A 102,635-nucleotide genomic window follows, 5' to 3' on the forward strand; every position below is an offset into this window, starting at 1 on the left:
ATCCATATTTTCTGAAGGTCTGTTTGTCTTTTCTTTATTCCCTTACTGAACTGGGGCCATGCTGGGTATGTCGGAGATTTTGTCTAAACTGTTTAATGTGGCAGCCTTTTATGATAGTAGATTACAACTGGGGCATAAGATAAGCTAAGTCACATGCGCACAAGGAACAGTTAGGGAGTGTGGTATCTGTATAGGGCTTTGGAGAGTCTTAAGGTGGTCCCTGGGAATCTAGATCGTACACATACTTTAGGTCTGTGCATACTCAGAGCTGAGTGTAGTTAGGAAAGACCAGAGGACTCCTTACTATTGATTAAACTCCAGGCTCTATCCCTACAGGAAGTGAAGGAGTATTATAAATTCCCGGCTGGAGGTTGAAGGCATGCCTCGGCAAGTACCGAGTCCCTTGGCAAAGACTTAGAGACTTATTGGTTCTAGGCGTTTAGGAAAATCTCTATAATATAAGTAGTTGACCATCAAGCTTGCTGAGCAGAGATTTCAGTGGGCATAAACATGAAATAGTATAGAATATTTAGAAACATTCTCTCAAAGGCTAGTGTAATAATAAAGGCTCAGTCTACAGAGTAGGGCTATTTGGAAGGGGTAAAAATTGAGAGGAAGATTCTAATGGGGTGTTCTAGTCATTAGGGGTATGTCTCTAAGGCAGAGAGTGGCATCTATAAAGAGATCCTCTTGTGTACTGTATGGATGCCTCACCTATCAATTAAAAAGCCTATGGCCTATGGCTTAAGCAGGAAATAGAGGTGGGACCTGAGGAGGAAAAAAGATTCTGGGAGAGAAGGAGGCAGGGGAGGAGCCCCGAAAAGAGGTGAAGAGACTGATGGACACATGATGCCTGAGTTTAGGTACACAGCCACGTGGCAAAATATAGGTTAAAATAACTATCTTTGGGCTGGAGAGATGGCTCAGCGGTTAAGAGCACTGACTTGGCTTCCAGAGGTCCTGAGTTCAATTCCCAGCAACCACATGGTGGCTCACAGCCATCTGTAATGAGATCTGATGCCCTCTTCTGGTCTGTCTGAAGACAGTGACAGTGTACTCATATACATAAAAATAAATGTTGATTAAAAAAAAGAAAAAAAAATTAAAAAAAAAAAACTATCTTTAGTTATGATCTACTCAGAGTAGAGCACATCTCTATGACCAAGTTATTTGTAAATAAATTTCGAGTTTGAGTCTTATTTCTGGTAACATGGGGCTGGGAGACAGAACTGGGACTTAACTACAACCCCTTCCTGTTCTGCTCTTATATATCTCAGTCATGAGTTTACTATGTCACAAAGTTATGTTGTGATGTGCTATTTGCCTTCCAGAAACCTACAAGCAAGGGGTATATATATATATATATATATATAAAACATACGTAGGTATGATGCTCACAGGGGTCTTGAAGTGGTACAGCTTCTGATGGTACTTGTTTCCAGACAGCTTACTGTTCAAAATTCAGTACTCAGGAGAGGGAGTCGGCAGGAAGGAGGTTATATTGATTCAAGAGTTGACCATCAGAAAAGATGGGTAAACTGCTCCATTCTTGGGCATTGGGGCACTACTTATTATCCATTTTTGTTTTATCTATGTGTATTGGTGTTTTGCCTGCATGTGTCTCTGTGCACCACTTGAGTGCCTGTTGCTCACAGAAGAGGACATCGGATTTCCTGGGACTGGCGTTACAGATGATTGTAAGCTACCATGTATGGGCCAGGAATCAAGTCCAGGTCCCCTAAGAAGAACAGGCAGTGCTCTTGTATTGCTGAAGCATTTCTCCAGCCCTGAGGGAACTATTTATAAAAGGTTGAAATATGAAATCAATTTAGATGCACATAAGACATGAATGGATAAGGAAAACGTGGTGAACATAAACCATGGAGTTTTAATCTGCCATAAAAAAGAATAAAACTATGATTTTTTTTCCAGGAAAACAGAGAGAACTGGAGATCATCGTGTTAAACAAAATACACCAAACTCAGAAAGGAAAAGATCACATTCCTTTCATTTGCAGACTTTCATTCATGTGTGACTCGTTGCAGGATGCAAGGAACTGAAGGGAAGAGGAGGTGGGAACAAGAGAGGGTGATAGGGGAAGAAAGACAGACAAATACCAAATGTTTTCTTTCCGTCACAGGTGGGACACAGAATTGGCTATAGACACACAGACAGGCGGTTGACATGTAAGCAGAAGGGGACCACTAGGAAGAACTGGGAGACAGGAAATGGTGATGATACACAGGTACAAAAATGACACCCACCATGAAAACTGTTGTTTCATATGCTAGTTAGAAAAAAAAAAATCTCCACATTGGCCATTTGCTGTATCCCTTAGATCTCCACATGCATGTACACATGAACACACACACCCATGCACATGCTATACCACACACATTAAATTAAAAAGAAACAAAAGAGAAGGGAAGAACCAACATACCCTTCAAGGACGTGTTCCCAGCAACCTCGTTACTCCAAATGGGCTCACTTTCTGAAGTCTCTTCCCCTCCAACAGTGATGAATGCCATCAGGAGAATGGTGTGTTGATAAGGTGGGAGCTCTCCTGGTCTAGTCTTGTCCTACCTCCTAGTACTGCTGCACTGGAGACCACACTTCAACACACATGCCTTATGGAGACTGTCCACATTGAAAGCATATGTCTATACGATTCAGATGAAATGCTGAATTGTAGGCTTATATTTTTCATAAATTAATATTGGTTCTTAAACACTTCAACCTTCCTTACAGCCCATGGACCAAAGGTAAGGAAGGAAGATGGTTTATAGGACAAGGGGGACATGGGGCTGTTAGAAGTAGTTCCTTGGAGGTAATTCCAATCTCTGTTGTCTGCAGTCCAGTCCACTACCAAAACAGCAAACAAGAATCGTCAGCAGTGGTTCAATCCAGAAGAGACAGCAAGGCTCCAGATGTCAGACTGAAACTCTGGAAGTGGCTAGAAGCAGCTGGAACACCACCAGAAGTTCTTTGGTGCACTTCTCTCTATGAAGTCACGACAAGTGGAGATCAGCAAAGTAAGCAAGGTGAACCAATGCAATGGTGTTGCCAACGAAGAAGAGCAAGGCGAATCAATTCCAGAGCATTGTCCACTATCTGTTGGGTTATACTTACACACTTTCCAGACATTACATGTCCTCTCAAGCATCCGCTCCAGAAAAACATCACATACACTCTCACCAGACAGCTTCCAGAAAAACACCAAGTGTCTGTTCTCTGCAAAACCTCCTCTCTCTCTTACTTGTCTGCTTCAGCAAAACATCCTCTCATTAGACAGCTTCCAGAAAAAAAAATTGAGTCTCCAACAAAACCAAAAATTCCCACTTCACTGAACTTCGAGCTTTCAAATAGATCCATAAATGGGTCATAATTTGAAATGAGTAGTTTGGTGAGAAGAATATTAATTTTGAAGGTTAGGAGATGATGCTGTAGTTTAGACATTAAGGTAGTTTAGAAACATAGGATATCAAGGTAAGAGGACATAAGTTAGTTTGAAGGCCTACATGGTACACCACTGTTCTTGGTTGTCTAGGTTAGTTTGGGAGGCCCCAAGCTTATTTCAGGATTCCTGGGTCTGTCCTTTACTGAAGCGGGGTCTAGTGACTAAATTACCTCTGTTGTCACATGTATGCAGTGGTATGCACTACACATACCGCAAGTGTACACATGTGTGATGTGCACTCATGCATGTATGTTGCATACACTAATAATAATAAAACTTAAAGAGAAAGAACAGTGATTGATTTGTATACTAACATTGGCAAAAAGGCATGTGTGGGAGAGAAAAGAGGGATTCTGTTTTAGACACAGTAAGTGTGAAATACCTAGTGGACATCTTCATGAATTTATGGGGCAATTGGAGATGTCAGTCTGCAGCTCAAAGGAGAGTTATAGATTGATGATATAAAATTGGGGAGAGGATGAACACACATAAAACATTTAGAATAGGACATGGAACATATGATTCATAAGTATTGCTATTATATGTCCAAGTGTTTCAGTGTAACTTGTAAAAATCCCTTCTCCTTTGATTTGTGACATCTCTGTTATACACAATTTTCTTTACAAAGTGAAGGTCAGTTTCTACCATACCATTCTCTTTTCGAAAGATTAGAAGAGAACAGCTTGTAAGCTAACAATGTCTCATTTCTTACTCACGAGAATAATAGTATTTTTTTAAAATACTAGGAGCTGGAGAGATGGCTCAGCAATTAAGAAGAGCACTGGCTGCTCTCCCAGCAGACCTGGGCTCAATTCCCAGCACCCACATGGGAGTTCACAACTCTGTAACTCCAATTCCAGAGAATCTGATACATGGATGTAGGCCATATCAATGTACATAAAAGAAGAAAAAACAAACAAAAACAAACAACCCTCATGTGCTCCATTCAGCAGCACATATACTAAAATTGGAACAATACCTAGAAGATTAGCATGGCCCCTGGGTGAGGATGACCGGAAAATTTGTGAAGCATTCCATATTTAAAAACATAAACAAAACAAACGCCTCTTCATTTCACTTTTGTTATACAGGGAGAAATCACTTGGATTCTTCTACCACTGAAAGGATGCTAAGAGGCTAGATGAGATCACAGACAGGAAGTTCATAAAGCAGAGTAACAAAAAAACTGCAAGGTGGGCCAGGTCTGGTGAAGCATGCCTGTAATCCTAGCACTCTGGACAGAGGACAATTGTGAAGAACATACATTCTAGGTCACCCAGATAGCCAGAACCTGTTTTAAAAACAAAACAAAAAGAAAAGAAAAAGACCGTGTTGGGTACTGGGATTTAGCTCAGTGGTGGAGTATAAGGCCCTGGGCTCAGTGCCTAGCACAGAGAAAGAAACAGATTCAAAAGGGGAACAGACTCCATTACCACCTCCTTGATTCTCCTGCTCCCTACCGCATAGAGCCAGACACTTGACAGACTATGGCTACAATGTTGCTACTGTTAATTATAAAGAAGAAAACTAGTTACCAGTGGAGAACCCTTGTAAACCCTGTTTAAATCTGCACAATTCTTAAGCTTTTATTCACATGCACAAAAAAGTACTGTCTTAACCACACAATTTGTGAGTGTTTATGCTTATCCCAGGCTGGTCTCAAACTCAGAGATCCACCTGTATCTTCTTCATGATACTTTTTTTTTCAAATGTAGCTTTTATATTTGATGTTCTCCTGAAAATCTCAAGGCTTTCTCTTAATAATTCTACTCCTTAGGTTAGAGAGATGGCTAAGCAGTTAAGAGGACTAGCTGTTCTTCCAGAAGACCTTGCTTCTAGTTCCAGCACCCACATTGCAGGTTTTAACCATTTGTAACTTCAGTTTCAGGGGACCTGGTGCCCTCTTCTTGCCTCCACAGGTAGGCATATGATATGTAGATGGTATACAGACATACATTCAGGCAAAACAAGTAGTTTATACTTAATTCAAGTATTTAGGAGGAGGCTGACACAAGAAAATGAGTTGACACAAGAACAGCTTGGCTACAAAGTAAACCTGCCTCATCAACAATCTTTCTCAATACTATCAATAGTTTTCCCACCTCTTGGAAATGCTTTTGGTCTCATTACCCTGAGGAGCTTTTCACTTTCTGAAGTAAGTATAATTTCTGACTTATCTCCCCTCTCAAGCATACATAAAATAAAAACCACATGACCAGGACAGTGTTGCATGTGTTTTTTGTTTTTTTTTTTTTTTTTTTTTTAAGATTTATTTTATGTATATGAGTACATTGTAGCTGTCTTTCAGACACACCAGATCCCATTACAGATGGTTGTGAGCATCCACATGGTTGCTGGGAATTAAACTCAGAACCTCTGGAAAACCAGTCAGTGCTCTTAACCGCTGAGCCATCTCTACAGCTCATGTGTTTTTGTTTTGGATGTACTATGTGCTGTTGGTGTTTCCGTAAAATGCTTGCTGGGTAATGAATATAGATTTAAAAAAAAAATTAAAGAAAAAAGAAAAATCACCCTGCTGGGCAGACTCCAACCTAAGGCTTCCCACTGAGCTACACTAACAGTCCTACAGTGTTTTCTTTGTGTGTGTGGTTCACAGGTGTGGAGGGTTGTTCAAGAGACCATATGACAACTTTAGGTTTGGTTCTTCAGAGCTGTCCCCCTTATTTTTATTTTTCATTTGTTTAACACGGGATTTCCCCTGGCTCAGAATTTACCAAGTAAGATAGACTGGTGAGCACCCGTGATCTTTTTTTTTTCCTTTGGTGGGGGGTTTGTCGAGACAGGGATTCTCTGTGTAGCCCTAGTTGTCCTGGAACTCACTTTGCAGACCAGGCTGGCCTCGAACTCACTGAGATCCTCCTACCTCCATGTGCTGATGAGAGGAGAGCGCCGCCGCAGTGCAGCTAGAGTTGAACTCATACACCACACACCGGGTGTATGTCAAGTGTAAAGAAGAAAAGTAGAAGCAGTCACCTGTCCTGAATAACCCCGTTTAACTTGCTTCATACAACCAGTCACCAGCTTGGCGACTGAAGTCCCTCCCTTGGCTCTGCTCCCTTCACTCCCCATTAAGCGAGGGCTGCCTGAGACACTCAGTTCCCTCCATTCGCTTTGCTTTCGGACCTCCACAATTACAGGCAGATCGACAGCGTAGACGCCATGGCCGCTCGCCTTCTCCCCGGCGGCCCGCACTTTGCAGCCGTACACGTGTGAGTCGTGTGTACAGCTCTCGCTCAACCTTCCACTCACGCCACGCTCACAACAAGCCCCGCCCCTAGGCCCGGGTCCAACTCAGCCCCACGAGTCGCGCCCTCGCCCCCACATCTCGCGAGAAGTGAACACGCCTGGCCGGACGGGAGGAAAGTATCTACTCCGCTGAGGGGGGAAAGGAGGAGCAGGAGACAGATTGTGGGACCGAGCGCGGGCGGGCGGGAGGCGCCGGAGCTACCAGCGGGTGAGTCCTGTTAACATTAGCTAGTCCGTGGCCTGACAGGAGTCTCCCCTTCTACTCTGGCCAGTCCCAGCGTCCCGGGCCGGGGTCTCCCCTCCCAGTCTGTTGGACGGGGGCGCTGAGGCGGTGGCCAGGCCTGTCTGAGGAAGAGGGTGGGGCATAGGCTAAAGACAGCCAATAGGAGAGGAGGAAGCCACAATTGGCGGCCATGAGCGCTAATGGGAGATCGCCTTTACCTTGCGGAGTGCCGCCCTCTTCTCTTCTCCCGCCTCCTTCCTTTTGGAGGAAGGCGGGGCCAGAGGACTGAAGTGTGGGGAGAACTTGGGGTAAGTAGCCCCGGGGGGCACAGGGCGTGGCGAGGAAAGGGGGGTTGAATCCTGAGGGAAGCGAAGTCTAGTGGAAGTCTAATGGAGGGATCATGGGATAGAAGACAGAGGAGGACTGCTAAACTAGGTTGAAGACTCAAAAGATTTCCCAAAAAGTGGTTTTAGGGCTTGGCACTGCAGAAGGCAGAGGTAAATAGGTAGGAGTTAGGCTCGGGTTAGTCTGGCTCAGGTGAAAGCACGCGTTGTTTGGTCGAAGTGGAGCATTGGCAACTAGGGTCCTGGCGTTTCGATTGAATTCATAAGAATCAGCAGAGACATGGTGTCAAAAAGTATGGATTTGGACAGATTAAGTGGATGAGTTAAGGAAGACATGTGAGTGGGTTAGGTTGCTGGAAGGCATCGCTTCGGTAATAGTCTGGAAATCCAGAGGCTAAGGGGGACATTTGGAAAAGAGACAGCGACTGACATACATACAGGTCTTTAGTCCGGGTCTTTCTTCAGTCGGAAGATGGCCAGGATATTGCTTAGTGTTTTTCGGTGGATATGGCACCCAGACTGGTGACCAGTCAGCCAAAATGCTGGCCTAGCAGTTGAGAAGGAAAAATAGGACGCTGCTCTGATTGTCATTTTTCCAGTATTCCCCTTTCCAAGTTTCATTTCTTTCAAAACACAGGGATTTGGGCCTGGGACTTCGGCTGTCCAAGTTGGAGACCCATTGGGACTTCTGTGTTGCTCTGAAATGCTTGTTATGTGCTCTCACTGGGGTGTTTACTACCCAGGGCACCTCCTACCCAGATTCCCGTGTTACTACTTTCCTAACTTTGTTTTCTGCTTAGCAGAGTGTGTTTTCATATCGCTCAGGGTTCGTGGAGATGTGCAGGTTTTTCAGCAAACTCATTTGTTTCCTATGTTTAAAATGTTTCAGCAATATAATTTCTGAAGAAACTATAGGTATCCTAAACACTAACAAATAAAATGTGCTTCCTTAAGTATGGCTTTTCCCTTTCATTCTTTAAGAGCTATTTAATGGATGATTGAACTTAATCTTAATTATCTTGTGTATTTTCTTATTTATTAATTGGGGCAGGGTCTCATATAGCCCTAGTACACCTCAGAGTGAGATAACTGAGGATGACCTTGATCCCCCACCCACCTCCCAAGTGCTGGGATTATAGGTGTGTACCACTACCTCTAGTTTATGTGGAACTAGGGACTGAATACTTAGAGTCTTATGCACGGTAGGTAAGCACTCTACAATATGAGCTACAGTCTTTAGCCCGTGTGTGTCATGTAGCTCATAGTGTGTGTATGTGTTTATTCAGTGTGTCATGTAGCCCATACTAGCTTTGAACTCATAATTTTTAAATTTCTGATTCTTCTATCTCCACCTCCCAAGTGTTGGTACACGAATTCACTTCCATGCCCAGTTCATCAGTTTATGTGGTGCTGGGGATTAAACCTAGGGTTTTGTGCATGAACTGTAAAACAGCTATATCCCCAGTCCCATTTCTGTATTTTAAGTAGTGTGAATAAAACAGGCTCATAGTTCAGAAAATTAAACATTATCCATGTTTTCTTTGCATCCAGACTTAGAAACTGAAGAGCTATCATAGTATTTTAGGACAAGGGTTGAGGAACTTAAACACAATTTGTTTTCAAGCAGGGGGGATGTAAAGTAAGTGGAAGAAGCTATTGCGAAACTTAACATGGCTGTAAGAAAAGAAGCTAAAGAAAAGTTTGGCAGCCATATGAAGTAGTCTTACCAGTTTGTCCTTAATTCTGTACAGAAAAGGGACAGTACATTACCCTTTGTTTAGTAATTGTATATCATTTAATAATGAGTTAGACCCAAACAGCCAATTAATAACTTTCTCTGCATAGATTATATTCCTTCTATTCCCCCCACACATACACCTTTTGACATTCGTGCATGCATGAGTGTATGAGTGTGTGTGTTGTGGGGATTTATAGTGGTACAAGTTAGAGCTTTCAACTGGGCTTGTGCATGCCAGGCAAGTACTCCTCCACTAAGGTATAACCCTACCTCTTTTATTTTTGAGAATTGAAGTACTACTAATGAAGAAAACGCAGATCATGTGGTTTAGTATTAACCTTTCTTCTTCAGCAACCTGTTGAGGTGTTTTCCCCTAGCTAGAAATTGTCCCTAAATAAACATTAAGACCAGTCAATTACCAAACCTTTACTATTAGCTACTGAATTGGGTTTCAACTGGGAACATTTACTACTGAACATTCAGAAGAAGTTTTAGTTTCCTAGGCAGTATTCTTTCCCTCCCCCATCAAAAAAGAAAATCCAGTGAGAGAACAAAGTCCCTTGTTTTGATCTTCCAATCTAGAATTTGTGATGCCTTTAACTTGAACACTCTTATGTACAATGCTTTTTTTCCCTCCCCTGAGCAGTATTTCCACTTGACAAAAAGATGGACGTTGGGTCTAGATATGTAGCTGACTAGGAAGAATACGTGCCCAGCATTCATGAACCCTGTTAATGCATAAAACCAGGCATAAGGGTGCACATACAGGCAGAAGCCAAGGCCATTTTTGTCTATGTGGAGAGTATAAGTCCAGCTTAGGCAACATGAGACTTTGTCTCAAAGAAAAACAGTTAATTGGAAAGTTTGTTAGTTGATAGTAAATTGTTAAAAATTTTGGCTTAAATATCATGTCACACTGGTCAACAACATTGAGGGTTTTTTCTTAATATTGAATGGGGCGGGTATTGGTGTAAAGAAGATGAATTGTTGGTGTTTTTTTTTTTTTTTTGGCAGAGGAAGTCAGCAGTGGCTTGAATTTTATAGTAGATCAAAGTTTATAATCTATACAATTTTAAAAAATACTTTTACTTATTCCAGGGGCTGGAATGTTAATGTTATTGTATCTTGTCCCTTTTTCCTTTCCTAACTTCTAACCAAAGCAGAAGTTATTTTTTTCAATCAACTCTTACACTGATCTACCTGGCTGGTCTGTCTGAGTGCAGCTGCTCCGAAGCTCTCAGAAGATTGTTTTGTTCATGTTAAGACCAAGTTTTCCTGGGTTATAGTGGGGAGAGGCAGTGTTGCCACCTTCTCCTATCCAGACCTGATAAGGAGGTGGTTTTTTCCTTATGAGGAAATTTTAGGTGGGGCAAGTAGCACTGTCTTTCAAGTGTTTAACCAAGACAATTCTTCTTGGGACAGTTTGGAGTATAATTGCCCTGTTCCTTGATGGTGGACATGAAAGTGAATATTTTGTTTCTTTGAGAAAAACAACGGAGTCACCTATTAAAAAGAAAAATGTTTAATTATTTTTTAAATGTTTACTTTTTTGATTTTTTTTTCCTTAATGTTTTAGAGTTCATGAAAAAGTCTTCTCTTACTTTAAAAACATGCCCAAGATTGGCTGGTGAGATGGCTCAGAGGGTAAAGTGCTTGCTGCCTAACTATGCAAGCCTAATGGCCTGAGTTCAATTCTCAAGCCTCACCTTAAGATAAGGCAGAAGGAGAAAACTGGCCTCTGACCTCTGTGTGTGTGCTGTGTCACTTGTGTTACAGCACACACATACGCATCATACATACACATGTAATACATACAGATATACAATAATAACAAATACATATAAAATATCAGAACAACTTTCTTATGTATGTCTGTGTGAGGCTGTCGGACTCTCTGGAACTGGAGTTACAGACAGTTGTGAACTGCCATGTGGGTGCTGGGAACTGAACTTAGGTCCTTTGGAAGAACAGTCAGTACTCTTAACTGCTGAGCCATCTCTCCAGTCCCAAAGCTTCTCTGATATGTCCTTATTTTCAAATGTTGCCTTTTCCTTAATAGACTTGCTTGATAATAATTGTATTCATATGTGAAAGCATATCATATTAGAAATCCTTAACAGATGATCTTTTTTATTTTTAATTGTTTTGTGTATATGTGTAATGTATGTGTGTATGTGGTAGGGATGTCTGCACAAAGGCCAGAGGAGGACACTGGGTATCTGTTCTATTAGACTTTCTTCTTTCTTCTGTAGACTGGGTCTCTCACTGAGCCTGGAGATCAGGAGTTAATTGGCTAGGCTGAGTGGCCAGCAAGCTCCAGTGCTGCCATTATAGAGGCATGCCACAGCCATCCCCCCCCCCTTTTTGGAGGGAGGATATTCTCTGTATTTACATTTCAACTCTTATCCCCTTACCCCTACTCCCACCCCACCTTCCCCTCCCTCCCCTTGCTTCCATGAAGGTGCTCCCTCTCCAAACCACCCTGTCCACCTCAGCACCTTGGCATTCCCCTAAACTGGGAAAATGAGCCTTCACTGGACCAAAGGCCTCTCCTCCCATTGATGTCAGACAATGCCATCCTCTGCTACATATGCAACTGGAGCCATGGGTCTCTCCATCTGTACTCATTGGTTGGTGTTTTAGTCCCTGGAAGCTCTGGAGGGTTTACTTGGTTGATAATGTTGTTCTTCCCATGGGGTTGCAAACCCTTTCAGCTCCTTCAGACTTTTCTCTAGCTCCTTCATTGGGGTCCCCGTGTTCAGTCCAATGGTTAACTGCAAGCATCCTCAACTGTATCAGTATGATTCTGGCAGAACCTCTACAGGGACATCCATATGGGGCTCCTTCTGGTAAGCACTTCTTGGCATCAGCAATAGTGCTTGAGTTTGGTGGCTGCATATGGGGTGGATCTCCAGGTGAAGCAGTCTCTGAGTGATCTTTTCTTCAACCCCTGTTTCTCTATTTGTCCTTGTATTACCTCCCTTGAGTGTTTTGTTCTCCCTTCTAAGAAGGACTGAGGCATCTGAATTCTAGCTAGGCCTTTTAAATAGGTGCTGATGATCTGAACTCAGATTTAATGCTTGCCTAGAAGGGACTTCATCATCTGAGCCATCTCCTCAGCTCTGTACCTTTTGTTTGTTTGTTTCTTTTGAATGATTTGGCCTTAATATATGTTATTGGGGTTGGAGATGGGAGGGGCTTGTGCAAATTCATACTATGGCATGTATGTAGAAAGCAGAGGACAACTTTGAGGAATGTGTTCTCTTTCTACTTTTACCATGGGTTCTGGGGATTGGACCCAGGTCGTCAGGCCTAAGCAGCAAGTGTTTGCATCAGCTGACCCATTCTTTGGTTTTTTTGGCCTTTCATTTGTTCGTGTGTTGATTTTCTTAAGAAAAGGTCTTGTGAAGCCTAGAATACCCAAACACACTGTTTAGTTGAAGATGACCTCAAGATTACTGTATGTTTGTTGGGGCAGGATCTCTCAATATAGCCCTGGCTGTCCTGGAATTTAGTATACTGACCAAGCTGGTCTCGGATGCTCAGATCTGACTGCTTTCTGAATGCTGAAATTAAAGGTCTGAACCATTACACCAGACTCAAAGATGAATTCAACTTCTCCATGCCCAATTTATATAGTGTTGGGGCTTTACTCATGTAACTAAGCACTCCATCAACTGAACTACATCTCCATTCTTAGTCTTTAGTTCACTTCCTTTCTTCCCCAGTACTGGGAATTGAACCTAGGGCCTCATGTATTAGGCAAATGCAAGCATTTTACCACTGGGTGCATATGTGTGTGTGTGTGTGTGTGTGTTTGTGTGTGTGTGTGTGTGTTTGTGTGTGTGTGTGTCTTCATTTTTAATATCCATTCTTAGAGCTCTTGTAGTTGATTTTTTAAAATTATTTATTCACTTTACATCCCAATTGTCCCTTCCAACCCTCACAAATCCCTCCCCCTTTAGTCTCTCTCCTCCTCAGAGAAGGGGAAGCCCTCCTTGGTGCCACTCCACCCTGGGACATCCAGTCATAGTAGGTCTAAGTGCATCCTCTCCCTCTGAAGCCCAGCTAGGTAGTCCAGTTAGGGGAAGGGGATCCAGTGGCAGGCAGCGGACTCAGAGACAGCCTCTGCTCCAGTTGTTTGGGAACCCACATGAAGATTAAGCTGCACATCTGCTACAAAAAAAAAAAAAAATTGTAAATGAAAATTTTACATTTTTTGCTGGTTATGACTTTTTATAGCTTACAGTTATGACTTTTTTAGCTTCTTGATAATTAGTTATACATTTAAATTATTGAAAAATTTGATAAACATGATTTTCATTTTAGGTCACTGGTAAATGTATAAAGATAGGGCTGTGTTAGGTCATCTAACCTACCCTTTTTCTCCTTTTCCTTCTTTCCTTTTTCCCCTTCTTCTTTCTCACTCTCTCAATCCCTTTCTGACTTTCTGAGTCTAGAGCTTCCTACATGGTAGCAAGTGAGTTATTTTCCCAGCCCATATCCTTTAAAATATTAGGAAGTATCTTATTGATATTCAAATACAAAGTCCTAGACTAGTGAACACTGGGTAGAAGAGGACAATGAGAATATAAGTATAGATATCATAATTACAGTTTATTTTTGTTTGTTTATTGCTTGTTTGTTTTTTACTTTTGGGTCAGGGTTTGGCTCTGCTGCCCAGTCTGGCCTCTGGCCTCCCAACTCACAATCTTTTTTTTCAAGACAGAGCTTCTCTGTGTAGCCGTGCCTGTTCTGGAACTCACTGTGAGATCAGACTGACCTTAAACTGAGATATGCTTGCCTCTATCTCTAGTGTGGGGACTAAATGTGTGCCACCACTGCCTGGCTGCCGACTCACAGTCTTACAGGCAGATGCCATCACTTCTGGTTTTAACTGTCTTATAGTAATGTCTTCCTTTTTTCATCTTTTCTTTTCTTTTTTTTTGAGAAAAAGTTTTGCAACATGGTCCTTGGCTGGCTTGGAACTCAGAGATCCACCTACCTCAATGTACCAAGTGCTGGGATTAAAGCTGTCACCATATACTTACATATACTATATACATACATGCATACATACATATACATACATATATATGTGCCACCATATATACTACAAACATACATGTACACCATATACTTACATATGCTATATATATACATGCATACTTACATACATATGCATATGTTATATACATGTTTATGTACATACACATATATATTTATAGTCACCATCTTATACTCATGGCTGTAACTTACCAGTAGACATAAGCAATCTATTTAATTTATTTTAGACTCTTCCTGGGAAATAGTATCTGTTTCATCAGTCTACAGTTTCTTTATTCTACCTCCATTTTCTTAGTTGCTTTTTGATCATTTAACGACTGAAAGTATTAATTATAGTGGCTTTTACACCCCAACCAGCCTTGTCATTAAATGTAACTTTTGAGGCAAACATTTCTTCCTCAGACACTTTTAAGTTAGAAATCAGAAGATTAAAACTCTTGCCTATGGACCAGTTAGTTATCTTGTAGCTTCCCTATAATTTAACATTTCCAGTTTTGACTTTTTATCATATTTTGCTTGGAATATAAATTAACACCATCATGTATACAAACATATAATTTCCATTTACAGTTAAAGTCTTAAGGTGTTGTAGTCTATATTCTAGAGGAGAAATGGTGCTATATATCAGATAGGGCATCAGAGGATATCTAGAGAATAAAGTCTTTATATTGGCAGCCAACAAATTTTCTGCACGTTAATTTTAGACTTGACAGTTGAATTTATGTTTGAGCAACTTTAGTTGGTGAGTACATCTTTAAAGTACCTTCCTCTTTTGAGGTTTTAATTTTCACTTTCATTATTTGAAGTTACAAGTTTTACTGGGGATGTAGCTCAGTTGTAGAGTGTTTACCTAATATGCAGGAATCCCTGAATTAAATTTCTCACACCTCAAAAACTGAGTTTGGTGGTACATGGCAGAAAGATAAGTTCCAGGTGCATAATATCTTGTCTTTAAGAAACAGCAACAACAAAAGCAAATTGTGAATGGAAATGTTTGTACTAATTAGAGTAGCATGCCACAGGGATGGGGTACATATTCCAAAGTATGCTTACCTGGTCAGCATTGTGATGAGGTTAGTTCTGGATTTTCCTGGAAAGTGTGCAGTATTGATCATCCCTCAGGTCTTTTCTGGTCCAAAGAGACATAAATAGAAGCTCAGATCAAAGAACAGTTAAAGAATCAGGAAGAAAAATAGACTGTAAAGAAAACAAATTGGCACATTTTGACTGACCCAATGTTTGATCTAAAGACAAAACAGCTAAGATTTTTCATTGGATCATTACATCTTAAAAATACTTCATCATGACATTTTCTCTTCAGTATTTCCTTGGTGGTTTTTATTTTTCTATTAAATCATAGTATTTTGTTTCCTTTTCGTACTTGTCTTTTTATTTGCAAACTTGTTTTTCTTCTGTGTATGTATATTGACTGCCTGTATATGATGCAGCAAAATTCAGTTTAATTTTGAAAGTAAACATTTGCTATCTAGCTTCCTTGGACAGGGATTTGATGGGTGTTACAAACTCGAGAAGGTTGTATGGGGTGGGGTGTGTACCTCAGTTGGTGAAGTGGTTGCATACATGCATGAAACCCTGAACTCCATCTTCAGCACTGCATAAACTGGGGATGGTCAACACATACCTGTAATCACTGAATGTAGGGGGTGTGGGAGGAGATCAAGGTCATCCTTAGAGAGTCCATCCTGGACTAAATAAGACCCTGTATCCAAACAAAACAGAATTGCTAAATGAGAAGATAAACATTTTATTCTTGTAACTTTGTAGACTGATGTTTAAGAAAGCTCCCTAACTAAACCCAAGGTTAGTATACTAGCCTTTGAAATGTTGTGTTCAGAACAAAACTCATTACAAATTTACAAATATGTTGCTTTTTCTCATCTTTTTGACAACTTCAATCCTAAATGTTCTCATATATTTGAAAAAAGGCTTTGCAGTTTTTTCTCTTCAGTATCACCTTTCTTCCTAAGAAGTGCTATTCTATGGAAGTCTAACATGAACCAAGATTTAACTTAAAAGTTTTTTGTTGGGCTTGTGGTTTGGGCCTCTGTGGCAACACTCTCTTCCATAGTCTCCTTGAAAAACCTAACTTGCCTTTGAGTTGAATTGCTCAATATGATTGTCCTATAGGTGCAGTGCTTCTTTCTGAGGCAAACAAGTAAGCTTTATACACTAGGCTGGTCAGATTTTGTTTGTAACTTATGATATAGTTTTTAAAAATGCAGTTTTTCAGATTAAACAAAACAGGAAAAGGTTAGGAATGTATCTCAGTAGTAGAACCCATTGTTTGACTTATTGAAGGCTTTGAATTCAGCCTCTAGCATTAAAAACCTACTACTACCACCACAAGCCACCTTTTAAAGAAATTGTGTATGCATGATATATGGGTGTGTAAACGTCAGATGTCCTCCTGTCTTAGGGTTTTAACACCATGACCAAGGCAAGTCTTATAAATAACAACATTTAATTGGGGCTCGCTTCCAGGTTCAGAGATTCAGTCCATTATCATCAAGGCAAGAGCATGGCAGCATCCAGGCAGGCATGGTGCAGGAGAAACTGAGAGTTCTATATCTTCATCCAAAGGAATCTAGGAACAGACTAAGTAAGCATCCTCAGGCAGCTAGGAGAAGTGTCTCCAAGCCCAGCCCCAGAGTGACACACTTCCTCCAACAAGGCCACACCTTCTCATAGTGCCACTCCCTGGGCCTAGCATATGCAAACCATCATAACTCCTCTATGGCTGTCTGGCTTATTCCCTTTAGTCAGAGTCTCTGTACTAGGCTCTTACCAGCAGGCCCTAGCTTTCTCTGACTCTTCCTTCTCCCAGCCTAAGCATGTCTCCCCACCACTCCCCACTCCCTTTGAACAGGGGTTGTAGGCTCATGGCCATACCCAGCTTTTTACCTGGATGCTGGAAATCAGACTCAGGTCCTCATGCCTATGCAGTTAACCATTCTTTTTTTTTTTTTTTTTTTTTTTTTTTTTTTGCAGTTAACCATTCTTATCTGTGGAAGCATCTCCTTAGCTCAAGAACCATTCTTTTTAGACTAAGAATATACTTGACTATAAAAATCTAGCTTTGTTGAATAGAACATAGGATTGCTAAAAATGGTTTGTGTTGAAACCAAATTTCCTGCCAGTATTAATTTATTAAACCATTACATTGATTTTATTTTGATATATTTACTTACATAGATCTGATCAAACCATTTTTAATGAAAATACTTTTAAAAGTTTTGCTCAAGTAGTAGTTTGTGTGTATTTGTGTGCAACTGGAACATGCCAATCAGTGAGTATTGGAATATCCCCAGATGGATCCTGTGTTACAAATGAGTAGACTTAGAGAATATTAATAGATTATTTTCTCCAGAACTTCTGATCTTCCCCATAATTATCATTGTGCAGTATTATTGGTAATTTTCTACTCATAACAAAACTTTTGCTAAGGTCTTAAAGTCTAGTCCAGCATAATGTCTTAGGCCTATGATTTTAGTACCCAGGAAACAGACAGAAAGATGCCTGTGTACTGAGAGCAAAACCAGCCTGTGCTACAGAATATCTTGTCTAAAAGTCAAACAAAACAAAACAGTCACCCACCACAAAACAACAACAACAACAACAACCAATAAACAGGGAGGGCAGAGAGATGGTCAGCAATCCAGAGCATTGACTACACTTCTAGAAAGTCCAGGTTAAATTCCTGGCACCCATATGGCTACTCAAAATAGTCTATAACTCTACTAGTTCTAGGGGATCTGATACCCTCTTTTAGCCTCTGTTGACACTGGGCACACATGTGGCATACAGACATATATGTAAGAAAAACACCCACATGGGGCTAGAGAGATGGTTCATCAGTTAAGAGCAATTGTTCTTGCAGAGGACCTGTATTTGACTTTCAGCACCCGTATGGTAGCTCACAACCAAATGCAACTCCAGTTTAAGGGGATCCAGTGGCTCCCTCTGGACACCAGGAATGCATACAGTATACATACATACATACATGCAGAACACTCATACCATAAATAATTCAAACTTTAAAAACCTGTATGCATAACAATAAATCTTAAAAACCCCTATAAAACAAACAACCCCCCACAAGACAAGGACATCCTTGTTTGTTTTTTTCTAAATCCATAATAATTTTAAATTGGTCCTTAAAGATCAGTGTTTGAACCTGACACAGTAGTCCGTGCCTATAATTCCAGTTACATGGGAAGCTGATGCTTCAAAAGGAATGCATGTTCTTTTTTTTTTTTTTTAAAGATTTATTTATTTATTATATGGAAGTACACTGTAGCTGTTTTCAGACACACCAGAAGAGGGCATCAGATCTCATTACAGATGGTTGTGAGCCACCATGTGGTTGCTGGGAATTGAACTCAGGACCTCTGGAAGAGCACTCAGTGCTCTTAACCACTGAGACATCTCTCCAGCTCCTAGGAATGCATGTTCAAGACTAGTCTAGAAAAGACTAGTCTAGAAAAGATAACAAGCCCTGTCTAAACAGGGAGTGGGGGAGGCATTAGGAATGTAGTTCTCTTGGTAGAGTGATGGCTGACCATGCATACAGCCCTGGGTTTGGTCTCCAACACCAAGTGGTAATAATGCCTGTTATCCCAGTACTTGGGTGGTAAAGGTAGGAAGATTAGAAGTTTGAGGCCAATGCAGGCTTTTGTAATGAATTTGAGGGTAGCATGGGATACTTGAAACTATTGCAAATAGATACACTAATAAACAAATATCTAAAAAAGGAAAAAAAATCTGTGTTGATCACTATTGTTTTAGGGGTCATACTTTGTCTGAAAATAACCAGAAAAACAAAACAACTTTTATTTGTTTATTATTTATTGAAACAGGAATGCTTCCATACTTATACAGAACAAAACTTTTGTATGTTTGGGGTGTGTGTCTCTATATGTAGTATATGTTTGTATTCTTGTGTTTTTATATGAAGGCCAAAGGTTAATGTCCTTTATTACCTCCCATTTTATTTTCTGAGGAGGAATATGTCTCACTGAAACTGGAATTCATCAGCTGTCTAGACTGGCTGGCCAATGAGCTCCAGGGATCTGTTGGTCTTAACCCCTTCCCCATGCTCCCAGAACTCTGGTTACAGACATATATTGCCTCATTCTGTTTTGTGTGGGTGCTAAGGATCTGCACTCAAGTCCACATGCTTCTGCAGTATGCCTTTATCAAGCCAACCGTCTCCTCTGTGTGTTTGCTTTGTTTTGAGGAAGGGTTTCTCTGTGTGTCCCAGTCTTGCATTAAACTCATAATTCTCTTGGCTCCACCTCCATATAGGATTATAGGCTTGTGCCATCACACCTGACTCTGCATTTTCTTTATTAATATCCCACTGGTTTCCAGGAATTCTTCTACCTCAAAAGCACATTGAGAGAACTAAAAGTATAGTTCAACAGTGTTTGCTGAGCATAATTAAAACCCTGGGTTTGCTCTTTAGCACAGGAAAAAAAATTAAAACTAGGGACTGGAAAGATGGATTGGTGGTTAAGAGCATTGGTTATTCTTCTGGCAGACCTGGGTTCAATTCCCAGTACGGAGATGGCTCACTACATCAATAACTCCAGTTCCAGGGGATCTGATGCCTTCTTCTGGTTTCCTTGGGCACCATGCATGTAGATAGTGTACAAGTATTCATGTAAGCAAAATACTATACACATTTCTCTTAAAAATCATACCACATTAAAAAAAAAAACACCAAAATATACATTGAGATATAAAGTATGTTAGTGTTCTTTACACCATTCCTCTTTTTTAGACAGTTTTAACTTGTAACTCTGAATAGCCTGACTTGCTATGTAGACAAGGCTGGCCTTGAATTTAAAGAGATCTGCCTTTTTCTGCCTTCAAAGTGCTGGAATTAAAGGTGTATGCTATCACATCCAGCCTATTTTTTACTTCTGCTTTTTGCTGTCATTTTATTTTATTTTATTATTACTATGTTTGAGACAGTCTCACTATGTAGTCCTCACTGATCCAGAACTTGCTATGTAGACCAAGAATGTATAACCAGGACCTCCTGTCATTTTAACAAGTTATAGCTCTTCATCCCCCTTATTCACATTTTCTAGTTAGGGCTGGAGAAATGGCTTGGTGGTTAAAGGATTAGGGTTCAATTCCCAGTTCCTACATGGTGGCAGGGAGTTCAGTGACCCCTTCTGATCTTTGCTGGTACTCTAGACTCATGGAGCACAGACATACAAAAACAAACAGAAGTGTACACATAAAATAAACGTTTTTAAAGACTTAAGTCTGAAAATTAAATAAAAACACAAACTTTTGAGTCAGGTAGTTGGCCTCTATAAACCTGCTTCCAGATGGGTTGTAAGCATTGCCCATTTATTACATAACTTATGATTTAGCCTAATTTCTACTGGCATCTGTTTTCTGTCATTTGCTAAAAACTATTTGATCTACTTAGCTGGCTGTCTTTGAAACCTGTTCCTTTATGTCTGAGATACAAATACAGAAATTAACTTAAATATTCTGTTGATTATTCTGCTTAGTTACTACACTATTCTGTTTTTTTAAACTACATTTTAATTTATTTAGTATGTATATGCCATAACAACTGAGGTAGGGGGGTTATTTCTCTTCTTCCATCATTCGGGTCCTGGAGATTGAACTCAGATTGTCTGGCTTGGTGGCAAGTTCCCTGCTGAACTGTCTTGGAGGACTTCTGTAACTTTTTTCTCCATTTATGTATGTATGTATGTATGTATGTATGTATTTAACATCCCAATCACTGTCCCCCAGCCCCCCTCAAAGAGTCTCTCCCCCCATATCTCATCCCCTTCTCCTCTGACCCTCTGGGTAGCCATCCACCCTGTTGTATCAAGTCTCTGCATCCTCTCCTACTGAGGCCAGACAAGGCAACCCAGTTGGGGAACAGATCCCACAGACAGGCAACAACTTTAAGGCCAGCCCCCACCCCCTTCAGTTATCAAGGGGGACCCTCATGGAGACTGAGTTATACATCTGCTACATATGTATGTGCCAGGGGCCTCAGTCCAGCCTGTGAATGCTCTTTGGTTAGCAGTACCTATTTATACTCTCAGAAGTTACTAATGTTGCATGCCTGTAATGCTGGGAGACTAAACAAGAGCAGAAGACTAGCATGGGATATGTAGTAAGTTCCAGGCCATCATGGGCTACAAAATGAGATCTTGTCTCAGTTTCTTCCTTCCAAAAAAAAGAGTTTTGATGATTTAAAAAAAAACAAAACTTTTTTTCCAGTTTTAATTTAGATCTATTGATATTTTTACTTACTAGAGATTAAAATGTAATTTTTAAAAAAGATTTATTTTATATATGTTAGTACACTGTTGCTGTCCTCAGACACACCAGAAGAAGGCATCAGATCTCATTACAGGTGGTTCTGAGCCACTATGTGGTTGCTGGGAATTGAACTCAAGACCTCTGGAAGAACAGTCAGTGCTCCTAACTGCTGAGCCATCTCTCTAGCCCTAAAATATAATTTTAAAGATAATGGTAAACCCATTATACTATAACAAGGTAATTACATTTGTATTACCAGGAAAAGAATGAGGCTGAAGATGAAACTCAGTAAAGTGCTTGTTTAGTGTGCCATTAGGCCTTAGGTTACTTCCATACCACCGCATAAACCAAATTGGTGGTATGTACTTGTAATCCCTGCTCTTGGGAGGTAAAGGCAGGAGGATCAGAAGTTCAAGGTCATGTTCAACTACATAGAAATTTTGAGGACAACCTGGGCTAGAGACTGTCTCCAAAAAAAAAAAAAAAGAAAGAAAGAAAAAGAAAAGAAAAAGCTGGGCACAGTGGCATACATTTTTAATTCCAGCACTTAGAAAGTAAAGGGTAGATCTCTGTGAATTTCAGGTTAGCTGGATTTACATAGCGAATAACAGGTCAGCTGGGGCTACAAACAGAGAAAACCTATTTCCAAAAAGGAGAGAGGAGAGGAGATAGTTCAACTGATAAAGGTGCCGACCGTACAAGCTTGATAGCCAGTGTTAGGTGCCCAGGACCCACACAGTGGAAGGAGAGAACTGGCTACTAAAAATTGTCCTCCAGCCTCCATGTGCATGCTGTGGCATATGCACACACTATATAACACACACAAAAAAAGATACAAAAAGCTAAGGGAGAAGCTTCAAATTTAATATCTGGTTTAACAGAAAACATCTAGTTTCTCATAACTGCTTCTGCATTCAGTCTGTTAAGATATATTGTTTTACTTTAAGTATCTGACACATATGGTCATACATATAGAAATAGGAAGATTACTTTTAGGTAGTGGTAGCTTCCTTTGATATGGAACCAAAATCTAGAAAACGGTTTGTTTAATGTCTTAAAAGTTATAGTGTGTGACCTGAGACCACTTCTGTGAAGTTTTAATGCTGCTACATTGAAATGTGTTGGTCTGTCTTGCTGTTTAAATAGATCTTTTACTTGTAAGTGATTTCTTTTTAAACTGCCATGAGCCCTCTGAAAGGGTTTTGGGGATCCAGAAGTGATCCTGGGGCCACTTGGAGCTGCTGATTTACAGACTTGAGAATACAGCTGCTTTCCAAATGGAAGAATTAGAAGCTTGCTTAATGATTCTCAAATGGTGGTCAACAGAATTTTCCAAGGTATACTAAGGTTTTTAATTAATTAAATTTTTAGATAGTCCTAGAGATCCCTGGCCATCCTCAAGTCCATGTATGTAGCTGGGGACGGACTTTCTGTTCCTCCTGGCTCTATCCTCTCAGGGTTGTGCCACCAGCTTGAGCCACTGCATCTGGTTTGTGGTTTTATGGGGATTGAACCCAGAGCTTTTTGTATGCTAGGCAAGCACTTTGCTAGTTGACCTACATCCATCCCTGTTTTATTTTTTAATGTGCTGGTGTCCATCCTAGTTAAGCCTCATTAGCCACATTGAAATCATATACAACTTTATTTTAGTTTGTATGTTGCTGGTGATTGAATCTAGCACTTTTTAAATGGTAGGCAAATAATCTACAACTGAGCAACGTTTCCAAGCAATAACACCCCCACTTGGTTGTGTGTATGTGTGTGTATGTAAGAAAGAGACATACTCACTTCAGTTTTGGCTTTGGGTTTTAAAATATATTTATATGAAGTTGTGTAGGTACATGCATGTATTGCAATGCATTTGTGAAGGTTAGTGGACAACTTTGGGGAATAGGTTCTTTCCACTATGAGTTCTAGGAATTGAACTCAGGTTGTCAAACTTACACAGTGTTTTAGTTTCATTTCTGATGCTATGATAGTTAGTCTATAAGACAGGAACCTGAAGGCAGCCCTGTTTGCTTTTTCACACAGCATTATCTCCAACCAAGCAACTTGCTTTTACAGCCAAAGAAGTCCAGCAGGAACAATCTAAGAGGCCTAGGAATCTGAATCTTTTACAAGGTGCCCAAGTGATTATGCAGTGCTTAAAAACTATTGTGCTATCTTACCTTAGTTAGTTTTAGACTTATTTTATGTATTTGAATATTTTTCCTGCATATATGTATGTGCATCATATGCAGGTCTGGTACCCATGGAGTTTAGAAGATTTTGTCAGATCCTTTGGCACTGGAGACATAGCTGGTTGTGAGCTATCATGTTGGGGCTGGGTACTGAACCTAGGACCTCTGCAAGAGCAACAAATGCTCTTAACTGCTGAGCCATATTCCAGTCCCTTAACTTAAAAAAAACAAAAACAAAAACAAAAACAAAAACAAAAAAACCCCAAAAACCTAATATATAAAATGTGGAAATTCAAACAAAAAAGAAATTAATATTTATCTATCTGTATAATTCTGATATTCTCTTTAGTTAGGATATGTAACCACGTGTTTTGGAATTAGGGGACAAAAGCCAGAAAATAAATATGGTATACTTTTTCATTGAAAAAATTATTTTTGACTTACAGGCCATACAAAGTTGGGGGCGGACTAACAGATTTGTCTCATGAGCTGAAGTTTCCTAATATTTAATATATACTATAGCTAGATTATGAATTTAAAACATGCTTAATTTTGAAATGGAACAGTACAGTATCTGTTTCCTTCTTAATAGTTTTGATTTCTAATGTTTCAGATACCTCTAGCAACTGAGATTTGAAAATATTAAGAAAACTCCAGAAGTAAATGATTCCCTATCTTTAAATCACATGCTGTTATTAATAGTGTGAGGAAGTCTATGCCTGCCCTATTCCATCGTTCTTAGGACACTGGGACATGAATTATCCCTTTGGGAACCCACTCTTCAAACCCATATTGCATGCTACCTTAAGTATTGTGTTGTCTGCCATGGTATTACAATGTAAATATAAATTAAGTAAGCCTTATTTCACTTAATAGTCTTCTCAAAGTGTGAGAGGTTTGAAAAGATGCACAGGACATTATCTGCTGAAGAATTAGCTGAGGATTTAGCTCAATTAGTAGAATACTTGCCTAGCATGTCCTGGTTTCTATACCTAACACCACATGAAAGTACTCAGGAGGATGAGAAGTTCAAGATTACCCTTGGCTCCATAGCAAATTTGAGGCCAACCTGGGATACTTGAGACCTTGTTGCAAAACAAAATCAAAGGCTGGCTATGGTATGCACACCTTTACCCTTTACCCAGAACCTTAAAGGAGAGTCAAGAAGATAAGAGTTTGAGACCAGCCTGATGTACATCGTGAGTTCCAGGCTGGCCAAGATTGCCTCTTGCCCTCTGGCCATGCTGCAGAACATACAGGAAAAGCAGTGTTTGTAGCAGTTGGTGCTGTTATAGTTAGGACTCCTGTGCTGTGAGTCTTGGAATGTTTTCCTGTAAGGAAAAACTGTTGTATTTAATTTCCTTGATTTGTCAAGCCTTGAGATAATAGGGTATGTTTGTCATCCTAGCACTTGTTGAGGCTGAGGCAGAAGGAGCAAGAGCTTGAGCTGAGTGTGTGCTTCAGATAAGTTCATACCAGCTTGTCCTACACAGTGAAATCCTGAAAAGGAAAAATGAAAAGAAAGGAGGGAGAGGAAAAAAAATCAAGAATGTGTCCTCAGATTCATGTTTCTGGAGACCTTCTTTGTTTACTAAGCATATAAGAAACCCTGTTGGGTGCTGCAGTGTTGAACTACACACTGCTGCTGTAAGTAGTTATATAACATGGCAAGTTTCACACAACTTTCAGAAGTTACAAAACATTTTGTTACTCATTTTGTTTGGAGTACCTGAGAACAGATAACTAGAATTTATACTAGCTTCAACATCTTTGTTCCTTATTTGCCAATTTTTTAAATAACTCCATGTTTTTTTCCAGAAGCCTCTTAGCAAAGAATTTTACAAAATCCTGGTATAGGAAGGATGTAGTGGTGCAAGTCTGTAATCCCAGGCAGAGACAGGGCAGATTACAAATTTGAGGCCAGTTGGGACAAAATAGGGAGACCCTGTCTCAAGCAAGCAAATGGGAAACACGTGGAAAGCCTAGGAATATGGCTCATGTGGTATCGGACCTGCTGTGTAAGCATGAGGTCCTGAGTGTGAATCTCCAGGTGAGGAAGCACATATTGGTTACTTAGGTGGGAGTGTGGGGGACAACATGGACAGAGGGAACTGGCAGATCCCCAGAGCTCTCTATCACATAAGTCTGGCTTCCACACACATGCATGAATGCCACATGAAGACATACATATACTGCTTCCATACACATACATTCATACATACATACATATGTGTGTGTGTGTGTGTGTGTGTGTGTGTGTGTGTGTGTGTGTGTGTGTATAAAACCGACTTCGGTATAAAACAATAAGGCTGATTTGTTTAACATTATAGTAGTTCTGTGGTTTTACATTATCCTTTTGGGTCAGTTGATTTACCTACTGGTGAGACAATGTATGCTGAACTATGGTAATGCTAAATAATACAATGGAAAATTAACCCAGAATTAATAAACTGAGTTTCCAATTCAATTCTGAATAATCTACTGTCTAGTAAAACTTGAGTCTACTTTATTTTCTAAGGTTCATAGAACCTGCATTTTAATTTTCACCGTTTATATGTTTACAGGAATCTTTTCCTTAGGTGGTTTTCTAGATACCATGTAAACCAGAGCATCTATGAGTGTCCTTTTGGAGAATAAACTGTTGAAATTGAATCTGGAAAGATGGCCCCATGGGTAAAGGATACTTGCTATCAAACCTAGCAATCTGAGTTCTATCCTCAAATGGTAGAGAACTGACTCCCAAAAACGTGTCCTCTGACTACCACACATACATTGTGGCATATGTGAGTGTGTGTGTGTGTGTGCACATATATGTATGGATGTATATATGTATGATATACATATGTATAGAATGTAATTTTTAAAAAGACCGTTGACTGGTCAAGAATGTCTGTGTTTGTACACTTTGTTTTCTAACAGCTAAATTCCCTAGAGTTTCAAAGTTAGTATACTATTATGTTTTTTTAGAGAACCTTTTGCATGTATACGTTTTTGTAATATTGTCATAAAAGAATGGAGGTGTAGACTTGAAGCCTGTCTTAAAATTTCCAGTTTGTTTAAAGCTAAACTAAATTATACTCAGTACCATGTGGCTTAGTTTTAGCTCCTTTCATTTCCTTAGAGATGTATGTTAGAAACAGTCTCTAATTATTTCTTTTTTCTGTTTGTCTGCCTGCCTTCTTTCTTTCTTTTTTTCCAAACAGGATTTCTAAGTGTAGCCCTGGCTATCCTGGAACTTGTTCTGTAGATCAGACTGGCCTCAAACTCAGAGATCTACCTACTTCAGCCTTCTGAGTGCTGAGATTAAAGGCCTGTGTCACCACCAGGCAGCTTCAGTTTCTAATCATCTCTGATTGGTTATTACTACAAATAATATTTCTTGCCAGGGTTTCTGAAAATGAACTCTGGACAGGAATAAGGAAGAAGCTGGAACTGCTTGGCTATCCCACTAAGCCTGCTTTCTGTATGAAACTGGTAGTATATAATTTTAGATTTTTTTCATGGTCCTTGTTGAGTTTATTTTTTCAGTTACTATTAATGCTTTATAGAACTTCATATGATCAGCACTTTAGAGATCAGTACTCTTTTCTTAGGTTACTTTATATGCATGTAAATTTATTTCACTTATTAATATTGTGTGTACATATGCTATATGTTTAGGGGGCACATATGCCAAGGTATACATGTGGAAGTCTGAAAACAGTTTTATGAAATTGATTCTCTCCTTCCACCTTTATGTGCGTTCTGGGCTTCAAACTCAAAAAAAGTCATTTGGCTTGGATGGTAAGCACTTGTAAGTCCATACATTTTATTTTTGATATTTTTAAAAGAATTTTCTGAAAATTATAGACTTGAGAACACTAAAGTACAAAGAAAGTGAGGAAATCTAGAATACAGTTATCTTAGACATAATGATAATTCATTTTGTACTCGTTTTAGTATTGATTTTTTTCATCTTTTTTAAAGAATTGTTTATTTTATATGAATGAGTGTGTATGTTTGTATACCATGTGCATGTGTGCCTATTGCCTGAGGAATTCTGAAGAAGGTGTCAGACTTTAGAACTAGGGTTATGGAGGTTGTGAGGTGACCTATGGGTGCTGGGAACTGAACCCAGGACCTCTGCAAACTAGTGTGCTTATTGACTGAGCCATCCTTCCAGTCCACATCATTTAGCTTTTTAAGATCTTTATGAAATTTGCTTGCTTCTTTTTACAGATTTGGAATTACAGTGCAAATGAAATTTTATCAATTTATCTAAATTTTTATTCATTTTGTGTGTAAATGTGAGTGCCAGGACTTGTATGCCCCAGCATTTCTACTTACAGGAAGTCAGAGTATCCTTCCCAGAGTCAGGGTTTACCTTCCACCTTGTTGAGGCTGAGTCTCTTATTGAATCTGTTTCCTCCAGGCTAGTTGGCCTTTGAACCAATCTGGTAGATCCTTGGTGTTGCCTCCCACCTTATAGTAGAATAGGATTATAGATGTACTCTGCCCTTCATTTCTATGGATCCAGGGATTGAACTCAAGTTGTCAGGTTTGTGTGACAAACACTTTTACCTGCCAAATCATCTCCCTGGCCCCATAATTTTATATTTTTTTCATTTAATGAATACTGCTTTCTCATGTCATGTAGTTTTCTAAAATTGATTTATGTTATTTATATGAGTACACTGTAGCTATCTTCAGACACACCAGAAGAGGGCATTGGATCCATTACAGATGGTTGTGAGCCACTGTGTGGTTGCTGGGAATTGAATTCAGGACCTCTGGAAGAGCAGGCAGTGCTCTTAACCACTGAGCCATCTCTCCAGTCTAAGTAGTTTTCAAAATGTTATTCTAAACACCTTAAATAAAGTCTGTTGTCATGTAGCATCTTAATTTATATTTTTCTTCTGCACTTAATTTCTATTCTTTTTTTTAATCATAAATATTATTATGACAAACATTTTACTATGTAAAGATCTCAGTACCCATGTTGGGTGGCTCACACCGATTGTCCCTCCACCTACCAGGGAATTTAATTCCTCTGGTCTCTTAGAGCATGTGTATTAATATGCAAACACACACACACACACACACACATGAACAAACATACAAATAAAATATTATAAAAATGTAATTCTCTAAGCCATGGCTTTTTAGTATTTTTATTAGTATGTGTGGATGTCAATGCTCTGCATAGGTCTCAGAAGTTGGTTCTTCTACCTTGGGATTTAGGGATTGAGTTCAGACCAAATGGTTCTATTTGCTGAACCATTTCACTGGCCCTGAACCTTGAGTTTTCTTGTCTCCCAGCATTCATATCAGTCTCACTTTCAGACAGACCCTCACCGTATCATTTATACCTCCTGGTTGCTTTGAACACACGAGCCTTTTTCCCTGTAGACATGGGCCTCTAAGGACAACCTTCTAATGCATCTTTGTTTTCTTGTCCTAAGATTCTTTCAGAAAGCATCTCACTTATTCCTGGTAGTATCTCTTAATTTGTTTATTTTTCTCATCATTTATTGTTTAGCCCTATAGAGTTCTTATATTTTATCATGAAAAATAGATCAGGAAAGGAGACAGCAAACTGTGCCGATCCTAGACATATGGTCTATTTGTCAAGCAGTAGAGTTACAGATGAGCGGTGACGTAAATTCACATTGAGTGGCATCAGCATCATTCAGGATTTCATTTTTTGTCTTCCTCTGCTTATGTGATAGAAGTGTGGTTTTTTTTTTTTTTTTTGTTTGTTTTTCACATAGAAATAACCAGAAGCATTCTTTGTGTGCCACGGATGTAGCAGACGGAGAATGAAGGAATAATTAAGAAAGTGTGAGTGGATTTTTTTAAATAGGGAGAAAGATTATTCTAATTGCTAAATAATTATATTTTCTTGAATGCAGAAATGATGGCAATGACAAGGGACATTAGAATAACGGGATGACTTAAGTATAACCAGGCACTTAAGAAAGACATCTTCCTCCCATTGTGATCTTGTTTGGTAAAAATGGTAGAAACAAAGGCTTACAAATTGGGACGGAAGCAGGAAATCCTATTAGTGGCTGCCAGTTTAACAATCAAGACTGTTGAAAGCTTACGTCTGTTAGATGCCAATGCTTTTTCTCCCAAAGTCCTCTTTTTCTTTTTTAATAAGACACATTTTGTTTTCATATCATATTCTTATTAGAGATTCCAAATTATAGTTATCCTCATTTTTGAAGGTTTGAAACTTGTGGCTTAAGGAAAATTGTTCCCAAATTTATGTAATCACTCTCTACTCCCCTATCTTACCAGAAAGAACTCTGTCTTCTGATAATCACTAATGGAGGAAATTTTGCCCTAAGTGCGAGGTAGAATCAGTTTAAGAGAGAGGACTTCTCCCTTATCCTTGGGCCCACTTCTGCCTTGATAGACATAGAGACCCTGAAAGCCAAGCTTTAGTCTTGTGATATGTTAGGAAAACAGGCTCTGGAGCTAGAAGTGAAATTGTCTGTCACACAGCAGTTAGGAATTCTCATAGGCAAATGATTTGCTCTTCAGAGATATCTGAGTTTTCAGCCACAATGACCATAGTTTTTATATTTATTTGCTTTTACTTACCTATTTTTGATATTGTGTTGTGGTTCTAGAAAGTACTAAAAAATAATTTATTTGTTTTTTTTTTTTAAATTTTACTTAAACAAACAATCCAGAAAACCATGTTGTCCTGGGGCTATGTGAGGAAGAGTGAAGCTCTCATTTCCCAGTACCCAATCAGCAGCTTGAGCTGGCCTCTCCTAGGAACAGAATTTATTGAAGCAATTTATCCTTGCTAACTGTGATATAAATCTGTGTATACGTATGTACATACACAGTCTATTCCATTACAATAGGACTGAAGCATCAGCTTCCTTCATAGTTAGACCATGTTCCTATCACATTGAAAAATGACCAAGCAGCCCCTTCTATTTTATGGGGCACCTCACACTTTTAAACACCGATTAGCTGTGGAATTACTGATTAGACAACCAGAAATACTGGTTTCTTACCTAAAAATAAATCCTAAGAGAATAGGAGGAATATTACGTCGTTGCCCTCCATTTTAAGCATGATTTTCTGGTTACTAGATTAATTCTAGCATGTTAACATTTTATTTTAATGCAGGTCTCACTGAGATTGACCTGACATTTTGGTTTATCTCCAATATAAAATTTGAGATTTGGTTACAGTTCTGAGGTTGTTTCCGGACATATTCCAACAGTCATTCCTCACTTACCTCTCCTTGTTCACATAGTGGCGTGGATGGTTGTATGACAATGTCCCTAGCACCTTGTTCTACAAGACTACTTTTATCCTTCCTCCCAGCTTTCTCTTTGACCTTTCCAAAATACTGTTTATTTCTTAGGGATATTTTTACTGTGATTTGCATTTCTGATCATTATTCATCTCTGCCTGGTTTTTATTCTTAGTTGGAATATGAGAAATTTTCTCAATACATTCAGATTGTACTTGTTTTTTACAAATAATTTGGGAGACATTTTAAGGGTTAATATAAAAAGCAATATAAATTTTGTTAAATTCTTCAGAGAAATAGAGGGAATAGTGGTGCCATTAAGTGCATTTTTTTATCCCCTGCAGCAGCGCACATCTGTTGGCTGTAGCAGAGCAGCCCAAGAACTCTGGCTAAGAGCTGCACAAACAGCCGGAACATATTCACCCAGTAAACCTCCAAAGAGTCGACATTTGTTTTATTGCTGCTTTTAAAAACCTAGCCATAAATAGAATCAGAGGGGGGAGGGGCACTGATATTTCTTCATTTGCAACAGACAATTGCTGGGGGGAGGAGAAGGAGGCTCCCAGTGGGGAGGGGAAGTTTTTATTTTTATTTTTTATTAATGAAAATCATTTCCCATGTAGTCCAATAGGATGGGTGCTTTGTTTTCTTTGGCAATAATCTGGGATAAACGACCCTTGCCAACAGTCTCATAGTTTATACACCAGGGAGCCAGATTATAGCCCTGTAAAATGGAGCACCCCTCCTATAATCCCTTAATTAATTAAATGACAAATTTTGGTCTTCTCTAGTTCAAAAATATGGCTTCCGCATTGAGCGCTCAGTGAATTTATTGACATAGAGAGCTGCACTGGTTGTAATTCAGTAGACTGGAGAAATATGTTATATACTGTAGCAGAGAGAGGGAAACCCAGCAAAGGCTTAAAATTCCTTGACTATTTAAGTCTGAATTTTCCTAATTAAAAGTTTCAATTGAGGCACAGTAGATCATATGCCACCTGTCTAATGGGTCTCAAAGTAGCCTGTGTTTACAGCGAGGATAGATGGCAGGCTCGGAACACCTGTTTCTAGGCTTGATATTTTTGAAGCGTATTTTTTTTCTCCAGCGTATTTAACATAACTTTTCCCCTACTCCCCTCCCCAGCTCTGCTCAGCTTTATGAAATATGGGAGACGACAGACCGTTTGTGTGCAGTGCCCCAGGCTGTGGACAGGTACGTTTACAATATACTTTATTGTGAATGTCTTGTTGTGAATCAAAGTGGCTGTTTTATCACTAAGGCAAAGAGTTTAAAGCCGGTATTTTACGTGATCACTGGAGGTAATCAGATCACAGGATTTGCAGCGTGTAAATCCAAGTTATGAGGAAGTGTAGGCACTAACTCCACTGTAATGAAATCTGCCTTGCTTTCTTCCATCTTGTTATTCTACTGATGTTTGCTTTCCAACACACAGTGTTAAACAATACATGTTACTCTCTCTTCCTTTCTAGAGCTGTCCATCTAAGCACAAAGCAAGTTTAGAAATACCTTCTTGACCTTCATGTATCTAAAAGAGAGTCAGCTAAGAATGTTCCCATTTATTATAGGCCTCCAGTTTCAGAGACTCTGTAGATTTCTCACATAAAAAGAATTGTTTCTTTTGATTGTTGAGCCAGAAAAATCCTAACAGCTAAGTCATTGACAGACAAATCCAACATAGAACTTGAGATCCAATAGTATTCTACAAACATTTCCCATGTCCTGATACTGTGATGTGGTCTGTTCTATATGTAAGCTCCTATGTAATTGTTTGCATGTGTGTGCATTACATGTCAGATGTGTTTCATATACTTCTTTTCTATAAAATAATCTTGTTGCAATTGCCTTGCTTTTCATTTTATATTTAACCTTTTTCCCTAGGTTTTTTCTAATGCTTCCACAAATGATGAGGAAAAAATGAATTAAAGTTTTATTTGCTTTCATTTTATAGAACCTGAACTATAATCAGTTAGGAATATGTCATGTAACTGTCCAGTGACACTTACTGGTGGTATGTGAGATTGCAGATTGGTTCTGTTATGTATTGTCAATACTTAAACAAGAGGAGCTAAGTCCCAGATGTGTCTAGGAACTGGAATTTGAGAGGTAGATGAGATGGTGGTAGTACAAGAAATAGGGAGAGGACCCCAGATTTCAAATAATGATGAAAATTTCTGATAAGACACTTAAAAATCATTGTTTCCTGCAGGGTTCAGGATCCTAGGGTATTTTCTCTTCCATGTTAAAAATTTTAAGATACATATAGGTGTCTTTGCATTTTCAAAAGCATTATTAAAATAGCATGTAAAATGACCTCTTCAAATGTGTGTGTATGAACTTGCTAGCTGTGTATCACTCTGCAGCTGATACTTAGTAATACACTGTGCTGTTTGGAAAATCTGAACTTGGGTGAGTTTATTTGACTTTTTTTTTTTTTTTTTAAAGACAAGATCTCACTCTGTAGCCCTGGATGGCCTGGAACTCTCTGTGTAGACCAGGCTGGCCTCAAATTCATAAAGATTCACCTTAAAGGTGTGTGCCACCATTCCTGGCCAGCCCAGGCTACATGGAACCTTATCTTACAAACAAACAAAAAAGTTTGTGAGCCAGACATGGGAGTGCACACTTAATAACAGCACCCAGAAGCAGAGGAAAAATAATCTTTGTGGGGTGGGGCCAAAGCAGTTTGAAAGGGCAAAAGTGCTTGCTCCACAAGCCTGATAACCTGATTTGATATCAGATCCCATGGTGGAAGGTTGAAAAGAGAGAGTGGACTCTTAAAAACTATCCTCTGACCTCCACATGCGTACTCTGGCATGTGTGTGCCCACACTTGCACACATATCATAAACACAGACATAATAATAATAAATAAATAGATTTTAAAAAATTTAAAATGCCCAGAAGTGGTGGTGCATTCCTTTAGTCCCAGCACTTAGGAGGCTGAGGCAGATGGATCTGTGTGAGTTTGAGGCCAACCTGATCTACTGAGCAAGTTCCAGGACAGCCAGGATTATACAGAGAAATCCTATCTCAAAAAAAAAAATTAATTAATTAATTAAAACTCCTTTTTTACTTTGACTTTTCTCTGTGAGTCGTTCCCATATTTCTGAATTGTGTGTTGGTTCACTGTAATGTCTGGCTCAGATTTGGAAAGCTTTCCCCATGAGTGGGGAGCTGAACTTGGAACTTGAAGCTTGAGGACACCATTATGTCTTTAACAGGATAGAAAGCTCCAACTTAAAGGTTTGGTGGCAATGTGACTTTACCTTTTTTGTATATCAGAAATTGTTTTACTAAAGATTATAGTTCTCCAGCTATATTTAGTCCTTTTTTAGATTTCTTCTGAGATCTGGTAACAAATAGCTCTGGAGTAGGCTTTCAACAGATACATGTGATTAGCTTATGCTATGTGAAATAGAGAAAATGTGGCAGAAGATACAAATTTGGTAAAGCCAACCAGTCTACTTCCTTAGACCTTGGGAGTTTTCATTCTAGAACCACCCAGAGACCTTTGAGTTGCTTGTACTCTGCTTGGTATTAACTCAAATTATTTGTTCAAAAGTGGTGGAAACAAAAAAGTAAATCCCAGGAAGGAATCATGTTAGTCTAACCTCTGGAAGGCATGATTTAGGACCCATTATTAGAGAAGACTCAAAAATCAGTGGTAAGAAAGAGTTGACTCAGAGGTTAAGAGCACTGTTGATCTTGCAGAGGACCAAAAGGTTTGATTCTGAGTACCCACATTTGGCAGCTCACAAAGGTCTATAACTCAATTCCAGGGGATCCAACACACACTTCTGACCTCATAGGAACTGCATGCATACAGAGCACAGACATGTGTACGGACAAAACATTCATGCATGTAAGATTCCTTGTTAAATCTTTTTAAAAATTGTTTGGTTGGAGATTTAGCTCAGTAAATGTGCAAGCATTTATGTAAGACTCTGGGTTCAGGCTTCAGCTGGGGGGGGGGGGAAGCAATCACAGAGAACTATGGGAATTCGGCTTTGTTTCTGTATCTAGATCTGTGTAGACTCTAACATATGTATCTTTAAACTCAGAAATCTTCCTGTAGTTCAATATTAAGGGACTGTAAAAGGGAAATTTACTTAAAATAGACTAGTAGATTATACCCTCCACTATATAATCAAAACCACCAGGCATTCAATGGATACGCAAACATGTTTTGGTTGCTAGGTTTTTAATGGTTGTTATTTTTGGACTATGTTCATGATTTACTTCCCAACAGTCTGATGTGACACAGCTGAGTTCTAAATAAACTACATGTACTTTAAAAAAATGGCTACCAAAGGTTGTGCTGTCTGCATTCTTGTGTTAAAACACAGATGATACGCTTTTTAGTCCTTTTATTTTTCTTGTTCTATTGAGACTGTTTCTCTTGAGGCCTCATCACCTTCATGAAGGAGAACTTGGGAAGAACAATACTCCTGGTAAAACCTCTCTGTGGAATGTGGTACACGCAGTCATTGAGCTGAGCTGCCTCCTGAGAATGGGTTCCCTTGATACCCATTTAACTGAGGCGTAGGTGAACCAAGTTGTGTGGGCTTTTGAAGCAATTATGAGGTAGCACCTATTTAAGAGCCCAATGCACTTAAACACACCTGAAATCCCAGCCATCTGGTAAACTACAAAAAGAGGATCACAAGTTCAAGGACAGCCTAAGCAACTTTCTGAGACCCTGTCTCAAAACATAAAAGGCCTGGGCTGTAGCTCTGTGTCAGAGAGCTTGCCTAACATTCATGAAACCCTGCTTTAGGGGCTGGAGAGATGGTTCAGCAGTTAAGAGGAGGTGTTGCTTTTGCAGAGGACCTGAGTTTGATTCCCAGCTCCCAAATGGTGACTCACAATCACCTGTAACTTCAGCTCTGGAGAATCTGACACATTCATATGCATATACACATGAAAATTAAAGCTAAGTCTTAAAAGGTTTGAGGGAAAAAAATGAGACCCAAGTCCAATCTCCAATTGAAAAGAAAAAAACAACCAAAAACAAACAAATAAACAAAAACCCCTTCTGTTAAAAACATTAGGGTTTAAAAGAACCCTAATGTTTTTAACAAAACCCTAAAAGTGGGGCACACCTTTAATACCAGCACTCGAGTTAGAGGCAGGTGGATCTTTGAGTTCAAGGCCAGCCTTGTCTATAGAGTGAGTTTCAGGCCAGCCAGTGTTACACTAAGAAACCCTATCTCAAAAAAAAAAAAAAAAAAGTAATTTAAAAATGGCTTTGCCTTTGTGTTTTTGTTAAAATAGTAGAGATATGATTGGTGAAGAATCTAGAAAGTCTTGTAGGAAAAAAAACTTTTTTAAGACGGGTCTTCATTGTATTGTTAATCTAAAACTCCTGAGCTCAAGTAATCCTCTTGCCTCAGCCTCCCGAGTAGCTTCGAATACATGTATAGATCATCATACCCTGCTTAATCCTGTAAGTTTTTACTATTTGGGGTGTCACTTTTACTTCACGGTCTGTTATGAGGCCAATTGAATGGAAGCAAGTGTATATACTTCCTATTATCAGAATCCTAAATTTGAGATGTTATTTCCTGTGCAGTTAGATAACTATCTTTTGTGTGTGTGTGTGTGTGTGTGTGTGTGAGAGAGAGAGAGAGAGAGAGAGAGAGAGAGAGAGAGAGAGAGAGAGAGAGAGAGAGATGGGGGCATGCATGCATATGTATGTGTGTGTATATATGTGCATTCGTGGATATGTGCAAATGAAGGCAAATCTTGGGTATCATTCCCTGGAATCTATCATCCATCTCTGTATTTTTTAATTGGTAATTTTATAATACATGTAATGTATTTTAATCAGATCTAGCCTTTCATTTCTCTTCTCTTCATTTCATACCCTACACCCTTCCCTCCTAACTTCAGATGTGTTTTCCCCCCTTGAATGCACCAAGTCTACTTACTGTTTTCTAGATTTATGGTTGTAGGTCTGTCTACTAAAGCATGGATAGCCTTTGAGAGCCACATTCTTAAAGACAGATTCTCCCAACCCTGGAAGCCATCAGTTGCCAGTAGTTCCTCAGCTAGGAGTGGAACTTCATTGAGCCACCTCTCCCATCCATTCTGGAAATTTGAATGGCTTAATCTTGTGCAGATCTTGAACAGGCAGTTGCAGCCACTTTGAGTTTGTGTGTTCAACAACTTGATCAAGGATTTCCCACTGGGACCTGGAGCTGGCTGATTAAGTTAGCCTAGCTATCAAATTATGCAGATTTAAATGGAAATAATTATCAAGTCTTCAAGTAGAAGCTTGGTTATATCTGTTTATTATGTAGGTTGTTTCTGAAGAACAGGACATTTCCTCTGAAGACAGCATTCCACTGAGAAGTTTCTGATGTGATTAACTATGCTTAACAATCCTGTCATTTGGGGAAATAATTATTTCTCTGTCCAATGTGACCCCAGGTATTTACTCTCAAGATCTTCTTTTCTCCTAGAGTACACAGACCTCCAGGGCCTTCAGTTGTACAGAAAATTTGAGGTCAGTCTGGGTTAAATAAGACCTCATCTTAAAAAAAAAAAAAAAGAACACAGCAGCATCCTACTTGTAGTGGAATTGAGAGCAGCTTCTTGTACCTCCATATCTTGTCACAGTAGGAATAATGTTTATGGTGCTGCAGTCCTGGCTTCACTTGGCGTCTAACCAACCTCCAAAGCTGTTTATTGCTTTGTATCCTTTGCCTCCATGAGCATTAGCCCTTAAATCTCTATTGCTCTGTAATATACGAGGCAACAAATAACTCCTATGATTGCTTAAATGCTGCCGTGCTACAAAGGTATATGTTTTATTGTCTATATAACACAAATCTATAGATTATTTCTGTTATCCCAGCTTTCCCATTAAAAGGGCCATACTGGTTCTATGGGACTCTGGATCTTTCATTCTGCCCCTTTGGCAAGTTTCCCTGTTATCTGTCATGAGCACAAAAGAAGAGCAAAGAAGAATGACTTGTGTTGATTACTCTTTCTTTATGTTAGGGGAGCATCATGAATTGAAAAATAACCAAGAAAGAAATGAGTTAGGTAGGGGGGTGGTGGTTTATGCATGCTATGTTTACATGCTATGACAGGTGAAGGCAATTTTAGGCAAACAAATAAGCTTTTCTTCCTTACCCCCTGCAAAGATTTTTTTAACTCAAAAATTCATTTAATAATTCATATTTTATTCAATAATTCATTTAGTTCCCATCTGGTAAGAGTGACTGCATGCTGTCAGGCAGCTGAAAATATACTACATTATACACAATTAGGCCAAATGTTAACCTTATTTTTTTGTAAAGTGTTGATTTTGCAATAATTTCCAGTCCATTTTGAGAATTCTGCGGTTTTTGTAACCTGTGATGGAACTGGGCCACAGTATGTATTGTACACAGAATTGGGACTAGGCTTAAAAATGCTCAGAGGAGTTAAGGACTAGGAATTAAACTCTGGTTTCTTAAAGTCAAATTTGATCTCTTGATGCTCTCTCTAAACACATGTGACTGGGTTATTTTAGCTCTTTATGTTATTATATATTATGCTGTTATTAAAAGCATATACTAAATTAAAGTATCCTTGCTTTAGCCTGTTCCCCCCACCCCCATCAAACAAGAAAACAAAAATTAAATGGTTCTGTATGAATATGATTGGAGCTATAATTAGGAAATTAAAGTGAAATTTTTCTTTGATGAACTCTTGGTTTTCCCCCATACAACTAAATATTTTTTAAGATGGAAGTGCTGGAATTTTTTGTTGGAGCATTCCTAGTAAAATAAAATAAAATCCTGTATCTCTGTATTTTAATAGTTCTTCCCAAGCCTAAAATCCTCCCCACACACATTTATCTTACTATTTACTTATTTCTTCAATACTTTCTAAAAAAAAACTGATGAATTTATAAAGTACCTGGATTTCATAGTCCTTTCTTTCATTTACCTCACTTTGCCACTATTGTAAACCGCATATTGATAATTTTTAACTGGTTGGATGCTGTTACTATACAGAACTCATCATTCTTTAATCAAATGATCCTTCAGCCAATTCCACATATTAAAAAAGAAAAACCCGGTGTTCTCTCTTTCTGGTTAATGCATTTCTTTAATGCATATTGACTTGCTCAGCAGTCGCATTCTATCTGAAGTCCTTCATAACACATCTGTGTGGACATCAGCAGTGCTGTATACATAATAATAAGTAATCACCAGATGGCCTGTAACTGCTCCTCTGGACCCTCTGGGTCTCCTGAAGCTGTTAGTAAAGTCTTCTGGCATTTTGCTGGCGAAAATTTGTCATAGATTTATTTCTAAAAAAATTCAAACTCACAACTGGGTGTTTAGGACTAGATGTTGCTGTCTGTGTTGTAAATATTTAACAGGCTGTGCACAACGGCCAGTAAAGGCCATTATATACAGTGTACACCACACACAGTGACTGTGGAGCTTCTCTTCCCTCCCAGCCATTTAAAGAGGAAAAGAAATGTCAATAAACTGCACATTATGAACAAATGTGCAGTGCTTTCTGGGAGATTTTTCTTAAGAAAGAAAATATCAGCATTCTGCTCACAGGATTGTAATCGGGCTGAATTAAGCTTTTTAGCCAGTAACTTGAATAGCACACTATATATTTTTAAATTGAACTTTATGATACTTTGAGAACAGCTCCTTCAGGAGTTTTATCAAATCCTGGTTTTGAGCTTGAGATTTTTTTATTAGCAAATAACAAGCCTTTTGTAATGAGTTACAATGGCCGATGTTAGAAATACAGCTCAGTTTCGGGCCTTAAACCTAAGACTTGTATCATTTTCCTAATATTACTTATAAAACAAACATCTTCACTTTTGTTCTCATTCCATCAATTTTATGGGAAGGTTTTGTATTTTTTGGAGATTTTTTTTTTTTTTTTTTTTTTTTTTTACAGCAGCTCACTCTTACCGGTCCCTTTACTTCTGTACCTGTTACAGGACAGTTGCTCAGCACATGTACAGAATTGAAACAGACTTAACTACTGCTGGACTTATGGTTCCCTTTTCCTTTGTTTGCTATAGATAATCAATTTTTTTCATCTTCCCTTTCAAGCCTCAATTTCTTTCTTCTTTTGATAGTTGAATCTGTTTAACCACTGTCTTTTAAATTGTAGCACATGGCTACTATTTTTTTAGTCAGGATGTTTGAAAGAAAGCTTTTCTCTTGAATTCTCATCCTGAAGAGATACCAACTTTGAGAGAAAATGTTGTTAATACCTTATTTTAGTGAGATTTTGCCTTTTAATTTTCTTAAAATTGTCATGTTCATAGATAAGGTTTTAAGAAGGAATATGAAGGAAAGGATTTGAGGCAGTATCTTTGTGTTTTGACTTTGAAATTTCTTTGTATAACAAAATTTTCTATGTAAGCTGAGATAGCATTTAAGATGTTCGGTGAGAGTCTGGATTTCTAGTGGTTGTGTGAGTGCAGACAGAAGTGCAGACAGAATGAGAGAGAGAGTTTGTGAAATTAGCTCGTTTCCAGTCTGGCATCTCCATGTGCTTTGTGTGCTGCCGATTTTGCCGGCAGACTGGCGCACTGAACCAGCTTCTGTTCTAAATGCTCACATTGCCAGCCACCATTCTGGCTTTTAAATCTTGTTCACATCCATGATGCCAGATTTTGAGCAAGCATAGCTGTCTTTTAGATCCCAGACAGAACTTGTAATTCCCTGAAATTTAAGGAAAGAGTTTTCCCTTTCTGCCTTTGAAAATCTCGAGTGGCACTGGAGAATAAATCTAGTCTTGCTTTTGTCCTTTGCGTCATTGTAGAAAGCTAAGCACTCCATTCGGTATTCAGCAGATTGGCAGTCGGAATTGCAGCTCTGCTTATGAAAGACGCAGTGTCTTGAAGAGCTATGAATACTATTCTAGAAAAAAATCGTCCTGGGACAAAAGGAATAGCTTTTTTTATCCTCTGAAGGACCAGATATTTTGATACAAAGCAATTATTTCTTGATTTTCCTGAAAAATAGCTCAATCTACCATAGAGATTGGCACCAGCACAAGTTACAGTGCCAAGCTGATCCCTTAGCCACATGGAAAGGCATCGGTGATGCCAAAGGCTTAATGTTGGTGATTGTTCCGCTGAGGATCTGTGTCCCTTGTAAGCCTCTTGGCTTTTCTTCCTCTGAGGATAAGTTTTTGATGTTTACCCATCCATCAGTGTAAGACAACATTGTGAGAGGCCAGTGTCACACCCTCCTTTCTGCAAGCTTCGCTCCTTATCTCTGCTTCCTGTCCAAGCTGTGGGATGAGGACAAACTATAGTTTTTCTTTTTTTGCATTCTTCTTATTGTGGTTCTTATTAGCCTTGTACTGGGTGGGCATTGTGAAACAGTGTTTCCTTTTTAAATTAATAGACTTTATTTTTAGAGCATTTTGTACATGTGCTCTTTGAGTATGTACACAGAGTTCCTGTATGTCTTTTTTTCTCTACCCCCACAGTTTCTTTTGTTAACATCTTAACATGTCATGTGTGTGATAACTGATTAGAAAATATATATATTATTACTGACCAAAGTCCATAGTTTTCATTAGGGTGCTCACTCTGTGTGCCTTTTGTAGATTTTGACAAATGAATAAGTATACGTATCTTTCATTACAAAATCAGACTGAATAGTTTCATTGCCCTAAAAAAAAATCTTTTGTGTTCAGACCCTCGTAACCAGTCATTTTCTGTTTCTGTGCATGCATGAGTGAGTGTGTGTGTGTGTGTGTGTGTGTGTTCTCCAGAATCCATGTAAAATGATGCCTGATATTGTAGTATTCTCTTATAATACAATCTTAGTGTTAGGGAAGTAGAGACAGGCAGATATCTGGTCTTACTAGTCAAACGGTATACCCTGCTTGGTGAATTCTAGGCTAGTGGAAGACTGTCACAAGAGGGAATAGAAGGTAAGTAGCATCTGGGAAGTGATACCTAAGGTTGTTGTCCATTTGCCTCCACACATGCACACACTTGTGCACCACATGCATGTATACACACACACAAAGTGGGAGGAGGTGGTGGCTTACCGTGTGAAACCAGTCTTGCCTAAATGCCAAGTGTCAAGACACCCAAGACTATGTAGTGGAACCCTATCTTAAAAAACAAAAACAAAAAAACAAAACAAAACAAAACAAACAAAAAAAAGCGGGGAGATTAATTTTTAACAGAACTCAAAAACTAAAACCTAAAACTCATGGCTTCTCTGTCCTTTGTTAATAAGACCAAAGAAGCATGGCAGTGTCACCTTTGTAAACTCTAGGTCTGGTTACTTTCTTATTCATATTCTCTTCTTTCTTACCATTTTCTAAGCCTGAAAGCTCCCAAAGGGCGAACGATGGTATCTGACTACCTTTGTGTTGTGCCAGTGACAGTGGAGTTTCTGTTCTAGAAACTGACGATGACTATTTAACAGTGCACTAAGATGTGTTTTCTCTCCACCAATCAGTTCATTGATGTTTTGGGCATGTGATTGTGTGGAGGATCTTACTTACTGAATAACAGATTTCTTCTCTGCTCACATATCACGTCTTCCTCTTCTTTGACATCACAGCATCTCTATAGATCTTTTCTCCCATGTTACAAACTGTGGCAGTGGTCAGATTGTGGAAGGCTATTTAGAAAGATTATTTATGTATTCAGTGATATACAGGTAAACTTTATGGAACCAGTTCTCTTCTTCCAACTGGTGAGTTCTGGGAACTCACTCATGCTTATTTACCTGATGAACTATCTAGCTGGCTTGAAAACAGCAATTTTCTTTCTTTGATTGTTTAAATTGTTAACATTATTCTGTGTGTGTGTGTATGTATGTGTGTATATGAAAGTCAGTAATTCCTAGGAGTTGGTTTTCTCCTTCCACCATGTGGGGCCTGGGGATTGAACTCATTATAAAGCTTGGCAGCAAGTTTTTAAAGATTTGTTTATTTTTATTTTCATATTTATAGGTGTTTTGCCTGCATGTAGGTTTGTGCACCACATGCTCTAGGAGGCAGAAGAAGGCTGTGTATCCCCTGGAGGAGTTACAGAAAGCTATGAGCTGAGCATCTCTGTAGCCCTCAAAGGCTCAATTTTAATTATAAGCTACAGAGATGCTCATATTTAATTATAAGCTACATAGACCTTTCTATGTCTCTGCTTCCAAACTCACCTTTCTCATAAAAAAGTCTTTCACTAATAGTTAATGGAACCCAATGAAAAGAAGTATGATAGGTTTAAAGATCTCAGTTGTGGCATATACGCATATTTGACAATCTAGTGAGCATATTTTTTTACATCTATATATAGGTTTTTTTTCACTGTATATGTTCATAACTTCAGATATTTGCCATTTTATTTCAGTTTCCTGTATGCTTCTTACATTACGGGAGAAGCTTAAGCTGTTTTGGAAGAGGAAGATGAAAGTAGTTAGCATATTTCTAGGAGCTAGATGTTTAATATGTTTTATAAAAGACCACATTAAATTGAACAATATAGATCTTACCATTTCAGTCTTTGAGTGTTACTGTGGTAGTTGCCTAGGTAACAGAAGGGTAGGCTATATTTCAGCATTTTTTTTCCCCTTCATATGAATTTGGAACTACAGCTAGAGAGGGCCTTATGGAGGTTGTGTGCTCTGTTAAACACATGACTGTTCTGAAGAAAGAACTGCAGACACAGAGAAGTCAGGGTTAAAGGTTTGAACATACTGTACCTTCTTGACTACTCTTATCCTCAGGGACACATTTTGCTCCTCTGTAGACAGTAATCATGCTTGTCAGAGTTGAATGGCTTTTTGTTTTTACTTCTTTCTAGTAAAATGAAGTGTGCGAAGCCTTTCTGGGAAGCTGTTTCTTTGCACCAGCACAATGAGACTGTCTTTGCTCCCCCTTAGTCCTGGGATTACAGATGTGTCCTACCAGACATGGCAGGAGCTTGTTTTGCTTTTTTTTTTTTTTAAAGTTGTGTGTGTGTAGTCACCTTTTGGGTGTGTGTGATGCAAGTGTTGGTGGTGGTGGTGCATACATGCCATTGTATGCTTATAGAGGTCAGAGGACAATTTGGAGAGTCCTCATCTTGTTGAGGCAGTACTCACACCTTTTGTCCCTGTACAGGGAGGCAGAGGCAGTCTGATTTAATTTTGAGGTCTGTCTGGTCTTCAGAGTGTGTTTCGTGATGCCTAAAGCTACATAGAAAAACCCTATTTCAGAAACAAACAAAACAACAAAATCAAAAAAGGATAACAGGTGTGAGACACCATGCTCATTTTGTGCTGTTCTGGAAATTGAACACAGGGCCCCCTGCATTCCAGGCAAATGCTGCACCAACCGAGCTAAATCTTTAGCCCTATTAATAAAAAATTTAAAGACAATTTTAGGTTCATACAAAATTAAGTAGGAAGTAGAGTCCTCATATACCCCCTGTGAGCACAATGTACAACCTTCTCACTCTCAGCAGAAACACTGACACATTTGTTATATATATGAATAACTGACACATTGTCAGTCTGTAATTTACACCAGCATTCACTCTTGATGTTGCACATCCGATATGTTTTAACAAATACTTACGACTTGTTTGTGTCATTGTCATATCATATGGAACAGTTTCACTGTCCTAAAAATCCTGTGTTGTGTTTGTTCATCCTACTCCTGGCTACCACTGTTCTTTACTTCACTGTTTGATCTTTTCCAGAATATCATATGGTTGGAGTCATATAGCCTGTAACCTTTTAGATTAACTACTTTCTCTTACCAGTATACATTTATATTTCCGTTATAGCATTTCTTGCCTTAAGTAGCTCATTTCTCTATAGTACTGAATAATATCCTAGTTTGGGGATGTCAGAGTTTATTTATTCAGTCACCCAATGAAGGACATCTTGGTTGCTTCCAGGTTTATATAATTATGATTTCAAACATGCACAGGCTTTTATATGGACACATATTTTTAATTCACTTAGGTAAAAACCCAAGAGTACAATCACGAGATCATTTGGAAAGAGTATGTTTAGATTTTGGTGGAATAACCAAACTTGGAGCCTTTGAGAAGGCTCAGCAGGTAAATAAAGGTGCTTGCTTCCAAGACTAACAGTCTGAGTTCCTCATGATAAGAGAGAAAATAGACTTCCAGTTGTCCTCTGACCTCCAAGTGCCATAGCATGCATGTGTGCATGTACCTCCCCACACACACAAAAGCTGCCAAACTGTCCTCAAAGTACAGTGTAGTACAGTATTGTAGTTCCATCTACAAAGAGTGAGAGGTCACAGTGTTCAGCTTCATCAGTATTTGTTGTTAAAGGTTTTGAATTTTGGCCTGTCTAATGAGTATGTGTTAGTATTTTCTTTTTCTTTCTTTCTTTTATTTTATTTAATCTTTTTTTTCACTCCAGATTTTATTCCCCTCCCGATCTACCCTCTAACAGTTCCCCCCTATACCTCCTCCCTAAACCCCTGTCTTCACAAGGATGTCCGCACTCCCCCACCACATCAGACCTCTAAACTCCCTGGGACCTTCAGTCTCTTGAGGGTTAGGTGCATCTTCTCTGACTGAGTCCAGACCAGGCAGTTCTCTGCTCTATATGTGTTAGGGACCTCATATTAGCTGGTATATGCTGCCTGGTTGGTGGTCTAGTGTCTGGGTGTTAGTATTTTCTTACTCTTTTAACTTTCCCTTTCTTTTTAATGATTTACTTTTTAAAAAATTATTTACTTATTTTATGCACATTGGTGTTTATCTGAAGGTGTCAGATCCCCTGGAATTGGAGTTAAAGACAGTTGTGAGCTGCCATATGGATGCTGGGAATTGAACCCTGATCCTCTGGAAGAGCAGTCCTTAACCTTGAGCCTTCTCTTTAGCCTGATTTACTTGTGTTGGTGTTTTACCTACATGTTTGTCTATGTGAGGGTGTCATATCTCCTAGTACTAGAGTTACAGACTCTGTCTCTCCCTTCCTTCCTATCTTCCTCTTAACCCTATCATGCAGGAAAGATAAGAAAAAAGAAAATCACTATGTGATTTTCAAATGTAATTTTTCTATGTTGATCCTCTTCCCTACCTCTTTCCCCCATTCCCCATCCTTTCCCTTACAGACTTTTTATCCCCTTCTGCTTTACTGTTCTTTTACCTTCCTCTTCCTCAGAAAAGGTAGCTCTGATGGAATGGGCAAGGCAAAGCTGGCAGGCTGACAACTCAACTTCCACCCAACATCTTCCCCATGTGTGAGCTGCCAGAGCCCATGAAGGGGCTGGTCCTGTGGATCCAGAGCAGTAAAATTGCTGACACTCAGGGCAATAGCAAGATATCTGAGAATCTCTGAGGGTCCAGTATTGATGTTGTAGCAGGAGTCAGAGGCCTCAACCAGCCTAATGACTCATTTTTGAAAGTTAAGCTGTTCGGACAAAAGGGTGTACTATGTGACACACTACAACTTCCAGTGCCACTACAACGAACAACTGTGTGATGGAGATGTGAGAAAGATAGAGGAGTGGAGTGGTGCGTGCACAGAAGGCTGTGAAGGAGGAGCAGCGCAGTGCCCAGAGGGGTCAACAAGAAGGTTTTTGTTGTTGTTTTCTTTTTCTAATTTTTTTAATACTTTTATTTACTGTGGAGGGTGGATATGGAAGGACTGGGAGATAAGTGGGATTGGGTTACATGGTGTGAAATTCCCAAAGACTCAATAAAAAAATTAAATTAAAAAGAAAAGAAAGAATGAGGCCTTGTCTCAACAAAACAAACAAACAAGAACAACAACAAAACCAGAAAGGAGCAACCTGACTAATCCACCTTGATCACACTTGTGCTGTGGGGTAATTAAAGCTCTGTTGTTTAAACCACCCAGCTCATCTGTTTTACTTGATAAGAGCAACTCCAGCAAACAGACAGGGGAACCGGTATCAGCCTACCACACTACATTTGGGATCTGACATTTGCTGTAGTGAATAGTTACCCAGAAGCAATGACTAGGAATTCCAAACCCTTTAGTTCTCTCCAATGTGTTTAATAATGTTAGTATTTCTATTTTCTCTTGTTCTTCCCCTGACAGATGAGGCTTTGGTAATATAAAAGTAAATGAGATTCAGTTAGCACTTCCTGGTTTGTCTCCATTCCAACATGATAAGATGAGAAGTTCTACACAAAAACAACTTGGTATTATTTTAGACCATAGTCATGTACTGCCAATGACTTCAAACTTCTGTTTAAAATTATTTTTATTTTGTTTTCTGTGTGTGAGTGTTTGCCTGCATGCACCTCTGTGTACCACTTGAGTATCTGGTGCTGGTGGAGGCCAGAAGAGGGCACTGGATCCCCTACAACCATAGTTACATGGTTGTGAGCTACCATGTGGATTCTGGGAGTTGAAACCTGGGTCCTCTGGAAGAGCTGCCAATGCTCACTGAGCCATCTCTCTATCCCTCAATAGAAAATGTTTTTCTGCTGCTTCACTAGAACCCTTAGGTACCCTGACACTCACTACATAGACCAGACTGGTCTTTAAACCTAAAGAAGGGCTGGAGAGATGGCTCAGCAGTTGAGAGCACTGACTGCTCTTCCAGAAGTCCTGAGTTCAATTCCCAGCAGCCACATGGTGGCTCACAATCATCTGTAATGAGATCAGATGCCATCTTCTGGTGTGTCTGAAGACAGCTACAGTGTGCTTATATATATGAAATAAATAAGTCTTTCTTTTAAAAACAAAAAACAACAACAACAACAACAACAAAAAACCTATAGAAATCTGTCTGCACCTGCCTCCCGAGTATTTGAATTAAAGGCTATTGCCACGGTACCAGGCTCAAATTTCCTATTTATCTCTTAGAAGCAGCATTTTTTCCATGAAGCCTTCCCTAGTATCTGCCAGACCTCTCAGGACATTTATCATATTATGATGTAATTACATGATAGATCTGACTTACTTGAAATAGTAAACAAACTGATGCACAGCTGGGCCTCATGAGCTCTTCCCACCTCCATGCTGAAATGTTGAGGAACTCAGACTTGTGCACCTAACCACAGCTGCTGTGACTTCATGGGTGAAGTGGATGTGTTCTCTCCAGAAGACAGTGTTTAGAGTGCCCCTCCCCTGTCTCTGGCTCTTACATTATTTCTGTCCTGTCTTCTTTGATGTTCCCTGAGTCTTTGGGGGGGGGGGGCTATGTTTTATAAATATCCCATTTAGGGCTGACTAGTAAACATCTACTTATCCTTAAGCTTTTTGACCAGTTAAGATCTGCATTTATGCTGCTCACTACAGCAGGAAGCTTCTCTGATGAAGGATGAGAACAGCATAAATCTTAGGAGTTAAGCATAAATGTTTAGAGAACAGTTTGTTGCCATCCACCCTCTAGGACTTGGACCTCCCCAGCTTTTGACTACATTTACAGTCCCAAGCATGAATTAATTCCCTTTTGTAGAAAGCCTAAATCCAACCAGAAAGTGACTGGTTATCCCCACAGTGGTCACACTGCTGCTGTACCAGTTACATGTCTTACCTTGCAGGTTGGCAGGCCTTCAACTTCTGCTCCTCTGTCCTCCATCTTTCTGAGTCCCAGGATTACAGACATATGCCACCCACTATAACTGCTTATGTGGTGCTAGGGATTAAATTAAGGATTTTGTAGCTTTTGTAGGCAAATGTTCTACCATTTAAGATACATAAAAACAAATTGGTGGGGCTGGAGAGATGGCTCAGTGGTTAAGAGCACTGACTGCTCTTCTAGAGGTCCTGAGTTCAATTCCCAGCAACCACATGGTGGCTCATAACCATCTGTAATGGGATCTGATGCCCTCTACTGGTGTATCTGAGCACAGCTACAGTGTACATTATATGTAATAAATAAATAAATCTTTAAAAAAAAAAAAAAAAAACAAATTGGTGTATTTGAAACTGAGAAATTAATTTTGTGTGTAGAGGGAGTTGGAGGGGATCTTTGTAAGCTTGAGGCGGCCATGTAATCACTAGCTTTAGAGAATAAGGTCTTTGTCTTAGTAACTTTTCAGTTGCTGTGATAAAACACCATGACCAAAGCAACTTATAAAAGACACATTTAGATGGTTTCAGAGGGTTAGAGTCCTTGAGGGTGAAATGAAGCACAGCAGCAGAACAGCCAAGTACTCACATCCTAACCTTCAGAAGCAGGAGGCAGAGAGAGCACAGGGATGGAATGGGAATGGTGTGGGCCCCCGGGGACACACCTCCTAATCCTTTCTAAACAATTCCATCAGCCGGAGGCCATTTATTCAAACATGACCCTGGGTCTCACTAAACCACCACAATCTTCTTCCTTTTCCTAGTTTCCTATTTATTTATTGCCTTCATTTGTATAGCAATCAATTGTGTGAACACTCAAAGATGCTCTCTACTGAGTTCATTCTCTGCTCAGCATATTCCAAGCTTCTGTGTTATGCAGACATATTCACAGTTTTGTTTTCCATAGTGAGGTTTTCAGCGACTTAGGCTACACACAGTGTACTAGATTTTCCAAGCTTTAATGTTAAAATAGGACTTTATTTTTGTCCTTTCCACCCATTTGTGAGATACTGGGTCTGTAATATTTACTGTTTGACAAATTAAAAAATAAAATATTTGTTGGCTTTTCTGAGGACTGTGGACCTTATAACATCCTAATAAAAATTTGGGATTAGAAAAGATTGAAAGTAAGATGAATAATGTCAGTAAGAACTTTTTAATAGTACTGTATGATTATTTTGATCTCAAAAAAAAAAAAAGCTTTCTTTGGTTTGTTAAAAACTAAAGCCATCCTGCGAGGCATAGTGATGTAGACCTTTAATCCTAGCACTCATGAGGAAGAGGCAGTCAGATCTCTTGAGTTTGAGGTCAGCCTGGGTGGGCTACTGAATTCCAGGCAGCCAGGACTATACAGAGAAACCCTGTCTCAAAAAAAAACAACAACAACAACAACAACAACAAAAAAAAAAAAAACTAACTAAAGCTATCCTCTTGGATGACTCTGGGAAGTAGAAAGTCTCTATCATGAGGCATAACAACATGTAACTGACACGTGACCAGGCAGGTTTTACTGAATTATTTATGGGATTTCTCTACTCCTAGGAACTGGTCCTTTAAAGTTGGTTGAACATTTAATCCATCTTCCTATAAAACTACCATCTAAGAATAGATAATGGATCTATCTTTATTAATTTTTAAAATTTATTTGCCTTTATTTTATGTGCATTGGTGTTTTGCTTGCATGTGTGTCTATGTGAGATATCAGATCTTGGTTACAGACAGTTGTGAGCAGCCATGTAGGTGCTGAGATTTGAACCCAGGTCCTCCAAAAGAGCTGTCTGTGCCCCTACTGTTGAGCCACTCTCTAGCTCCCATTATTAATTCTTTTTTTTAAAAAAGATTTGTTATATATAAGTACACTGTAGCTGTCTTCAGACACACCAGAAGAGGGCATCAGATCTCATTACTGTTGGTTGTGAGCCACCATGTGGTTGCTGGGATTTGAACTCAGGACCTCTAGAAGAACAGTCAGTGGTCTTAACTGCTGAGCCATCTTTCTAGCCCAAATTATTAATTCTTAAGCATCATTCCCAAGAGGGTTCTGGAGCTTAATAAAGAGCATAAGAGACATGGACAGATGTTGTGGTTGATGCTTGGAATCCTAGCCCTTGGGAGGTTGTCTCAGGAAGACTTTCAAATTCAAGGCTAGCCTGGGCTACATAGTTCTAAGGGTAGGAAGAGAGAAGAGAAGGAACCCGATATTAGATACTAAGAGAGAAAAGTAGCCAAGAGTAAGAGAAAGAGAGCTCTTATTTAAACTCCTTCTTTCTCCCTCTCTTCCACAAGACCTCCCTGAGCTCTGTCCTGATGTTTGGCTGTGGATCTCGGTGTCTGCCTCCATCCACTGCTGGATGAAGCTTCTCAGGAGGTGGTTATGCTAGGTTCCTATCTGCAAGCATAATAGAGTATCGTTAATAGTGTGGGATGTGTCTTAAGTTGAGGCAGTCCTTGGTTGGCTGTGTCCTCAATATCTGCTCCATCTTTATCTCTACATGACTTGTAGGCAAAACAAATTTTGAGTTGAAAGTTTTGGGAGTAGATTGTGTCTGCCTCCCTCTGGAAGTCCTGCCTGGCTACAGGAGTCAAGGACACCACCAGAACCTGAGACCATAGGGACTCACAGACCCTGGGCCAGCAACGGTGGACATGCAGGAGCTGAAGCTAGACCCCCTACACATTTATGGCAAATGTGCAACTTGGTCTTCATGTGGGTCTCCTAACAAGTGGAGCCGAGGTTGTTTCAGCCTCTGTTCCCTGCCATTGGATTCCTTCCCCCTACCTGGACTGTTTCAGTGGGAGAGGATATGCCTAGTCCTGCTGGGACCAGATGTTCCTAGGTGGGGTAGTACCCAAGTGGTGCTCCCTTTCCCTGAGGAGGGGGCAATGGATGGAGGGATTTGTAAGTGTGGGGCCGGGAAGAGAGGAGGGAGGGGGTCTGTGACAAAGATGTAAACTAAATATAGAAATAAATAAATGTGTAAATATTTTTTTAAATGCCATCTTTAGTGAAGGATAATCTGTAACTGCCTCAATTTCAAGAGCATCATCATCAGGTGTTTTTCTTTTTTCCACCATTTTGTTCTTTCCCAAAGTCTACACAGTTTATAGTCATTGTTCCCAAGGAACTTTGGGGTCATAAGTGATAATGAGCTGGTGCCTTTGGTATGCTATACAGATGTGAAAATGTAATTTCCATTAGTGTGATGCTGATACTCATGAAGATGTAAAAGTATATACTTTCTGGCATATCTCATTTCCTAGCTTCTTAAATAGAAAATTTAGAAGACTCTATACATTCTGGAAATTACCTTGTATTGGTTAGGGATTATTTTACTTGCAGCAACTACTTAATAGTAGCATAAAATTGTGTGAATGTTTATAACACAGTAAATCTAGAACTAGGAGTTTGAGCGGCTAAGCAAGTGTCGAGGATTTACATTCTTTCCCCTCTGTGCTGAATCATTTTTAATTAACATTTACTTGTTAATATGTTCATGTTCATACTGGTTCCTCACTGAGAGAGAGAGAGAGGGAGGGAGGGAGGGAGGGAGAGAGAGAGAGAGAGAGAGAGAGAGAGAGAGAGAGAGAGAGAGAGAGAGAGAGAGAGATGCTAGGACTGCCTTTTATGAGGAAGACAGAGTCTTGCCCAGAAATACTATCTTCCATTCCACCCCCACTGAAGTTCTATGTGGAAGACTGGAAAAGTGAATATCTATCTTTTAAACTTTATAGAAGAGGCAAACAAGAAAGAAAGATTCAGAAAGGACAAGAGGCTAATTATATTTTCCTCAAACCTGTTGTCTTACCTTGGCCATATCCCCAGGCAATCAAGTTATGCAAAGCATTGTTTGACAGTCTTTTTCATGGGCACATAACTTAGCTTAGGTTTTACTAAAAAGTATAATAGAATGTTACTAAAAGGAGAGCAGAGAGCAGGGAATAGTGGCGCACACTTTTAATCCCAATGCAGAGAGAGCCCTTACCTCAAAAAAACAAAACAGCAACAACCACAAAAAACCTGCACTCGGTCACTGAATCAAAGATTCTCTTAGCTCTCAGCCCTTTCCTTATTACTGTCACCCGGCCTTCTCAAATAGAAAGTCCCTCCACCTATACACAAAGGAATTTGCCTTAGGTACAGTTCAGTGAAGTGTTTGGCCCTGTTTTTCCTCCTTCATTTCCCTGACACCATTTTCTCTTTCAGTATTGTTGGAGGAAGTTTCCTGTCTCTATTTTTCTCTATAAATCACCTTGCTCACAAAGCCATACTGCTGTGGTTGTATTTATTTGTTAAACAATCCTGTCCTTTGAAATGATTCATTGGAAAGCCATGAAGCATTCAGAGCAGGATGTGTGACTCACTTCGCAAACAGCAGCATCTTGAAGGAGAAAACAGGCACCTGGGAGTGCCTGAGGTGAAGAGGAAATCCACTTTGCCTTTGAGAGGGGGTGTGTTTGTGTGTGTGTGTGTGTGTGTGTGTGTGTGTGTGTGTGTGTGTGTGTGTGTGTGTGTGTGTGTAGTGTCTGGGTGTGTGGTGTCTGGGTGTGTGTGTTTCAGTTCCTTCCCTTTTCTTCCTTTCCAAGCTTTCCCAAATTGTTGATATGCATTGGGGAATGAAGCCCCTTCAGCAATGATAAAAAGCCCTGTCAAAATCACGCTCTAAAAAGCAGTGTGCTTTCTGCTGTTTGTTCAACACTTGCTTTCTGGTTTCTCAGGGTTTCCATAGCCTTTCCTACCACTTTCTTTTACCAAAATAGGTCCATGTGCAGCTACTATGATAAAACAGTTGTTCTGTCTGTGTAGTCCCACCAAACCCAGAAACGAGAGAAACAGGTCAAATAATTATAAATGTAAACTCAACTCATTGCATTATCCCTTGATGGGTTATGTATTCAGGGATCATTTCCTAAAGAGCTGTGACTATCTTTTCACCTCAGTCTACTCTTCTAAAATAAGGCAGGTCATGTCTGTTGTCAAAGACTATAACCCCATCTATCCAAGAAGTTGAGACAGGAGGATTACTAGTTTTAATCTATATTACAAGGGTGTTCAAAAGGGGCTGGCAATATGGTTCATCAGATAAAACTGTTTTCTGTTCATGCCAAATGACCTGTGTTGGACCCTGGAATCCATTTAAATGTAAAAGGAGAAAACAGACTCCACATGGTTGTCCTCTGACCTCTACAAATCTGCCATAGTATGGTGCCTCCCACTCAATAATAATAAATTTTTAAAATTAAAAATAAGCCACAAAAAAGTAAAATGAGGGCTAGGAATGTAACTCAATAAGACTGCTTCCTAGCATTTTAGACAGACCGAGAGCAAGCATCAACACACTTACAAGAAAACATATGACATGTAGCAATTCCACAAGGAATATTGCCCAGAAGTGTCATTGATCAAAGAGTTTTGCCAAGAATTTATTATGGAACTTCTATAATCCTAATGCCAATATGTTTGCCTTCGGTTTAGCCAAATGGGCTAAAAAAATAGTTTTAGTTTGGTCTGTGTCTCTCTTGTTGGCATTATTTTAGCTTGTTCAGAGATACTATTCAAAATACTTAGAGGACTCTAAGCAAAATTGAGTTAGGAAATGAATAGTAAACACTTAGAATTATTTTGCAAATAAGTTAGTATACCTTTCTTGAGGTATAAAGAGGAAAGGGGGACTACCTGAATATGTGTTTCACACACATACTATATATCTTGTTTAAGTTTTTCACTTAAACATGTAAGGGAGCCAGGCATAAAAGTGTACACCTTTGATCCCAGTACTGGGAAGGACGAGACAGGGCATCTCTGCGAGTTTGAGGCCAGCCTGGTCTACATAGAGAGTTCTAGGAGAGCCTGGGCTATACAATGAGACCCTGTCTCAGAAGGAAAGAAACATGTAAGGGAGTTTTTATGTCTTGGCCTGTGCTGTGTACTTGGATGCTCACTTACTAGTTTCATTGAGACCACACTGTACAAGTCAGTAATGAGTACTGTTGGGAATGGATGCCTTTTCAGACCTGAGAGATGGCTCAGGCTCTTACTGCAAAAACCTGGCAAGAATTTGTGGAAGGAAAGAAACCAACTTGGTAAAGTTGGCCCTCACACACTCTGGTACACATGTTCCCTCACTATAATAGTTTTTTAAACTACCATAACCTGCATGGCATTAGGATTGGCCTGACCGAGGCAATGAGCAATGAAGAAACAGCAGATGCACACACACAAGAGAAAGAAAAGCTGGACTGTGCTCTCTACTGAAGCCACAGCAGCAGCAATTTGAAAGAAAAGGAGGCAGAAGAAGAGGGGGAAAGAAAACCAACCCAGAGAGATGGCTCAGCAGTTAAGAGCACTGACTGCTCTTCCAGAGGTTCTGAGTTCAATTCCCAGCAACCACATGGTGGCTCACAACCATCTGTAATGGGATCCAATGCCCTCTACTGGTATTTCTGAAAAACAGCTACAATGTACTCAGAAAGAGAGAGAGAGAGAGAGAGAGAGAGAGAGAGAGAAAGAAAACTCAACAATAATACCAGACTTATATATAGTCCCACTACCTTTGTTCTTCAGGCCATTTCAGACTTTGCTACATTTACTGTTAGTTTCCTAAGAGAAGGAATTCAGATCCTCCTGCTTACAAGGTAGAGGACTGGGACTCTTCCTAAAATGCACAAGTTTGTTTAGGGTTTTTTTTTTTTTTTTAAGATTTATTTACTTATGTATGTGAGTACACTGTCACTGTCTTCAGACACACCAGAAGAGGGCATCAAATCCCATTACAGATGGTTGTGAACTACCATGTGGTTGCTGGGAGTTGAACTCAGGACCTCTGGAAGAGCAGTCAGTGCTTTTAACTGATGAGCCATCTCTCTAGCCCCCTGCACAAGGTTTTTCAACCAATAATGTACCATGGGAAAGGAAACTATATTTTATTTTGATGTCTACATTCCATGCTGTATGCATAGAAGCCAGAGGACAGCTTGTGGGAGTCAGTTATCTGCTTCTACCGTGTGGGTCCTGGGAATCAAACTCAAGCTGTAGGCTTGAGGGTAAGTGCTTTACCAACTGAGCCATCATTCAGTGCTGAAAAACTGTTAGTAAGGAACATCCAAGGAACTGGAGAGATGGCTCAGTGGGTAGAAGTGCTTCTGCTCAAGCATAAGATACTCACTTCAGATCCCCAGACCCACACAGAAGTTGAGTATGGCTGTAGAGACCTGTAAACCCAGAGATAGAAACAGGGAAGTGTTTTTCCTAGCTTATACAAAGCTCCAGATTTATCTCCAATTCAACACACACACACACACACACACACACACACACACACACACACACACACACACACAGGGTTAGGGGAAGCAGGAGAGAGTGAGGGAGAAAACTGAAAAATCTTAATCCAGAGCAAAATCTGATAGAAATTTAAAATATTTCTCTCAACCTCTTTGGAGTTTTGGGATTTCTCTAGGTAGCCTAGAACTAACTTGCATGTCGAACAGGCTGGCCTCCAACTCAGCAAAGATCTGCCTGCCTCAGCATCCTAGTGCTAGAACCAGAGCATGCACAACCCATACCTGGCTTGCCGGCCCATTTTTGAGCAAACTGAGTTTCTGAGAATAAAAGAGGCCTTCTTAGTTAAAAGTTATTCCTCCAGGTTCTAGAACATTGCACTTTTTTTTTTCAAGCAGTCTACATGAAATTTCCTTAAATGCTTCCAGAAATACTTTTTTTCTCTTTTTTTTAAAGACAGGGCTTCACTATGTGGCTGGCCTGGAGTTTGCATGTGGACTAGACTGGCCTCCGGCTTGCTGAGATATGTGTGCCTCTATCGTCTGCTGAGTACTGTGGTCAAAGGTGTTTGCCACCACACCCAACCTATAAAAATACTTTAAAAATGGTTATTATAGTATAACATTACTAGTACCTACAAGCCTATTTAATCTATTACTCTTTATATCCATCATAAAAGAATAATGTTTTTCTCTATTGCCAACTAGGTTCAACTGATTTCCTTTTCCAAATACAGGCCAGACTCAGGTTCTTACAAAAACTTATTTAACCCAGTAAATAGATGATTTCTCTCCTACCATCCCTTAGGAGCAAATCTATATGTCCTTTTATGTCCATTTTGTCCTAGATCTCTCTTACTTTAATCATGTTCTTCAGGTCTGTATGCTTTCCCTGAAAGGATCTTAGTTGTTAGTGCTGGCTTTAGTTATAAGTTAGTTAAAGAGACAGGCTCAGAGGTTAAGAGCACTGGCTATTTTTTCCAGAGAATCCAGGTTCAATTCCCAGCACCTCAGTGACAGCTCACCACTGTCTGTAACTTCAATACTAGAAGATCCAACATTCTTGGTATCCTCTTCTGATTTCTGTGGGCACCAGCTATGCACATGGTACATAGACCTACATTGCAAATAAAACATCATACACATAAAATAAATAAAATATTTTGAAAGTTTTAAAAATTGGGTGTATTGTCTGGTTTTGTGTCAACTTGACACAAGCTGGAGTTATCACAGAGAAAGGAGCCTCAGTTGGGGAAATGCCTCCATGAGATCCAGCTGTAAGGAAATTTCTCAACTAGTGATCAAGGGGGGAGGCCCAGCCCATTGTGGGTGGTGCCATCCCTGGGCTGGTAGACCTGGGTTCTATAACAAAGCACACCAGGGGAAGCAAGCCAGTAAGTGACATCCCTCTATGGCCTCTGCATCAGCTCCTGCTTCCTGACCTGCTTGAGTTTCAGTCCTGACTTCCTTTGGTGATGAACAGCAGTGTGGAAGTGTAAGCTGAATAAAACTTTTCCTCCCCAACTTGCATCTTGGTCATGATGTTTGTGCAGGAATACAAACCCTGACTAAGACATTGGGTAAAATCTAGGAGACAAGATTAGTTTGATGCTGTCACCTGACCATGTAGGACCTAGGACAGGGACCAACTTTTGTGTATTTGTTTTGTAAATGCCCTTGGAAAAGGGACTATAGGTGTGGTATTTAAGTTTTGTATCTAATGAAGAAAGTAAAAACAAGAGACCAAGCAGTCACTGTTTTTAGAAACAAGACATCTAGAACCATGTTTCAGAGAGTTTCTGTTAAAGGGGCTGTGGAAACCTGCAGCATGCAAGCCATTTCTGTGTCAGAGATGTTCTGAGAGAATAAGGCCATTGGCCTTAGAGGGACTTTGAATTACTTGTTCATCTGCTCCTTTCTCCTCCTTTTAAAGAGAAGCAGCATAAAGTATTGTCCAGGAACCTGTCTTAGTCATGAACTGGGCTAGAATTTGCCTCACCTCATCACTTTTCTTTCTCTCAAACCTCCATGCAGAAATCTGTATCTCCTCTCATACTGCCTACAGGATCCTCTCTACCCTTTTTTTCTTGCTTTTTTGCTTGCACTTTTATTTTGTCATTATACAGCCAGTGGCATTGTACTGGCCCCTTTACAGCTGCAGGAGCCCAGGCAGACTGCCTGATGAAGGGAGACAGCATTTGGCTAGTAGGGCTGGTGTATGCTATTATTGCTGGCCATTGGGCCTCAGTCATCTACAGTTCCGTCCTGGCTCATTAAAACTGTGAGCCAAATAGTCACAAAGGCGCCTGCTGCAGCACTGTGGAGGCCAGGAAGTTAAATGGTTCTCCTAATCCTGCATAATTTATCTCCCTGTTAGTCCCTCGTAAAATACTCCAATTCAGCCCTACCACAGAGAGCCGCGTTCTGAAATTTCCTGGTTTTGTGATGACCACTGAGTGCACAGCCTTTCCCTTCTTTCTTTATTGTTATTATTAGAAACTGTTTCACCCTGTTAACTACAAGTTTACTTTAATGCCTTTCCATGACTAGACCCCACCTCAGCGACAGACTGTCCTCCTGGTCTTACCTGATGATACAAAGTAGTTGGTGATGTGATCTTCCCTGCTCTCTTCCTGCCTTCAGTGCCATTATTTTTCATCTCTTCTATCTTTTCCATCGTTTTTCCTCCCTTCTTTTCCAGTCCCTCTTTCCAGGGAGCAGTGTCATTGTAACATGTTTCTGTTTGGTCGGCCATTTTAAAGAGCCCTGAATGGAGAAGTACCTCTGCCTTTTTTCACATCTCCATTTCTGTTTCATTTCAGAGATTTACAAATGAGGACCACCTGGCAGTCCATAAACATAAGCATGAGATGACACTGAAATTTGGCCCAGCCCGGACGGACTCAGTCATCATTGCAGGTATTTGCTTTTGCTTTGCTCTCACCAGACAGCTAAGATTAATTCCAGGGCCCAGATGTCCTGGGAACTGCACTGCCCTTCTCCTGTCAAAACCTCTTTGTGATCTGTATTTAATCAGGAAATAGCACTAACAGCTCTCTCCATCCTACTGTACCTCCATTCAGTTTTTAATAGTATGCTTGTGTTCTGTGGCTTGTGAGGATGGTGTTTTTGATTTTGTCTTCACTTTGGTCAGTCTATTCTCTCCTCGCCTTCTATTTATTAAGATTCTGGAAGGGTTGCAGATAAAAGACACCGTTGATATTTCTCTTTATCCACAGCAGAGAAGGTGAACAAAAGATGGCACCAAAAAAAAAAAAAGGCTGCGTTAGCCTGGCTTGCTTCTCTTCCACTGGTGTCAGCTTTCCTCTAGCAGACAGATATCAGTTCAGAAATCAGCTTCCCTTGTGAACCTAGACACCGTTGTGGGCACATTTCCAAAACATTTAGTCACTGGGACTTTCCTAAACCAGTTTGTGTGACCTGGAAGCTCTTACCAGTTGCAGACATTGTCTGCGCTGTACTCAAGGGAGCGTTCTTAGCACTCGTATCCAAGCCCTGCAGTAGGAGTTCCTTTGATGCTATAAGAGCTTTTAGTTTGGCCTGTGGCAAGCAGATTTAGCTTAATATTTAATCAGTACTGTACTTACCTAATGGTTATTACATAAATTAATAAACTAGTTAATTTATAATTTTTATTAGTTACTACTTGCAAATATGTTGCCTTAGACATGGAAAAGGAGACAGAGCCTCCTCTCCTTGTTAATACATGTGATGGAAAAGACATCCTTTTACACTTCCTATTCCTTATTAATTCAGTATGTATAGAATATCTACTGACCTACTGTGTGGGATAGTTACCTTTTTAGGAGCTTACAGATTTGTGATTTGCCATCCCAGGAAAGGATATGAATATGAACAGGGACAATATCAATGATAAATGATTTTTTTTCCCCCTTTGGAAGACGGGGTCTCACTGAATAGCTCTGGCTGGCCTGGAACTCAATATCAGACCAGGCCAGCCTGAAACTCAAAGAGAGATCCACCTGCTTTTGCCTTCTGAGTGCTGAAACTAAAGACTTGGCACCACCATACCATGCTCCATTTGTTTTATATTATGAGAGAGGAGAGAGCATGGGAGTATGGATGCCTATGGAGGCCAGAGAGGGAGTCAGAATCCTGGGAGCAGGAGTTACAGCTGATTATGTGCTGCTTGCTGTGGCTGCAGGGAACCAATGAGCTGCCTGCTGTGGTCGTCTTGAAGAGCATTGGGGACTCTTAACTACGAGGCATCCAGCATCTATCTACCTCTTTTTGAGCCTGGATCTCATTGTAGCCCAAACTCACGTTGAATTGAAATAGTCTTTCATTTACTTCCTGTAAGCTGGGATTATAGTGTGAGCCACTGTGTTTGACAGAGAAAATGTTCTTTACACTTCATGCAGTTTTGGAGTGCTGAAAACAATACCTTAGATCTCTCCTGTATAGGCTGGTGAGTCTATCTCCTGTTAAGACACTGAATAGGTATACTGTATGTATTCCAACCCCTATTAACATCTTTAGTAGACTGTAATTCAGATCTTCATTTCAGTGACTGAACATGTCTCCTCGATGTTATTTACTGGTAACCAGTATTGTATACTGTCTTGTTGTTTTAATTTTTCTTCCCGTTTTCTCTGTTCTACTCCTTCCATGTATCAAACAGCATCTATCACTGAACAAATACTTGAGAAAAATCAAGTAGTAAATTGAAAAGGGTTGGGCAGGGTGTGGTGGTGCCTGCCTATACTCTTAGCACTTAGAAGTAGAGGCAAGAAAAGCTGGAGTTCAAGACTATTTGCAGCTATGTAGCAAGTGGTCAGTTGGCCCTGTGACTTTGGGCCCTTCAGTGAAGCAGCACATTACAGTGGGGAGTGTGTGGAAGGCACACAGTTCCCTTCAAAGAAATGCCTCTAAATGACTTAAAACTTCCCAATGGGTTCCAACTGTTATAGGTCCCATACCACCAAGGACTTGGGACCAGTATGTAACTCATGGATATTTGAGCAGCATGCAAACCATAGCATTCCTCTTCTTCCTCCCACTATTCCCACTGTGCTGTCTTCCTTCAGTGTTATATCACTGGCCTCCTTAATGGTCTCATTCTACTCCATCCTATGTGCTTTAAAAAGCTGGATTTTACATTCTGTTGTTATGGTCACACTATGCTGTCTCTCTAAAGCTAACCTAGCTTTTCAGACTTTCATAATCTAGCCCCATAGTACTTACCCAATTTTATATGAAAGTTTTATGCAGAAAATGACAGTCTTTTCACCTAATACTGATTTTTCCTACTCCATGTATGATGACCTTTCTCTCTGCTTTTACCAGTGTTTTCTCTTGGTTTCAAGCTTCTCTTCTCTACAGTCCAAAACTATCTTCCAAGGCCTAGTCCAAGTCCTGCTTGAAGGCTTTCCTAACAACCCTAGTAATTAATGTGTATTTATTTTATGTTTATAATAATTTTATTCTGCATCTCAAATAGCACTTAATTTTTGCACATTGTGTTGCTATCTGCTTATATTAGTTTTACTTTCTTAGCTAAAAAGCATTTTCTTAATTGTCTGTAGAAAGACTCATGTCTTATATTTGGCCTATACCCTTATGTCTTCTCCAAATATCCACCAAAGTTTATGTCTGTAACATCAAAGCATACAAATTATTCAGTAAAAACTTAGGAATCACCAGAACTAATTAGGCTTATTTATATATTTTCAAATTGTTTGAGAACCAGAAGTTGTTGAAAGTTAGAGGCCACCTTGAAAATGAGAAATCAGGTTTAGTGTAGGGGAGATCTTAAATTTAAACCAAGAAATGCACATGGGCAGCAGGGTATAGGAGGAGTGTATATAACACAGAGCAGAAGGCACAAGTTCCCCCTGACACCAGCACTCCTTCAGTCTCCCCTTTTCTTCCACTTGAATTTGTGTTTCCCTCACTGAGGATGATACCACCTCTCCCTCTAAGGTGGAACGTAGCTTTATCTTTAGCCAACCAAAGTGTCCAGAGAACCTTTTATTTTTTTATTTTTATTTTTTTTTAATTAATTTATTTTTTTTACATGAATCCACTGTAACTCTCTTCAGACACACCAGAAGAGGGTGTCGGATCCCATTACAGATAGTTGTGAGCCATCATGTAGTTGCTGGGATTTGAACTCAGCACTCTTAACCTCTGAGCTATCTCTCCAGCCCCCAGAGAACCTTTTAAAACTATTTTAGAAGATAGCGGTAACTTTTCTAAACAGTGTAATTCAGAAGAGGTTTTGTTTAAAAAAAAAATGTTTCCATGGAAAATCCTACTGGACTATTTCCAGTTAATCGTGCAAAGAGGAATGATCTCAACCCTTAGGTCTTTCCTTCAAATATAATTGGAACATTACTCTATGTCTGCCTCAGACTAGTTGTTTGGGGTAGATGAATCCTTGAGGTGATAAGTACATCAAAGAGATCATTAACGTAGAATTAGGCCCAAGGAACAAGGTTCATCTTTAGAAAAGCAGCAGGGAGAGGGAAGCTGTGATCTGAAGTTCAAGGCACTTCAACAGTTCCCATAGTTTATGAAAAGGTCTCACCTTCTTAAGAACAAAGAAGCCAAAAAACAAAACAAAACAAAAACATCAAAGAAGTGGTCTCTGGCACATTAGGCACATTACTATAATCCCAGCACTTGAGGGGGAGCAGCAAGAAGATTGTAAATTCCAGGATAACCTGGCCTTTTCTCCCCCCACCCCCCAAAAAGAAAGAAAAAGCAGAGGCAGTGTGTTGAGAAAAAAAAATTGCACAGCCCCTGTGGGGATATTTTGGCCAGAAAATCTAAACCAAATAGCCTGGTTTCCGGGTTTTGCTCTGGGCCCAGGTCACTGTGAAATGAGCACTATTGTCTGTAGTTTCCTTTTCTAACTCATGATATTACTGTCTGTTCCCTTGTCTCTAGTTTTCTCTAAGATGGCTTCAGAAAGGACCAAACCTTTAGCTCAGTGACACAGTCACCATTCCTTATTAGGTAGCTTTAGTGAGCAAACTCAGCAATCTGATCCTCAGTTTGTGCTCTGTCAGATTTTAACAGCCATCTGTTTCTGTCTGTTCACTGTAGACCTTGCATGGTGTATTATTAGAAGGGAAACATTGCTTAACTTCAATTTTCAAACCTAGAGGTTTCATGAATCTTTACTTTCATATATGGTTTGTTTTATTGGGGTTGTGTTTTCATTGGGGTGAAAGATGTAAATCCAGCACTGAAAGACTGTGGATATCTAGCTTGTCACACAAAACATTGTCCTGTCTTCCCCCTGCTGGCCTTGAGACAGTATAACACAGACACCCTCTGGTAGCTGAGTACCACAATGCATCTACTAAAATAAAAAAAAAAGAAAGCCCTTGCCTAACACAATTTCACTATCTCCAAATAGAATAAAAATACAATTTCTGTGCACTCTTAAGTTTTAATCTTATATTAAAACTAAATATATTTTCCTTTTCTTTTTATGTCTACAGATCAAACACCTACTCCAACTAGATTCTTGAAGAACTGTGAGGAGGTGGGGCTCTTCAATGAACTAGCTAGTTCCTTTGAACATGAATTTAAGAAAGCTTCTGATGATGATGAGAAAAAGGCAAGTATGACTGAAGAGACGTAGGGTGTTATTGTGTCTCGGAGAGTTAAGACAACATCAGGGATCTTAGTCACTGCTCCAGGTCTCACCATTCAACTGGAATAGCCTTGTGTCACTATGCAGCCCAGGCCGACCTCGAGCCCATAGTAATCCTCTTGTTTCATCGTACTGAGGCTTGGGATGACAAGCATATGTCATATCTCACCTACCATTAGGTAGAGATCTAGCTGATGTACCAGCAAAGGTCTATTTTCACCAAAACACAAATGTCTCTACCCTCCAGCAAGTCATTTGTTAATATATTTTTATCAGTTTCTCTGTAGGTGTGGTATATAGTGGTATATGTATGTGTCTGTATATGTGTATGGAGACCAGAAATCTACACTGAGTGTCTTTCTTACCTCTGTCCACCTTATATTGTGAAGCAGGGTTCCCTCACCAAACCTAGAGCTCATTCATTCAGTTAGGCTTGCTAGCTACTGAGCTCCAGGGACCTGAGAATCTCTGATCTCACCAGTCCACATAGAAACAGATGCTCTGCTGTTATATGGGTGCTGGGGGTCTTCACTCAGATCATCAGATACTTTTCTGGCCATTCCCTTGGGAACATGTTGAAGTTATTAAAAGAATATGACTTGGGAGACTAGAGAGATAATTCAGTGGTTAAAAGTATGTGTTGCTCTTAGAGAGGATCCAACTTCAGTTCCCAATACCCATGCTGGCAGCTCACAGCCACTCCAGAAGCCCTGACACACACTTCCGGCCTCCTCTGGCACTAATATACACATGTACATGTGAATAATGAAACCTTGGAGAGTATGAATTAGGACATTGAAGCAGAGGATTACAGCAGCTTCAAGGTCAGACTGAGCTAAGTAGTAAATTCCAGGTGAGTTGAGCACAGAGTAAGACACAGATTCAAACAACCAAACAAAAGTATGAATTACTCAGATTTTATTACATAACTTTTTTTTTTTCAGATATCCTGTGGGGGTGCTAGGTAGAGCTCAGTGGTAGGGTGCTAACAAATGAAGGGCCAGAACCCACCACCACCCCAATAAAAAAGCAAAAATCAAGTCCCACTGTTTATAAATTGAAAGCTTAGATAATTTTTATTTCCTTACTTATTATTTATTTATTAATTACTTTTTTGAGAAAGGTCTCACTGCTATGTAGCCCTGTCTAGCCTCAAACTCAAACATCTACCTGTCTATGCTTCCTAAGTGCTGGAATTCTAGTTTCTTTTGAGTTATTTTTATTCAGTTATCCAACCAATAGATGTGTTGAATTTCCTCTTTTTTGTTAATTTATTTCCCTCTTCTTTTTTTTTTTTAATAATAGCTAGAGCAGTGGCTCCCAACTTTCTAATGCTGTGACCTTTAACACAATTCCTAATACATAGGGCAGTGGTTCCCAGCCTTCTTAATGATGTGACCTTTAACACAGTTTCTGGTGTGGGGACCCTCAACCATAAAAGTATTATTGTTGTTACTTCATAACTGTAATCTTGCTACTGTTATGAATCATAGTGTAAATACCTGAGGTGCAGGATATCTAATATGTTACTCCTGTGAAAGGGTCATTCCAGCCTCCCCAAAGGTTGACCCACAGGTTGAGAACCACTGACCTAGGGCATTAAAGAAAATTGTTTTTAGCTGAGTGTGATAGCACTCATCTGTATTTGCCACACTTAAGAGGCTGAGGCAGGACGATCACCACATGTTTGTGACTCAATCTCAAAATAAAATAAGATTATTCTTACTACCTTACAAAGGAAATCAACCTGGATGTCACTTTGGGAACATTTCGAGAAATTGAGAAAGTTTTTGCTTAGAATAAAGCTTTAATATGAATAAAAGTGCACTCTTGAAATGTGTCAAGAGGGCTGGAGAGATGGCTTAGTGGTTAAGGGCACTGACTGCTCTTCCAGAAGTCCTGAGTTCAAATCTCAGCAACCACATGGTGGCTCACAACCATCTGTAATGGGATCTGATGCCCTCTTCTGGTGTGTCTGAAGTCATCTACAATGTACTCATATATAATTAATAAATAAGTAAATCTTTTTTTTAATGTGTCAAGGGTTTTTCTATAAAAGGGATTACATGCCAGGCACGGTTGTACACAGTTGTAATCCCAGAACTCACCAAGCTGAGGCAGGAACATCTTAAGTTTGACTACAGAGTAATTTCTAGGCTATATGGTAAGACTATTTCAAGCAGCCCGGCTTGAATGCAGGCCTTTAATCCCAGCATGCAGGAGGTAGAGACAGGCTGATTTCTTTGATTTTAAAGCCAGCTTAGTCTATAGAGTAAGTTCCAGGACAGCCAAGGCTACACAGTGAAATCCTTTCAAGAGAGTAGGGGGTGGGATCAACCCTAGTTTTTTGTTTTTTGTTTTTGTTTTGTTTGGGGGGTGATGTGTATTTAGTTCTAGCTTAGTTGGTAAAGTGCTCACTTAGTACACACAAGTCCTTGCAAACTGGGTTTGGTAATACATGCCTGTAATCCCAGCATTCAGGGGTCTCTACAGTCCCAGCATGCAAGAGGATCAGAACTTCAAAGTCATCCTTGACTTTATACCAAATTCAAGGCTAGCCTGGGCTACATGAGCCTGTCTTAAAACAAATGTGTTAAGTTTAGAGAGCTGGAGAGATGGCTGAGTGGTTAAGAGCACTTGCTGCACTCTCAGAGGACCCAGGTTTGCTTCCTAGAGCTTAAAACCATCTGTAACTCCACTTCCATGGGATCTAGAACCTCTTCTGACTTCCCCAGGTTCCTGTACCCAGATGGTACATACACACACACCTAGACACATACACATGTGAAGAAAACACTAATTTTACTCTTTGTGGTCCAAAGACTGATGCAAAACAACTGTGTAAAAGATACCACAATGTTCAGGTACATGAACACACTTAGTAAAGATGCTGTAGTAAGGACTGAAATGTTGGGGTTCTTTCTCATCCTAAAATACTGTCACACTAGTTTAACTTTTATATGTGCTAGATTCCCAAAGAATCTCTTCATTTGGAAAACTACATGTTAGTTTTGAAAAAGCAAAATCAAAATAAAGTGATTCCAGTGGAATAATGTGATTATAAAAGAAAGAAATATGAAAAGATCAGTTGGAAGTGGTAATGTACCCCCGTAGCACTTATGAGTCAGAAACAAGAGGTCAGTCTGGACTACACAGCAAGACCCTCTCCAAAGTGTTCAGGGAAGAGGAGAGATCAGTTTACTGAGAGGTAGAGTTCAAGGCTATTAGCCACTATTTAAAATCGGGACTTGGAGGCTAGAGAGATGACTCTTCCAAAGAAGCCACCTTCAGTTCCCAAAACCCATGTTGGACAGCTGACCTGTAACTCCAGCTCTAGGAGATCCAGTCCCTCTATCCTCTACAGACACCTATAGACATGTGCACATGCCCACACAAAGACATACATATAAACATAGTTAAAATAATAGTAAATCCTTAAAATCAGATCTGTAGTTACATCATACTTCCAAAAAGATTTCAATTGTCTGTATAACAAGATGTATATATTAGCATGTGGAAGTCAGGGCAGGAGTCACTTCTCTTCTATCTGTGAGTTTTGGGGAATTGACCTCAGGTCATCAAGCTTGTTCCACTAAGTCATCTCCATGGCCCACAACTTCTTTTTGTTATTGTTTTGAGAGAGGTTCTTGCTATGTAGCCCAGGCTGGCCTGGAACTCTGTATACAGCCTAAGCTGTCCTCCAGTTCTTTTATATGTCAGCCTTCAGAGTGCTGGGATTACAATTGTGCACCACCACTCCTGGATACTAAACTCAGTCAGCAAATTCAACAAAAATAGATGCAGATAAAGACGCTTGCCCCCAAACTGATGATCTGGGTCTGATGTCAGGCCACACAGTGAAGGAGGATGACTGGAGCTAAGAGTTGGCTCATCGGGTAAGAGCATTTGCTGCTCTTCCTGAGGCCCTTGATTTGATTTTTATTCCCACTGAGGAGCTTACAACCACCTGTAACACCCGTTTCAGATCTAACACCCTCTAGGTAACTCTTTGGCACCAGACACACAAGTACATGTAGGCAAAACATCCATACATAAAATAAAAATCTCCAAAGTTATCCTTCATCCTTCATATGCACTCCATAGCATATATTTGATCACACATATATACACACACTAAATAAATAAGACAAAGATCTAGAATAAAGATTTTTGAAGTTTCCTGCCTTTCACAACTGTATTCTTCCTATCTTTTAACTCACTTGACGCTTGTGGAGCCAGTTCACAGTTGGTGAGGCCTTTCTTTTCTTCATGGGGAATCCTCTGGTGTTTCTGTCTGTCTATCCAGTGGTGATCTCTCCTCCCACCACTGCACAGATGTAGTGGACTATTATCTCCAGGGTGTTTAATGAACCTGAAACTTTCCTGAGCCATAGCTTTTGCAGACGAGACCCCCTTGGGAATTCTAATGAGGATCAGTTTTTTTCATAGAGGCCTATCTTCCCATCAATGTATTGTCTTCAGAGATCTCAGAATTTAGAGCTAAATTGGCTCTGACATATTAGCAGTGTAGAAAAAGTGAGACAGAAAGCAAGATCCTTTGGTGTTTCTTACCCTTGTGAGATGGAACAGGATCGTTGCTACCTCTTTAATACAGTACACTGGGTTATTTTGCTGCTCAGGCTTTTAGAAGTTAAGGTAGCAAGTAATGGTGCACATCTGTCAACTTAGCACTTGGAACATGGAGGCAAAAAGCTTATGAGTTCAAGGCATAGTTCAACTAAGACATAGTCGAGACCATGTCTGAGGTAGAGAAGAGAGCAAAAGAAGTGGTAGGAATCAACTCACCTTTCACCAAGAACCTAGGATATAGGAAGAAAAGAACAAAGAATCCATTTTGACATGAAACTGAGCTGCCAACCCTCTTGTTATGGTGCAGTGTCAGGGCTGTTGTCTCAGATGGTTTACTGTTTCCTGCAAAGCCATTTACAGTTCCAATTAGGTCAAATGGTTGCACCTCTGCCGGGAGAGTTCTTTACTTCTAATTTCTCCACAATTGCCTCGAAGACCAAGTTCTAATTTCTTTTGTTGATGGGATGATCACCCTTTCCTTTGTTATCCCCAAATCTTGTGCCTGGAGTTTCTAGCCTCCTGCCCTAAACAGACTGTGATTACCATCTAGCATGGCAAGTTCCCCAGAGAGGACTGTTTGGTTTGCAGTACTTTAATCCTTAGTTTGGTCTTCTGTTGTTGATAACTAGGTATCTGAGCATTCTGGCTGGCAGAGGAAGTGTTCACAGCTCTGCAGTGAACCAGCAAAGCTGGTTGGGAATTGACTGGTACTTGATTCAGGAGTTCTTTTACTTTACTGGGAACAAATTATAAATGTAATAATTACATAGGCTTAAGTGACATTTATTTTATGTGTTTTTAGGCATTGTAAGTACTTGCTTGTAGCTAATACTGTCTTCATTTTGCAGTTAAGGAGTAGAAGCTCCAAGAAGATACAGTGACTTGAGCAGAGTCTATATAAATCATGAGTCCACATTTCTTTGGCACTTGCATTCAGTGCTTGGACCAAGAGCTGAACTTTATGAAGCACATGCCCTCACCTAAACACTAGCATCATGAACCTAAACTCTGTTTACTCCTTTTTTCCTAACAGGGTACTGCTGGGCCTCTGGACATGTCTTTGCCTTCTACACCAGACATCAAAATCAAGGAAGAAGAGCCAGTAGAGGTAGACTCCTCACCCCCTGACAGTCCTGCTTCTAGCTCCTGTTCCCCACCACTAAAGGAGAAGGTAAAGCTCTCTCCCAGGAGTCATCACAAATGTTAATTTTGATTATAACTGGTATGAGAAAGATTGATTGGATTCAAAGGAATGACTGTTTCTCATCCCCTTTCATTTTTTTCTCTTCTTCCTTCCTTCCCAGCATCTCATCTATGCAGCCCAGGCTGGACTTGAACTCAGCCTCCTTCCCTAGTCTCCAAAGTACTGGGATTGTGGGTACATACTCCTAGTTTGAAGGGAATCTTAAATACTTAAGCATTGGGTATAAACTACACATATTCAGCCATCCATCAATCTCACTTCCAACTCTAAATAGAAGAAAAATTAGTATGTATTTGTACCAACAGAAATAAGTAAGAATTTTTATAGAAATTTTATTCTTTAAAAAAAAGTGTCTGGGAGCTGGAGAGATGGTTTAGTGGGTAAAAGTTCTTGCCATATAAGCATGGGAACCCAAGTTTGAATCCTGAAACCCAGGCAAACACACTACACAGACACAGTGCTCCCACCATAAGATGTCAGGTACAGATAGGTAGAAAAATACTCTTGCACACTACATACTTGGTGTTCACAGTGGCAAAACAAGAGCCCCTTTCTCAAAATAAGGTGGAAAGGGAGGACCAAACCCAGTGGTTGTCCTCTGACTTCCACATGTGTGCTGTGGTATATACTTAACATACAAACATATGCATATTACATACATACTAATTTAAAAGGGAGAATGAAAACATTCCAAGTATCAATCAACCAAAACCATGAATAACAAGTTGTGAAAGGCTGGTGGTATTAGCTCAGGGGTAGAATTTGCCTAGTATTCACAGTGCCCTGGATTTCATCCCAGCAACAACCCATATTTCTCAAGTGGAGCATTGACTGGGCTGAGGGCAAAGCTCGGTGGCAGAAGATCTGTCTCTGAGTTAGGGCTCTATTGCTGTGAGGAGTCACCATGACCACAGCAACTCTTATAAAAGAAAACATTTAATTGGGAGTTCTATATCTTGATCCACAGGCAGCAGAAGGGGACTGTCTTCTACAGGCAGCCAGGAGAAGGCTCTGTTCTATATTGGGCAGAGCTTAGGCATAGGAGAACTCAACGCTCACCTATGTAGTGACACATTTCCTCCAACAAAGCCACACTTACACCAATAATGTTCTACCTCCTAATTGTGCCACTCCCTATGGCCAAGCTTGAAGCATGAATCTATGGGACCAGACCTATTCAAACCATCACAACCTGCCTGTCCTGTGTAAGACTGTGGGTTCAACACTGAGTACCACGAGAGGGAGAAGGAGGATAGAACATTGTCTCGCTTGACTTCAAATTTGACTTGTTAAGTTCTCAAAGCTACCTTCTCCGTAATCATTAGCTATCTCCCTCCCTCCCCTTTCTATAGACAGTTAAGTCCTGCACAGTGTCTAAAGATGTTTTCAAGGACTGTGCGGCCACCAAGTGCCTGCTATGCTAGCTAGTTAACAGTAAGAAGTATGAGTTTTATTTTAATCTGAGAGCTGTTTAAGTTTCTATCAACCTTGTTTAATGAAGTCTATTGGAAACACTGATTGTCCCACCATAGCATACCTTCATCTTTCTCAGTTGAAGGTCCTAGAACATTCTATCAAGCGTAGAGAATCCCTAGACTTCACATACTACTGCAGTGTTCCATGGTATAGCATAGCTCCAAAGACTTCAAATGATTTTCCAGTTGTCCTCTCAAGTATAGCCGTCATCTCTGACATGTTCTTAAGTCATCATTCCTGCTGAATGGGTGAGGTATGGGTGCATGATTGTGATAGAATTGGGTCACAATTACTTGTAATGCTCTTTCAATAAAATTACCTCGCATTTACCTATACACGGTTCTTAAAATGTTCTGTGGTTTACTGTCTTCTCTCTTTAGGAAGTTGCCACAAAACCTGTTGTGATCTCTACCCCTACACCTACCATCATACGTCCTGGCTCCCTGCCTCTCCACTTAGGTTATGATCCACTTCATCCAACTCTTCCTTCCCCAACCTCTGTCATCACACAGGCTCCACCATCCAACAGGCAACTAGGGTAAGTACAGAGAGTAGAGGAAACAGGGAAATCCCAACTTCCCCTTTTTTAGTATTTGTTTTTATTATCTTTTAAAACTAGGTATGGGTGTGACTTGTTGTGGGTGTACACATAAGTACAGGTGCCCTCAGAGGCCAGAAGCATTGTCAGATGCCTGGGAGCTGGACTTGTGAGCTGGCCAATGTGGGTGCCATAAACTGAACTGATCTTCTACAATATATAAGGAGAACCATCTATTCAGCCCTTCTGAATCTTTTTCTACATTTTGAAATTATTTGATAAAAATGGAAACTTGTTGTTGTTCTCAGACTTACTGTTTTGAGACATGGTCTTTCTAGGACTTCAAGGCTGGCCGCAAATTCTCATTGTCTTGCTTCTGCCTCCTGAGTTTTGGGATTGATATTGAAGCTGGCTCCAGGGATTTATTCTTACATACCCAAGAAAATGAGTTGTTGAAATTATTTCCTAAAAGAAACCATTTTATTTACTGGTGGAGATGTTTGATCATCCCAGATTCCTAATAGAATACTATTAGTTAAAATAAAATCCTAATAGTTCACAGCTATTGAATTCAATTAATTTGAAAGTTATAAAGGTTTTGCTAAACAATGGGGCTAGAAATGTAGCTCAGGAGATCACTTTCCCAGTAGGTCCAAGGCCCTGTTCGTCCCCTGCACCAGAAAGCCACCGAGGCTTTGCAGGCTAAGGCAGGCAGACTCGGGCTTGCCTGATGTGTTTTAAAGCACATTTGTTTAATCCCTAGAGAACAGACTGTCACTTCTCATCATCTGTTTTTCCATGCTCACAGGGATGTCAGGGTTTTATAGTGCTGCTCTATATCGTCCCAGTGAGAAGACCGTAAAAGGAAGTCTTTGTAGGAAGACCAGTAGGCACAGGGTCAAGGCTGTGATATTTGGGGGCTGGAGAGATGGCAGTTAAGAGCACTGAGGTCCCGAGTTCAATTCACAGCAAGCACACAGTGGCTCACAGCCATTTGTAATGGGATATGATGCCCTCTTGTGGTGTGCCTGAAGACAGTGTTTTGTATATACTCATATACATAAAATAAATAAATACGCCTTTTAAAAATATACTGTGGTATTTCATTTCCTTTCTCTTGCAGATCTCCTACTGGCTCCCTCCCTCTCGTCATGCATCTTGCTAATGGACAGACCATGCCAATGTTGCCAGGGCCTTCAGTACAGATGCCTTCTGTTATTTCGGTGAGCTTTGTAGTTGGGGCCGCCAAACCTACCAGCACACTGATTTCTCCCTTCCACCTGAATGATCATAACCACAGGACCCCAAGGGATATGTGGGCCTGGACTGGATTAGTTGTGTGTGGCAGTGTGCCCAAACTCTTCACTAACCTCTGCCAGTACAACACTATGAAGCACTAGACAGAGATTCATCTGGACAGTTGGCTTCTAGTCAAGGCGTCGATCTTGCCAACCTACTGACTGGTTGACTTCACTCAGCCCATAGCTTCTCCTGCACTGCTCACCTCTTTCCTGAACATATACCCTCAGTCTTTCCCACAGAAAAGGACTGAAGAATGAGGTTCCTTACTCTGTGACACTCCTTAGGAAAGATATTTCCCAGGCTGTCCCTGCATGTTCTGTGAGCAGGTTACACAGAACAGCCCATGACATGCCAGTCTCAAAAACACTTCATTTGGGGAAAACCAATACTACCATGTCTCCTGGTTTTGGTCCTTCTCTTGATATAGCTGGCCAGACCTGTGTCCATGGTGCCCAACATTCCTGGTATTCCTGGCCCACCAGTTAACAACAGTGGCTCCATTTCTCCCTCTGGCCACCCTATGCCGTCAGAAGCCAAAATGGTGAGTACATCCTAGCCTGGAGTACTTCTGAATGTTGGCCTTTTAAAAGAAGTAGTATCAGTATAGATTTTTCAAGTTAACTGAGAAAAGGAACCTTCTGAGGTTTGCATAGCTAAAAATATTCTCCTGTGGGATTGGAAAAGATGCTGATTCCTAAGTCTCCTCCCCATCTGACAGCCTGGTCCCTAAGTCCCCTCCCCACCTGATAGCTTGGTCGCTAGGTCTCCTCCCCACTGACAGCCTGGTCCCTAAGTCTTCCCCCCACTGACAGCCTGGTCCCTAAGTCTTCCCCCCACTGACAGCCTGGCACAGGCCATGGCACAGGAAGAAGCAGCACAGATTGTTTGGAACAGAACACTTGCCATTTCAGTTCCAGGATAACAGATGGAGGGGTGAGTGGGCAGGGGAGCTGGCCAAGTGGTGAATAGCTGTGTAACTAGCATCTGGCCAGGCTCCAGGAGAGAGCTTTCATGTGGGACCTATTGCTTCCACAAGCCCCAGTCCCCAGCTGTGCCCGGAATAATAGCCAGGGAACAAGAGTCAGCATTTTAGGGATCCAGGTGGGCACTTTTCTCTCCCTGTCTTTTTTTTTTTTTTTTTTTTTTTTTTTTTTTTAGTTTCTCTGTCAAGAAAAAAAATTGGGGCAAGAATTTTAACTATAAGATCAGTAATACAATATAAGTTCATCCTTCCTATCCTTGACAGAACCTAACTCTTGCCTTCTTAAATAATATTTCCACATAGAGACTAAAAGCCACGCTGACCCACCAAGTTTCTTCAGTCAATGGAGGCTGTGGAATGGTGGTGGGCACTGCAAGCACCATGGTGACGGCCCGTCCAGAGCAGAACCAGATCCTCATCCAACACCCGGATGCCCCTTCCCCTGCCCAGCCACAGGTCAGTCATGCCCTTGGATGAGCACTCTAGGTGCAGTGCCCGTATTCTTTATATTGTTTTTCAAGAATCTGAGATGAGAAAGAATTAATTTAGCTTTCTGGATAACCAGCTATTTTGATATATTGACTACAGCAAAACTAACTATTCATTATCTATCTACCTTCATGTTAGACATAAACACAAACAGCTTGAATTATGCAGAGCTATTGCAGAAGAGGCCTCTGTATCTCCTGGTTATCTGTTAAGTTGTAACAAAAAAGTTATCAGTCATCTAATTAGATTTTATGGCATAAGACCCTTTATAAGAATATATCAGGGACTAGAGAGATGACTCAGCAGTTCAGATTGCTCTTGAGATCTGAATTGAATTTCAGAGGTCCTGAGTTCAATTCACAGCAACCACACGGTGGCTCATAACCATCAATAATGTAAACTGATGCTCTCTTCTAGTAATCATACATTAAATAAATAAATAAATAAATCTTTAAAAAAAAAAAAGAATATATTGATACTGAGACTGGAGAGATGGCTCAGCAGTTAAGAGCTGTTCTTCCAGAGGACCTAGGTTCAGTTCCCAGCATGACAGCTCACTACTGTCTATAACTGTAGTCCCATGGGATCCCATAACTTCTTCTGATGTGCAAAGTACATGCACACAAAACACCTATATACCTAAATAAATAAATTTTGAAGTATATTAATAAAATATATTGTTATGGTAGTAAAATAGATGGCTCATTAAAAAGTAAGAAAATACTTAACACAATTACCAGTCCACTAGTCCCTTTTCTTCACAGAGAAATGAAAATTAAAAGTTTTTAAGCCAAAGGAGGTCCCATTTATTTACCTAATTTTTTCTCAACAAGGTCTCCATTTTAATATAATTCTTCGGGAACTGAATAGCTCCAGTTCTCATAATTGTCTTCACTGGACAGGTGACAGCGACCTGAGATTGGTTTCTAGAATTACATTCATTGCCTTGTCTCTGTTTTACTGTAGTCACCACCTGTTTCATCAGCCACCATCACATGCCCAGACGTTTTCATGGCCATATGCTGCCTCAAACCTTTGCCAGCAGCGTGAGCTTTCATTTGTGTGTCTTCATAGAAGCTACAGCTTCTAGCCCTTCTGAACCACTCACTCCCCAAGCCAGCAGTTCTGGACACAGTGATCTGCCTAAGCTGGGTGGTTTTCCTCTTGAAGAAAGGATGCGGTGCCCTTGTCAGTCATTACTGAGTTCTTTGCTTTCTTTTTGTCATAGCTTTTCTCATTTGTTTTTGGTTTGGAATATTTTGAGGGAAAGATCTCAAACTCATGGCCCTCCTGAGGTTAAAGGCATGTGCCACGCCCAGCTGGATTTCCTGAAGAAAGGCTCTTTATACTAGAATCCAAGCAGGATAGATCTTTAGTTCATTAAATGAGTTAGAAATTCCCTAATTTCTTTTTTCTTTCAAGAGATAATACTAGACTAGATAAATAAATAAGATTGTGTCTTAATTACTGATACAACTGGAGAACAAAGTTCAATATTGCCTAAAGTAGATTTCCTTTTGTTGGTTTTTGAAACAGGCTGGCTCAAACTCACATAAATCTGCTGCCTCTGCCTCCTGAGTGCTGATGTTAAAGGTTAGCGCCTTTTTTGTTTTGTTTTAGCTTCTACTTATCTTTATGCAGCTGAGTAGTAGCACTGGGAAAATACTAATAAAGATATTCAAATTAAGAAATAATTTAGGCTTTTGCCTTCTTGGCTCTCGCCCTGTCCTCCAGCCCCTTCTCCACTTTCCCCATTCCCTTTCCCCCTTCTCTCCGTGTGCTCATGGCCAACCTGTATTCCTTTACTCTCTGCCTTTCTCTGTTTCTACTACCTTCTCAACTCCCCTCCTCATGCCCTGAATAAACTCTATTCTATATTAAAATAATAATAATAATATTTTAGGGGCCAGCGAGATGCCTACCACCATGTCTGATAACTTGAGGTACATTTTCTGACTCACATAGGCAGAAGGAGAGAACTGACTCTACAAACTACTACTCTGGCCTCTAAACACACCACAGCATACACATGTGCACTTATATACAGTAATAATAATGTACAATTTTTACTTTAAAAAAGAATGTACTTTTTGGCATTGTTTTATATTCATTTTGTCCCCAGGAGGGTTGACCCTTCTGCATTTGATTGACTTTGGCCACTGTCATGAAGTGGACATACCTTCTCTGTATACGTGCCAAATGATAGAGTGGGAAAATAGTCCAAAGTGTTTTAGTGCAAAAGATTTCAAATAGAGCTTTTAAAAAAAAAAAAAAAAAACAAACAAAAAAAAAACAAAGACAGCGGACATGGTAGTTTAATCTCAGCACTCAGAGGCAGATGAATTTCAGTGAGTTCAATGCCAGCCTTGTCTATAGAGCAAGTTCCAGGACATCTAGGGCTCTATTACAAAGAAAAGGCCTGTTTCAAAAAAACAAGAAAGAAGGGGGAAGGAAGAGATGAAGGCTGAAGCAGGAGGATTACCTCAAGTTTAGGTGGAACTAGGACTACATAGCAAGACTGTTTTTGAAAGACCAAATTAAGGTAAAGTAGGTGGTATAGACCTGCACATCTGTGTGTGTGCTAGGTTGAGGCAGGAGGACTAGGAGTTAAGGGCCAGCTTGTGTGACATAGCAAGACACTGTCTTTGAACAAGCACACACTGTACTGTGTTTGTAAATAAACAGGATATTCTCTATTTACAAATAACAAAGTAGAGGCTTTGTTGAGGGTAGTTAATTACTGATTGTAAATAACAATAATAAAACCAGGTGTACACACCTAGAATCTCAGTACCTGAGAAGTTGATACAAGGGGGTCAGGTGTTCAAGATCATCCTCAGCTATGTTTTGAGTTTGAAGCCATCCTCGTCTGTATGAGACCTTATCTCAAACAAAACAGGAGACAGAGAATGAGAATGAATAAATGAATAGGCATGGTGGGGCACACTTTACCACTGGAGAGGCAAAGTCAGGTAGATCTCTGTGAAGGCTAGCCTGGTCTACATAGAAAGTTCCAGGAAAGCCAGAGCTATGTAGAGACCCTGTCTGGGGGTGGGGGGAGGGAAATAGATGGTAGAGCCTTCCTGGGCATGCAGGAAATTCTGAGTTTAATACTCATATCTCCATGTAGTAGTTCATGTCTCACTGATAGTTAAATGAAAAAAGGCATTTTTCCTTTTCTGAAACCTGATATAGTATGTGATTGTGTGTACATGTTACCTATCCAAATTGATGATTCTCAAACTTTTTTATTTCTGTCTCCTTAGTAGTGCTGGGTTTCAGACCTGAGAGAAGAGACTGAGATGCCTACTTTAATACTAGAATAAACCTGGCCTCCAGGTTCTTCCAGCATTCCTCAGTCACTACCACCCCCAACTCTGAACTTTCCAGTCCAATGGCTGGGCTTCCCTTTCCCCAGAGGCTCTTTGTTATGTAATCCAAATGACCCTGCACCACCATCATCTTCTTCTTTTTCTTTCTCTCCCCAATCCCCTCTCCCCATAGTGACTTCCCTGGTCTCATTCCTTGGGACCGGTGAACTCTTCCCACCTGAGAATGGTTTTTCAATAAACCCGCCATCATGTATACTTTAATCTAGTTTGAATTGGCTCATTTGACTGATGGAGAAATAATAGCAAATAGCTCCCCTGTCATTCTCCCTTAATTCTGATTTCCTTGCCTACAAGACTCCCTACTGTAAAGAAACAAAAGCACTAGGTGTGACATTGCACAGCTGTAATTCCCATGCTCAGGAGTTTGAGATACAAATTTTAAACTAGGCTACAGAATAAGATGCTGTTTCAGGAGGCTAGAGAGATGGCTCAGCAATCAAGAGCCACTTATGCTCTTGCAAAGGACTTTAGTTCAGTTCCCAGCACCTACATAGTGGTTCATAACCATCTTTAACTTCAGTTCCAGTTGATTTGACTCCCACTTCTGACCTCTGGGCACCAATCATACACATGGTACACATATGTGCATCCGAGCAAAACACTAGTAAATAAATCTAAACTTTAAAAAAGAAAGAAACTGTATCTAAGAAGGAAAGGAGTGGAAGAGAAGGAAAGAGATCAAGTTGTTGGGCCCTGTGGCACAGGCCTGTAACCCAAGCTGTTTAGCATAAGACAGGAAGAACAGCAATACAAAAAGCCCCAGCATTTGGGAGATAGAGACAGGAAGAACAGGAATTCAAGGTTGTCCATGGTGGGGGTCAACATAGACTGTGTAAGGCCATGTGTCAACCAACAAGAGTAGATTGTAGTTCAAACCAAGGTTCGGTTCCCCAGAAACCCTCATGTAGTCCTACTTTCATTTCTGCGTCTCAGAAATAACCAGTTTCAAGCAAAAAAGTGTATCTTATCTGTATGTGGTACTGGGAAGGTTGAGAAGAGATGGCAGGCAGGGTAAGAAGCTAACAGACATAGGACTTGGTGTGATTCCAGGTCTTCCTGTGATTCCAGACCGTACTAATCTACCTAACTCGGGTTTGATTGGAGGTTGGGAGGGAATGGTTTTCCCATCAAGTACTTCTCTATTCTGCCAAATGACAAAGTTCAAAGTTTGTGCCTATGCAGATGCCTAAGCAGAAGGACCAAAATTCAGGGTCTCCCTGGGCTATTTAACAAAAACTATTCAAAGTCAAAAGAAAAAGAAAAAAGTATTGTCTTAGCTAGGGTTTTACTGCTGTGAACAGACACCATGACCAAGGCAAGTCTTATAAAGTGCAACATTTAATTGGGCTGGCTTACAGGTTCAGTCCATTATGATCAAGATGGTGGGAGCAGGGCAGCATCCAGGCAAGCATGATGCAGGCAGAACATGAGATGAGAGTTCTACATCTTCATCTGAAGGCTGTTAGTGGAAGACTGTCTTTCAGGCAGCTAGGATGAGGGTCTTAAAAGCCCGTGCCCACAGTGACACACCTACTCCAACAGGGCCACACCTCCTAATAGTGCCATTCTCTGGGCCAAACCATCACAAGTATTCTTCTTTCCTGGGCAACAGGTCTCTCCAGCTCAGCCCACCCCTAGCACTGGGGGACGGCGGCGGCGCACAGTGGATGAAGATCCAGATGAGCGGCGGCAGCGGTTTTTAGAACGGAACAGAGCTGCTGCCTCCCGATGCCGCCAAAAGCGGAAACTGTGGGTGTCCTCCCTGGAAAAGAAGGCAGAAGAACTTACTTCTCAGAACATTCAGCTGAGTGTGAGTGGTATTGGGTGACTGTCAGAAAATGTGGAGTATGGTGAGTGAGGCTGAACAGTGCAGCAGCAGAACAGAGGATGGGCATTCTTTAATTAGGCTAGATCCAGAAGTGGAGGGAGTCCCATAATAGAGTCTCCTTCCAGATCTGTCACTAGCACAAGATCCATTTCAGATGTGGAATGTAACTCAGACAGAATGCTCACAAGTTGGAAGACTAGGGAAAAGGCAAGAGTAGAGGCAGAGACCCATCTGGATGAAGGAAATCAGCTTCAGCACCCAAGGGTATGCTCTCTCAAATCATCAACAGAACCTGACTGGAATTAGGGAACACCTAATGAAAATTGTGTTTACTCGGGCTGAAGAGAGGGCTCCGTGGTTAAGAGTACTAAATGTTCTTCCAGTGGGCCTAGGTTCAATTCCCAGCACCCACATGGCAGTCCACAACTGTCTGTAACTCCAAAATCTGACACCTTCTCACAGACATATATGCAGGCAAAACACCAGTGAATATAAAATAAAAAAACTGTATTTAAATGTGTTTACTTTAGTTATTTTGGTGTCTTAGTTAAGGTTTCTATTGCTATGAAGAGAAGAGACACCATGACCACAGCAACACTTGTTTTTCCTTTTGGTTTTTGAGACAGGGTTTCATTGTATAGCCCTGGTTGTCCTAGAATTTACTCTGTAGACAAGGTTGAAGGTTGGCCTTGAACTTACAGAGATCTGCCTACCTCTGCCCCCTGAGTGCTGGGATTAAGACTATAGCAACTGTAATAAAGAAAAACATTTAACTGGGGCTAGCTTACAGGTTTCAGAGGTTTAGTCCATAATCGTCAAGGTGGGAAGTAAGGCACCACACAGGCAAACATGATGCTTGGAGAAGGGGCTGGGAGTTCTACATCTGGAAGGGTAGGCAGGCAGCAGAAGACAGTGGGCCACTGGACCTGGCTTGAGCTTCTGAAACCTCAAAGCCTGCCCTCAGGGACACAGTCCCTCCAATGAGGCCACACCTTTTAATAGTGCCACTCTCTATAAGCCTATGGAGGCCATTTTCATCCAAAGCACCACAGTAGGTTAAGAAAAAAGCAGGAAAACAAGCATAAGCACAAACAGAACAATTATAATCCAAGTGTTCTCTTGAATATTATTTTCCCTTCTGTTCTGTTTTGTTTTGAAAGTATCTTTTATGGGTCAGTAAGATGGTTCAGTAGGTAAAGTCACCTGCCATCAAGCCTGACAACCTGAGTTCTACCCTTGGGATCCACATGGCGGAAGGAGAGAAGTTATCCTTTGACATCTGCATGTGCTCAGTATGGCATGCATGTCCCACTCACATACATATACACATAATATATAGTAAACCCACAATAAATAAAGTATATTTTAAAAGGGGTCATTACTGATGGTTCAGTGAAAAAAATGCTTACCACCAAGTCTGATGACCTGAATTTAATTTTCAGATCCCACAACTTGTCCTTTGATTTACAGATACACACACACACACACACACACACACACACACACACACACACACATACAAAATAATTTTTTTTATTCTTGACAATTTCATACCTGTATATAGTGTATCTTGTTCACATCCACAGCAACTTCACTTTTCTGATTATTAAAACATTTCACTAAAGAGGTACTAGGTGAATAAATTTCTTTTATCTCAAATACACATATGGGATGAAAACAAAGTTCCTTAATTTACCTTCCAGTAACAGTCCCATTATCTTCCCTGTAGATAAATAGGGTATAAACAGCCAGACTCCCATATTTCTGAGTAGTTTTTATTTCTAGTTTTGTAGTAGAATTGGAAAGAATGTGAGTTGGTTTAAAGATGAATGATGTAACAGTATCTCATGGAAACCCAATGAAGGAGATAAAGGATCTGTTAAACTGCTGTACATTTCTACGTTCTGAGTGTGCTAGGTTCTGTGGATCAGTGGACACTAACACTGCTGCAGTTGTTCATCAGAACAGTAGTGCTCCAGTAAACATCACATGCACTGGATTAAGTGGTTCTACTAAACAGATTTCTGGGGCCAGGCTTGCTCATTCATTCCTATAATCCCAGCACTTGGAAGGCAGAGGCAGGTGACTGGCTCTCTGTGAGTTCCAAGCCATCCTGGTCCACAAAGGGAACTCCAGGCCAGGTTACAAAATGAGACATTGTCTAAAGAAACAAACAACAAAAACAGATTTATAGAAGCATACTTTCTTCTTGGTCAAAGAACCTCATATGATTAGTTCAAGAATAATCAGATTTATCCCAGATAACAATCATTTCTCTTTTCTTGTTATGAGTCCTTACTTTCCATTGTAGAGGCAGTTTCTGTCACTGACTTCATGACTGTGGCCTAGCCCTGAGAAGATTTGCCAGATCATGTCCCAACTTGGGAAGGAAAGTCTAGACAGCATTCTGTCCATGCTCAACATTAGAATAATTCTAAAGTTAATATTAAAATAGTTTGCTATAGATAGCAAGAAAAATTCTAATAAGTTCATTTGAATGTTTGCTGCAGTGTTTTGATATAACCAACAGCCATTAGCAGTCCAAGAGTAAAAGATGAGTTTTTGGTTTTGGTTTTTCAGGGCAAGGGTTTGTTTCTCTGTGCAACAGCCCAACTCAATTTGTGGAGCAATTAGAATTAAAGGCATGCACCACCACACCCCAATTGCTTCTTTATTTTAATGAGCTTTCTTAATATTCTTTACTTTTCTCCCCCTTTAGAATGAAGTCACATTACTACGCAATGAGGTGGCTCAGTTGAAACAGCTACTGTTAGCTCATAAAGACTGCCCAGTCACTGCACTACAGAAAAAGACTCAAGGCTACCTAGGTGAGTGATTCATAACCTAAGCAAAATCAGTCAGTTGGTAAATCACAAGTATTGAGTGTCTTATCTTAGCTGTTCATAATCTTTCTGGTGCATCAGATACACACACACACACACACACAGAGAGAGAGAGAGAGAGAGAGAGAGAGAGAGAGAGAGAGAGAGAGAGAGAGAGAGAGAGAAGTAGCAGCAGTACTTTTTGGATCTGTTTTATTTAAGTACTCTACCATTTTCACAGTTCTCCCATGAAATAACCATTCCATTTGTAAGTGAGAAAACTACTCAGATAAATCACTTACCAAAGCCAAACAGTAAGAAAGTGGTAGAGATCTTGTTTTTTAAAGAGTGATTGATTAATTGATTGATTGATTGATTTAATGTATGTAAAAGAATACACTGTAGCTGTCATCAGATACACCAGAAAAGGGCATCAGATCGGATCCCATTACAGATGATTGTGAACCACCATGTGGTTGCTGGGAATTGAACTCAGAACCTCTGGAAGAGCAGTCGGTGTTCTTAACCACTTAGCCATCTCTCCAGCCCAAGGTAGAGATCTTTTAATGCCAAATACAGTCTTGGCCTAGAGAAAAGATGAACAGTTGATGGTGCTTAGAAACTGAAAACTTGGGACTTGAGGACAGACTTCTTCTTTCTAATGTTAGCTCAGTCTTGGTTTCAGTTTGTAATCAGAGATTTCTATAGAATTGTGCTCAGCATTAATCATGTTACAAAATACATACTACAGTGAAAAATTTGTTATGGATAATTAAAATACTAGGTATAGCAAGTACTTTTTTCACCAGTTGCCTTTATCATTTCAGAGATATAAAATATTTCTCAAAGATTCTGAGAAAAACATTAAAAATCTTTATTAAATTATTTATTTAAATGTTAATGTATACTTCCAGGTGTGTTGATTTGTTAAGCAAGTACTGACTGAGTTGCTGTTCTTTGCCAGGCACATACTGGGTATTACAGGAACCAAACATTAGATGAGATCCCTGTCCTTGAGAGCTTGTATTTTAGTATGTAAGACAAATTTAAAAAAAAAAAAAAAGGTGAAATATGTGGTTTGTGGTAAATGTAAAAGCAGAAAATAATACAGCTGGGGTACAGAGAAATGGCTCAGGGGTAAGAGCATTTACTGCTCTTACGGAAGACCTGTGTTCAGTTTCCAGCACTCATAACTATCTATAACTTCAGTTCTAAGTGATCTGAGATCCTCTCTTGGCTGTCTCAGACACCAAGCATATTCATGGTTCATGGATGTACATGTAGCTTTGGCTGCCCTGGAACTGTCTATGTAGATCAGGCTGGCCTTGACTCATAGAGATATGCTTGGTTCTGTCTCAAAGTGCTGGAACTAAAAGCATGTGCAATCAAACCCAGCATAAATCTTAAAATAATAATAACAATAACAATATAACTGAAAATAGTGCTACAAGAATACAGTCCCAGCATCCAGAAGGCTGAGACAAGAGGTTTATGAATTCAAGCCTTGAATCATGAGAGACCTTGTCTCAAAAATTCAAACAAAAAGAGAGGGAAGGATCAGGCCTGGTGTCCACACCTGGCATCCCAGCATTCAAGTAGCAGAAGTGGGAGGATTACTGCAAGTTCAAGGCCAGCCTGATCTACATCATGAATTCTGGGATTGACAGAATACATCATGAGACCTGCCTCAAATACTGACAATGTGGTTGGATGGGAGCATTGTCATTGGAATGAGATGGAGAAGTATTAGGAACATTTACACCCAGTCTTGGTAATAAATAAGAACCTCAGCTTTGCCAATCAGATGGTGCAAACAGGTGCAGTATGAAGGATCTGATACTCTTCTAGAGACACCAGGGATGCACAAGCAAAAGTAAGGCAGTGCACCCACATCAATTATCTTAGATCCTGTTGATGGGCTAAAGAGGGTAAGGACTGAGTTCTTCAGTATGCAGTCAATATATAGTTTTCTACTCAGTTACTACTTTGTGACAACCACATTATATAGGTACTTGATGTAAGACACCGTCTCTACCTCTCAGAGATTCATTGAGTCATTGTGAACCTGTGAATGAGAAAGGACAGTTACATCAGTCAGGGGCCCCTGGACTAGGAGCTTCTGCTGTGTACCCCAGAGTCCTCACATGTAAATGATGCTCAGTAAGTGTCTGTGGAGTAAGTATGTACTCTGAAAGCACAGGTGACAAGACGGTGTTTGCTGAGGAAGCAGTGTTGAATTCCCTTGAGCCCATTTGAAAGACGACCCAGACATTCATCAAGAGGTCGACACAAGCCCAGACAGAATGATACACTCAAGTGTAATTAGAGCTCTTGAGAGGCAGAGGCAAGATTGAGAATTTGAGACCAGCTTGTGCTACATGAAATACCATCACAAAAAGACAAAACAAAGCAATACACTTATTGGAAACCTTCCCTAATTTTATACATCTCTGTTGAAACCGCTATAGAGACTAACATTTAATAAAACGTGACCAGCTACCATTACCTTTGTGTGCACCTGAGATGTTCTGTAAATGTCAGTGAATGTTTTTGTCACTTTATTTAGAATGGTATAGCCTATCATAAACATTTTATATAATCAGTACATGGCTAATTGATAGAAGACTCTGACAGACTTTATATGTGTATATGTTTGTATGTGTTTTCTGAATCTTGGCTACTTATAGTGTCATTTGATTGTAACTTGGTATTTAATGGAGTTACATATAATGCCAGCTACATGCTAAAGGAACATTCTTTAAAATCGAATGGTTTAATTCCTTTCAAAATTAATAAGAGCATATTAAGAAATCTTTTAAATTGCTTTTGCAAATGGTAAGATGGCTTAGTAAAGGTACTTGATGCCTAGCTGATGACCTGAGTTTGATCTGTGAGAACAGAGTCCTGAAAGTTGTCATCTGGTCTCCACATGCATGCCTTGGCATGTGTGTGACCATACACACACACACACACAAATGTAAAGAAATGGAAAAGAAATTCATTTTATTCTACGAACAGAACAGGCTCAAAGATAATTTTAGATAATTCTGAATTATCTTTAGTCTATCCTTACTTCCAATCGTCATTGTTGATTTCTGGAGCCAATGATCATACCCTTTAAGTTTGTCTTGGAGGAAACAAGTGGCTTTCACTATGGTAATAATTTAGAACAAATGTTAGAAAAGGGCTTTTACCACCTAGAATGTAAATACAAGCCATAGGAGAGCCTTTACCATCACAGTGTATTAAATGTGATGCTGTGCCTGGCTTTTGGCTTGGATCTTATGTTTTGTGTCAGAACTTATTATTTTTTAAGACCATTCATGACTTGAGGTCAGGATTCTGGAGAGTTTAAAATAAAGATGAGATTAATTTTCCTTTGTATTATTTTTGATTATGACAAAGAAGAGTCCTTTCTGTGCCTCTGCCTATTTTCTAATGACTTGCTCTCTGTTTCTCCTCCTTCCTGGCAGAAAGTCCCAAGGAAAGCTCAGAGCCAACGGGTTCTCCAGCCCCAGTGATTCAGCACAGTTCTGCGACAGCCCCTAGTAATGGCCTTAGTGTTCGATCTGCAGCTGAAGCTGTGGCCACCTCAGTCCTCACACAGATGGCCAGCCAAAGGACAGAACTGAGCATGCCCATACAGTCACACGTGATCATGACCCCACAGTCGCAGTCTGCGGGCAGATGATGCCTCCCATGATGGAGAGGTCCCCAGCCAGAGCTCGCCCGCCTGAGCCAAGAGAGAGATCAACTTACCCTCCTGTCTGCCTTGGAATTGGCAGTATGGAGAGGGAGAAATTGTGTGTTGTGAGTATGGACAGATGTGGGGCTTTTCTCTTTAGCCACATGATCATGTACAATTAACACCTGTACTAGGGGCTTCTGGCCCCAAAGCTACATAGATCATCCCCCAAGGGTAGGGTTTCTTATATACCTACAGCCAAAGGCCTTTCCATATGGTCTGAGCAATCATCCCTGGCCCTGATGCATGTGTGCCTGTCTCTTAACACTAACCCTTGCACTTGTAGGTTTGGGGTTTCTCAGTGTCCTCTCCTCCCATTGAGCTGTGGCTGTTACCTTCTTATTTCTTACTAGCATGCCACTTCCTGCCAGAGGGAGACGAGATTTGATGGCGTGTTACTTGCTGACCCATCCCCAGCCACCCCATGCACTCAGGACTTTGTCTCCTAATAGCTGCTTATTTGTCTCTTTCCCCTTCCTAAACTGCAGTGAAACATTCACTTGTTGAGAATGTAATACATTTAATGTATGAGGTAGCAGTGTTTCCACCTCTTCCATGTGCTTTCTTCCTATCTGCTACCACAAACAAACACAAACAAACAAAAAAAACCAGAACTCTGAGAGTTTGAATCATTTTTCATTTCCAAATCCATTGGTACCTCATTTCGTCTCTTGACTTTTCTTAGTCTAGTGGTGGGGTCTTTCCTACTTCCCCACTATGCCTTGGGAACCTCATCTTGTGGCCTTATTGTTAGTGGCAATGAAAAGGGAGAGAGCCAGGGATCTATCTGGGCTTCCCTATCTCTTTCCTACCCTCCAGTTCTAATCATCAGGGCAGACAGGAACAGTGTAATTTAAAACGTGTTCCATCAGGTTACTGGATTAACTGATTCTTTTATGTTTTACAAGAGTTTACTGGCCAAAGTCTACATATTGTCATCTTTGGTCATCTGTGCTCCTGCCTCTCCACTTTGCATCCCTGTCCACATCACTGCCTGTTCCCACTCTCACTACTTTAAGCTCAGCACTCCTAGGAGTTGTCAGACAGAAGCTGCTTCCATTCTCTGTCCCTCCTATAGCTCTCAGCCTCCCCTCTTTTCTAAGGTTTGTCTTGTACCCACCAGTGTCCAGCCATCTCTCAACCACCTTCCCTTTTTCTCACCTGGCTCTTAGCCTACCCACCAGGTGTCTCTAGTCCTGAAATTTCATTGAACTTGTCCATGGTACGGGCTCCAAGGCTCTGAAGCATCATGGTTGAGGTCGTGGGTGCTTCTGAGTATAAGACTGACTGGAGAGGGGAGTATACACTTCTCTATCCAAGCAGAGTACTCAGGTTATGGCCTGTCTGTGAGATTGCTGTCTATGGCTGTTGGCTGCCCTTACTTTATGGGTTAAAGAGAGAAAAAATACACCTCTCCTCTTCCTCATCTTTCCTTGGCTCTGAGCTATGCAGACTCTCCAGAGCCAGAGGCCTGTGGATAGATAGGTCAGCTTTAATAGCTCTTGAGTAGAGAATCCTCCCCGTTGTCCTAGAACCACCTTCTGCCATCTGCTCCAGCCAAGTCCTCTTTTCTAGCTTCATCTTAACTAAGCAGAGTAACTGCTTGCTTCCTTTTTGGTCTTCCAAAATTGACTGTCATGGAGGAATGAGGAAATGTAGCTTATATGATTGTTTGCTCAGAGTTTAGACTAGTGAGCCCATCCTGTGACATGTTTGTATGTTTTATGTAAATTTCCCTCCTGCTCTTTAACATCAGTGCTGAACAGGCCACACCCAGTAAAAACTAGGAGCTGGTTTTATAGTCTTCTACCACAGGGGCTTAGCAGGAACAGCCTCTGAGGTGACAAGGCTAGCAAATGTCACAGCAGATGGTTGAGGGCAGGTTACCATCTCCAGGGGTTTCACTTGGCATTAGAAACTCACAGCCATAGTTTGAGCTCAGGACTTCTTTAAAAGGCTGCTTCCTGGGATTTTTTTTTTCTTTCCTGCTTATGAATTGTTTGTTTCTTTCTTCCTTTCTTTCTCTTTCCTTCTCTCTCTCTCTCTCTCTCTCTCTCTGTCTCTCTCTCTTTCTAATTGTCTTGACTTCCCAGTAGCAACCTTACACTAAAGCATGACTGAGCTTTTAGCTCTCAAGGGGCCTTAATAGACTCTTGGCTATTTTTCTTCCTCCATCAGTCAGGTGTTTGAGTCGGTGTAACCTACCCATCTGTCCTGGGTTGCATGTCTAGTATATGTGGAGGTTCTTTGTCTGCTTCTCTGGAGTCTGTTTTCGTAGCAGGAACTCAGTACCTGACTGATGCAGGGCAGCACCAGAGCCCAGAAGCTTCACAGGAGAGCAGCACGGACTGAGCAACAGTTAGGACAACCCAGATGCCTTGGTAGTTGGTTCTCAGCTTCCCTCTAAGAAAGCAGAGCAGGTGCTCATGCAGAAGCTTCTCTTACAGTCAGGATCACCACTACCTACATTATTGCTGCCAGTAGTCACAGCCCCAACCTTCGCCTTCTAGACTTGCCTGAACCAGAACCAGATACCATAGAGGGTGTCAATAAACCCTTCTTGACAACTGACTATGATGTGTCATGGAGGGGTCTCTGGTCATGTCTATTTGGAGTTCTATATGCCTCTTGTGTTTGGATTTCAGTTCCTGTCTCTAGGTCTAGGAAATTTTGTGGTATAATTTCATTAAATAATTTGGCTAATTCCTTTTGAATTTAATCTCAGGTCCTCCTTCTCCCCAGTGGGTTCTGAGGTTTGATTGGTCTTTAAAATATATCCTAGGCTTCTTGAAAATACTGGTCATGTTCTATAACTTCTCTCTCTCCCTCTGTGTGTGTGTATGTATATATATATTATTGACCCAACTTTGTGCTCCACTGCAAAACTGCATGATCTTATCTCTTGGGGACACTATCTGGTGAGAGTTTTCATTAGGTTGTTTCTTTCATGTTAATTTTTGTCTTGTTCCTTCTCCATTTTTGAATGCCCTCACTAAAATCTCCCTCCATGTGTCTGACTTTCTCCCCCAACTTACCCACTGTTTTGTTCATCCTGGAGGCTTTGTATATATTTCCTAGTTCACTCGTGTGTATTTGAGACTTTCACATTGACTCTGAATTCTTTCTTAGACATCTCAGTACTTTTGGTTTTCATTAAGGAGAGGTTTGTAGTGTGTCCTAGTCCACTGTTGTCTTGTGTTCTTTGTGTTTCCTCTGTGGTGTTTTGTGTATCAGTCAGAATGGATATGTCCTCCAGTTTTAACTCATCTTTTTCCAACTCTGGTTTTGGTTTTTAGTTTTATGTAACTGAGCCCTTTTTCAGAGCTCTATCAGAAAGGAGCAGGAGCTCAGAGTGAGATGTCGTAGACCCATGAGTGGTCAGAGGCCTGGTCTGTGCTCACTTCATATAACACAGAATGTTCAGAGTTCCAAAGGTTAGGAAGCCTCCCAACACCCAGGGAGAGCTGGAAAGGACACAGCTTCTTCACTCCCTTCCTGTCGGCTGAATACGCCTCATCTGGCCTCATCTGCCCACCTCCGTCCTTCACTCCTGTCCATGGCTGTAAATACCAGACCACATACTGAAGGGAGCTGTGCTGGTGAACCTTGCCTTGCTGCCTGCCTTCCCTCTCCCACCTCAGGAACCTGCTCTCCAGCACCATCATCCTGAGAGATAACTGTACTTTAAACAGCCTGAACCACCAAAGGTGCTAACTCCTGAGATCATTCTCCCCAGTGTGCCCTTCCATAGCTTTCTTCCCATCCTCAGAACACATTTCCATTATTATCTATTGTACCTACCAAAAAGAAGGATGTTGTTTTGAAAAGAAAATGGTGGTCTGTTTGGACTCATCTTGCAGCTGTGTCGCATAAGCCTTTGTTGATACGCTTTCTACTTTCTTTAGACATGTGTGGCCAGGGTGGGAAGTGTGGTGGGACAGGACAAATGAGGATCCTAAGGCCTATCAGAAGACCCTTCCCCACTCCAATCCAGCTAGATATCCTTACAAATTCTGTTTCTGTCTATATACCTGCATATGCATAGACAGATCCCCTACTCCACCAGAGTGGTGATCCCACAGGAAGTACAGTGCCTGCTGGCCACATTCCCACCTTCTACACTGTTGCTTTGAGGTAAAATCCTACCCTAGAATGAACATGGCTGGTGAGAGCAAGGCAGTTTATTTCCTTGTAGATGCAAGTGTCTATTTCAGCTACTAGGTATTTTCTGGTTTTTGTTTTGTTTTTTAGTGTTGAGCTAGTAGGCTATCAGCCAGCTCTTATAAGGCTCTAGCTGTTAAATGGCTGTGAGCACTAGGTTAACTAACCTTACCTTAGGGCAGTGCTTCTCAGAACATGGCCCAAGAGCAACAGCAGCAGCAGCATCACCTGGAGAGCTTGTTAGAAATGCACATTGTTGGCCATCCCAGCCTCCTGAGTTGGCCACTCTGAAGGCGACCTTTAATTAGCAGTCTCTGCTGCTGGTCCACACTAATGTCTGAGAGTCCCTAGAGGACAGGCTGGGAGCATCTTAGCTCTCTGGTGACACAGATTACTTTAAATGTCTTTTCTGCCTTAGAACTGATGTTTTTATTTCCCCCAGTCCTTCCCTCCACCTCCATTAAAACAGCATCACCATCTCAAGCTCCAGGCTGGTTTTCCTTCTTCCTTCATCTTAGCTCTGAAACGTCTGCCTGAATTGGTTTGGGCAGGACTTACTCTAATTTCCTTCCATTCTTGGTGGCATTAACCAGCAGGAAGGCCAGGACTGGTGGCACACACCTGTGATCCCAGCACTTGTGAGGGAAGCAGAGACAGGCAGATCTCTGTGTTCAAGACCAGCCTAGTCTACATAGGAGTTCACAGCCAATCATAGCTATGCAATGAGACCCTGTCTCAAAACAAACAAACCACAGATCAGCAGGAGCCATAGTTGTCCATTTCTTCCCTGTGCATACACATCTCTTGCAGGAAGAATAGCCTCCACCCCCACAGTGGAGCCTCCTACATCCTGATAGAGTATATGTTGAAAAAAAGCCATGTGTATCTATGAATATATCTGTTCTCCTATATCCTTTTGACATGTAGCAATACCTCTCCAACCTCAAGGAACTCAACCCAGTCTGGATCTCCCCAGGCTCCAGGGGTAGACTCCAACAGGTGGGAGGATACAGTGCTCTGGGCTGTTTTGTTACAAATGTGTCTTCTGTCCTTTACCCCCACCCAATTCAGCATGACCCCTGTGAGCAGGCTCTCACAATCTCCTGGGGCAGGGCTGAGGCAGGGGCTTTCAGCTCTTTCCCGTAACCATCCCTTCTTCCTTCCCCCATTCCATTTAGCAGTTATCACCCAGCCTCGCCTTCTCCCTCCATCCTTTACCCTGACATATACTGTGCCTTATTTATGCTGCAAATATAACATTAAACTATTAAGAGAATCACTGGTATGTTTGGTGCTTCCCTACGCAGACTCATGGAGCCCATTGGTCACTTCTAGAGACTCTTCCCAAGAAAAGAGACTTGAGAGTATACAAAGAGGTAGACAAAGATAAGCTTTCTCTAGAGAAGAGAAGGAAAGGCTGGAGAGATGGCTCAGTGGTTGAGAGCAAAAACTGTTCTTGCCTCAAAAGATCCAAGTTTGGTACCCACACCCATGTTGGTTTACAGACACCCTTTACTCCAACTGCAAAGGATCTGGTAATGCACTCACCTGCCTAACCCTCCCTCAACACATACACAGTTAAAAAGTAAAAATTTAAAAGAGGAAAAAGCCTGGAAACTCGAGGCAAATTTTATAAAAGCAGATAAAAGCTCACAGAACAAGTAATGATCGGGGTGAGGAAGATAGACAGCTGAGCCACTGATCCTTCCTGTGTCTGTGTCTTCCTGTATATTCCACTAAAAATGGAAACCACCAGTGAGACAGAACAGGTACCTCTAAGGGGTTGGTGTTTGGTGGACTTGGAGCCTCCTTAGGAAATGGAACTGTTGTTATCCCTCACTGTGTGGGGCTGGCAAGATGGCTCAGCAATAAAGGTACTTACTGCCAAACCTGGAAACCTGAGCTTGATCCCTGGACACATGTAGAAGGAGAGAACTGGCAAGGAGTTCTCTGAGCTCCACATATGCTCTGAGGGGTGTGTCTCACCTTCTCCCCAGGTAAATGAATACATGAAAACGTGGTGGTGGGGAACACTTGTGAGTCCAAGAAAGAACATTGCTAAAAGCTAAGACCAAGAGTCTGGGAGAGGACTGGAGAGATAGCTCAGTGGATAAGAGCACTTGCTGTTCTTCTAGAGGACTTGGGTTCATTTCTAGTCAGGTGGTTCATACCTGGAATTCTATCTCCAAAGTATTGGACTCTGGACTGGCTTCCCCAGGCACCTGCTCTTGCAGACATATATATATATAGTATTGTATTATATATATATCAGATATAAATATATAGATATATTTGGGGGGGGGACAGGGTTTCTCTGCGTAGTTCTGTCTTGGAACTCACTCTGTAGACCAGGCTGGCCTTAAACTCAGAGATCTGCCCTACCTCCCAAGTGCTGGGATTAAAGGTATGTCACCACAGCCTAGCCGAGACCTTGTATTTAAAATAAAGTCTGGAAAGTGATAAATAAAAGTCTGTAAGATGAGAATCCTAACACAAGGCAATGTAACAGATCAGAATGATTAATTTGTGTAGAGGTGCCTGCTCTGCAAGTTAGAAGGGAACCAGCATCTTTGTGAATGTAGCTTCAGCCCAGACTTTGGTATCTGGCAGCAGTGCAGTGAACAGAGAGGCTGCTGGTACTCAGTCCATTTGCTGTTCACTACAGCCTCTTGATAATGGGTTAGATTTTTTTGTTATCTGGGTGCTGGAGATTGTGCTCAGGGGCCCCCAGCAATTGCTTCTTTATTTTGTTTTGTTTTGAGACAGGGTTTCTCTGTGTATAGCCTTGGCTGTTCTAGAACTAGCTCTCTAGAGGAGGCTGGCCTCCACTCAGACTAGTCTGCCTCTGAAGTCTCAGAGTGAATTCAGAGAGCAAAGTTGAAAAACTGAATTCCTGCCTGGTGTGGTGGTGCACGTCTGTGATCTCAGCACTTGGGAAGCTGAAAACAGAGGCCAGTATACTGGGCTACATATAGAATCCCAGTCTTAGAAAACCAGACAAGCTGGGCACTGTGACACACACCTTTAATGTGTCACTTGGAAGGCAGAAGTATCCTGGTCTACATAGTAAATTCTAGGCCAGCCAAGGCTAAATTAAATAGTGACACCCGTTTCACTCACACTCAAACACACAACCCACAGTGGAGAGGGAGAGAAACCAAGAAGACCTACAACAAAAGCAGCAGTGAACTGTTGTAACTATAATGTGTGACAAGTTCTATGGGAAAATCATGAGACAAAGCTTACAGAAAGGTTCACCCAAGCCTGGATATATTGTATTCTAGAACATCGGATAGAAACCTGATCTAGAAAGAAGGTCTCCCTCTGCAAGTAGAATGCCTGCCTAGCTTACACAAGGCTCTTTATTTGGATTTGATCCCCAAGAAAGAAATTTTAAAATGCCACCTATCCACAAACCTAAAAAAAAAAGTTGGTTCCAATAAAGTACTTCCCTGCTGAGCAAAGATGTGGATACATGGTATGTGAGGGGCTTTTACATTTGGACTGAGAGATGTTGAGACTCCACTGAACAAGCTAAGACCTGTGGTAGAGGCACCAAGAAGCTAAAGCCCACTCAGCACTGTCTCTGGAGATGGTAAGTTCCCCAGGACTGGAGTGGGAGGAAGGCAAAGGGAATTACGGTTGACATTTCATAACACCAGGTCTGTGCTTTCTTACAAAATGCATCCCAAATACTTCTCCTAGCAAGTGATTTCACTGTTCCCACATGCACGTGAAGAAGAGTTTGAGTGGCTTGCTTTGCTCATCAGGTAGAGCCCCGACGTAGTCCTTCAGTTCAGGCTAGAGACAGTGCACTGGCACCTGCAATTGCAAGTGAGGTTAGGACTAGCTCCTTTGAAGGGCCCTTTCCTGACCTGGAGTGATTGTCTTCCCCTAGTCACCAGCACCAATAGTATATTAGAACCGGAACCAGGCAGAGGCCATGCTGACTAGAGGGAACTCGAACGATGTAATAATCCCAGTCCCAAAAGAACTCTGTCCTGAAGTCCTAGACAAAATGCCTGGAAAAGGAAATGGCTGGATGTGGCAGTGAAGAGTAGTGGCCACAAGGTGGCAGCAGAGTTTCAGCTGAGAAGACCCATTCCCCATTTCTCTTGCCAAGATGTCCACAAAATTTACAAGCCACCTCTACTAAGTGTTCCAATAAGGGTCTCCTCTCTCACTTAAATATCCACAGGTAAATCTTGAGTAGTGAACCCACATTTAACCTCACTAGAAGCAATGGGGATTGAAATGGGCTGTGATCCTGACTACCCATTCCAGACAGTAGGGACCACGCTGGGACATCCTAGCCTGCTCTGAACTCTAGTTCCTTCCCATCCAGGACATAATGCCTAATCCTGACAGGAGTTTCTCCAGTCAGGAAGAAGAGGTGATCAACTGAAGCTTCTCCAACCTACTTGAAGAATTGGAGGTTCTTGTAAGGTTCCTCCAGGGCCTAGCTCTGACAAACTGTCTGCAATTAATGATGCTTCCTGTGCTCTGGAGACAAGATTTATGCATCTAATAAAGTCTATAACTCCAGGCTTTAGGCTGGGGGTAGGAAACTGAGAGCAGAAAGTCCCCAGGGGGTATAGGAGGGGGTCCCAGATGGCTCTTAATAGAGCCGTGCATTTCCATTGCCTGTCTAGATTTCCCCCCAGGCTGCTGCTGAGGCGGGGGTAGGGGACATCAGGTATAAGAAGCTGTGAGCCACTGAGGAGGCAGATGGCAGCATGGATTCCAAGTGGGCTGCTGTGTTGCTATTGCTGCTGTTGCTGCTGAACCGGGGCCACACTGAAGAGGCAGGGAGCTGGGGTGAAGACCAAGTCTTTGCAGTGAGTGAACATCCTGCTGCCCCGCCCACCCACCTCCATCTCCCCCTCAGCTGAAATTCATAATACAGGGTTTGATGTTTCCCAGGCTGTTAAGGTCTTCAAGAAGTCTGGCTTCTAAGGGAGGGAAATGACTTCTCAGCCCATGCAAGTTTCCCCTAAAAGCCATTCTTTCCCTCCATGTCTTCAGTGTACATTGCCATGTTCCTTTCCTGGCTACTCTCATCACAGGAAGAAGATAAGGGATTCCACCCACCACAGTATGCCCACACTCCAGACAGGATCCAGACTCCTAGATCCCTCTTTCGTGTTCTGCTCCAGGCCATGGAGAAACCTAGAAGGAGCTCAGCCTTCCTGTTTCAACCCCAGAGGTGAGTTCCAAAAGGCAGAGGCTGGGAAGGGTGGAGGGCAGAGGAAGATGTAAGGGAAGGTGAGACAGAGGGAGTGCAGACTAAAGATGAATCAATCTCTCCTAAGGTTTGGCAGAAATGCTTGGGGGGCCTGGAGCAAGGAGCAGCTAAGTCCCCAGGCTAGAGAGTTCTGGAGCCTAGCCACTCCTCAGCGCTTTGGGAAGAAGTAACATCATCTGCTGTGATATGTCTGCATGTAAAATTACTTCCCAATGTTCCATGTCTGTCCCCAAATAAAATGGTCTGGCTTCTGAATCCCTGTGTTTGGACAAGGCTTTCAGGGAATGGGTGGGAGCCCAAGGGCCATAGTTAAAGCCCCTTCATCTCCATTCCATCAGTCTCCAGCCATTCTTCCAAAATGCTCCCCAAGGCTACTGCACCTTGCCTCCTACCTGTAGCAAAAAGAACAGGGGGTTCACAAGGAGAACAAACACACCATGTGTATTTCTTTGATACCCTCATGACCCAAGGCCAGAGAAAGCAGGGTTTAGGAAGCCAGAGAGCAGCATTTATTCTGGACTCCATCCAATAGAATTCCAATTTCCTTTCCATCCATTGAGAGCAAATCCTGTGCTGGCTGGGGCCCTGTGGTTCATGGTTCCTTGCTTGCCTGTGCCTTCCTCAGTCTCAAGGCAGGCAGGCTGTGTCAGAGGTAGAGATGGCACCAGAGCTAGGTGGCTGCATGGACCCGGGGCAGAAGGAACAAGAAGTAAAGGGAACACATCCATCACTGCAGTGGTGTGCTACTTGCTACCCGCCATGATCCTGAGGTACTGTAGGGCGCGGCGAGCAGCATCTCCTCGGGCTGCCTCCCTGGTAGTGGCAGAACCGTAACACACAGTGGCTGGCTGGGTGGACAGTTCCACTAGGCACTGGCAGAGCCCACTCAGGCTCAGTTCCTCTGGAAGTCAAGAAAGAGGAGGGAGGCACTGGTGGGGAGGGGGTGCCAAGCAGTGTATATTACCCATATCCCAACTCCTTTATACTTGCTTTGATCCAGTCCCCAGTCCCTAGCCGGCCATACCGATATCCAGATAGCTGATATGGAAAGCCTGCTCTGCAGAGAGCTCACTGAGGACACTGCAGCAGGCAGAGCCCAGAGCCCCTAGAGAGCCCACGGAGCAACTGCGAAGGGACAGGATCTTCTCTCCCACAGAATTCCGCAAGGAATCCCAGGTGCAGCCAGGCCCACGGTTCCTTAGTCCATCCAGGCGGGAGCTCACACCCTAAGGAGAAGGGTGAGAAAGCAGCCAAGGGGCTGTGGGACCCAAGGACTGGGCATGCTCTGACTCTTGGTGGCCTTCCTCATCCCAAGAAAAGTTGCCTGCCAGGGCTTTGCCCTAATTAAGCTTTCACTAGTAGCTAATTAAGTTAAGGGGACTGCTGGGTTCACAGGTTCAAGGAGCCTTGGGTTTGGTAGAAAAGCAGGTCCAGACTCACTTCCAATTCCCAGACCCAACCCAATTCCTCACCATGTCCTCCAGCGTGAACCATATGGTAACCCACAAGAGCCACTTACAATGGAAAAGTGATCGTCATCAGGCTCTGCCTCGTTGCCATCCCGGGCGTCCAGAGGTACTGTGTGCACTCGAAGCAGCATCTTAGCTGCTGCATTACGCTTTGCCAACTTTTTGGAAGTGCCACTGCCTGAGATGGGGAAGGAATTATTCAATTTGGGGACTCCTAACAGACCAATGCTTTCCCTCTAAGTTAACTTGGATAGAAGATCCCCTAATGGGATACCACTGCAAAGAGGAGCTCAAGGCCTGTTCTTTTTAACTGAGGAGTTGATGAGCCAGAAAAAGGGGAAAGATGGGCAGGGACAAGAAAGAGACAGGGAGACAAACGCTGAGCAAGGAGCTGCAAAGCAAAGGAAGCTGGGCAGAGCACAGCCAGGCAAAGAGCCACCTTGTGCTTGGATTACAGCGTGGCAGAGAGAAGGCAAGTGAACCCCCTTTTTCCCAGTTACCAATCTCAATGAAACGCTCCACCCGGCAGGTCATGGTGAACTCTTTTCGGTGAGCAGGCCCAGACTCCTGGGTCACCATGTACTCTGGCAAACGCCAGCCTTTTTGCACCACCAGCTCCTTGAAAGAAAAACAGAGAGAGTCCAAGGCTTAGTGAGGAAAGGCTCCTTAGCCACAGGGTCTTCTACCAAGAGCCTCAGTCTTTGAATGAGAAGAATGACCACCCCACCCACAAGTACACACATCCCTGCCTCACAGCCCTAGTTCACAGAAGACCGCACACGACAATGAAGATGAGGCACACCTGCAGAGCACCAACAGGGTTGCACTCAGACTGCTGAGGAGAGACAGGGGGCTGCATCTCCATGGGAGGGCTCCTAAAGGAAAAACAGCCCAGGCCAATGCTGAAGAAAATGGTTTCTTCTGTCCTGGTCAAGGATCGAGTGCCAGCCATTACCGCCTCCCGATTCCTCACCAGGCAGGCAGCTATCTGTCCAAACATCTAGCCTTGTTCCTCCCTCCCCACCAAGGAAGGCCCTGCTACTTCCCAGGTGCATTCAGATGTGGAAATACTTCAGCAATATCCCTGTGACTGAGGTAAAGGAGCCAGTCCTGGAAGTACCTTTTGGGTCTCAAACATGGAGCCTGTACGATGTTTAAACAAATCTAACATATATCATATAGTTATTTAAACATCATAAATTACCTATCTCAAGCTTACCAACCAGCTGGTGCAAATTTTTCAATTCCGCCATCCTGTGTTTACTCTCAGGCTTGCTCATCCTGACCTGCCTGGGTCCAAGGGCTAAGGAGACTAGAAGCCGAGGTTCCCTCCTTCCTCCAAGATGTCAGGGGACTCAAGATACCTGGTTAGTACAGCAGATGGAACAGGGGCAGCAGCTTCTACAGCAGCGATAGGAGTGTCCTCAGGCAGTGAAGAGTCTAGGAGAGAAAAAGAACTTCCCGAGGGGAAGAGGGCCTTGGATTCACACCCATGTAGAAGGGAATAAGGGGGTGAGGTCCTTCTGACCTTTCCATCCCCGAGAACTCCTTCCCCCTGATGTAGATTCAGAGAGCCTCAGCAACAGCTCTTCCTCCTAGGATCCTCTGCTGACCCACACTGGCTCAGAAGCACTGAGACTGGGGTGAGGGGCTCAGAAAAGACAGTCTCTTTCTACCCAACAAGCTGCAACCTGAATGTGGAAGAGGGAAACCCATCTTGCTAGAAAGAAGGGGCATGCCGGGACCAACTTATCAGTCTTAGCCTCCACCCCCTATCCCCTATCTCATGCCCCAGGGCAGCCACCACCCATCAAAGGGGCTGGCTATCACCCTGAGGCACCCTAGAACACCCTGTTCAGCTTTAGAGGAAATTCTCAGGAAGGGGCCACAAGAGGGTGGCCATGAGTCACCAGACCACTTAGGGAGAGAAGTAGGTAGTGCAGAGGCCTAGGTTCTCAGCAGGGCTTCTAGTGTGCCTTGGCTGTTCCTCCCTCACCTGCTGTCCTCCAGGGCTGGTTCCAGCATGCTCCCCCCTTTGAGGTGTTTGAGGGCCACCTCAGCTGCCTTGTGCTTGGCTGCCTTCTTGCTGGGGCCCTGACCTAAGAAAAGGGGTGTGGGCAATACTGGAGGTCACCAGCAGGACAGCAGAGAAACCAGCCCCCACAGTCTCTCTCACACAGCCAGAGGGAGTGAACAGCCCTCTGACCAACCTCCCCTGTCAGAACTGGAAGGACTCTAATTGTTGGAATAGCCTTTGTCCTAGTTAGCTTTAACTGTCAGCTTGGCATAACCTAGGATCATCTGAAAAGAGCCTTAATTGAGGAACTGTCTAGATCAGCCTGGGCTGTGGACACTTCTGGGGAGGACTGGTTGATTGTTAATTGATGCAGATATGCCCAGCCCACTATGGTGCTACCATCCCTAGGCAGGTGGTCCCGAACTGTGTAAGCAATCTAGCACAGTATAAATAAGCCTGCCAACCAGCATGGAGTTATCTGCCATTGCTCCTGCTGTGCTTCTATGGCTGTGAAGTGAGTTCCTTGGTCAGAGGTAGCAAGGATGACTTTACTTTCTTTCTTTGGTCTGACTGATGATGTGAGTTTCTACCTTAGCTTCCCTCAGTAATGAATAATATAACCTGAACTGCAAGCCAATCAACTCTCCTCTAAACAGCTTGTGGTTAGGAACCTTATCACAGCAACAGAAATGGGCCTTTAACACCCTTCTCTTTCAGTCAGCTCCCATAACTGGGCCCTGCAGGCAGGACTTCTGAGCTCCAACACTGGTGTGCTGGGGAGGGATGTTTCACTCTGTCTTCATCTCCTCTTTTCTCTTCCTTCAGTAAACAGGAAAGAGAGACAACAAAGGGTCTGTTCTGAAGTCAGAGCTCTGCTCTGCCACTGACTACCCATGTTAACATGAGCCAGCCATTGACATTCCTCATACTAAGCTCTCCGTGTTCAGTGTGAAGCGTGAAGGCTAGCAGAGTGTGCTTGCTCCCCCTAGTACCCACGAAGTCAGTGTCTCATTTACTCTTCTTCTGGGGTGATAAAGTAGCCAGTAAGTCTCTCAGGTCTGTCCACCTCACAGCCCTGTTCCAATCCAAATGATGGCTTTACCCCTGAAATCTCTCCATCCCTCCCTGGCCTTAAAGGAGAGGACTGTGAGGTGATTCCATGATATTATGCCACGGGCCCTGTGAATAAATGCACACCCCAGCCAGGCTGCCCAGGCCTTCCTCACCAGTGCAGCTGGTGTCGCCAACGGTGACCCGGAAGGTGAAATTAGGTTGATGGGCTTGGCCCTCAGCTTTGAGAAGGTCGTACACGGGCGTCTTTCCTATTCTGGTCCCATACTCCTGAAGAAGGCTGATCGGGGTCTTGCCCGGGTTGGCGGCCAGCATTTGCTCTATGCTGGGGAGGGGCACAGACCAACATCACACTTCCCCTTTCGGCACCCACCTGGCCAATCACTGTCACATTAGACCTAGCCACATTATAGGGTCCATGAATCCCCAGGCAGTATAGCATCCATTGACTGGGTTAAAAGGTGCAGGAGGGAAGCAAGGTCCCAAGGCAAGTGGAGAATGTACTGTTCTCAGTTAAGGCGAGGGATCCTGTGCCGTAGTGCTGGTTGGACGTGCACTTCCCCCTGGCACAATGCAATTCGGGAACCCAGTACCCACCAAATACACTGAACGTCGGGGCATAAAGCCCAGGGCTCCAGTGCAGTCTGGGAATCAAGCCAACCCCAAACTAGAGCTGGAGGCGGTGGCCACAGCCCCAGTGCATGCCGGGAACCTCTGCCCACTACCCCAGTGCTTGCTGGGAACAACCCTCAGGCCAGGTGCATGCTGGGGCCGCGCCGCTGCCCCTCCGCACCACCTCACACTTTTCGTCCTGCAGGAATCCAAGCGCGGCAGCTCACCTGGGCAGCCCGCAGCCTGTAGTAGTGTCGGAGCCCTGATCCTCTTCACTCATTCCCTCCTCCGTCCCCGCGGGCGCCACCGTGACTACAGTCTCCACGCACCCCAGTACACCGCCGACGAGCTAGGGCCGGGGCCAAGCCCGGAGTCGCGGCCGGTAGGGCCCGCCGCGGGGCATGCTGGGATCTGGAGTCCCCCGCCCACCCGACTCCTTGTGTCTTCATCAGGATCCGAGCTACCCGCCCCACAACCCTCAGCGAGGCTCGCCCGAGCGTCTGCACCGCCCTCTGGGAGGAGCAGACCCTCCGCGGAAGCTTCCCAAGCTACGAGTGGTTTTTGTTTTCTAAAGTCATCCCGCCTTCCTCCTTGCGCACCGCCTCCGCCCAAGCCGAGACTGTGAGCATGCGTCCTGGCTGAGTGTAGGCGGATGGGGGCGGGGCGGTGAGGGCTATCTCCCTGAGAGAACTACAGAACCCAGGCGCCCACGAGTCATCCGGGCGCCGCTACAGGCTTCGCTGCTTCATTGGCTGTACTGAGAGCAACTTCCTCTAGGCGCTTGTAGATTGGTCACTTGGCCTAGAGGGCGGAGACGAGGAGAGGTATAGCCTTCTTTTTTTGAGGAAAGGCTGTGATTGGCCGAGGAGGCTACTGGCGTGGTCCTTTTGCCGCCCCAGAGGGTGGGCCTTACATGGCCACTCCCACCCCAGAGCTCTAGGGTTTTGTAAGTCCGAGTTTTCCTTAGGCTCAGTCTCCCAGGCTCGAGCGTAAGCTTCTTGTGCCCTCAGCCTTCGAGTCAAAAATGCTCGTTGATTTTCTGTGGCTTGTTCTTGGTCTCTCTTCATTAATTTCCCGCAGCCTGTCAGGGTTTGTGCCTCTTTAGATCGGCCCTAGTGAACCTCTCTTTAACTGTCCGAGAATCATTAGAAGGACATTCTGCTGTGTTTAGTCTCAGCTGAAAGAGCACAAGAGTAATTAACGAATTGAAATACGCGCAGAGCTGAAAGAGTACTTTTGGATCCTCGAAGCCTTTATACCACCAGAGTGAAAGAAGTAGGGGGAATCTTGTGACCTTGGGCAGAAGGAGAAAGAGATAGCACGAAAAACGTGATTCAAAGAGTGTTTTTAGAAATGGGTCTAGGATGTCTTGTTAAGAAGGGATAGGGTTAGAGGTAAGAGGAATCTGTAGTGATAAAGAGCGATCGGTCATCCAGGAGCATTGAGGTGGAAAGGGAACTACGACTGGGTGGATTCCAATTGGGTGAAAATGGAGCAGCGGCAAGGGAAGGCCAGCTGGAGATATCGGTACGACAAGGGACCAGTGCCAGAGCGTTGTGTATACTGAGGGGCTGCACTCTCGGGGTATAGGAGTCTGTTAGACAGGCCACAAGGGGCTCCTACGGAATCCGCATGAGGACCAAAGTGGGGCAGCCATAGGACACCTCCAGGACGGAGGCACAGAGTCGCGGCCCGCCACGAGCCCGGAGCACGCCGGATGGCAACCGCGGGCTCCTTTAAGAGGCCGGCGACTCCAGCGCAGCATCCCCCGCTCAGGGCGTGTCCGTCCCGGGGGGCCAGGGGCGGGGGCCTTGGAAGGAGCGGGAGTTCAAGTCGAGTGGGGACGGGGCTTAGAGTAGGGGGTGGGGGCCAAAAGCTGGGGGTGACACCCGTGCACCTGAGCTCCACTCGAGCATCGCCGGTGACAGCTCTCCAGGTCCGGTAGAGGGCAACGGGGGGAGGAGGGAAGGAGGAGGAGGAGGCGGGAGCAGCATCCGGAGCGGAGCTGCAGCAGCGCCGCCTTTTGTGCTGCGGCCGCGGAGCCCCCGAGGTGAGAGCCTGGGCGATTTGTGGGGGTGGGGGGGCAGGGATGGGTTCGGGTCTTGGGATCCTGGCGTGAAGGGAGGGTCGGGATACAATTGTGGCGTGGTGGGGGAGGAGGTGACTCGAGGATGCTGAAGCCGTGGGATGGAGGAACTAGAGCCCTGGACCCGACGCCTGGTGATGGGAAGGAACGGGGCGAAGCTGAGGGATGCGGCGGCCCAGCTTCGAGACCTAGAGCCTCGAGAGCTGTGGTGGATTATGTGGGGATGAGGATGGCTAGAGGAAAACCTAAAGGACAGCGGGCAAGAGCACGTCCTCTT

General features: G+C 41.7%; 3 protein-coding genes across 8 annotated transcripts; 2 read left to right on the forward strand and 1 right to left on the reverse strand.

Moving 5' to 3' along the window:
• The first annotated feature begins 6,859 nt into the window (after positions 1-6,859).
• Positions 6,860-92,256, forward strand: LOC308437768 (cyclic AMP-dependent transcription factor ATF-7). 2 transcript variants are annotated; one of them, XM_080938922.1, is made up of 12 exons: positions 6,860-6,932; positions 32,005-32,073; positions 58,504-58,600; positions 63,175-63,293; positions 68,953-69,090; positions 70,980-71,137; positions 72,261-72,360; positions 72,867-72,980; positions 73,725-73,877; positions 78,915-79,112; positions 81,850-81,958; positions 85,426-92,256. In XM_080938922.1, the coding sequence occupies exons 2-12, from the start codon at positions 32,026-32,028 to the stop codon at positions 85,641-85,643; spliced, it is 1,452 nt and encodes a 483-aa protein (XP_080795048.1). In that variant the 5' UTR covers positions 6,860-6,932; positions 32,005-32,025; the 3' UTR covers positions 85,644-92,256. The 2 variants fall into 2 exon arrangements, with proteins under 2 accessions (XP_080795048.1, XP_080795047.1); XM_080938921.1 differs by lacking the exon at positions 6,860-6,932 and adding an exon at positions 6,933-7,255.
• A 104-nt stretch (positions 92,257-92,360) lies between these two features.
• On the forward strand, positions 92,361-95,323 carry NPFF (neuropeptide FF-amide peptide precursor). The gene is made up of 3 exons (XM_080939204.1): positions 92,361-94,696; positions 94,925-95,064; positions 95,171-95,323. Exons 1-3 carry the CDS (start codon positions 94,595-94,597, stop codon positions 95,271-95,273), a joined length of 345 nt encoding a protein of 114 aa, XP_080795330.1. The 5' UTR covers positions 92,361-94,594; the 3' UTR covers positions 95,274-95,323.
• A 288-nt stretch (positions 95,324-95,611) lies between these two features.
• Positions 95,612-100,817, reverse strand: TARBP2 (TARBP2 subunit of RISC loading complex; the record flags this gene model as incomplete). 5 transcript variants are annotated; one of them, XM_080939191.1, is made up of 9 exons in its annotated part: positions 100,500-100,797; positions 99,816-99,985; positions 98,569-98,671; positions 97,937-98,029; positions 97,375-97,447; positions 97,073-97,190; positions 96,623-96,750; positions 96,128-96,329; positions 95,612-96,004 (listed from the first exon to the last, which is right to left on the reverse strand). In XM_080939191.1, the coding sequence occupies exons 1-9, from the start codon at positions 100,550-100,552 to the stop codon at positions 95,847-95,849; spliced, it is 1,098 nt and encodes a 365-aa protein (XP_080795317.1). In that variant the 5' UTR covers positions 100,553-100,797. The 5 variants fall into 5 exon arrangements, with proteins under 5 accessions (XP_080795317.1, XP_080795320.1, XP_080795318.1 ...); XM_080939194.1 differs by lacking the exon at positions 100,500-100,797 and having other exon boundaries at positions 97,937-98,012; positions 99,816-99,834; XM_080939192.1 differs by lacking the exons at positions 98,569-98,671; positions 100,500-100,797 and having other exon boundaries at positions 99,816-99,821.
• Between the last annotated feature and the right edge of the window lie 1,818 nt (positions 100,818-102,635).

This window comes from Micromys minutus (genome assembly GCF_963924665.1).
Source record: "Micromys minutus genome assembly, chromosome: 27".
NCBI classification, from domain to species: Eukaryota; Metazoa; Chordata; class Mammalia; order Rodentia; family Muridae; genus Micromys; species Micromys minutus.

Excerpts from the sequence above, each read along its gene's own strand:
- NPFF (XM_080939204.1), top strand. The coding sequence starts at position 94,595 with ATGGATTCCAAGTGGGCTGCTGTGTTGCTATTGCTGCTGTTGCTGCTG. Across the intron at positions 94,697-94,924 it reads GTGAAGACCAAGTCTTTGCA|GAAGAAGATAAGGGATTCCA; the intron begins GTGAGTGAACAT and ends CTCTCATCACAG. Across the intron at positions 95,065-95,170 it reads TTCCTGTTTCAACCCCAGAG|GTTTGGCAGAAATGCTTGGG; the intron begins GTGAGTTCCAAA and ends ATCTCTCCTAAG.
- LOC308437768 (XM_080938922.1), top strand. The coding sequence starts at position 32,026 with ATGGGAGACGACAGACCGTTTGTGTGCAGTGCCCCAGGCTGTGGACAG. Across the intron at positions 73,878-78,914 it reads CTTCCCCTGCCCAGCCACAG|GTCTCTCCAGCTCAGCCCAC; the intron begins GTCAGTCATGCC and ends CCTGGGCAACAG. Across the intron at positions 79,113-81,849 it reads CTCAGAACATTCAGCTGAGT|AATGAAGTCACATTACTACG; the intron begins GTGAGTGGTATT and ends CTCCCCCTTTAG.